The 130,775-nt window shown below is 46.3% G+C and overlaps 1 protein-coding gene and 1 pseudogene across 2 annotated transcripts; one reads left to right on the top strand and one right to left on the bottom strand.

The window, feature by feature from the left end:
• Nucleotides 1-8,067: 8,067 nt before the first annotated feature.
• Nucleotides 8,068-108,641, top strand: LOC147427052 (choline monooxygenase, putative (CMO-like)). Of its 2 annotated transcripts, none has more exons than XM_086499264.1 (10): nucleotides 8,068-8,503; nucleotides 32,415-32,460; nucleotides 32,857-32,992; nucleotides 33,404-33,478; nucleotides 33,579-33,788; nucleotides 52,270-52,365; nucleotides 52,461-52,510; nucleotides 52,679-52,772; nucleotides 108,116-108,166; nucleotides 108,245-108,641. In XM_086499264.1, the coding sequence occupies exons 1-10, from the start codon at nucleotides 8,125-8,127 to the stop codon at nucleotides 108,386-108,388; spliced, it is 1,281 nt and encodes a 426-aa protein (XP_086355390.1). In that variant the 5' UTR covers nucleotides 8,068-8,124; the 3' UTR covers nucleotides 108,389-108,641. The 2 variants fall into 2 exon arrangements, with proteins under 2 accessions (XP_086355390.1, XP_086355389.1); XM_086499263.1 differs by having other exon boundaries at nucleotides 8,070-8,503; nucleotides 52,499-52,605.
• LOC147427053 (uncharacterized) lies at nucleotides 48,549-49,845 on the bottom strand (annotated as a pseudogene).
• Nucleotides 108,642-130,775: the final 22,134 nt, after the last annotated feature.

Raw genomic sequence — 130,775 nt, forward strand, 5'->3', positions numbered from 1 at the left:
TAAACCATTTCTATTCAGTTAGTGGCATCAGTCCCTTTATTGAGTACAATGAGGTCTCGATTTGTTAACTTTAAATATTTAATTGGAGTTTGCCAGTTGCTGTATTACTCTTCTTTTCCTAATTGCGATATTCATGACTCTTCCCCTATGTTTCCTTTCCTTCAAATTGGATGCTTTTCACAAGCACTTCAGCTCGAAATAGGCAGGTTCTTCTGCAGTTTGCATGGTTTGTGTTTAATTCACATCTATTGGAGCTGCTAAAATTTGTGATGTTGCAACCTTCTACTTTACAATTTTCACAGCCCAATCTTCAATTGCAGAATCCTCTCCACTATTTACCCTCAATCTATAACCCTTTACAATTCCCCTTGCCCTCCTTACCTTGTGTCCTCTCTCGCCCCTAGTCCCCTCACCCCCTCGCTCGCCCCTTCCCCTTCAAAATTCACCCCCTACACAACTCGCCCCTCCCCTTACCAAATTCGCCCCTCCCGACTCGCCCCTCCCCCTTCCCAATTCGCCCTCCCCCCAATTCGTCCCCCTAGTACCCTACTCCTACCCAACTCGCCCTTCCCCAAATTCGCCCCCTAAGCTTACCCAACTCGCCCCTCCCCCCTTCCCAATTTCCCCCCTCCCCAATTCGCCCCCTACGATTACCCAACTCGCCCCTCCCCAATTCGCCCCTTCAAAATTCGCCCCTCCGCCAATTCGTCCCCCTACCCAACTCGCCCCTCCCCCCTTCTTAATTTTTCCCCCTCCCCAATTCGCCCCCCTTCAAAATTCGTCCCTCCCCCTTCCCTTATTCGCCCTAGACCCCCTACCTAAATAATTTGCCTCCCCTCTGAAGAAGCCCTAATTACAAACATCTCGCCCCTCTACCCAATTCGCACCGAACCTCACCAATTCGCCCTGCCCTCCCCAATTTGCCTACCTTCCCATACTCACTCCTAACCAATCCCTCACCCCTCCCTTCCGCTTCCAAACAACCTCGAGTCCTCGGCTTCTTTGGCTTCACACAGAGACACACAGGGAGAAATTTCGGAGTGCCAATATGTATGCAGAGAGAAATTAAGGAGTTGCCAATATGTATGCAATTGTGGATTTGCACTTTACATACATGTATGCAATTGAGGGACTACCTTCTTCTCAACAATTTTGAGTGTGAACATTTCTCTATCTAAACGTTTTTATGTGCTTTGAATTTGGGAACAACCTAGTGAGTGTGTGACTTCATAGAGATTAGTTGCACGTGGCAGAAGTTTTACATTTCCAATGGCGGGTAGCAACAAACATTCCAGAAAGGCAGGATTAATAAGGAAGCCACCGCAGCCACTGAGTTCTGGTGAGGAGGAGGATGACTCAGAAACTAGTTGCCATGACCTGGATGACATCACTTCTAGTGATCTCAACGACGAAAGTTTCAAAGCCTTCGCCAAACTCAGAGTCAGATTCTAAAGCTACCTCTAAATCGGGCACTTCCAAAGGGACAAATATGAAAGCAAGTAAAAAGAAAAGAAATCATCAAATCATCATTCATGAGATCAATCGATCAGCTACATCTAAAAATAGCACACAATTATCTTTGGTTGTTTATCTACAGTGGCCTTGACCATCTCTGAGCGAATTCCTCTCTAGGGCTCAGCTACAGACTCTGGGTCTCACGACACTGGCTGAGGGCGATCTACCAACTACTGTTCCTGTTGAGATGATACATGATCTTTTAAAGAATTTTCCCAAGGTAAGGGGCCACAAATTCACTGCTACATGGCTAGGCTATGGGTATGACCACCTTTCCATCTATGAAGCCTTCTACACAAACCTTCTCTCAGCTTTCCAAGGATGCCACAATTCAGGCATGTCCGAAGATGCTCAGTACGGATCACCCAGATTACGAAAGAAACAAACAGCTCCTAGCAATCTTTCGGTACTACTTTCTGGCTAGAGATGCCAAAGAAGATAAGGGAAAATGTGAACTGCCCACTACATTTCCACATTGGGACGGGCTTTACTGTTTGATCCAAACCCTGCCCTGTGGATTCCACCAGATTATTTTTTCATCATTACAGTCTAGGGGCAAAAGGTTTCGGGCCCAGGAGAGGTTGGTGCAATTCAACTTCAAATGTTTCGTAGCACCTCTCTTGACGTGGGTCATAAACATACATGTTACCCCTGATGAAGTGGATGAGGATACACAAAGTGTGCAAGGTAAAAGGCTGATCCTAAAATCACTAAGAAAAAGAAGATCAAAGCAAAGGTGGCGAAAGACACATCAGAGTCTCTACTCTCTTTGCCAATGTCTGAGAGCCAACAAACTAAGGTGACACATCTTTCGCGGTGCTCTCTATCTGCTTCCACCCCTCGCTCTATTGGGCTAGTGTCTACTTACACTCTTCATGACAAGTTGCGGCCTCTCCCTCAAAGATTCCTCTCCCTTCTTCTCCAATATTCACCCATACTGGTGTCAATATATCACTGACTCCACCTACAACAACCATCTTAGCTCCCACTCCACCGGTGGTAGCTACTCCTAGCGCTCTAACTGTGCCACTTGAGAGTCCTCCAGTATCATCTTCAAGAGTAGCCGACTCTACTTCTCTGTTACACCTTTCTGAGAAAAGATTACAAGACTCCAGGAATGCTATCGCCACCACCATAGAGCTCGGAGCATAACAGTTAGCTACCACGCACCAACGCCACTCCGCCACATACGCAGCTATGGAGGGATCTCTGAGGGTCGCAGAGAGTGCCATCTCAGATCGGGATGCGACAATTTTTGCGTTGCAACAAGCTTTGAAGATAAAGTCAGACATCATTGAAGACCTTAAAGCACATGTACAAGGATTTCAAGAAATGCTTCTACATGGAAATAGGTCTACCCAAGCTCCAGTTGGCATGGGGTATGGATGGACTAGATCCGGACCACCAATGCAGACTGCAGAAATAGGTCAGACTCGCGCTCTAGTGGGTGTGGGGTATGGATGGACTGGATCCGAGCCACCAATGCAAACTGCAGCAAACATGTCCTTCTCAGCCATTTATGGGACTCTACACACAACCTCCAGTTCAGTACTACAATTAACAATATCCTCAGGGGTTTCAGTCGTCTCGCCATTGCCCCACATACAGAGCGTTCCTTGCTGCGATGATGTTGCTAGTGCACACCGCCATGGCTTTGTCACTCGACGTCCTCAATACACTACTGGGCAGGTGCTACCCTCTGCTCTGCAGAGCAGGTGGCTTCTCCTTTCACAGGAGACTAGGTTATGGACAACAGAGCCCAACAGTCTCTAGTCCAGTAGCAGGGTTCCACCATTGATTTGATGGCTCCACCTCCAAAGACCGATACTTTGGGTGCGGCTGTGGCGACTACTCTTTCTCTGGGATGATGTCTTTTCACAATGGCAGTACAATATTAATTTATTTTGCAGTCTTACGATCTTTTAGCAGTTTTAGTTGTTCTCTCACTAAGATGGTGAGTGGTTTTGTGGCAGGCAACCTATAAACAGGGGTACAGTGTCACGAGCACAAGACAGGCAGTTAGTCATAGTTGGCCCGAGTTTCACACTGGACGGACTCTCTTGCCAGGTCGATGATTGTGACACGTGGCAGGGATACGGGTGGTGGCACAGTCGACACCGTGGCGAGTGCACCACCTCACAGGTCATAGATAGGCTTAGCTCGAGTGGATAATTTGCAGCCATTGGTGGTCTCTTCATGTTTGTATATACCCGTAGCTGTTTGGGGTTTTTATCTAGTTCTGTATGGTTTAGCGTCTAGTCTTGAGTCTTGAGTCTTGAGTCTAGAGTTTTGCATGCCACTGGCACTCTCCCTGCACGTTAGAGCCTTGACACCCCCATTGTACCTTGAGTCGTGAGCTTGGAGTTGTGTGTGCTTCCAGTCAAAGTTGTATGGTTCTTTGAGCTTGTCGAGTTCCATTGAGTTGAGTCTGCAGTTGTGTCTTGAGTCGTATTGTGTTTTGAGTCATATTTTGCTTCTATGTTTGAGTCATGTTTTGTGTGATGTTTCTTATGTTGGAGTGAGGTTTCATGCATACTGCACTGAGGAGCACCCACTCTAGAGAGCACGACACCTTTTCCTCGCTACAATACGACACTTTAAACAGACAATCCATGAAAGGGATATGAGCATCAAAATAGAGAGGGTGAGTATAGAGAGCTTATGTAAGGCCAAGGGTAACCCAGGGGGTCACAAACCTAGGCAAAGGGCCTGGACATCTTGGAATGCGGACTGGGGATCCAAATGGGCTAGGGCTAGAGTCTTATGGTCTATATATAGGGTGGTAGGGAGGTGGATCTCCCAAGTCAGTCCCCTGGGTTCTTAGAGCTTAGAGACAGCGACATACATTTCATTATCCAAAACTTAAAATGTTTTTACAAAAATCCACTTCTATACCTTAGCCAAGGTTCAAAAATGACAATCTAACTCAAATTTGGGGTAGAATGGGAATGAAGATCACATGTGGGTAATAATTACTTACAATCTGGAAGCTCAAAGACCCGACTACCAATTGTACATTTCCATAAGAATATAAGAAGGTACAAGATTTGGACTCAACGGGTTAGTAATAAAGTGAATTTACAATACTTGGGCTCAAAAATGGTAGCTTTGTTAGCTTGGTGATAACAATACATCATTGAGTGGATAGGTCTTCTAAGTCTCTCACCTTACAGTGTGTCACCGAGTAGAGTGACATTTATCCGTGAGACTTACGAAAAGCAATTAATTGGCTGCCAGTCTTAAGCCGTGATTTTTTATACTCAATTTTTCCTAAAGATAACTTATGGTTATCCCTTTACTTTCTTCCTCCCTTGAAAACGTTATCTATCCTTATATAAAACTTCCTGGCCTAGTGTAACAACCTCTTGACCTTACTTTTTACTTGTGTGTTGGAAGCTGATCACAAAAACATACAAAGTTCTCTATGATGAAACCATACATCCCATTCCATATGGATTCATTCAAGGTTGCTTTGTTACAAAGTCTTTTAAGAATCACATACTTATCCCTCCTTTAAAAGAATTTTCACGACAAAATCTAAGCGTGCCATACTTATGTGTGGCCCTTAGCTATGCATGTATGTATATGGGGATGTTTTCCCATTTTTCTAGAAAGAATTACACACATTTCTAACCTACACTACCACATCATTTTCATTCTTTCTCTTTGTAGGTCAAAGAGTAAAAAGAGGTGCAAGTCTCGAGAGATGTAATCTCTCTCTCTCTCTCTCTCTCTCTCTCTCTCTCTCTCTCTCTCTCTCTCTCTCTCTCTCTCTCTCAGTGAGTGAGAAATAAGATTTTCTCCAAAATTTTTCTTTTAAGAAAAATGAGAAACTGTCTCTCTTTACTTAGGAAACGAGCCTAACGTGACATGATGCATAGTGAGGTGTTTGTCTTCTTCAAGTTTTCTTTTGAATTTGCTATGCATCTAGCTACTAAATATCAAAGACTAGATCGCTCATCAAGAACGATGAATGGGGAAAAATTGTAGGATTTGAAGATGACTTATCGGATGTGGCATTATTTGCCATAGAATGGTTCAAAAATGGATTAGAGTGATAAATCGACTTCCAATCCACAAATTTTTTTCCCAAAGCATAATTTGAACAAGATTCCATCTATCTTATGACAAAAGGCCATAATGATCGAATGACAAGGCTATTGTTGGCCGATAATGTAAGAAGGTATGATAGAGTACATGAGAAACTACCTAGATTGTAAAGTTCATAGCCTAAACCTTTATGCAACTCTACACCATACAATGGAAGTGCCAAATTATGGGAGATACATGTATGACTATCTAATTGTAGGTAAGGTCACCCTAGTCCATCATATGACTAAAAAAGAATTATAGTGATTGAAGCTTAGAGTAGTAAGGTTATCAATAACCAGCTCTAGTGAGTGGGAGTGGATTAGACCCTAAGATATGTGTGCGTGTGTGTGAGAGAGAAGAAAAAAACTCCTCAATAGGTGCCCAAGGGAGCTTTACAAGAAATCCTACCAAAGGTGCAATACCATCACCTAATATACAAAAAAAGCTACAACCAAATCAACAAAAGTACCAAAGTGCATGCAGACCATTGAGAGTAAAGTGTAGCTCAAAACGACAATGACAAGCTCTTTAAGCACACAAAGTTTGGGTAGTCAAATAGAAATTGGAAGCTCAAGGCTAATAAGAATGACTAACAAAGCTTTGTATCCCAAAGATCACTAAGATCATTGCGAAGCTAAGTACTCTACAAGGGCACAAAGTTTCAAGGGAAGTCCAACCTGCAACTAAATGAACCATGGATCCCAAAGAACATGAAGCTTACATTCCATGGAAATGGGTACCATCGAAGTACCAAAATAGGGCCAACATATGTAGAGAAGTGTAAAGCCAAGCTAGAGGACCACAAGAAAAAAGAAGCATGAATTTTCAAATTAAGAGAGGATAAGCCATTGAGAACCCATTCTACTAACTTTGATACCTCATGTTGGAATTTCAACCCCAAAAGCAGCAAAAACCATCAACCACTACAATCAAGCAAAAACCTTGGAATCTTCAAGTAACACTACACAACCTCAAATGCTTAAGTGCAATTAGTCAATGCTGCATTCCTAAAAGTGGACCGTCTGAGAGTGAAAGGTGGTAGAGATTAACCAAAATATGTTAATCTCGTGAATCCTAGCTTCATGTTTATTGAAGTAGTACTTTGTGCATATGACTGTGCAACATCTTCTTCTATTGTTTGCTTTTAGGGTGTATTCCCATGAGCTGGGTGAGCGGTGCCTAATTATGCTGCTTATGCCTAGGATAGGTAATGTAAGAAATGATGCCGAGATAAGGACCTCAACAACTCTAGATGCTATTCTCTATTGCCATGGCATTCTTTCACGACATCCTCAAGGTAGTGTGCATATAAATTCTTACATGATTCAAGGCTTACATTAGGTACTCTTGGTGGTTTTTACTCCTGCATTTGCACAACATTATTAATGTCCATAAGTCCATCCAAACTCAAGAGGGGAGAGAAGAGCTCTCCAAAGTTAAAATCCCATCAAGATGCACAACAAAATCTAAGTCCAAGAAAAAAATGCAAGGAAAACTATATATTTCCATAGGATAAAGCAAAAAAGTTCAACTTTGGAATGAAGTGTCAAAGTGGGAATAGAGGGACCAAAAATCAATTTTTCTAAACCAAGGAGCGAGAAAGGGAAAAGGATCAAAACTTGGCAAAAAACACTCGAAGTTCCTAGATTCAAACTATTGATCTACTTATATAGGTCCATTTGGAGTGCATAGGAACATGAGATGCTCATGATCACTTTTGACATCCTATCGTCTAGTGACAATCCTTTCTCACTTCTTTATATATGACAAGTTTAGCATCTTAGGATTGAAGTGAGACTTGGATTTTTGGTGGTGGTTTATGCTTGCCTCTTATCTTTGTCATTCTATGCCCTTGTAGAAATCATGGTGAGCAATGGTGGGGGAGCAAGGAGGGGCAAGGATGATAACACTCTAGGTGAGGTAGTGGTGTAAATTTCATTGAGGCGTCCATACCTCTAAGAACTCCAACATACGAGCTGTATGTGGAGCAAGCTAATAACACTTGATACAAAGATGAAGATGAGTTGAATCAACATATTGTGATGATTATCAAACGATTCTTCTTGGATGAGGAAGGAGAAGAAATGTTACCACTTGTGCCAGCAATGCAATTTTGAGCTTTACATGGGGCAAGTCCTAAAGCATCACACGTGGATGGTGGGATTTGACCTCATGACCACTACACTTGTGCACACGTTTTGTTAAGCAAGGAAAATGGTAGCTTTATATTGCGTAGTTTTGGCCCTCCACGATCCTAGTTCACACCACGTTCTTACAACGAGTTCACATCCACTTCACAACACCATAATATACACATAGCATACAAAGTTCACAACCTTGTTCACTTAGTTTACATCAACGGTTGTGATCTTCGCCAACACGCGACGCGGATTTTCAATCATAGATCCGATGTCACCAACTTTAAAATTTCTCCGCCCAGGCCCCACAGTTCAAAATTCGTTCCAAATATTTGGGAGCCTAAAAGATTAGCTGCAGAATGAGAGACGGATCACTGTGATGCCTGCGAGGATGAGCGGAGAATTGTTTGCAGAAGGCTCTCTTTCAGGCGCGTTCAAAACCTCTTACTCCTCGTTACTACCATCAACCTCATCATGCAAGAGTACATCCTCCTCAGGATACCTCTCCAAGAAAACGGCAAATCCTACTTTGGCAGTAGCCTCTAATCAGCCTGCAACTTCCTCGAAATTACGCTTTGCCTTCTCTGCAGCTTCGCGTACACCAGAAAAGAGCAGCAATCTTCAAAGCATTGTCTTGGATTTTGATCGCCAGGTGCCAATAGAAAGGGCTTCCACACCACCCAGTTCTTGGTATACCCATCCTGATCTTCTAGCTCATGAAATGGAGACCATCTTCTGGCGCAGCTGGCAAGTTGTAGGTATCTCCAATTGCTCGCCCTACTTCAGTAAAGCCATTTGCTTCTTCTTGCTTGCTCATGAATTTGTTATTGAACTATGATCCAAACAAACTTGCAAGAAGAAATTATGAACCTCCGCTTGCTTTGCATATGCTTAAGGGCGGCAGGCTTGACGAACCCACCATGAATTTATAAAGAACAACTCCTGAACTTTGGGTTCAACTGTGCGCTCAAGTCTTTGAATGTGACCTTTGCTCCACATAGGAAAAGAGCATGTGGGTCCTTGGTTGCATAAAACCAGAAAGACCTGTGCCTTTCAGTCTTCGTAGATCGGAATACTACTGTGGCATAAGATGTGAGCTAAAGATGATAATCCGTAATTCCCCGTTTGGGCACGTAGTAAAATTAAGGTGGTTTGTTTGTCAATTTCCAAGGTTTTGTCTAATGCTTGTGTATTACTTCGTTCAATGTGTGATCTTTGTAGATTCATATTTTAGTCTATAGCTTATTTGGGAATTATGAATTTTGTCTCATGTTAGTGTTGTATGAGTTTGAAGCCTTATACAAAATATTATTCAAGTAAGCTTCTCATATATTTTGCTGCTTCATTTTCTTTGTAACATTGTTTTGCTCTGGTCTTTAAAAAAATAGAGACAGCTTCAGACTTCAAACAGGGGCTCTTATTCTCAAGTCTTTTGCCAGAGAGAGAGAGAGAGAGAGAGAGAGAGAGAGAGAGAGAGAGAGAGAGAGAGAGAGAGAGAGAGAGAGAGAGAGAGAGAGAGAATGAAATGAAATGAAATGAAATGAAGTGTTATTTTAACGTCTTCAAAAGGCCAAAGTGACCTATGAGACCAGAAAGTTACAATGTGGTGGATTTGATACAAAGTCAAAGTAACAAAATGACAAAATGACAACGAGAGAGAGAGAGAGAGAGAGAGAGAGAGAGAGAGAGAGAGAAGAAGAAGAAGAAGAAGATTGTTTTAACGTCGTAGGAAACTATCCCAAGAGACCTTAGAGATCTATCCAACGAGGAGAGTTGAACTCAAGACCTCTTATTCAAGAGGGAAATGGCATAACCAATCTACCACACTTGGGTGATAGAAAGGTTATACCATTTTCCTCTTTTTATTAGCGCGCGTGCGCGTACACACACATCCGAGAAGAAGATTGTTTTAACGTCGTACGAAACTATTCCAAGAGACCTTAGAGATCTATCCAACGAGGAGAGTTGAACTCAAGACCTATTATTCAAGAGGGAAATGGCGTAACCAATCTACCATACTTGGGTGATATGTATATATACATGTATATATACGTATATATACATGTGTATATACGTGTATATATACATGTGTATATATATATATATATATATATATATATATATATACATATAGAATAAAATTATTTTCTCCACTAACTCCTAGTGACATAAGCACTTATGTCATCCATAATGCCACGGCTGTGTCAGCACATAGTGAATGGAAAAAAACGTGAGCATAATGAGTGCATAAGAAGATTCTATTTTAGTGGAATACACATGAGCACAAGTGAATGGAAAAAAGCGTGAGCATAATGAGTGCATAAGATGATTCTATTTTAGTGGAATACACATGTTCACTCTAGTGGAATACACATGCTCACTTTTACTTCAGTGGAATACACATGTTCACTCTAGAAAAGAACGCGCACAATATAAAACTTGTAGAGGAACCCACGCAATCTCCTATAAAAGCGAGAGATCCCTTCATTGTAAATTATCTCAAGTGAAAGCTAGTCTTATGCTGTAATTCCTATAGCGATCCTCTGCACACCTTATTCACACTTTGTATGTTAAATACATCTTAATATATTCCTTCCGCTTGCAATCTATCGTGTGTGTGTCTTTTGGTATCAGAGCCTAGTTAAACTCTTGATTAAACTATTATTAAGTTCATTGAAGGTTATCTTTGGTAACTACCAAAAAGGTCAAGCAAAGCCTTTTTCCCTTTTCACAACGTCTGCTAAAGAATCAACTGCTGTTTCCAAAATCGTGTTGTGAGGTAAGGTCGCGTGGCCCGAAACGGTCGCCGCAGGCATTTGAGAGTAAGCCATAGGCAAAAATCCTCGATAAACTCCTGCAGAAATTTCCGTAGAAATTCCTACCGTTTCAGGTAAACTTCAATGGCATTCTTCAATAGATCTTTGTCAAAAGTGACCAAGTCTTTTGCACACCTCTCTATGGCAGTAGAAGAAGCCGAACCTTCTACTCAATGGCAAATCCCAGAGCTTAAACCCAATCAAGTATATAAACATAAAAATTTATTTAAGCTTAGAGCCTCCACTGTCTATTTAGATAATTAGGTTAGTTGCATCTATTCCCTCAAACAATCAAATGCATTTTATTAAGCTTACTAAGATACTCCAACATGATAAAGCAGAAGCCCTAAAAAAGGGTTATCACTTTGTCTGTCTTGGCTGTGTACAAGTAGATGTAAATCCTCTTTTTAGAGTAGGCCCATCTGTATCATGTTTAGTTATGATTTTAGATACCAGACACAAAAATTTGCAGGATCAATTCTTGGAGGAATTGAAAGCAACCTTGTAGACGGACTTGTCTATTTGTAAGTTCGTCCAAACTATACTGTGTCCCTAGACGACCCTTATTTTGGCAAAGCCCTAACTCTTGCAATAAAAATTGTTGGCTGTGATCTAAAACATCTAACTCCTAATGTAGAAATTGCCTTCTCTGTTTTAGGGAGAGCAATTAACTTTGGGTTACCAGCAATATATGAAGGTAAACTAACAGCAAGTGAGAAACAAAATCACAAAGGGCAAAACATCGTTAGATGCGTAGAAAAAAAGAAAAAATGTTCATTCAAGCATTCAAAGAAAGGAAAGAAGGAGAAGAATTTTAGAAAGAAATCCAAGCACAGGTTTTTCAGAAAACGTAAGTCCACATTCTCAAAGAATGACAATAAATGTTTTATTTGTGGCAAACAAGGTCGTTGGGCTTCAGAATGTACAAAGAAGAAAAAATCAGTAGCATTCAAGAATATTATTCTTGAAGATGGATATAGCTACTGCGAGCTATCTTCCTCAGATATCTCTGATTTCCAGTGCAGTATTGCTCAACTTAAAAGCAAAATGTCTTCAACAGAAGAAAGCAGTTACGACTCCGACTCAAGATTACCCTATTGCAATGAATGTCATGAGCTTAGAAGACTTCATGCCTACTCCCTTCAACCCGCAACAATGGAAAAAGTTTTCCAAAGGAAAACAACAATTTCAACCTAATGACTCTGCTTAAGGCAATTCGGATTCTTCTTTTGAATCTGATAAACCAGGTAAAAAGACCTTTTCTCAACAAAACTCTAAAGAAGCATCTACTTATCAGAAGCAGCCCAGAAATGCTCTACGCACAGCTGACAAATCTAAAGCACGAGCTTTAGAACGAATGGTCATTCCAAGCCTTGGCCACTAAAATGAAACTAAAACAAATCAAAGCAAGTTAGCCTCTCTTTGATCACAACTTTATGAGCAATCTAGTCTCAGGCAAAATCAAAGCTAGACCTCTCCACGAGTTGCCACCAGGAAGAACACCCTCCAATTTCTCTAGTCTTGATGAAGAAGCTTCTGATTTTCCTCGAGATATTCCATCAACATCTCGTCATCAATAGGATCACTCTTATGAAGAATTTCGTCAAAAAGAGCAGGAATTGCGCCAACGAGAGCTCATGTTAGAAAAGCAGTAGGCTCTCCTTCGATGGGAAGCTGATCTACCTACACACGAAACCACTTTTCTTTCTCGGGGGGGTGAGACTTCTTAGTTCTCTCGAAATTCTCAACCTTAGCCAACTCTACCTGCTCCAATTCCATGGGATATCTTGCTGCCAAAAGAACAACTAGTTGAGCCAACTTCAAAAGGTAATCAACTATCTGAAGAAGATATTAAAAATCTTAAAAAGTTGATAATCCTATTCAAGCAACCGAAGCCTCAGCTAGAGGAAACAAAGGAGCCTACAGAAATGAATATGGCCAACGAAACACAAATCATCAATGATAATAATGTGGCCATCCCATTGTTGGATTATCAATCAAGCCAAAAGATTTTCAAGCAATTGCTCTGGATGCTTTAGTCGATACTGGTGCAGGAGGAAGCTTTGAAAAAAAAGCTTTATTCCCGTCAACAATGATCAAACAATATTCAGAAGCCAGGCAAGTAAAATATGGTAACGGCTCCAAGGCAACAATCAGGGAATATGTCTATGCATGGATAGAACTAGGTAATGCCAAATTACCTATCAGACTATCTTTACATAGTACAAACATGTGCTATGATTTAGTAATTGGATTCGACCTAGTGTCAAAACTAGCCCCTAGCACATTCACAGAAACCAGCTTTCATTTCTCTTATTTGGGCAAAAGATATACTACTCCAATTAAGTAGAGAGCCAGCTGTGCTATAAATATTTGTTTAGTTTCCCTCAACTATTGTAATAGCAAATTTAAAGAATGGTTCCAAAAAGAAAAAGAAAAATATAAAACCCAAAGAGAAGAAATAAAAGAGAAAATCAGAGAACCTCCGACAATCCATTAGCTTTTTGGGATGAAGAGAAGTACATGATCACTCTCCCTACTATCCCTGAAGTTAATCCAACCAAAGCTTCACACTCAGGAATGTCAATTTTAGATAATGAGCTTTGCCGAAGAGAAATAGAAGAACTACTGCATAAAGGTATAATCCAACCATCCAACTCAAATGGGGCCTGTAGAGCCTTCTACATCAACAATCACAACGAACAGAAGAGAGGGAAAAAGAGGTTAGTAATTGATTATAAACCCCTGAACAAATTCTTGGTTTCAAAGAAATTTCCTATCCCTCTTCGGAAAGACTTAATCAGAAGAATAAATGGCGGGAAAGTCTTCTTCAAATTTGATCTTAAAAGCTGATTATGACAATTTAAGGTGCATCCCAAAGATAGGTACAAAACAGCTTTTGTGGTGTCCCAAGGAATGTATGAATGGATATCTATGCCTATGGGATTAGCAAATGCCCCTTCAGAGTGCCAACTCAGGGTTGAAATGATATTTGGCCCTATTAATAAATTTTGTTTAGTATATGTTAGGTGCAGCAGAACGATTGTTTGCGCTTTGCTCAAGATGAGTGCTCCGAACTGTGCTCAAGGTTCCTTTTAGTTCTTATGGAAGGGACAGCCTTCCGTTCTTAATGGAAAGTGCTATGATCACAAACAAAGTGAATGGACACTGTGCGTGCAATTGTATGAAACTGAGAGATAGAGAGAGAAGAGAGATACGACACCAGAGACGTAAAACCCTCCTCCGAAGGCCCCACTCTCGTCGGCGAGAGTGGTCTACTTATTGATTGCACAAAGTGGTACAATGATGATGCAATGGACTGATGCAATCTGGGACTATGCCGGTGACGACGACGGTGATGACGACGACGACTTTAGGGCTGAAATTTGTGGTCTTCTATTTGCTGAATTTCGGGACTGTTTCGGTGGCTGAAAATGACTGTTTTGGCTGTGTTTTTATGGCTGAAAATGAGATTCTTCTGCAACCAACTAGGGCTGATTCTGCTGCTGTCCCATAGGGCTGAAAACACTGCCTTTCTGATGCGGCAATGGCTGAAAACCACTAACGCTGGGCTGCCTTGTATCCTTAGCCAAAAACGCTGGGCTTGATGGGATCCAAAAACGCTGATGGGTTGAGATTGGAAACGATAGCAATTTGAGGTGCTGGCGATGAGAGGAATCTGCAAACGCTAGGAAATGCTGGTGATGATGGCGATCAAGGCAATGCTGAAAAGGCCAGAATGGGGGGTACTGTTGAGGTTGTCCAATCCAAAAACGCTAGGCTATGGGGGAGCTTGGCGCTTGAGGGTTCTTGTTGAGAAGAATGCCTGTTGAGCATGTGCTCCTGCTACCTCTTCTGCCAGAAAGTGCTAACTTGGGTTTGCTTATATATTAACTTAGCAAAATTGCCTTACCTACTTTTGTTGGAAAGTCACTTAAAAATAATAAGTGAAAAATAACCAAAATTAGGGAAAATAGGCTAAATGCACTTGAAAATTCCCCTGACTGAATCTGATGGATTCTGATGGGAATTCTGACGATCATGCTGTGTGCAACCAGAGGATATACATCTACACTCAGTGACTGGGCATGCACGGTCTACGAATAGACTCACAAAAGTACCAGATCACTTCTAATCTAGATTGACTGGACTGATTGAACCCTGTTATGCTGTAGCTTGTCCACGGACACATAGGGTTGGGATGTGTCACGTGACATCCCCTCCTTTTCAAAGTGAGGTACTGGTACCAAACTGTATGGCGTCGAGGGAGATCGTCAATAGCATCCGGAATCCTGAAAGGGACTCTTCGCCGGCCCACTCTGATGTGTGGGTCGTGCGATACTTGAACTTCATAAAGGTCTGCAACGCTTGCTTCTTTGGGCCGCGCTGAAAGTGACACAAAGTCCTTTGTGGCTCCTTCCTTGCTTCAACTTCTTCTAGAGACCTGCTTCTTTCGTCTTCAAGAATTTCCATGGCTGAAAATTCCCGAAACCATTTCCAACACAAAAACATGAACATACCCATTTCATGTAAAGTGAGTGGAAAAAATCTTGTCTTCTCTAAAGACTGTGTATGCAATGTAGATGAACATAGAGACAGAGTGACAACCCGTTCATCAAACACATGCAAACAATGAGATTGAATCTTTCTCTTATGATCTAGAGCAATCAACGGTGGCAATTCACAACGGAAATGCCCATGCTTGGTGCTCATACGTTCATGTGCTCGTGCGAAAACTGTGTCATGCCAAGGAAGAGACATGGAATGTGACTTCCTTGAATGCATACGTTTCAGCTTTTTATGAAAAATCCGCATACATTCATGCTCATCCATGAGAGAAACGTGCTCAACATACAATATGTCATGCTTAGGAAAAGGGATCACATAAAGATGCTGACTAAAATACAGGGAACGATCACGAATGAAACATTCGAACAATGCGTGCGTATCAATCATGCGAACACATAATACTTCCTGTGAGGGTTCTTTGGACCTAGGCTCGAGAGCCAATATCGGTTCTTCCTGAATGATCGAATCGTCATGTGGGGGTTCTTTGGACCTCGACTCGAAAGCCAAGATCGGTTCTTCGTGATTGATCGAATCTACAACGAGGTTAGCTTCACTAGAAAAAGCATCCACTAACACATCATCCTTGTGAACAATCACATCATCTTCATGCAAATCATCATGCTTGTGAGAAATCACATCTTGATCATGCAAATCATCATGCTCATCATCATCATTCAAATCATCATGCTTATCTTTGTCATCCAAATCATCATGCTTCACACAATCATGCAAATCTTGTGTGTCATGCTTTGGAGAAGAAGAGACTGACAGAGTCTTCCTTTCCTGATTCTGTTGAATCTGTGCTTGCATTTGAGAAAAGAGTCGCAACAGCTCTTGCATTCTTGCTTTGGTCTCGCGGTCATATTCTGCTTGTCTTGCTTTGGCTTCCAAGCGTGCTTGCTCGCTCTCACGTGCTATGGCTGCCATTCTTTCTTGGTAGTTACGCTCGATGGCTGCCATCTTTTCTTCTTGGTCACGCTCTATTTCTGCTTTTCTTTTTGCATCTCTTGCTTTGTCTTCTAACTTCTTGTCCATCATCCTCTTGTCGAAAGCCTCCATAGGAGTTAGTGCAATCCTTGTCGTAGATGGGGAAGGGTCTGAAAAACCTCCTGGTGGGGAAAATTCTTCTTCGCCTCTCTCATGCTCATCACCTCCAAGCGAAGTATCCATTCCGCTTCGAGTGATGACCATTCTGCAATCGTGGGTTCTTGTGAGTTCTTAAGTTCACGAGGAACGTGGGTTCTTGAGGGTCTTGGGTTCTTGGGTTCTTGGGTTCTTGAGGTTTTCTTTCGCTTGCAAATCGCGTTGGAGAAGGATCTTCTCTTCACCCGAGTTCTACTCCTTTCTGCGGGCGCACCCCTTGGCGACCTTGCGCTCACACCAAGGTTGCTTTTTCCCACCTCACGTCGATTGGCCGGCCGCTAAGTGCACGGTCCGCTCTCAATGAGTGAAAAGAGACACAAGGGGAGGCTGGACAAGCCCTTCTTTCTTGGGATTCCTGTCACTCTTCAACAAACACGATCAGGAATCGACACGCCCAAGCGAACTTGGGTTCGTGCGACCTCAACAAGCAAAAAAATTCTTGTGGTTCTTGTGGTTCTTTCCTTGAGTGATACAAAACACTGCCAAAGCTCTGATACCAATGTTAGGTGCAACGGAATGATTGTTTGCGCTTTGCTCAAGATGAGTGCTCCGAACTGTGCTCAAGGTTCCTTTTAGTTCTTATGGAAGGGAGAGCCTTCTGTTCTTAATGGAAAGTGCTATGATCACAAACAAAGTGAATGGACACTGTGCGTGCAATTGTATGAGATTGAGAGATAGAGAGAGAAGAGAGATACGACACCAGAGACGTTGTAAAACCCTCTTCCGAAGGCCCCACTCTCGTCGGCGAGAGTGGTCTACTTATTGATTGTACAAAGTGGTACAATGACGATGCAATGGACTGATGTAATCTGGGACTATGCCAGTGACGACGACGGTGATGACGACGACGACTTTAGGGCTGAAATCTGTGGTCTTCTATCTGCTGAAGTTTGGGATTGTTTCGGTGGCTGAAAATGACTGTTTTGGCTGTGTTTTTATGGCTGAAAATGAGATTCTTCTGCAACCAACTAGGGCTGATTCTGCTGCTGTCCCATAGGGCTGAAAACGCTGCCTTTCTGATGCGGCAATGGCTGAAAACCACTAACGCTGGGCTGCCTTGTATCCTTAGCCAAAAATGCTGGGCTTGATGGGATCCAAAAACGCTGATGGGCTGAGATTGGAAACGCTAGCAATTTGAGGTGCTGGCGATGAGAGGAATCTGCAAACGCTAGGAAATGTTGGTGATGATGGCGATCAAGGCAATGCTGAAAACGCCAGAATGGGGGGTACTGCTGAGGTTGTCCAATCCAAAAACGCTAGGCTATGGGGGAGCTTGGCGCTTGAGGGTTCTTGCTGAGAAGAATGCCTGTTGAGCATGTGCTCTTGCTGCCTCTTCTGCCAGAAAGTGCTAACTTGGGTTTGCTTATATATTAACTTAGTAAAATTGCCCTACCTACTTTTGTTGGAAAGTCACTTAAAAATAATAAGTGAAAATAACCAAAATTAGGGAAAATAGACTAAATGCACTTGAAAATTCCCCTGACTGAATCTGATGGGAATTCTGATGATCATGCTGTGTGCAACCAGAGGATATACATCTACACTCAGTGACGGGGCATGCACGGTCTACGAATAGACTCACAAAAGTGCCAGATCACTTCTAATCTAGACTGACTGGACTGACTGAACCCTGTTATGCTGTAGCTTGTCCACGAACACATAGGGTTGGGATGTGTCACGTGACAGTATATTTGGATGACATCCTTATATACTCGAAAAACATGGCAGAACACATAGAACATCTAGGGGAATTCTATGAGCTGTTGAGAAAAACAGGTCTCGTTTTATCTTACACGAAGTGCAGATTTGCTTAAGAAGAAGTAGACTTTTTAAGCATTTCCATCTGTAATGGATGTATAAAATTACAGGAGCATGTATTAGCTAAAATCGCTAATACTCCAAATCAACTGAAAAATATCACCGAGCTCCAACAATTTCTTGGATGCCTAAATTGGATCAACTGGAATATCTCTTACCTAGCCACCTTCACAAAGAAAATTAGGGTGCTTTTGCCAAAATGACCTATGAGACCAAATTGATACAATCCTTGGGATCTAATCCAATGTCTGGGTACAAAAATAAAATGAAGTAAAGTGAAAGACTAAAACTAAAACTAAAAGACTCAAATCGTCAGCCTGATAATCATCATCCATGCTGGAGGATGCCCGACATCGGGCGTTGTTCGAGAAAGTATTGCATCGGTCGTTGAAGAGCTTTGTCAATGTCCGCCTCTGTAAATAATCGTACTGGGCGTCTCCCATGTCGTGCTAGAATAGTCCTGATTCTCCGGTGGAGCCTCCGTCGATGTCGTGGTCATCCCCGTAGATGTGGGCGTCTAGCTCTCCCAAGCTCAATGGCTCTGTCCACTTATATACCTCTGGTAGAAGTGGGCTTTGAAGTCTACTGCGAAGCATGCTCATCCAGTTGCTGAGTCCTTGCTCTAAAGAAGTCAGTGATCTCCCTCTGTGAATGTCTCCCACTACCTGGTCTCCCCAAAAGACTTTTCGTGTGTCTATGTAGCTCTAGCAAAAACAACCCGAGGCATCTCTGATCCTGATATCTCATGACTCTAGCCAACGATCCAAAGCCCTCTCTGAATAGATAGTGAAAGCGGCCTCGTATCTCGTAGCATACCGGACAATGACAAATATGATGTAACTCTATCTCTGGCTCTATATGACATAACTGGCATGTCTTGGCTTCTGCTCGTACTCCTTAATTTGCCAGTCTCAATCTCTAGCTGTCGATGATGTGCGGATCTGACCAATAGCACATCGTATCCCATAGGATAAATGAGTATCCATATATGCTGGTTTGATCACATATCCATCCTCTGTTAGTTGGAGGAGATGCTCTCTATAGAAAGCCATCTTTGTGCCCAACTCTTGTACCGGTTGTATCCATGTCACATGTGCTTTTGGTATCTAGTTGAATCAAATCTTGACGTATAAGTCTAGTGGTCTTAGAAAGGGAGGGCGCATCCAAGGAGTATTGGAATGGAGGCAGTCTATCTATGCTGAAGCTGTGTGACTGAAACCATGTCGTATGCCCATACCAACATGCTGTGTCCCCTTGTAGCGCTAGCTGTCGGGATGACTCAAGTGCTATCCGAGCATATTTGTCTCTAGGAAGGTCCCATAAATTATGCATGAAGGAGACTGATTTAGTAAGGGCCTCAATTACGAGAGGATGGGCAGCTAGCTCAGCCCGAATAATCTCATGTGGCACTGAGGCCTTAGCCCGAATCATCCGAGAGATCATAGAGACTAGAGGCCTCTCCATACATCTCCATCCATCAGTGCTACCAGATCTGCCCTGGTGGTCCTATTAACGTCTTCAAAAGGCCAAAATGACCTATGAGACCACAAAGTTACAACCTGTTGTATCTGATACAATGTCTGAGTACCAAAATAAAGGGAACTGAAAACTAAAAAGCTGAGTGCTAAGTCTAAAGCTAAATGCGAGCTAATCAGGTAGCTAAGACTGGGCTGATACAATGTCTGATATAAATGATGATACAAGAGCTGATACAAAACAGTCCTCATGTGCATCACAAGAGGTCCATCATCGATCGCTGGCGGATCTCATCAATCTCCTCCATAGAGCATAGCTGAAGCCACTAGAGAGAGAGAGAGAGAGAGAGAGAGAGAGAGAGAGAGAGAGAGAGAGAGAGAGAGAGAGAGAGAGAGAGAGAAGAAAATGAAATATAATGTTATATTAATGTCTTCTAAAGGCCAAAATGACCTACGAGACTAAACAGGTACATCATAATGAATCTGAAACAAGGTCATGATAAAAAGAAAGAAACTAACTAAACAAAAACACTAATAGAGCCGTAAAAGGTGGGTATCAAGAGCTTGAGGGGTACATATACAAAAGGTGGGTGTGTATTTTAGAGAACAAATACAAAATGGTGAATATTTGTGTGGTAGAATGTGGAGATGGCTCGCATTGATCAGTGCATGATCGTGGCGATGTCCTCCATGGTGAGAGTTTGCATAGGGTGTGTTACTTGTAGCAAGAGAAGTATGCCGTGTTCTCTATTGTGGGTGCTCCTCAGTGCAATGTGCAAGAAACCTCACTCCAAACATAGAAATGAACACGGTAGAGCAAGATGGAACAAGCGAGAAGTATCATCAAATGCAGTAGACTCCAAGCACAATTGAACTTGACTAACTCATGAACCAGTACAGACTCTGGCTGGGAGCACACTCAGGTCCAAGCGTAGGACTCACGCATACAATGGGGGTGTCGAGGCTTTGACTGGGCGGGGAGAGTGCAGATGTGCAATTGCTAGATTGAACACGACTCTAGACTCTAGACTCATCGAATGTCTATAATGCCCTTGACGACTAGAACCAACTGTTTATATATACAACCATATAAAGAGCAACCAACAACTAATACAGTATCCCTAACAGTGAGCTACGTCTATCTCGAAGTGTGGTGGCGGTGAACTCGTCATTGTGTCCACTAGATCACCATTCCTCGTGTCTGTCGCGTGCCACTGCCCGGACGAGAGTGCACCTAGTTTGAACCCAGGACCAATTGTAATTGCCTTTCTAGTGCAAGTGACAGTGTAGCCCTGCTATAGGTTGCCCGCCGCAAAACCACTCACCATCTCGGTGAAAGAAGACATTGGAAACTGTGAAAGGATGTCAACATCCGTAATCCATAACTGGAAGGAATCTGCTATGTACACCAAGGAAGTGCATATCTACAACACAATGCTGAGCCAAACTCTCGAGATCTTCTTAACCAAGAGAGAGTCGTCGCCACTGCAGCACCCAAAGTGTCTACCTTTGGAGGTTGATCCATAAGATCTATCGTGGGAGTTTACTGAACTATAGGCCATTGTTCCTTGCTCTCTACAAATTGGGCCTCTGTGAAAGGAGCGGCCACCTGTTGAGCAGCAGATAGAAGCACTTGCGTACTGAGCTCGCTGACTAACACAACCATGGTGATGTGCGCTAGCAAATCCCTCACAAGGAACTCTGTGTCAGCTGCATCTGTTGCATATAGGCTGGCTGATGAAACCTTTGGTGAACATAGTCGAACTGCTGAGACGAAGCACGGCCCATGAATTGTGTAGAAGGAGATGGCTTCCCATGACCCATAGGAGTCTGGACCTATCTCATTGGACTTGTCACAAGACGGGCACCACGTGCCAATAGAAAAGCATAGACTGAACAACTTTAAGCACTTCAAATAACAACTGAACTGAGAGAGAGAGAGACAACACGCGACACGAAGTGGCGGAATTCCACCCCAGAGAGTATTGGCCCCAAACCTTGGCGCCCCTTTTGGTATTTCTTTATATCGCATCAACACAATATAAGCCGGTACTCCAGACTTTGCACCTTCTCCAGGAAGCATGCTAGAGAATGAGCCCTAACCTCATATTTAAAGGCCCTTGGCCTAAAAAGCAATTACAGTGAAAAGCCTTCAAACTCAAAAGCATCTGGTCCAAAAGCAAAGCCAAAAAAGCTGCCAACGTAAATCATGGAAATCCGTACAGTTTTCACGTCATCAGTCGGCGCAAATCGCGCAAATCCGTACAGCCTGCCACGTCATCATGCCAATGCAATTTTCGAAAATCTGCCACCTCATCAGTTTTTGCGTGTGTGTGGGTCCTGCTTTATTTTAATCCTTTATGTCACTTGGGGCCCCATCGGACGGGGTCCCCATAAGTTGGTAGGACTTCTTCTGTTACTTGTTCTTCTTAGGGTTTAGGCCCCTCGGCCACATCTGTAAGTTGGCTCCATTCTTTAGGCTTTGACATGTCAGCAGTTTGTTACAGGACTAGTCCACCCATATCCCATAGAAGCCTGAGCCTAGTAATCTCGTGTGTTCTGTTGCTGAGTCCCATATCTCCTTGTAATAGCATTTCACGAAACCCCTGAACTTGAGCTTTCAAATCATCAATCATCCGCACAAACACAAGGGACACTTTACTTCACTTGAAAGAACTGAACTGAACTGAATGAAAAGAGAGAGAGAGAAGAGACGACACCGAATGTCGGGTCCCAAACCCTCAAGTTCCCCCTTGCTTTGTTGCCAGAGCAAATACTTTCTTTATTCTTGCACAATGCTGATACAATGACTAAATGCTGAGATGCTAATGCTAATGGGTACTGATGCTACTGAAATATTGAAGGGTACTGGGGTACTACCAAAATACTTAAGGGTACTACGGGTACTGATGGGTACTGGGGTATTGCGGGTAGTGATGGGTTCTGTGTCGACGACGATGAGGTACTGATGGGTTCTATGTCGACGACGATGAAGAGGTACTGAGGGGTTCTATGTCGACGACGACGACGAGGTACTGATGGGGTTCTATGTCGAGAAGATGACGACGATGACGAGGTACTGATGGGTATTGATGCTGAGCTAGACAGGAGCCAAGCCAACACAAGGGGTACTAGGTGCTGGGGCACTGTGTTAACGACGACGACGACGTGTCATATGCACAAGGCTCTGTGTGCCAATTGGACATGCTTCATCGACTCCAGAGTCAGTTTTCCCCTTCTTCCTAGATAGGGATGTCTAGAATCATCGGAGGATTAGTACCGGCAATTTTGTGAGCCTGTTTGGAGGACCTGCATGTCCGGACAAGTCCATTAGATTAGGTTTTCCAGTTTTGGAACCCTCTTGCATAAATGATTTGTATACGCGTTTTGACAGATGTTATTACACTATGGTGGGCATCTGGCATGACGAGCATGTAGTTTTAGGTTAGAAGAACCCGACGTGCCAGTTCACGTGTCGATCGGATTCCAGGGTGGGCGGACGTGCGACAGTTTCAACCAAATCTGGACCCCTGGACTTATTTTAAAAATAAATCATTTTATGGTTTATTTGTTGGGAAGTTTGGTGGACACCTACCCTACCCAGGCCTAAGTAAATTCTTAAGGCCTCATAATTCACCGATAAAGGGATGCATAGAGCATAGTGTTTGAAGTGAAGGGCAGAAGTGAAGAAGTGCAAGTGGAGAGCAGATAGCCTGGCGTTTTTGGACATCCAATCAGCCAGCATTTTCAAATTTGCAGCCATCGTCATCAGCAAGCAGCAAATCAGCCAACATTTTCTCCCATTCAGCCTTGGCGTTTTCTGGACAACAGCAAAACATCCAGTGTTTCTTGCTTCCAGCCCTAGCGCCAGCACATATCTGCAGATCAGGCCAGCGTTTTCAGTTTTCAGCCCGTCCTCTCGTGATGGATCGTCTCGAACATTGCCTACGCGCGTTTCCCGTTGCGGTCCGGTACTTCGAGCCTCGGCAGCCCATCGAGCCTCCCCTCGGCCATTCCCTCGTTGGCATCGAGCACTCCATTGCTGTCCATCATCGGCATCCTCGAGATCTGCGTTTTCAGCCCTTCATCCCTCTCACATCGGGAGTGCAAATCAGCCTGTGGTGGTGATCCGTCAATTCCACATCGAGGCGGGTACAAGGTGCATCAAATCAGCCCCGGAGGTGCCCTTTTCGAAAGAGTTACCGCGGCAACAATCATCTCTTGAGTCAGTAGAGTTTGGATTGAGGTATTGCATTGTGTATACATTCCATTTATGCAATCTTAAGCAAATACCACATCGGCAACGATGTGGGGGGCCTTTGAGAGGGTTGGTTGGGACTTCATCGGGTGTCGCTCTCTTCTTCTCTCTCCTCCTCTCTCCCTCTACACATCTCTATTGCATTCTCTCATCCCCTCTCTTCATGGGAGAGTAAAAGGAACATTCATTGAAGCATAAAACATTCATTAACGCGAGGAAAGAAGTTGAAGGATTTGTGGAAGTGTAGAACTAGATCGTCACCATTTCAATTCTGCACCTGACATTGGTGTCAGAGCTTTAGCACTAATCCGCTAATCCCCAAATTTTTTTTTTTCTCTCTTGTGTTTTTGGTGGTGTTGGCATTCCTTCGGTGCATACTCCTCCACTCTTGGAACAGCAGGCCTGCCATTGCGCGTAGAATGGTGTGCCTTGAGCGTGGGAAAATAGTAACCAATTGTATAGCGGGTGTTGCATACGGGGTGCTTCGATGAGGGGGTAGATAGTCTCCCAAAGATTAGTGTGCGACCTTCCTTGAACCAAGAGGAGAAATCCTTGCATGGTCAAAACTCATAGCGGTATGGAGACCTCCACCAATGAAGAAGGCGAGCAAGTACCATCTATGGATCCTCCCATGAGCTTTCCCCCTACCCCTCCCTCTTTGCCACCAAATCCCATGGATGGTATGATGCCCATGATGATGCGGCAAGACAGAACTTGACGAAAAGAACGTTTGGAAGCGGAGGAGGCACGTTGTGTCAAGCGTGCGGAAGCGGCGGAGCGAGAGGACCGTCGATTGGCGGCCGAAGCCGAGGCTCGTAGACGGGAGCGAGGAAGCGGCGGGACGCAAAGAACGTCGCTTGGCGGCTGAGGCCATGCGTAGGCAAGAATGGGCAACCATGCGTGATCTCATCACCTCCTTGGCAGTGCGATCCAATACCTCTCCTTTAGAGCCCGATTATGAAAAGCTTGCCAAGACCATCACGGAGGCGACCATTGCTACACGGACGACCAATGATCCAATTCTCGAGAAGATCACGTTCAGTAAGTATGACGGTAAGATGGATGCTATTGTCACTTACTCTTGGTTGCATCGATTTACATCCTATTTTGCGGTTATGAAAAAGTTTGATAAGAACAAGGTTCTCTTGGCTTCCATGCATCTCACGGGTGATGCCATCACTTGGAAGGATGAGTGGATGGAGAAGAAGCAAGAAGCCCACATGGCTGCCCATTTCGAGTCTCTTCTCGTTCCCCCTCTCGAGCTTAGTTGGGAGGACTTCGAGGAGTATCTAAAGACTCGCTTCTTATCTCCACAGTATGTGAAGTGATTGAAAGAGGATTTTCGGGCTTTGTCTCAACAAGGTAAACCTGCGATGTCCTATGCTAACCATGTATCGCAGCTAGGTGGACAATTGTGAAAATTGGTTGAGAAAAGGTTAAGAGGCCTTTCTCTTTGGATTGGACCACTCGATTAAGTTTGATGTGGAGGCCGGTGATCCAAAGGCATTGCAAGACGCTATACGCTTGGCTCAACTCCAAGAGATGAAGCACAACAAGGGTAAGCTCAAGACAGCCTTAAGTAATGGTAACTCTTCCTCTCATGACTCGTCTAAGGACAAAGATTCTAATGGGACTGGTAACCATAAAGAGTTCTTCTTCTCAATCTAATTCTCCATCTCAATCTTAATCGAAGGGCGATAAATCTAAGGATAAGGGTAAAGGAAAATCTGATAAGCCTCAACTCAAGGAGTTGAGGTGGTCAAGGAGTTTTAGGTGGTCAATTAAGTGACAAAGAACAAGCATTGTATGTAAAGGAACATAGGAGTTGAGGTTAAGATTGCTCAAGGAGGTTTAGGTGGTCAATTAAGTGAGGAAGAACAAGCATTATATGCAAAGGAACATAGGTGTTTTCATTGTCACGTAGTAGGTCATATGAAAAGGAAATGTCCTAAGAAAGAATCTAACAAGGAAACCTCTACTGCGTCAACTTCTGATGCTACCTCTCAAGTGAATGCTATGAGTGTTGTAGATCAAGAAGCTAAGCAGGAGGGGATGTTTGAAGAGGATGAACTCATAAAATGTTATGGACATGTGAATGATCAAAGGGTCATTGTGTTGTTTGATTCTGGAAGTTCTCAAGATGTTATAAGCGAATCTCTTGTTAAACATGCACGTCTTCAAACTTCTCCCATTCCCACCCTCCCGATGCAGGGGTTCTCTGAAGGCATGGACGCTTCGATTTTTCAAGAATGTGATGATGTCAAGTTGATCATTCAACAAACTCAATTCACTCGTCGTTCTGTAGTCTCTAAACTTGCCGGATGTGACATCATGTTGGGCATTAAGTGGTTTCGCTGGTTCAAGCCCATTATCGATTAGGAGAAGCTCACGTTTTGCGAGCCGGTCACATCCATAGCAAGCCCTCGAGCTCCTGCACTTGTAGGGCTACTTGCCCTTTGAATCAGACGAGATTCCACGCGTGAAAATCTCTCCGAATTCACCTGTACCTGCGGGGGATTAGCAACTAGCTAATCCAGTACCTGTGCAAGCAGGTCTTGCCTCGGCAGTCGCGCATGAACCCACACAACTGTACATACAGATGAAAAGCTCTCGAGCGGGACATCACGTTTCTGTATTCAAAGGGGGAGAGAGATGCACGAGAGCAGAATCATCACACTACATAAGACAAGGGAGAAGGAAAGCTTTCCATTAAAGCTTCATCACCTGCACCAACTACTCACACACACACACTATAAGTCACAATGTGAGAGAAGGGCAGCTCTCAAGTGGATTTTGCACCAATTTTCAGCTGAGGTGGCCTAAATGACTTTGAACTGAGCCTAGAAACCCTTTTACTGCTCGGATTCCAGTGCTGGTCGGCCCGACCAACTAGTGGCGACAAGGCCTTCATGTTTGCGTTTCACACTGGCCACACAATGTCCGGCCATTTGCAACTTCAAAAAGAGGGTCCCAAAATTTAAAAAAAATCATTGAAAAGAAACCAACAACGAAGGTTATCAGTTGCCACGTCCTCGTGACAAAATCCCTCATCGGTCGGTGGCGAATTTCGTCACTATCCTCCATAGTCAGTACTCTGACTGTCACAAATTGGTGACGTGTCATGCCACTAAAGAACGGAGCCAACCTGCAGATCTCGACCGAGAAGCCTAAACCCTAGAAGAAGCAGCAGAAGAAGTTTTACCAACTTGCAAAGTCTTGCCGAGTGGCCTATTCTAAATAAGAGTTCTCGCCCAACTTAGGGGACTGCGTCTGTTGGGGCCCAAGTGACACAGACAAAAAATAAAGCTGGACCCACACACACAATATAAAAAAAAACTTGATGATGTGGCAGCCAGTACGAACACCGCGATTTGCACTGGTTACGTGGCAGCCTGTAGTACGGACTTGTGCGAATTGTGGTGCTGATGTGGCTGGTGTACAAATTTCCGTAATTTGCGCTGAAGCTTTTGGGCAAGTTGCTTTTGGACCACATGCTTTGAGTTTGAAGCTTTTCATGTAAATTGCTTTTCATAGGCCAAGGGCCTTTAAATATGTGCAGAGGGCTCATTCTTTGGCATGCTTCAGTACGAAGGTGCAGAGGGTGGAGTACTGGCAATGTATTGAGTTCAAGCTATATAGAGAAATACCGAAAGGGGCACCAAGGTTTGGGGCCAATGCTCTCTTGGGTGGAATTCCGCCACTCCCCGTCTCATGTGTCGTGCATCTCTTTCAATTTAGTTGTTATTTGAAGTGCTTAAAGTTGTTTAGTTTGTTCTTTTCCGTCGGCATGTGGTGCCAGTCTCGTGACAATGGTATCAGAGCTTGAGGCGTGTGCTTTTTTGAAAGCATACCAGTCCCAATACTGTCCCACCAAAGAATAAACAGAGCAAACCGGCGCTTCTAGAGTTTCCAAGGGGAATTCTATTAAAAAATCTTAGTGTCCCGACCTCGGACTTATTAGCCACTCCCACCCTTACTTCATCGTGCATCGGGCGCGCTCCTGTCTTCATTGCTCTGTCTTACAAGGCATAAGCCATAAATATCGCTTGTAGAGAAGGATCAAAACTTTTTTTTTTCGAGCTGCCGTTTTTCTCAGAGGAAGTGCCATAATGTGGTGGATGTCTATAGCTACCAAGCCGCACGCTCCAAGGACTTGGCAAGCTTTCAATAAAATTTTTGCCCAAAGTTATATGCCTTCATATATCTTTCTGAGCAGTGCAGCTTCTGGTAGAGTGGGGTATCTTGAAATACTTGCCACGGAAACCCTAGCAGAATACGACTTGAAATTTTTGGACACCTTGCAACAGGTGTCTCTTCTCGAGTTGATAACCTTGGAGGTCCAGTGTGATTGCTATGTCTTCGAACTACCATTGCCGCTAGAGGAACAGTGTGTCCAAAAGTTGATGGACCATGCTATGGTCGGCTACCACCTTATGGAAGGAACCTAACCTTGATTTTTTGGTGTAGGTTTTACCATGGAAAGTCAATCGACGAGCTCGACTGATGTCGAGATTGCTTTTTAAGTTTGAGTCCTGTTTGAGAACTTGTTTGAAATGGATGGTATCTGTTTCGAACCTGTCTTGGTGCCGAATTGAATTGTTTGACTCTGGTTTTAATATCGATTTCAATGATTGGTGATTTTATTCCCCGATGGAGTACTGAGAAATGATGTTTGAGAATGCTTATTCATACTCATGGCCTGGACCCTTGTGGTTATTTACGGGGGGAGTATTGTTGTTCTTACTAATGGCCCGACCCTTGTGGTTATTTATTGGGGGAGTATTAGGAAGTCAAAGAAGTGGTTACTCTCATCACCTCCAAATGACGCAGGCTGTGGTCTGGGGGGTGTTTGAATGTAAAAGGCCTCTATATCTCCCGGCCCGGACCTTTTTAGGTTATGCGGGAGGAGTGATGAGGGAGTCGTTGAACAGCTCATGGCTCGTCGAACCTGGATGGTTATTTACGGGGGAGTGTTCATCGGCGACTTTATGTTTCTATGTCTTGTAACATGCATATGTGAGCATTTGTGTTGCATTGTGATGTGCAAACCACTGAATATTCCTTATTGGATGAGATACTTTTGGGAAACCAACGACCCTGGATATCAAGAGTTTCAATCTGAATGAGACTCCTTATTGGATGAGATACTTCTAGGAGACCAACGACCCAGGATATCAATCTGAATGAGACTCCTTATTGGATGAGATACTTCTAGGAGACCAACGACCCAATCTGGAATGAGACTCCTTATTAGACGAGATTCTTCTGGGAAGCCAACGACCCAAAAAATCTAGAGCTCCGATTTGGAATGAGAAAACTGATTGTCCCTCGGATTGTCCCTTGGAATGTCGCTCGGATATTTTTGAGCTAACTTGAGTTGTTTTGCAGGTATGCTATAATTGTGGATGATTACTTTCTTTCAAGAAGGGGGGATGTCCAAATTGGTGACGTGTCATGCCACTGAAGAACGGAGCCAACTTGCAGATCCCGACCGAGAAACCTAAACCCTAGAAGAAGCAGCAGAAGAAGTTTTACCAACTTGCGAAGTCTTGCCGAGTGGCCTATTCTAAAGAAGAGTTCCCGCCCAACTTAGGGGACCCCGTCCGTTGGGGCCCAAGTGACACAAAGACAATAAATAAAGCTGGACCCACACACACAGCGTAAAAAAAAACTTGATGACGTGGCAGCCAGTACGGACACCGCGATTTGCACTGATTGACTTTATATTCTGCTCCGGGCACAGAAGGCTCGATCCTTAGTTGGTAGCTTGCAGAGTCCCATGCTCCTTTCCTTTACCTTTCACTGACATGGAGACTTGGACAGAGCAGTTTCCACAGAGTAAGAGTCGATAGATTTGGAGAGCTACTACTGTTTGCCGATGATTCTTTTTGTGGACATACCTCACAGCTCCCTTGCACCATGTGAGTCTGGTCAGAGTAGGCGGTGATTCACACTTTACGTTGTTCCTAGGACTACTACTCCTCTTGGTTTATTGCTGCCCGTTCTTTTGGTCCACGACAGCTCCTTCAATCCCTACCCCCCCCGATACAGATTCACTATCTTTAGTTACTTTTACTCCATTGTCTGCTTGGTTTACTGCTGAGCATATGACTGATGTTATTACCCATGTGAGGAGGTTTGGTTCCATGTTTTTACCGAGGACGTGTGTCCCATGTTATTGTCTTTCTCTATGCAGGAGATGCATGAGGCTGTAGTTGGTACTGATGGCCTCTTAACCTGGAGAGGATGGTTTGACCTGGAGAGGATGGTTTGACACAACAGTTTTTCCTTCAGTATTGGGGTGTATTTAGCCTTGTTATGCTCTCAAACTTGCATCATATTTTCATAAAGGCGTCATGCCTCCTACTATGTCATCAGTGTTGATTTCTCTTATACAGAGAGGCGGGGATTCCTCCTATCTACGGCAATGGAGGTCGATCAACCTCATGTCTTCGGTGTATAAGATCCTTGCCCGGATGATTAGTGCGCGCTTGAAACTTGTTTTGCATGACCCAAATCTTGCTTCTCAGACAGATTTTGTGCAGGATAGATGCATTTGGACAAACTTTTCACCTTTTAAGAGGTGCACGATAGTCGGGACAGCAGGTGGCTATTATGCTTCTCGAATTTGAGAAGGCTTATGTCCGAGTGGATTGGAGTTTTTTGGGAGGGCATTATGCAGAGGATGGGTTTTTTGTTACAGTGTACTACAGGAGTTGCCGCCCTCTATCGTTCTGCTGCTAGTGCTGTTACTATTAGAGGTCACACTGGGCGGCCGCTTCATCTCTCTCGCTCTGTTCGACAGGGATGCCCCCTGGTCCCTTATTTGTTTCTGTTCTTTGCTAAGGCTATGTCACTTTTCTTGCGAGGCAGGACTCCAGAGTTGCGTTGTCTAGCTATGCCTTTGGACGGCTTTCTAGATTTGTTGGACCAGGAGTATGTAGATGACACTTTATTATTCACTTGGTATGATACACATATATTGGACAGTTTACGGGCAGCTCTTACTACCTTCTGCTTGGCGAGTGGTTCTCTTATCAATTGGCAGAAGTCTTTGGGCTTTTTGGTAGGAGTTGAGGAGGACGTGTTCAAGATCAATTCACTTGGCTGCTGAGAGGGAAGACTTGCAGATTTTTGGGCTTCATGCTGGCATTGACGTGTCTTACGAGCAGCAGTTTGATCCAGTCCTACTCTCTATTAGGAGGAAGCTTTGCCATTGGTCTTCCTTGCATTTATCCTTGGCTAGCAGTGCTCTCATATTAAATCAGGTTCTTCTCACGACAGCTTCCATGACTTTACACCCTAGAGTCTTGTCACGGTTGCGACGCTTAGTGCGCAACTTTCTGTGGGGTGTCTTTGATGGATTGAGAGTCACAGGCCTCAAGTTCATTGGCGTATTGTTATCATGCCTCGAGAGGAGAGAGGTTTGGGCATTATTGATCCAGAGAGGAGAGTAGTGCATTGCTTGCCAAGCTCATAGTCCGTGGTTTGTTCTTGGGGCTGAGCCTTGGAAGCATTTTTTATACCATGCTTTGTCACGTGCTGTTTCTCGCTATGGGTCTATGGACAGTGATGGCTCTTGGCGCTTGACAATCCGCTTCATTTTTACGGATGCATCCTTGGATATGTCTCATATTTCCCCTTTCATGCGTTGCTTGTTGACTTCACGGCATGCTTTGATTCACCAGCCACCTTGTTGTTGGAGGAACTTGAGAGGCAGCCTTTGATTTGGAATGCTTATGTAATGAACCGGGAGGGTCGCACGCTTGGTGAGAGGACTCCCATTGATTCCTATTTCATGTGGATGATTGCACATATCAGGGATGTACTATACAGCAGAAGTCCTTGTGCCATTGTTTTTGGGTTTGCCCTTATGCTCGGCCCGTTTGGAGGGCGGCATGTTGTTTGCTTATTAGAGTTGGCATACATGATGGGTTTGTGATGTGATGTGCAACTGCATGGATTTTGGGATTTCCAGGGTCACACACCCTCTTTGAGGGCTCTCCTACAGATCCAGACTTCTTGCTTACATCCTTGGGTTACAGAGGAGGCAGCAGGTTATGCCTTTATTCAGCCGCACAGTGGTAAATTCGTTACTGATCAATTTGTTGCCCAATGAGTTTTTCCTTCTTTTTTCTCTTTTCAAAGGGGGGGGGGGGGGACAGGGAGGGGAGGGAGTCAGGTAATGGGGTGGGTGGATTATAATGGAGATGACAGCAACGGAACACAGTAAGGGCAGGAACAGTTGGTTTACCAAGGGAGGCCGGGTAGGAAGGGAGGGAAGTGTGTAGTTTTGAGGGGCAGCGGAAAAGTGTGGGGGGAGGGGGAAGAGGAGGGATGGGCCTTGGGGTTGGGGAGGTTGGGAGTGGATGAGAGGGGTGGGACTGATTTCAACTTTTTGTACTGCTGATGGGTAGTGCAGAGGGGATCCGTGAGAGAAGGGTGGGGGGGGGGGACTGACAAGCATGTAGCTCTTATGCTGCCATACGTAGTTTTGAATTCATTGTCACCACGAAGCTGCTGTATATGGTAATGTGAAAATACAAGCTTGTCCCAGTAATCTTATGGATTCTTTATGGTTGGTTTGCAGGTCTCACATGTCAAGTTGAAAAACCACATGCATATTTCACCGGGAGGTGAACACCAAACAGGCTTTTTATTGGTTTTTGTTTTTCTATTAATTCTTACGGTGCAACCGCTGAATCCATCAAGTTCATGTGACATTTTGTTAATAAAAGGCAGCTTTCGCGTTGTTGGACGCTAAATTTTGCTAAGGATGAGCTGATTTTTTGGAATAACATACATTTGAAATTGTTCCCATGGCATGCGTAAGATAAAGAGTGTGTTTTCAACGGTCCCTTTCTTAGCTTCTGGATGCAGGTTTTCTTGTTTGATAGTACTATTCTTGTTAACTGTGGATGGTCTTAGCTTCTGTATGCAACCTTGATCCTGTTTTTCTTGTTTGCTAGTATTATTCTTGTTAGCTGTGGATGGTCTTTAGATGATTTAAATGACACTTAATTTGGTTTTAGCTTGGGGAAGATGCAGTACATTATTTGTAGAGATGGGAAAGGTGAGCTACATGGATTTCACAACGTTTGTCGGCATCATGCGTCTCCAGTAGCAAGTGGTTCTGGATGTACAACAGTCCTACAGTGCCCTTATCATGTACGCTACATGCCTTGAAAACTCATTGACATTCCTACCCAGAATCTATACCGTAAAATTAGTATCTTATGCTTTATGTGACAGACCTTGATTTGCAATGTATGTTTGAGGCTTCCTCAGCATCAGTAACTATTCTTTCTGCTTGCATGCGTTCTTAAAAGTTGTGAAGGCTGAAAAGTATCCTTGTCACTTTTGGTCTTAAGTTGACTTTTCTGTGATTTTTGTACTGCACTATTCCTATTCTTTTGGTGCACCTCTGCACCAAAACACAGACTATAAGAGTCACCATGTTTATAAACAAATTCATGCCATGTGTCTAATACTACATTCTGTGTTTATAAGGGTTGTGAGTACTTCTATCTTGAAAGTGTGATGAATGTGCAAGTAGGTTTTCTACCTCCTTTTTATTAGGGTTGGAGCTATTCATTGGATGGACGATTTCAGAAAGCAACACGACTAGCTGGCATACAAAATTTTAAACCACACGTAAGGTGGTTTACAAATTGTACTTCATTGTTTTGCGAATGTTTGTGTTCAGGTCACCATTTAGTAAGCTTCCAATGTGACTGGTTTTCCTTTTGTACAGGATTTTGGCCTGCTTCCAATAAGTATTGCAACATGGGGTCCATTTGTGCTTCTCAATTTTTCGTTGCCCTGTGCTGATCTGAAACTTGATCACAATGCTGTGGACAAGGATTGGCTTGGTGATGCTCATTCAGCAATTGAATCAGCAGATATCAATGCAGAACTTTGCCATATTGCAACTAAAGAGTACCTAGTGAATTGCAACTGGAAGGTACAGGTTATAGCGCAAGTTTTTATTTGTCAAGTAGGGAGTCTCAGTGCTCACATATCCCGGTTTGTAGTGTAAATTTCCCGGTTGAAAATAAAAAATTCCGGTTGTAATCCTATTGAATCTTTTTTTTCAAGGTCCAAAATTGGGCTTTTTAGTTATAAATTTCGGCAAATACCCTAGATTTTGCCATAAATTCTGGTTGTCTGACTAGTTTGCGCTTTAAAAACATTGCCAAGAAAATGGTTTTTGTTCCTGAGTCTCTTTGAACGTCTCATTACTGAAGGAAACGTATCACTTATCTAAGAACTTCAGCTGTCAGTTTGGTTTTCGAGCACCGACTTGTATCCTTCTTTCTCGATATCTATGATTTGTGAACCTTCATACGAACAAATTTGATTTTAGAAGTTAAAAGATAAGCAGTTTTCACTCTTTCAAAAACATTTAGAAAAAAAATCTATCTTTTTGGAACTGGCGCTCGCTGCTGCTGCTCTGCCCCCCCGCCTCCCTGCTTGCCATCGCGCTCCCCCCTTCTCCCGCCCTCCCCCCCTACCTGCCTGCTGCCCTGCCTGCCTGCCCACTGCCCCCTGCCCACCTCCTCGCCCACTCCCGGTCCTGCTTGGCTGGTCTCGCCAGCACCTTCGACATGCTCAGTCCAGTAGAAGGCCTTTGTTCGCCGACGCCACTTCGCCCCTTCTCCACAGCAGCAGACATTGAGGGAGGTTCATGCTCCACCTCAAAGGGACTCTCAAGAAGCCCCCTCGCCCGACCCTGCAGAGCCCACCATCCGACTTGCTCTTTCGCCGACAGAGCAAGCGAGCCTCGTGACAAGGTGGAACGCCTTCAGGCGACTTCCGTCATCTGCAAGATTCTCGGCACCAGACCCAGCAGAGGAGAGGTGCGTGATCTTCTCCAGGCCCGCCTTCTCGTAGAGGTGGTAAAGATCTTGGATGTTTAGTTCCTCGGACGCGGCTACTATCAGATAGAGTTCGAGACCTCCGAGATGGCGTCCAAGGTCATTGCGATGAGCCCCTTGGCCATCCGAGCAGTTCGAGCCCACTTTCGATAGTGGAGGCATGGTTTTGATCCAGCTACATATGTTCTGGTAGAGGAGGCACACCTTCCCATCTCCATCTGCGTCCCCGGTTTGAGGAGGGAGTAACTGCCACTCTTGTCCAGGATAGGCTCAGAGATTGGGACTATCCCGGAGACACCTCGCACGACAGCCTCTGTAGTCGCCAAGGCGGATGATATCCCCTCAATACGTGTTCTCTCTCTCGAAGGTCATCCTACTACCTCGGGTGAGTGGGGGTGGTTCCGTCAGAGCGTGGAGTATTCGGGCCTCCCGAATCTGTGTTTCATTTGCAGATAGATGGGCCATTTGGCAAAGGCCTGTCCTCACAGGAGACCTCGACCAACAGCGCATGCGTAGCCTCCCAAGGCTGAGCAAGCCCAGTAGCCAGACACACAGGACGCACAGGCTGGTACCTCCTCTGAGACCAGCGATGAGACAACTGACGGTTGGCTGCACAGTGTGGCTCAAGAGGGACAACCTCACTTGAGGCCGCCTTTTTTGGTGCAAACTTCTCCTTTTGCAGCAGTCCCTAGAGGTTTGACTAGCTTTGACATTCGTAGACGCTGGGACTTCTTCAACTACAGTTTCACACGCTTTCTGGTTGACTCTTCTCTTGACATGGAGGAGGCTTGGTTTCGAGTCCACGTTCTCTTTCTTGCAGCTAGAGGCATTGAGGCTTTGGACACAACGGTGGGTTTCTCCTTTCCGCTGTGCGGTAGGGATCTCAGAGAGTGGACCCCGCACACAGTTCTTGAATGGCTCCAGATTCAGGCTAGATTCAATAGCCTGAATCTGGGTTTCTCCTTTCTGTTGTGCGGTAGGGATCTCACAGAGTGGACCCAGCACACAGTTCTTGATTGGCTCCAGATTCAGGCTACCGAGTTCTCACATCTCACAAGGGACTTAGGGGTGACAGATCTGGTGTAGACACTTTGGTCTCTTGCCAAGTTCAGCGTGACGCCTCCAGATGCAGCGGGTTGCAGGTACATTGTGGTGCTTTTGTTTGTTGACACTAAGAGCCCTCCTTGTTATGTATTTGTACATGAGGATTCTTGAATAGAGGATGTAGTCCTTCGGGCTGCACGCTCGGCTTGGGCCTGGGCGAGACAGTCACTTCTTTCGCGCATGTCTAGAGGTCGTTCGGATGTGGATTACTCCCCATCCAAACCGGCCTCAAAGATAGCGAGGTTGGTTGCTATGGCAGCATTTGTTTTCTCCCACTGACTCCATGAGGATCATCTCATGGAATGTGCAGGGATTAGGAGGACCCCAGTTTCAGCGTCAGAGGAGTTGGCTTTAGAGATGCCTTGTGGGTGGTGAGATTGAATTTTGACATTCTTATGCTACAGGAGCATCATCTTTGTGAGAGCTGCATTAGACGGTGTGGTCAGATTTTGCATGGCTGCTATGAGAGGTTTTTGTCCGTTGCATTTGGACCTGGAGGCATCCAGGGTGGGGTATGTATGACTATTGCGGATTCTTTGCAGCAGGCCATTGTGGGCAGAGGGATTATTATGCCAGGCAGGGCTCAGTGGATTACTATACAGGTTCAGTGTTGCCTCATGGGCTTCCTGAACATCTACGTGCACAATGTGGCGAGTGCACGTGCAGAGTTTTGGTCTCATATTGTAGAGTCTCTGCGGCAGGCAGAGCAATGGTGCATTGGGGGTGACTTCAACATGTTGGAGGACCCCTCTGACAGGATTGGAGGTAGCCATACTACTCATAGTAACAGGGAATGGCCGTTTTCAGGTATCCGTTCCCCGTTCCCATTCAAAGTTCCTGTTCCGAATCCCCGTTCTGTGTTTCAAAGGTGAGTACCCGTAACAGGGAATGGCTTTTTGTGGCAGTTGCCATCCCGTGTTCCCGGTTCCGGTTTCCCGTTCTTGGTAACTATGATACTACTGTGCATGGAGTTGAGTTGGCAGCTTGAGAGAGGTTATGTATGACTTTGCGGGTTTCAGATGTGTGGTAGCATTCTAGCTTTGTGAGACCCCCAGACAGCCTGGCTTCTCTCGTTCGGACTGCAGAGTGGGAGGAGTGAATCTATCTCGGATAGATCGCTTCTACACTAGTGACCACTTCTGTGACTTGGGTGGGGCAGTTTGCATTCTGGCTGGGACTTCTTTTTCGGACCATGTACCATTGATCCTCACAGTGACAGATAGACAGAGGAGGGGAAGCACGATGTTTTGCATCCCTGAGAGGGTCTTGCTGGACTCTGCGCTTAGAGAGCGAGTGGCGGCTCTTTGGACAAAGGACTTAGACATGCAGGACTCTCCTACTGACAGAGTGGCCTCTGGACTTGCTCAGCTTAGTCCGCTATTTCTCCAGGAGTCTATGGTCCCGCCTTGGCTGCAGCGAGAGAGGAGCAACGTCTCCGACAGGGCGTTGCTTCCTTGCAGAGGATGCAGGAGCAGCATCTAGACAGTCCTTGGTTGGAGGAGCAATTACAGCAGGCTCGCCAGGAGCTTGCCAGCACAGAGGAGAGGTGCCAGGAGTTTGCTTTTCATCTCGACAGGCATCTCAATCGACCTAGGTGGGTGACAGAGTGACAGGGGCTTTCTTTGAGACAGTGGGGCCCCGGCATGTGCATGCCAGGGTCAGCCACTTGAGGAGGCCTAACGGGTCAGTTGCTTCAGAGCCAGAGGACATGCGTGCAGTTGCCACCGACTTTTACCGTGACCTGCTGTCAGCAGAGCCTCAGTCAGAGCGTTAGGATGCATGCAAAGAGTAGGTGTGGGCAGAGATGCCTTGTCTTGTGACTGAGGAGATGCACTAGAGGCTTGAGCTGCCTCTTCAGTTAGAGGAGCTCCACGCGGTCCTCAGAGCACTTCCCCGTGGTAGCTGTCCAGGTGAGGATGGTTTGACTCCCAGCTTTTTCTTAGAGTATTGGGACTTGCTTGGCTCAGATCTCTGCAACACTTTTCAATACATCCTACACACAGGAGAGATGCCTGACAGCATGAGTGAGGGCCTGATTTACCTCATTCCCAAGGAGGGTGGCTCCTTGGATGAGATTTGACAATGGCGGCCCATCACCATCCTCAACTCAGCCTACAAAATTCTTGCCAAGGCTCTGAGTTTGAGGGTTCAACAACTTCTAGGGAGCATCATACATGGGACACAGACAGGTTTTGTCAAGGAGCGTAGTATCCTTGACAACATCTTTACTTTCTGGGAGGCATCTGCCCTCGCGCGCCTCCGTGGTGAGGATCTGGTGATACTTCTTCTCGATTTTGAGAAGGCCTACGACAGAGTTTACTGGGACTTTTTGGAGGGCACTCTACGTAGGATGGGCTTCTCAGATGCCTGGATCAGAGGTGTGTCAGCTCTTTAGAGACGGACACATAGTCAGGTTCTTTTGTCAGGTGGTAAAGGAGATCGTTTCATGCTCACACGTTTGGTCAAACAGGGCTGCCCTCTTGTCCCCTTCCTCTTTTTGTTCTATGTTGAGGCGATGAGCAGGTTTTTGGTTTCATAGCAGGTTGGTCTACGTGGCTTAGCGCTCCCTATTCGGGGAGATGAGCTAGTGGATGCTGAGTTTGCTGACGACTCAGCCTTGTACTTGGAGGGCCAGGAGGCCAACCTTCACAGGTGTGAGCAGGCTCTTGAGACCTTTTGTTGTGCATCGGGCGCACTAATCAACGGGAGAAAGATAGTGGCTTTCTCGGTTGGTAGTGCTCCTACGTCTGATTGGCTGCCAGGTGAGGGTTTCAGATGGATTCCCCCAGGGACTGCAGTTCGATACTTGGGCTGTCAAGTTGGCTTGGACTTGTCTCCTGAGCAGTAGATTTCTCCCCTCCTCCTATCCATCAGGAGGAAGTTGTTACATTGGAGCTCCGCACGACTTTCTCTGGCAGACAGAGTTCTAGTGGCCAACCAGGTGTTGTCGGCTACTATGTGGTACATCACCTTTTGCTAGATCTTTTCGAGTTCTTGCATCAGCCAGGTAGAGAGGATGATCAGGAACTTCCTTTGGTCAGGGCGTGACACTCAGATAGCCCGTGCCAAAGTGGCCTAGCAGGTCATCACTCTGCCTTGTTCTCAGGGAGGGTTGGGGATCATAGACCCAGCACAACAGAGTAGAGTCCTTCTAGGGATGTTTGTTGTCAGAGGATTACTTCCAGGGGAGGAGCCCTAGAAGAAGTTTTTGCTTCAGCGGCTTAGTGCTAGATTGCCTCAGGCTGGAGGCCCCTGGCGACCTTCGACCATATGGATTTTCATAGAGATGCGTAGAGTTGGCATGAGTAGGAGACCGGAGGACCGTTTTGCGGAGTCCGCTCCGCTCCTGGGAGCAGCTATGGAGAGGCGTGGAGCAGCATCAGCCAGGCACTTGCACGGAGGAGCGCCTGAGACCTTCGACCAAATGGATCTTCATAGAGATGCGCAGAGTTGGCTTGAGCTGGAGACTGGAGGACTGCTTCGCTGTGAGTTTGCTTCGATCTTGGGAGCATTTGCGGCGAGGCCTGGAGCAGCGTCAGCCTACTTGCACGGAGGAGCGCCTGAGACAGCTCCTTGTTTGGAACCCCATGGTTAGCACTTAGAGAGGCTACTTGGTTGGTAGTAGGCCTCATGTTTCTTGGGGTCCCATGGCAGAGGGTCCAGCACGCACTTTAGGTGACCGACTACAGTTTTCTGGCTTATCAGAGGAGCTTCAGAGCATCCAGCTACAAGGCATGAGAGGGGTGCAGAGCATGCGTCAGGACATCACAGAGGCAGTACTAGCTGAGTGGCTCACACCTCTCGAGTCAGCAGCGCCCAGATGGATGGGGGCCTTCACGCGATTGGAGGTTCTCATCGCAGTTCGGGCTTGCTCAAAGACTCTACCCTCCCTGTTTTTCGAGCTATAGGGTGAGGGTCGCTTACATCGAGTTTCAGTAGAGGCCCCACAGGTGACTGAGTGCTGTTTTCAGAGGATCCGAGTTGTGGGCATCTGTGGGAGGACTTGTGTCATAGATCCTGACCTAGCAGCTCTTGAGATTGGCCACTGGAGGCTGTGGGCTTGGGAGGGCTGTCCATTGGCACGAGTGCAGTGGGATCCTGGAGAGTGGTTTTGGAGGGACCCTTTCTCCTTAGCCAACCATCCAGGTGTCCCTTTCTTTTAGTACACTGTTCGATTGGGACGTCACATACTGGCAGCATGGAGAGAGGCTCGTCTTGCTGCAACACCTCATTGGCAGGAGGAGGGTCTCACAGCTGAGTTCTTGTCAGCTTTTTGGGCGAGGTTGTGGGACTCCAGACAGCCGCGACGAGTCACTTTGTTCTAGTGGCTGGTTGCACATCGAGCTACAGCAGTTGGGAGCTGGCTTGTACATAGTGGTCTCTCGGTAGCATGCGCAGCTTGTGACCATCCTGTGGAGAGTCAGCGCCATTGTCTTTGGGATTGTCCTTTGGCACAGCAGGTTTGGCTTCGTGTCCTTCAAGTGATGGAAACTCTTTCCACGGCACGGCAGTACACTTGGGGGCAACTGCTTGGTCCACTCTCACGTGCCCGGCACTTCAGTTTGAGCTATCCTCCACCAGCAGGATGACAATGATGCAGGGGGGTCGACCTACACTCTAGCCTGTTACAGAACTTACTCCACACAGTGGTGCAGTGAGAGAGAGGAGTGTTGGGAGCTCATCTGCGGCCTGACACTCTGGTTCATTTTGCGGGTCCGCTGCTTCCGCATCTTTGAGGCTCGCCCTGTACCACCAGCAGAGACTGTTCGTGATCTTTTGCTAGAGCTGGTCCATACTTTCAGAGGACATTTAGAGAGACTCCAGGGCAGCTCCGACCGCATGCGGGAGCGTTGAGAGGCCTTCCTTGGCAGGGCCTTTCTTCATCATGGCCTAGGGTGTGCTGAGATCGCACTACCGTCCACTTGTGTGGCTTTTCCCTCCTCCCATCTCTTGATTTAGCCTCATTGTACATATGTTGTTTTTCATTGGGAGAGTCTCCCCCTTATGATTGTTGTAGCTCTCTCTAGTAGAGGTGGTGGTAGCCTTATGGGCAGTCTCATTAACTAATAGAAGGATCTTTTTCTCGAAAAAGAAAAAAAAAGATAAGTAGTTTTCTGGAGCATTTTATTTGCTCTAACATAAAGCAGAAAAACATAAATAAGGTAGTGTCTAGTTGTTAAAATATCTGATACCTTTTCGTGCTATGGTTAATATCAGGTGTTTCTTGAACATTTGGTTATTGGGACATATTGTTTTTGGTTGAAATGGATTGGGACGTGTCCATTTGGCTATGATTTTGCCTCCCCCCACAGAAGTGGAAATAATACAATGTAGTTAGTGAGATGCAGTCATAATGAACTAAGGAAACAAAAGCCCACTAGCCAACAAGTACCCTGTTTCTGTGTGTTCTCAAACAAGGGATTATACCCTTCCATATGATGCTTAAGGGAATAAGTCTTTTGTTAGAAGCATGAGAGAGAGAGAGAGAGAGAGAGAGAGAGAGAGAGAGAGAGAGAGAGAGATGTGCATGCGCATGTGCACCCACCCCTTCACCAACCCCCCCTAGAGTCTATCCCCTCCTCGCCCTACCCACACCCCCTCAACCCTCGCCCCTACTCTCACCATTAGGGAAGGGTAGGGGCGAGAGCACGAGGGGGTGGAGAGGGGCGAGGGTGGTGTGGGGTGGGTTGCCCCTACCCAACCCCCCTCGCCCCTATCTACCCTCACTCGCCCCTACCCCGTTTCTACTCGCCCCTACTCTCCCCCTACTCGCCCCTACCCTCCCCCTACTCGCCCCTACCCACCCCCTAACCCTAGCCCTCGCCCCTATCCTTTCCCCCTCGCCCTTACCCTCCCTAGCCTCGCCCCTACCCTCCCCCTCACTCTCACTCGCCCCTACCCTCCCCTACTTGCCCCTACCCAACCCACCTAGCCCCTACCCTCTACCTCTCTCTCACTCGCCCCTCCTCACCCCCCTCGCCCCTACCCACCCCCCTCGCCCTACCCCCTCCTCAACCTCCCCTATCCACCTCCTCAACCTCCCCTCCTCGGTCGAGTTATTTCAACAGCTTCGAGTTTGGGGAATTCCTGCGACAGCTTCGAATCTTGACCAAATACTCGAAGCATTTTAAGATTGCGCTTATTTTCTTCGGATAGGAGAAATATATTTTTCTAGCTTGCCCTCTCCATCAGCCCTATTCTCTATTGGATATTTTGATACCTGGTGACTTTCGGCGTTTGATTCATGCTTGGGTCTTCTTCAGTTCTGGACTTTCTAAACAGATTATCTAATTCTGGCGGAGTTTCTCGTACTCCTTCATCGTCTACTGCAAATACTTACATCAGCTTCTTCGTCAGGTTGGCTACATTTTTTCCTTCCCTCCAGTTTCCCTCTTCTCTCTCACCGGGACGGTGAGTGGTCTTGTGGTGGGCAACCTGTAGCAGGGGCTATAGTGTCACAGGCACTGGACAGACAGACGGTTGCAGTTGGGCTTGAGTTCATACTGGGCGGACTCTCGCCTGGACAGTGACACGTGGCAAGTGTTATGGATGGTGGTCCAGTGGACACCGTGGCCAGACCACCACCACCACCTCAATTACGAGATAGGCTTAGCTGGATTGGGATATGTGCTAGCTGTTGGTGGCTCTTTAGGAGATATACATCAGTGGTTGGTTCCAATCGTGGGTACGCATCATTATCCACTTTGGTATGGTTTAGCGTCTAGTCTTGACTCCTGAGTCTAGAGTTCTGCACGCCACTGGCACTCTCCCTGCACATTGGAGCCTCGACACCCCCAATGTACCTTGAGTCCTGAGCTTGGAGCTGTGTGTGCTGCCAGCCAGAGTTGTATGGTTCTTTGAGCTGAGTTTGCAGTTGTGTCTTGAGTCGTATCGTGTTTTGAGTCATATTTCGCTTTTGTGTTTGAGTCATGTGTTGTGTGATGTTTCTTCTGTTGGAGTGAGGTTTCATGCATACTGCACTGAGGAGCACCCACTCTAGAGAGCACGACACCTTTTCCTCGCTACAGAAATAGAGGGACAAAGCGATTGCAAGTGCCAACATGGAGGGCTCGCTTTAGCGTGGACGGGTCCTTTATGTGTGGCGCACAAGCGGGCACACACTTGATTTTTTTTCCCCTCTTTCCACGCCTCTCTCGATAGCTCTCCTTGTGCTGGATTTTTTTTTTACGTTGCCTCTCTTTTTTGCGTTGAATTTTATTAAATGGCCTTTGTTCTAATTTTGGCCAAGGATCTTGTTAAGTTAAGGTCTGAAACCTGGGTTTATTTAAAAAAACCCACTTACAGGAAGTTAGAATTGTGTAGAAACCTCACTTTTTAAGCTCTTTGCTTCTCTCCCATCTGCTCGCGCTCACGCACTCTCGCTGGCACCTGCCCGTCTCCTGACGCTCACGCCGACTCGGAGAGCTTCCTAGAGTTCAACTTTTCACGACCGAAAAGTGCGAAAAAGGCTTGTTTTTGCATGAAATTTCTAGTTTTTTACCGGACTTTGCCATGGATTCCTTCAGCTCAGATGCACAACGTGAAGACGCACTAGGTAACATTCAAATTCCGTTCATGCATGCTCTGTACGCATGGATCATTGGTACTTTCCAAAGCCTCGACCATCGTATATCCGCTCTGAAAAACTCAAATGTTCAGACGAACATTTGTTTGTCCTCCCTTGAGGGGGCCATACACGGGTTTAATGTCCATCTTGTTGCTCTCAAAAATACGGCTCAGTCAATGACTATGCGTATTTTTGAGAACAATTTCCATCTCCAGCAATTGCGGGTGCAGATTGCTGTCCTTGGGCGCTCACAGGGTGGTCCCACTGCCACGATTCCATACAAGACCACCAATTTCTCAGGGCAAGAGGAGTGTAAGGAATTGGTCGTAAATAATTGGCTTCATCATGGACCACATATTTTGATCTCCATGGGGAGCATGATGGACGCAGGATTCAGACGATTCCTCTCTATCTGCGTAGTGAGGCGCTTACCTTGTGGCGTGGCATGACAAAGAAGTCTACGCCATGGGTTGATTTCTCTGTGAAATTCAAGAAAGATTTCGCAAAAACGGACCCTTTGAAAGCTGACGCAAAATTGCAGAGTCTCGATGAAAACTCTTTCTTTTGATAAGTATACAACAACTTTCAGAGAAGCACTCACCTTCTGGAAGGTGGATTCCACGCATGCTGTACACATGTATTTGCTGGGTTTGCATGAAGACCACCGTTGGGCCTTGATCAAAGATAAAGCCTCGACTGACATCGAGGATACTGTGGCAAAGGCTAGGACGTTCCATTTGATAAATGGGGTGAATTTTGAGAAGAAAAGAAGTTTAGATCACTAATCCGGCGAGGGCACTTCGAGGAAGCGACCTTGATTCCAGCAAAGGTCCAAATCATTGTCGAGATCTTCTCAAGAGAAGAAGAAAGCTAGGAATGTTGCTATTGCTGATGCAGTGAAAAAGGTAGCTTGCTTCAGGTGTGGCCAGATGGGCCACCAAATTAAAGACTGTCCCAAGAAGAAGCCCAAGGAACCGCAAGGCCGCCCTTCGGTTCAAATTCACGAGATTTCAAGTAACTCTGATGTTATTCAAGTTGAAATCCATCACTTAGCGCATAGTCCATGCACTAATTGTACTTTTAGCACCAACGTGTTTGAGAAGCACGATCTTCTCCGTTTTCTAGGGAAAATCAAAGGTCACGATGGCCGTACTCCTTGATAATGGAAGCTCACACAATTTTGTCGATGCAAAATTGGTATAGAAATTGCACTTGTAGACGCGGGACAGTGACCATGAGTATTGTGTTAAGATGGCTTGTGGCGAGGATACAGATGTATGGAATCAGATGGTTCTTGATTTGACGCTCAAGCTAGCTGATAACAAAGACAACCTGGATTTCCACATCATGCTCCCGGACAGAGCAAATGTTATTTTAGGAATTCCATGGTTTTATGATAAACAAAACACGTCGTATATAGACTATGTACATCACTCTCTTGTTTTTGTTAAACAAGACATGCCTCATGGATCTGTTTCGCTTTGTAATCAGATTTTTGCGAATAATGGTTTTGCAATATCAATTGTTACTGCTTTGGAAATGTTTAAGGATACAAAGTCTTCTGATGTTGACTTTTGTCAGTGTATACCATCCGCATGGTTTGATTGTTTGGTATTTGGTACTTCAATCTCACTGAATTTCATAAAAATGTTTCATGTTCTTCTGTTGAGCTTCGAGATTTTGACGAATCCAACCTTAGCTAAGAAATCATGACTGATTTCAAGGATGTTTCTGTTGATGATCTACCTCCTGGCTTGCCGCCTTTGAGAGGAGTAGATGATGTGATTGAAGTGGTGGCTGGTAGTCGGTCTTTTTTGAAGCAACCCTATCGGTTTAGTAAAACCGAAGAGGACTCAGCGACAACTGAAGGACTATCTCGACAAGGATTTTGGTCGGCCAAGTAAATCTTCGTGGTGGGGAGCACCTGTGTTACTTTCTCAAAAGAAGGATAACGCTATGCGCTTTTGCGTGGATTACAAGGGGTTGAATAAGCTCACTGTCAAGAATAAGTATCCGCTTCTGCGTATGGAGGATTTGATAGATCGACTCCATGGAGCACTATATTTTATGAAGATAGACCTACGATCAGGCTATCATCAAATACGTATCAAACTGGAGGATGTTCCTAAAATAGGTTGCGATACGAGTTATGGTCACTATGAATTTTTGGTCTTGCCTTTTGGCCTGACCAACGCTCTAGCTACGTGTCAATAGATGACGAATGATCTACTGAGACCCTATTTAGGTAACTTTGTTGTATTTCTTGATGACATCTTGATTTACAACCATAGTTTGTCTAAGCATTTGGGGCACATACGGGTTGTTCTCGAAGTACTAAGAAATGAGAAGCTTTATGCTGAGGCTTTAAAGTGTGAATTCTTTAAGAAAGAGCTTTTGTATTTGGGTCATATTATTACTCGCGATGGAATTTGCGTCGACCCTGAGAAGCTATATAAAGTGCGAAATTGGCCCATTCTAAAGAATGTGCGCCAAGTAGTCCTTTCTAAGCTTTATAGGATTCTTTCGCAAATTTATCAAGGATTGTTGTAAAGTTGCTGCTCCGTTTACACAAATTTTAAAAGGAGGTGTGAAAGGACCGAAGACTTCGGTTCCTCACCGTAACGGTAATCCCCCTTTTGTCTGGAGTGAGCGTCTCGACGAGAGCTTTTGGACACTAAAGGACTAGTGCGCCAATATTGCATATTGTGGATCCTAGCAAGCCATTTGTAGTTGAAATAGATGCTAGTGATTATGCGATTGGTGCAGCGTTATATCAAGGTGGAGGTTCTGTTGCGTTCGAAAGTAAGAAATTTTTTGACGTTGAAATGCATTATCCAACGTATGAAAAAGAGCTTTATGCCGTAGTCCACACTTTGAGGAAGTGGCAACATTACTCATATGGCTCTACGTTTGTTGCATGGTGTGACCATCACTCTTACGCTATGTCTATGATGAGGGTGATCTCAGAAACCGGAAGGCCAGATGAGTTGAGCTTATGCAAGAGTTTGACTTTGAGATCCGTTATAGAAAAGGATCCAACAATCGGGTTGCTGACGCACTCAGCCGGATTCCTTAGGTAATGCCTTGTCTATGGCTGAAATCTCGACGGATTTTGATCTCTCTCTCCAAGGGCTATGTCGTTCCGATAGCTATTTTGGCAAGAAATGGAACGAGGTCGAAGTAGGGTGCGACTCGTGTACAGGCTTGGGTGATCCGAAGACCCAAGTGAGTCGTGCTGGAGAGACGAGACAACGACAATATTCCATTAGAGATGGGTTTGTGTGCCGGAAATCGATGAGGTTTGACAAAGGATTTTGTTGAATGCCATGATGTTCCTAGCGTTGGGCACCTATGCATCTAAAGAACTTTAGCATTGGTCAAATGATATTTTTATTGGGCAAAGATGCGCTCTTACATAGAGAGCTATGTGAAGAGATGCACTTAGTGTCAGGTCAATAAGGCAGAGCGCCTTAGGAAAGCTGGCCTGCTACATCCATCGGAAATCCCAGATGCCAAGTGGCAGAGTATTACTATGGATTTCATTGTTGGTTACTAAATGCTAGTCGCGGCAATGATGCCATTTGGGTTATGGTCGAGAAGACTCACAAAAATGACGAAGTTTATACTAATGAAGGCGACAGTAAAAAGCCATGAGTTGGCAGTTTTATTTGTCGATCAGCTTTATACGCTATATGGTCTGTCTGAAGACATCGTCAGTGATCGAGATACTAAGTTCATTGGGCGATTTTGGCGAGATGTGTTCGCTCACCTTTGGATGAAGTTGAGTATGTCATCCTCTGATCATCGTGAGTCCGATGGACAAACCGAAAGGATGAACCAGACGTTAGAGAACATGTTGAGAGCTTACGTCTCTCACCGGCAGTTTGATTGGGAAAGGTACCTTTCAAAATTAGAGTTTGCCTATAATAGTAGCAAGCATTCCGCTACTGGATTAAGCCCATTCATGTTGATGTATGGATTTGAGCCTAAATCCCCTATTGCTACTGGCTTAGAGAAAGTCAAGGATGCCAAGCTCGAGATTTCTTGTATGATATGCAAGAAATGCTCGAATTGGCTAAGGATAGTATAAGGATGGCTCGTGATCGAGTTACTATTTATGCTAATCAAAAGAGATCTCCAAGGACTCTAGAGGTGGGACAATGGGTCCTTACCAAGATACCCAAGGATTCCAAGACTATGCGAATTGGAAAGCATTATAAGTTTTCATCTATATTTTGTGGTCCATTCTTGATCACAAAGAAAATTGGCCAAGTTGCCTATAAACTGGCTCTTCCTTCGGATGTTAGTGTACATCCAGTGTTTCATGTCAGCCGCCTTAAAAAAAAGTTAGGCGAAGCCGACATTGTTGTGCCTATAGAGGAGAATGTATGGCAAGATATGAAAACTGAGTATATTCCTCGAGAACTAGAGGTTGTTCTAGATCATCGTACCCGTTATTGGCGCCAAAAAGCTTACGATGACTACTTAATTAAATGGAAGGGTCAATGTGAAAGGTTTGCTACTTGGGAATCAGTTAGAGTTTTGAAAGCTCAATATCCCCACTTCATTGATGAGCATAGTTTTTCCACACGTCAATCACACGTCGGACGCACACGGGTACGGAAGTACGGAATAAGTACGAATCAGACTACCCGAAATTCCACACGTCAGTCTTTCAGATAGCCTACTACATAGGATGCTACATACTACACCACCTGGCACTGGGCCATGTTTAAAACTTTATACACAAAGACAAAACCATAGAAACTTCAGAAATTAGAATTTAGAGTCTAGCTTGTTGCTCAACCTGGATTCTGCACACGTGATACGGGTGACGGTATAGTCACAACTCACTAGTGGATACACCAAATTCCAATCAGACTTCAATCAATGACCATGTGTCAAATTTCAATCAGGCATGTAGACAAAGAATAAAAAGTGGAGAGATGGTGCCTCTAAGTAATAAAGTAACCTTCAAACAAAAAGGAGTGAGGACTGTAGAAGCATGCCAAAAAACATTCAGGAGTGTAGTCTCCTGAAGGCTGAATCCAAAACATAAGTAGAGACTATCTGCTAGAATCTAACTGTAGATATTAGAGTCAATAGTGAACACCATACGGCATTAGTAAATGTCCAAAACCATGGTCCAAAAGTAGGTGGCCATGTGCAGTGAGCTCTAACTCTTACCATAGCTCACATCCTCATCGTCATAAGCAACATCATCCTTGTCCTCGTCCTCATCCTCATCCTCATCCTCATCACCACCAATTGAGCATGATGCTCCATATGACTGGTACCAGCGATGGGAATAGGCTCTATCACATTTGTAGTACTCTCTGCCATGGCCTCTTGAATCTCTTGCAAGGCAAGCAAGCGGTCCTCATCTTTTTCCTTATTGAGCATTTCCAATGTGACCTCCATTCTCTCATAGCCGCGCTCTTTGATTTTGGATATGAGCCTCAAGTTCGTGTGTATGTACACAAGCTTCTTTGTATGAGATGGGAGTAGCCTATTTCTTCTCTTGGTATGAATGAGAGAAGGTGCTCCAATTTCTCTCACATAGAGAGGCACATGTCCCTTGAGAAAGCAAGAGCTTGCAAAGCGGGTGTGCAAGCCCCAAAAGTTTCCCACCATTTCACTCTCTCTTGAATCCTATTTGAATCTTTTGCAATTGGATGAGCAAATGACTTGCTTTCAGCTTTATAGATGTCAAACTCATCAATTAGGGTGCCTTGCAAGGTCAAATCACCCTTGGTGTACCTGTCCAAGAATGTCATCCATCCTTCATGCACCTTGCCACCACTGTCTTGCCCTCTTCCTCGCCATATAGGATGCAACATGTATCCAACAACATGTAATGGTGTGTGCAACATATTCCATCTTTCAATGCATACATCCCTAATCTCTCTCATCCTTGCAGCATCAATGCCTTGCATGTTTTCAATTTTCTCTACCATGCAATCCGTAAGCTCGTACATAAGCCCCATGGTGTCTCCTTCCCTGTCAGCCAAATGGAGAATTTTCAAAATTGGAGTAGTTATTTTCAAAATCAGCCTGGCCTCTTGCCAAAAGGATGCATTAAACACAATGTTAGAGACCTCGGTAGCCTTTTCAGTCTTGGATCTCTTCATCTTCACAAATTTGTCATCAATCATAAGCTTGCTCATACCTTCCATGCATCTCTCATCCACAAGATTGGCCAACATAATAAAGTAGTACATAAATCGAGTGGCTTACGGCTTCACCAAGTCCTTCTTGCTAAGCTGCCGAAAGAATGCCAACACAGTAGACTTTCTTGTCACAAATGTGACAATCTTTGTGGCGTCCTCAAGCACTTTCGAAACCCAACCAATCTGCCCAATGTCCTCAAACAAAAGGTCCAAGCAATGGCAAGCACATCTGGTAAAAAAAATGTGTTTCCACTCCCTTTCAACCATCTCCCCAACACCAACACAATTGGTTGCATTGTCCATGCATACTTGCACAACATTTGATGGGTCAAGGTCTTTGATAACCTGATGACTTTGTTTCCCAGATGTGTCTACAACTTTCAAAAACACTGACCCATGAATAGAGCATGCAAGAAAGGTAATCCAGACGATGGTTTAGGCTTTGTGGGTGCGGGAGAAGATGAAGGACAAGGTGAGCAAGAGAGGGCGAGACCCGAGACTCGAGAGGATGGGTTTCTCGTCTACCATAAGTCTCTGCAGTGCGTGCATATTGTATACAGAGAGCTGCAAACACAATACAGAGAAGCAAAACTGTTTGCGCGGCCAAATAGGTGACTCGGAAAAAATTTTGGGGCCTTTTTTTCTTGCGATGCCTGGCCGTACGAAAACCCTTTCCGTACCCGTACCCGTACGGCAGTACGGCTGCCCAACCGGACGGTCCGAAAAAAACTATATTGATGAGGACATCAATGGTTCTTAAGAGGGGAAGTATGTTATATCCCGCTTACAGGAGAGGGGATTTGGTCTAAGACACCGTCGGATGGGCGTCCGGTGTTCGGGGGGACGTAGTGTGACCGCGACCAGTGTGGCCGGCTACTTTTATAAAAGGGAGGCCAAGGCTCATTTGTGGGACGTGTGTCTATAGGCGGTCCGTGTAGCCGAGAGATCCTCTGCGCGTGTTCGTTTCAAGAACACTCCCGAGTGCCTACACCTAAGAGATATTGGTTGTGCTCATGTGCAATCAGAGGGTATGTAGCTAATCTAAAGTGCTTGGATATGCATGTCTTGCGTACAGGCTCACATCGGTGCAGAACACTTCCTAGGTTGTCCTAAACCCTAGAAATAGGAGCTACAGCTTGTCCACATGCACATAGGCCCTAGGGTTAGATGTGCACGAGACATGCTTTTAGAGAAGGTGCCCACAAACTACCTATGCTCTCTGAGAATCTAGTCCATCATCTTGTTGAGCATTGCAAGGGCAATGGCATCATCAAATACTTGTACAATCCAAAGGATGTCGTGAACGCTATCTTGTATACATCTCTAGGAGCGATCCTGATCTGATGATAGCCACTTTTTAGATTGATTCTACTAAAGCACGAAGAACCCTATAGTTGTCAAGTATATCATCGATCCTAGGTATTAAAAACTTGATGCTGATTTTGTTGAGTGCTCTTCATCCTCTCGTAAATGTGTAGTCGGTGGGATGTTGCTCTCGGTTGGATTCACTGCTTGAACCCGTGTGGGCTATTGAAAAACGGGTCGGATCCTTTGTAGGAGAAGAATCATATGAGCTGTAAAATGTGTAGTCGGTGGGATGTTGCTCTCTGTTGGATTCACTGCTTGAACCCGTGTGGGCTATTGAAAAACGGGTCGGATCCTTTGTAGGAGAAGAATCATATGAGCTGTAAAAGGCTTAGACACTCAAGCCTGTAATCAGTGGGATGTTGCCCTCTCTGTCGAACTCACTGCTTGAACCCATGTGTGACAAAAAAACGGATCGGATCCTTCGTAGGAGAAGAATCATTTGAGCTCTAATACCACTGTAGTAGGCTTGGACACCCAAGTGAGAAATCAAATAGCAACACATGAATAGGAAACTCTAACAACTGAGAGTAGAGTCAACACGAAGTGGTGGAGTTCCGTTTCCAGATGCACTAGCCCCAAAGATTGGCGCTCCTTTCGATATTTCTTTCTTATTAATGATCACAAAGATACAATGGCCGGGGGGTTCTCCTAGGCAATCGTTGCCAAGCTGATCTGCCAGAGAGAGCCGCCAAGGCTCGCTTATGAACAGTACAAGGGGCCCCTCAACTGGGCGCCCCAGATGATTTTCGCATGCTATAAACAAAGCCTCCCAAAAGCGATGCCAAAAGCTGGCGCTACACAGATAGTACGGCCTGCCACATCAGCAGGGCAATTTGCAGCGCAAAATTCGGATCAGCCCGCCATCTCCTCCTTAGCAATTTCAAAGCCTGCTTTATTTTGTTCTGGCCAAACTTCAAGTGGCCCCTCTAGGTCCACTGAGTAATTTCACGTCATCACAGTTGTGGCACTTTCTCTCGAGGCATTCTTAATGGAGATACTATGGTGGATGGAGAGACAGACCTCTCAATTCTGATGAGATTGATTTTGGATATTGCAGAAAGATAATGGCTTGTTCAGTGAAAATTAATGTGATGTTTGTAGGCATTAATAAATCAAATATCTAGGGCAAGGTTCTGCTTAATTTCGAAGAAAAGGTAGTGCTTCTGGAGCTCTTGGATGATAGTGTTTTGAATTTAAACTGGTTTGCTCGTCAGTAAACATGTGTGAGTCTTTATAAGAGTACAGTTATTCAGTTTGAATTTGATGAAGTTTTGGCTTGTCCTGTGGATAAACATGATTGTAATCTATCAAAGAATTCCTAGAACTACTCACTGTGACGTTTATCTCCTTCTGGAATAGGTCTTTTGTGACAACTATCTTGATGGAGGATACCATGTCCCAATTGCACATAAAAATCTTGCAAGTGGTCTGAGTCTTGCAAGCTACTCGACCCAGGTTAGACCGCAACCATGTTTGGAGGTTGGCCATGTATTTTTGATGCCCAGAGCATCATTGCTTGAGGAGCTGACAAGGTTTGCCAATTGAAACAGTTTCAGCACCAGAGAGTTTTCTCCCTTTTTCTGCACAGGTTCTTGAAAGGGTGAGCATCCAGAGTTGCAAGACAGATTCTGTCGCAGGGAGACTAGGGCAGTCAGCCTTTTATGCCTTTGTTTACCCTAATTTCATGATAAATAGGTAGCATTTCATTTTGCTAAGTTTGTACTGTTTGACCAGCATTTTTGTCCATGAGGTTTTCTATTTGGTACAGGTATGGACCATGGATGGATACCAACTTGGTGATCCCTTTGGAAACTTCCAAATGTTTGGTGGTGTTTCATTACTTTCTTGATCCACGCCTTGTGGTAATCTTTTACATCGTGGCATAATTTTGATTTAAATATTTTCCTTGTAAAGGGATTATCGTGATTAGCCCATTGACACGTGTTAGTTTTTTGTTTGGTTCGTGAATCCATTTCTATCACTTCTATGAGAATTGAGAAGAGGAAAGCAAAAATTAAAATGGTTCAAGAAAAAGACAAAACTAAAAGAGGTGGAGATGCCACATTATAGTGGAAACACATACGTATGTATATGCCATGTCCATGTGAGATCATGCATGAACTAAAGAAGAACTGGTAAATGACAATCATGAACAAAACTCGACGATGGGGCATATACAACTCTGGTGGACTCAGATGAAACTGTGTATAGGGGCTCCTAAAATGCAATTTAACCCTAGCATGCTATAGGTGTACAATATGGTCTCCATGAAAGAAACTGTTCCCATCCCGAAGATATGCTAGGGTCTAGGGACGCCTCTCCTCTTGCTGTGTTGTGTATGTGTATAAATTTTTGCTGCCTGTCAGAGAGTCCAATGTCGACGCTGTGGGCGTGCTCCTTTCAAGGTGAAACCTCTAGTAGGCCTCACCCTCGATGGCCATGACTCTGGCATACCAGCTGTCCTCATTGTCTGTTATCTCTGCCTAACCCGTCTCTAGTAGGGATGCTCCTCCATGCTAGCTATAAGACTGTCCTAATGTCTGTGCATATCTAGCATTACGAGACCTAGACATTGGTGATCCTTGAATCTCATGATGCAACTGATCAGCCCAAAGCCCTCCCTAAAGAGGTAATGCTATCTCCCTTTGATCTCATAATATACCGGCCATCATATAAAATGCTCATTTGCTTCTGGCTCTAGTATGCACAATCTGCAAGTCCTGTAATCAATAGGAATACCAGCTGCCCACCCAGTCTCTACCTCGAGTCTATGTGAAGATACTCTAAGCTGGTTAATGGTGCTCCTCATAGCATGTGGCCTGTATATCTCCATGTACCCTGGTCACTGAATGACCCCCTGCTATGTAATCTATTAGAATGATCTCTGTAGAATTTCATCTTTGTGGGCAATGGAGTCGGTGGATCTACCCATGTCTTTATCACATATTCTTGCATCAGATGACATCTAATAATCTGATTTCTCTCTGAGCCAGACGGTTGTATATGTGATGTGTGTATGTCATATTGAAATGGTGGTAGTCTTTGCATATCTAGGCTATGTATGGCAAACCACCTCTCTTCTGTAACATACGATGTGTTTTGTGATAGGAGCATCATCTTCATTGAACACAGGAAGGGGGGAAAAATTGCACATAATGCATCCAAAGTCTGAACTTTTAAGCATTGGTTGTGTCTTCAAGCATGTTTGAGTCTCCTCCCCTTGGTAACGAGTGCCTGAGAAGCCTCTCAAGTCCTCATAGTGTTCCTGTTTCTGTCTCTCCTCATCTATAACTCTATGAATGAACCTTGTGGATATGTAAAGGAGATGGAACTACCTGAAGTAGAGATGGTACAAAGTTTTAAGCTAGGTGTGGTTCTTGAGATCAGAGACGGAGAGACAAGATGATAGTCAACACTATTCGAGCCTCAAGCGTTCTTGAGAGTTCCATAAAGCCTGTTATCGTGGTTCCAAAGGGTGACTAATCCTCTGAAATGAGATTGTTAAAGGAATGCAACAACTGAAGTTAAAGCTTGCAAGGCTAGGAGAAAAGGGATAACCATTAGGACAATCTACAGGGAAAAGACTTCAAAACAGAGAAGGCTTTGTACATAGATGTATATGGTGTGACAATACTAACCATGCAAGGAGTGATTGTGAAAGTTTCAAAGATGCTTTGATGAAGGAGCTTGTTTTCTCTAAATATGGCAAGTTTCACTTAAGTGAAACAAGTAAGCCCCTCGGTACAAACTTTGGCAAAGGAGGAATGAAGAAGCTAGTAGACGACATGGCTACTAGCCATGCCATCTCAATGGTTGAGGCAACTGCCTATAGGTTGACGATAGAGCCTATTAAGAAAAAAGGAGCAAAGGCTGGAGAAGAAGTATATAATGAGATTGGAGAATTGTGGCCATGCGCAATAGAATATGGGTAAAATGACTAGAGAGGTTTTGCATGAAGTTGGAGATTGCATTCGGCTAGAGATTGCATTCTGCTAGACATCCGATGGATTCTTTGTCAGTGCATGCATACATTGCCAAATGTCAAACTGCCATTGTTAAAGAGAATCGCAGGCATGAGAATGGGCATGGACCTTCAAAAAGGGCCACAAGGAGTGGAGGAAGAAATGACACAGTATCTCTTAGATCAGTTTCTCCACAAGAGAGGCGTACACCATAGGTACCTTAGCAAGAAGCTTCTAAAGAAAAGAAGAAACAACAAAAGCAAAGGGTTTAGCTTACAAGCTCCAATATGATATAGAGGCAGTGATAGATCTTACAAAGGTTTTGGAAGAGAGGTTTTTGAACAGTAAGGTTGAATTTACCTTGGTTGAGGTCCTTGGCATAGCAAAGCGAGAGTTCCATGAAGAAATCATTGACATTATCAAGAGAAAGGGGTAGTCTCTTACTAAGACTGTCCATGTACAGGGTGAAGGAGAAACTTTAAATGCACGAAGTGTACAAGTTTATGGTAAACAAAATGATGAAAATGTTGTTGGATGTTACTAATCCACAGGAGAAGTAAAACAGGTTGGCTTCTTGGATGATGAAGATGAAGTTGAGACCACTCACAAGAGTTATTACTCTAAGAGTCATTAGGCAAGATCAACTGTTGAGGCCTTCGTAAATGTGGGAGACTTAGAAGAGCCATACATTGCACTTATAGAGCATAGGTCAGAGATTAACCTCATATCAAAGAGTCTATATTAAAAAGGAAAATGGCCAATCATGGATGGATGATTTATGTAGCAAATAACTCATTAGGGGAGCGGAGCTATATGGAGCTTCTCCAATTGTGAAGGTGACTATAGGGGATGTGAAAGATGACCAAAACTTCTTTGTACATGAGATGTTTACATATCCTCTTAACCTTGGGCAGCTATATATCACCGCTACCCTGATGGAAACAAAGGTGATGGATGATGGATCAACTTATGCTAGGATAAGGAGTAGGGATGGGAAGTGTGTGGTTCAATTTCTTATTGTTTGTGTGGACCATGAAAGGAATCGTGACACTCTTAGAGAGCAATCCTTGCCAAGGACAAACAAAGAATTCAAGGACTACAAGAATATGAGGGGTTTCAGCCCGTGTACCATTGTAGAGCGGGATTGTAGTGGTGCAAGGAGAGAAAAGTTCTCACATGATGTATATGCAAACAAGGTGTTTTCTGCAGGTTTTGAAGGATCAACTGACAATATCTATCTCTTTTACAAAGTGTGAGGACTTGAAGCGGGGTGAACGACAACATGTAAATAGTGTACAGAGAGGTTTGAGGAACCATGGTTTGTTAGAAGATGATGAATGCATTATAGGTGTGTTTGATGAGTTTTCATTTGTGGATACCACACAAGACTTGAAGTCTGTTGTGGATTGCAGTTTGTGTATTGGAAATGCGGTTGTGAAAGTATGCTCCATAGAAATATACAAAGTCATTTGTGGATACCACACAAGCCTTGAAGTCTATTGTGGATTGCAGTTTGTGTATTGGAAATGAGGTTGTGAAAGTATGTTCCATAGATATATACAAAGTCATTGAGGATTTTGGAAATGCTAAAGGTGTTGATGTAAGTGGATTTGAATTATGAGTGGAGATTATGTATAAATCTGTAGCAAAGAAGGTGAAACCAATGGCATTACTTCTACCAGAAGATTGCAAAGATAAGATGGAGCAAGCTACTGGCAACATAGTCTTCGGAACCCAAGCAAAATTGGGCACAAGTTTACGTAGCACTCCTTGAAGGAGTTAAAGGCTGGTTGCAATGACAGTCTGATAGAGGTTGAAAAGATATGTTTTCAAGAAATGCTTGCCAAACAGGGAAAGGCTTTTGCGTTTGAGCCGCATGAGATAGGGTATGTTGATCCTTCTATCCCTCATGTACCTTGGAACTTGCGGCCTATTCCAGTTCCAAACGCTCATTTGCCAAAACTCATTGAGTTGCTTAATGAAAACATCAAGATGGGTGTTTTGGAGCCTTCTTGTGCTCCATATTCAAACAGGTGGTTCATGGTCCAGGATATGCAACCCTTGAACAAGGTTTCAATTAGGAATGTGGGTACATGGCCAATTGTAGATGAGTTTGTAAGGCATTTTCAAGAAGGGCCATATATTCTATGGGGATTTGTACTCAGGGTATGATCAATTCCAACTAGCTATGGAAAGCACTACCATGAAGACACCTTTGGGATTGGTAAGGATGTGCACCTTACCTTAGGGAGCAAGTAATTCAACTGCACATGTGATGAATGGTATGAACAAGGTCTTATGTGACTTTATGCCTAAAATTACAATGCCCTTTCTTGACGATGTGTCGATCAAAGGATGTGATGTAAGTGACATAGATGTGGCTCTGAACTCGAGGGGATGAGATCTTGTGTGATAATCTTGTTGATGTTTGAACATGTGAATGCGAGTGATGATGTATCCAAGGAAAATTGAAAGGGTGGCAATTTGTTCATAGTAAAGCCATGCAATTGAAACTAGGTTGATATCTATGCATACCAACATCTAGTCTCCCCCCATGGGAAAAGAGCACTTGAACTAACATGGGTTGGGGGGGGGGGGGGGGGGGGCTAGCTCTGCTTTGATACTATCGTGTGGCGCCAAAGGCTTGCTGTGTCACAAATTGGTGATGTGGCATGGCCCTGGGCATGGGGCAGCAGAGCATACACACACATACCCCGGCTGGCAGCACCGAAAAGTGCGGGGACAGGCTAACGTGGCAGTCCCGAAAATTCCGCTGACAAACAATACGGTAGTCCCGCTTTTTGCACTGCAGTGTTTACATGGCAAAGCTGTACGGAATTCCGCTTTTTGCGCTGCTATAAGGAAATACCAGATTTATGCGGACTGATTTTTGGGAAGCTTTTGGGCCAGTTGCTTTATTTAAGAGGCTTTTAAAATTGACTGTTTTTGGGGCTCTGCTTTTTGGGCATCCCTTGTAAACTTATAAATAAGTGGGCAGGGCCCTCACAACTTAGAGCATCTGGACGCAGAGTCTGAGAGTGCCTGCCTACTCTTTTGTACTTTGAACACAGATTAATATAAAAAGAAATACCGAAAGGGGCGCCAGTCTTTGGGGCCAACAATTCTAGGCACAGAACTCCGCCGGGCCGTGTCGAATCAATTGTGAATTGTGAACTGTTTTGAAGAAATCTTTGCTGTGTCGCGGTAGAATCTTGACTTGGAGTGTCCAAGTTTGTTACAGTGGTATCAGAGCACATAAATATTTTTCTTCTACGGAGGATCCAATCCTTTTTACAGCGCACACAGCTTTTGGGAAAGAATCTTCGTGTCCCGACCCCGGACTTATTAGCCACTCCCACCCTTAATACATCGCGCATCGGGCGCGCTCTCGTCTTCATCGCTTTGTCTTTCAGGGCATAAAGCGATTGAAAATCGCAGATTACACATGGGTTCTAGTGAAGAATCTGACAGAGATGACACCTCTTAGTGGGAAGGCAAAGAAAAGTTGAAGATCCGGCGCGGGAACTGAAGAAAAGAATGAAGATTTGGGCAAATTTTTTTGGGACAAGTTTAAGGAGTACAAACATCAAACTACAGATTGACATATGTGTGAACAGATTGATTAAGTACTCCAGGAACCTAAGATTGGTAATACACCTGAAGAATTACCCGATTGATACGATTTACTTGAGATGGCGTGTGGCCATTGCTTTTACTCTCACGAAGGGAGTAAAGCCGAAAAGACAGACGACTCACGAGTGCAGAAAAGCAACCTGTACTCACAGAAAGACATGGACAAACGAAGCACAAAGCAAAGCTTCGGAAAGGGGAAGAAAAAGGCAAAGAAGCCTAGATTTTGCCCAGTTTGTGACAGTTCTACCGAGGTCTCATCCTCGGATACTTCGGACTCCGACGATCACATGTTTTATGCAAAGAAGAAACAATTTTTTTATAAGCCAACCAATATGACTTCCTCGAAGATAAAAGCAAGAAGGTCAAAGAATTTAAAGAAGGTGGACAGTCGATTTGAATCCTTTTCTGGGTTCCGTGATGCTCGAACATGGCAGTTCACTCTGCTACTGAGAAAGGAAGCTCCGGTTAAATGGTTGAAAGTCTTTCTATTTCTTCTTGGCTGACTCAGGAGTACGAACGAGATATACGAACTGCTTGGAATCATCTTCACATAACCAAGGGAGATTCTTTGGACGCTTATTTGAGAGATTTTGGAACTCTTTTCTACCAGCCTCTTCATTTACGAAGGTCTTGTTTAAGGAACAGATCGAGGAGTTTTGTTGCGGACTTCCTACAGAGATCTGAGACTACTGCTTGGAACAAAAGTTGAATTCTTTTGAAGAATTGATGGGTCATGTGAAATGGGGATTTTGCGATACATTCGTGAAATTTGACTTACCCCACTGATGAGATCTTGACTCAGAGAACCCAACAGACCTCTCACAATGAAAGTAGAAAGAGAAAGAGTTCCCAAAGCAACGAAAAGAATGATACACGTCCCCGACAGACTCTTAGAGAAAGGGTTATCTATCTCAAAGAGGGGAAGTGTTTTGGATGCGGGGAACATGGGCACACCTCGGCAAAGTGCCCCAAAAAGGCACAACAAGAACAGACTGCAGATAGGCCAGAGAGTTCTAGAGCAGTAGAGGAATGTGGCAGAAAAGGCAAATGAAAACAGAATTGGTACCACATTGCGTGGGGCCCGGAACCGAATCAGATGAACGAAAGTACAAACTTTGCCACACCTAGGGCAAAGTGAAAGAATAGGAAGCCCTCATTTTCTTTGATGGAGGAGTCAAGGCCAACTTTTTCACTTGAATTGGCGGCTCGATTTGGGATTACGCCCGATAGGCTTAGGCCACAAGCGGAGGTAGTTCTAGCGGCACCCGGACGGGATGATGCCATTACATCGATCATTGGCAAACTTCGTTTGCAATGTCAAGGCTGTTTAGGGCACGAGGACTTCTACGTAATGCCCTTGGAGGTTGTGACGTCCTCCTCGAAATCCCTTGGTACCATACAAACAATGCCGTGGTTGACTCTCGGGCTGAGAAAGCGACTTTGACAAATGAAGGGCACAAAGACTGTACTTGATGAAATTGTAGCGTGGATAATGTGTCGCTCTCTACAGTGGGTGGTCCTCAGTGCAATGTGCGTGACAATCTCACTCAACAAACTGAACAGAAAAGGAAACCATAGACATCAACAAAGCTCACAAAGACACAACAGCAGACCAGAACATATGACTCGACTAACTCAAAGACTGATACAGACTCTGGCGTGGCAGCACACTCAACTCTAGCCCAGGACTCACAGGTACAATGGGGTTGTCGAGGCTCAGATGTGTAGGGATGGTGAAGACGTGCTCTGTGTATAGACCCACTCACTCTAGACCACTACGTACAAGATAATCCCCCTGGCCCAAAACGACTACTCATATGTACAATCATCAAGAGCCACCAACGGCTCATAAAGAACATCATCTAAGTCTATCCCCACTGGTGGCGGTGGTGACCTGGCCACAATGTCCGCTAGACCACCGTATCCCTTCCACGTGTCTCTCTGTCCGTCTAGTGTGAACCGACCAGACCAAAGACCAACTGACCAAAGACCAACTGTAAACTAACTGTCCTATGAAAGTGACTGTAGCCTGCTACAGGTTGCCTGCCACAAGACCGCTGCCCGTCCCAGAGAGCGGAACTGAAGAACTGAAATATCGGCGATCTACTGTTGGTGGTCGGATGATGGAGGAGGAGGAGGCTGATAGAAAGGTGGGTAAGGAGATGGAGGCCAAGTGTATGGTGAGGGGTAGTGGCTATGAGGAGGGTACATCGGGTATGGAGTAGCCACCCCATGAGCAGCAGCAGGCTGTGTAGGGTGATTAGGTGGAGCTGGTGGAAATCCAGGAAAAGACTGAGTAGGCTGAGAGGGTGGAACAGGTTGTTGGAATCCAGGGAAGCCGTAGAAGTGCTGAGGAAAGCCTGGGGACTGGGAAGGGGAGGCCATAGAGGGTCCATGAAATTGTGATGAGACCGATCCTACTGGTTTAGACTCCATATTGGTGGGATTTGCTTTCTCTTCTGTTTGAGAATCCCCTGAATGGGCTTTGGAAACGTCCGTCTGTATCTCTGTTGCCATAGCAGGAACTTGCGTAGAAACCGGGGTTGTAGTTGTAGTTGTAGCTGGAACTGTCTGTGAAATGGCCACAGCTTGGTAATTTGCACATAAGGGACACAATGTATGTACCACAAGAGAGAGGTCCTGAACTGCTGCGGCTATATCATTTGCCTCTTTTAACTGTTTTTGCTGAGTGTGGACGATATGTTTGAGGTCCACTACCTGTTGAGTTAAGATTTTTATGTGATCTTGAGCCGTAGCAATGAAATTGTCCCGATCCATCGCTCGTTGCAATGAGCTTGCACTTCCCTTTGCATACCGTCATAGCAAGCCCGATGCAGACCGTTGGTACCTTGCAATGAGAGGGCTACATTCATAATCGTCGCAATGGCTCTTCTGTCCGCATCTAAAAGTCTGTCAGCTTGAGGTGCAAAATTCTTCATATAAGTCATGCTTTTCAGATGTAGGTGTTCCACAGCTAGATGCCCCTGCAGTACCCCTAGGTGCCCCTGCACTAAGAGTAGTACGTGGTTCTGGCGACAGCACTGGAGGTTGTGCTTTAGTGACTGCAACACTACTCACAAGACTACTCACAAGAGGTGGTGTGAAAGTTGAGGTGGCCACAGAAGTAGACAGACGCACTGTTGGTGTTGTAGTATGGACGTAAGAGATTTTGACCTGTGATTCGGAGAAGGGTAGTGTTGCTAGCTGCTCATACGAATCTTTTTGTACCTTTGCCCTCTTGCGCAAGATGCCTTTCCCTTTGGCCATTTTGGAACGCTCTTGTTCTTTTGGATCATCTTGAAGGGTGAGCACAGCTGTTGCATCTGCCTTTTGCTGCAGGATCTGCACTACCCAATACATAATAGGGGCTGCATAGCAATTGAACCTTTCCGCTTTCCCTTTACGCTGAGTTCGAAAACGCTTTGTCCTGTCCTGTAGTGCTTTAAACAGCAGATGGTGAAATGGATACGGCAGGCAGTGGTAGAGACAAAAAAAAGCATCGCATATTGCTGGAGAACCCGGAGAAGATGGAACCCCTGTTCTTTCCGGTGCGTGCAGTAAAAAATAATACTGTAACACTGAATACAGCTGCTGACTCTTGTGATAGTCTGGATGTGAGTCCAACAAAAGTTCTTGACAAGCATTTGCAGTTTCTTCTGGTGAGAAATTCGAGAAGGTTTTGGTTGCGGGCAGAGGTGCCAGCACAATCAATATTCCCATAGCCTATCCGATATCCTCCACTGTAAGTGTAGTACCATTCAGCTTTGGAAAAGTGAGCAAGAGGGAACTTAGCTTGGCAGTAGAGATATTGCAGGACAAATCGGCCTGAGCCAAATTTTGAAGACCCAAGTGTATCGTTTGCTGCTGAGAGAACACATCCTTGAGTGCCGGATTCGGCGCCTGTAAATGATATATCATTAGTAAAGGTACCTTGGAGAGGGCACCAGACGGACGAGGCACCTGGAGAGTGGTGACCCTGTCAGCAGTGACTGATTGGGGTGAATCTTCCTCTGAAGTTTCCTCTGAAAGCTGCTATGAACTCGGAGCATAGTCTGATTTACTGTCAGAGCTATCCCCAGAGACAGAGGACTCTTCCTTTGATTGGAGATGCTTTCTCTATTCCGAGTACGAACCATCTTTATAAACTGTGCCAAGGACTTCCACTGAGAAACTTGGGTAGCAGGGTGACGGAGCTTGGGAGGCACCCTTGCTATGGGAAGAGGTTGGAGTCAGGAGTACGCTTGGCGCTTCTGATATGAAGAAGTTGAGGCTGATTTACGTTTAAATTGAAGCTAAAGCCCGGTAAGTAAGCTTTCGCTTTCTAGATGTTTTCTTTTTTTAATGTGCCTTTTTGGTCTTTGTTTTTTTTATTATTTTTGATTGCCTTTGGCGCAGCAGCCAAGAGGCGAGGGCGTTGGGAGGGCGAGGGCTGAGGACGGCGAGGGACTTGAGGGGCTTTAGGTACGAGGGCGAGGGGTTAGGGGAGGGCTAGGGCTAGGGCGAGGGCGAGGGGAGGGAAAGGGAGAGAGGCTAGAGGCTTGGGGGCTAGAGGCGAGGGCGAGGGGAAGGGGAGGGCTAGGGCTAGGGCTAGGGGCGAGGGGCGAGGGAATGGGAGAGGGCGAGTGGCGAGGGAATAGGGGTTGGGGGGCTAGGGCGAGAGGCAAGGGGATAGGGGACAGGGGAGGGCGAGGGCGAGGGGGAAGGGTAGGGCGAGGGCGAGGGCGAGGGGCGAGGGGCTAGGGGATAGGGGTGAGGGAAATGGGGCGAGGGGATAGGCGGTAAGGGGGCGAGGGCGAGGGCGAGGGGGAAGGGGAGGGCTAAGGCTAGGGGCGAGGGGGAAGGGTATGGCTAGGGCTAGGGGCGAGGGCGAGGGCGAGGGGAAGGGTATGGCTAGGACTAGGGGTGAGGGCGAGGGGATGGGAACGGGCGAGGGATAAGGTTAGGTCGAGCGGCGAGGCTGGCCAAGGCTAGGGCGAGGGCGAGAGTAAGGGGGCGAGAGGCGAGGAGAGAGGGAAAGCGCTAGGGCGAGGATTAGGGCTAGGGGAGGGGGTTGAGAGGAGAGACAAAATCGAGGGTAGACAAAAATAAAGAGGGAGTTTTAACGCGTAGGAAACTATCCCAGAGACCTTAAAGATTTAGCTACGACCAATCTATATACTTGATTAATAGAAAGCATTGATAATTTCGAGGTACTCAGAAAGAATCAGCAGTGGTAGATAAAACACGAAGTACTTTCATAAATACCCCACTCAAGGATACGAAGGCATTTATGCATATCAAAGAACTGAGTTTCACTTGAGAGGCAAAAGCTGAGAAAAGGACCTGAGTCGAGATTGAGGAGATTAGGTTATGCCCAAGACTAGAATCTTTCCTACACACACAACACAGAAGGAATTTACACAGGATACAAACAGAGATTGAAGGATAGAGTTGATAGTTGATCCAATTCGAGAATCAAACCTATTGAGCTTAACATAGTCTGTAGAAGGAGAGCTGTCTAAGGAGAGGGTATAAGGAGAGGGTGTATGAAATGATGAAAAGGAACAGCAAGGATGCTGAAGATAGTGATTCCAAAGTTATTTAAAGGTTTAGGAATCAGGAAAGCTCAACACTTGATTGTAGCTCGGTTAGACCCTTGAGCGGCAGCTTAAGCATGATAGCATTTGATCCGAGATCCATTGACTAAAGGCAGCGGAATTCCTTCGAGAGTGGCTAATTGTACAGCTCCGTGGGGTAGAATCTCCATCACGTTATATGGTCCTTGCCATGCTGGGACCAACTTCTTTGCTTTTTTCAGAAACTTGGCTTGATAAAGTAGCACCAGTGCTCCTTGCGTTATTTGCGGCTTTCTGAGATGGCGATCATGCCAGGCTTTACGACGAAGCTGCTTTGCTTCTAGAGCCAGTGAAGCCAAACTTCGGCTTTCCTCCAAAAGGAAAAGATGAGAGACAAATGCTGATCCCGAATCTCCATTGGCATGAAGACTGCCCACTCGCGGAGATCCTGAGTTGAAGTCGAAAGGTACTATCGCTTCCAAACCGAAAGCCAATTGAAATGGGGTGTGATTGGTGGTGGCTTTGAAAGAAGTTTGATATGCCCAAAGTGTACCGTGGATAGCTTGAGCCCAAGTCGAGGGATGAAGATGACATGCTTTCCGCAGGAGTGCTATCAGAACCTTATTAGTGCTCTCTGCCTGCCCGTTTGCTCTAGGGTAATAGGAACAAGATTTTCGGTGAAAAATCTTGTAGTTGGCAAGCAAGGTAGAAATTGTTTCGTTCACAAAGTGACTACCCCTGTCACTGGTGATTTCCAAGGGACATCCAAACGTGCACAAAATATTTTCCTAGAGAAACTTGGCTATCGTAGTGCCAGTGCAGTCCATTGTTGCAAGTACCTCTGCCCACTTTGTTGCGTAGTTTGTAGCCACCAAGAGATACTTCCGATTGCCGGGTTGGGTAGAGGGAGTAATTGGACCTACAAAATCTATGCCCCATCTCTCAAAGGGTTGCCATGCCATAGAGACCTGCAGAGGACGGTTTGACTGTTTGCTTGGTTTAGGGCCACAACGCTGACATACATCGCATACCTTTACATAGGCAATTGCATCGCGAAAAATATAGGGCCACCATAAGCCACACTGGAGAATCTTCTGTGCAATAATATGACCAGGGTAATGGCCACCAGTGGGACCAATATGGGCATCCTCTAAAATATACTCGACTTCATTAGGGGAGACACACCGCCTCAGAACACCATCCTGTCCTGATTTGTATAGCTGGCCCCCAATCAGAGTGAAAAGCCTAGACTTCAGCAACATGCGTCTCTTCTGCAAGGGAGAAGCGTTCTCTGGATAGAGGCCAGTAGAAAGCAGATGCAAAACATCGCCGTACCATTCCGGAAGTCGTATCCACCTTAAAGAGACTGCTATCAGGAAAGTCGTCAGCAACCCCTGTTGCTTCTTCACCAGTGTGAACGCGAGAAAGGTGGTCGGCAAGGACATGATGTTTGCCGGGCCTGAGTACCACTTCGAAATCAAACTCTTGAAATAAGAGTAGCCATTGCCATACTCTACCTGCAACCTGCGGCTTGTTGAGCAGTATCGCAGGGCATGGTGATCAGTAATAACTGTGAAGTGGACCACTAATAAATAGTGCCGAAATTTTTGCAGAGCATACACAATAGCTAAACCTTCCCTTTCTGTGGTGCTATAGTTGCACTCTGCCTTGGTGAGTAGGCGACTCGCATAGTGAACAGGGCGATCCAGGTTGTACTCCTTACTAGGCTGAGTCAGCACCGCACCCACAGCCAGTTGACTGGCATCTGTATGCACATGAAAGGTGAGAGACCAGTCGGGAGCTACTAAGATAGGCACTTCAGTGAGGTGTTTTTTAAGGTATGCAAAAGCTTCAGCCTCTGTGTTTGACCATTGAAAGGGAACAACAGTACTGGTTAGGCGGGTTAGGGGTTGAGCCACCTGTGCATACATGCGTATAAACTTGCGATGATAACCTGTGTGGCCTACAAAGCTCTGCACCCCTTTTGGGTTGATGGGAGGTGGTAACTTTAGGATTGGCACAATCTTCGCTGGGTCAGGCGCTAAACCTTTAGCAGACACCACATGGCCTAGAAGTGTGCCCTAAGTAACCAAAAAATGACATTTGTTAGGATTTAGCTTTAGGCGTGCCTCTCTGTACCTGAGGAAGACAGCAGAGAGCTGAGCGAGGTGTTCCTCTAGATTCTCCACTGGGGTTGAACATTGAGCACCTGAGAAGGTCGAAAAATCGTCCATGAAGATGCGAAGATGATCCGTAAGCAGAGGACAAAAGATGAGATATACCGCCCTACTGAAAGAAGGTGGGGCATTTTTCAACCTAAAAGACATTCGAGTGTAGATAAAAATACCCTAGGGAGTCACAAAGGCCGTTTTCAGCTGATCCCCTGGATGGATGCCCAACTGATTGTATCCACTAAACCCATCCATGAAACTGTACAATACATGCCCTGCTACATCTTCGAGCACACGCTCAGTGAAAGGTGTTGGGAAACCATCTGGGATAGTTACCTTATTCAGAGCACGGTAATCTACGCACACACGGGTTTTGTTGGACTGCTTCTGAGGCGCTATCACCATGGGTGATAACCACTCAGAGTGCTCCACAGGTACAATGATCCTTGCCTCTTGCATTTTTCTAACTTTGACTTGACCGCCTCAGCATACTTCGGGTTGAGCTTGTAAGCTCGGCCTCTTACAGGCTTAGCCCCTTCAACCAGAGGTATAGTGTGGACACCCAATTCTGGTGGGATTCCCTCCAAATCCTTGTAGGACCAAGCAAAAACATCTTTAAAAGAGTGTATGAAAGAGACTACCTGATTGAGTAATGCGGGATGCTTCCATAACCAAGCTGCTAAGAGTACGTGCTGAGGGTTGTCAGGATCTCCCAGGTTGACTTCTCTGACCGGGTCCGACGGTGTAGCTGGAGAGGGTGCTTCTGAAGATGAGAGGTGAGCTGCCTCCTGGAGCTTCAAGACATCATGTGCAGGTGTTTGATCGATTGGAAACTCTGCATACTCTTCTTGTAACCATCCTGGTGGAAGCTCCTCGAAGGGTAAATCTTCAGACCCAGACATCACAGAGTACTTTTGAAGGGGGTCCGACTTGGGAGATGCTACAGGAAGGGGGAAATCTTTGGCGAGTGCATGCAGAGGAGATTTCTTCCCCCTTCGGTGATGTGTTATAGGTTCCCCGAGACCGAGGGCTTCCATCAGCGGTTCATTCGAAGCATGAGAATTTGGGGCTGACACACTTACTTCTTCGAATGTTGTACTGTCGGCTGTAGGACTTTGGACATCTGTATCCTCCTAAAGAGTTGGAAGAGAGAGTGTGACTGGCGGCACAGGTGAGTTTTGAATAGAAACCATGTAGCATGGCATCGATGTGGTAGCTTCCAACCACTGTAGCAGGTCCTCGTCAGACCTGTCAGGTGGGATGGGCTGCTCAGGGTCGGGGTTGGACTGTACTGACAATGGGCTGTGAAGAGCCGCTGGATCCATCCCTCCTTCAAGCCGGATTGGTTGCATTTGGGAGCCAGGAGTATGTATCCACATGGCGTCGTTCCCCCAATCATGAAGTGCCTTAGTATGCTGCAACCATGGTCTACCAATCAGCAAAGGGAATCCTCCCTCCACCTGAGGGAGACTGAGCACCACAAAATCCAAGCTAAATGTGAAGTCTTGTACCTTCAAAGGCACCTTCTCTACTATGCCCACAGGGTAGACTGTCCTCTGGTCTTCCAATGTAACAGTGAATGGAGCAGGGCGAGTAGGCTGCAGACCTAAGGCTGACATTGTAAATTCGGGCATTAGATTGATTCCAGACCCACCATCCACTATGACGCCTGAGAATTGATGCCCAAGAATAGATACAGTAAGACGTGGACTTTTATAGTCGGTGAGGGGAGCAGCTGGATATGAAATCATGTAGGACTCCAAGGGCTGCACAGGTAGGTGTCCGCCACTAGGCCTTGTACCAGGGTACAAAGATTGAATTATTGAGAGGGTGTCACTTCTAAGGGTTGCATCTAGCCGGAGCATCTCATAAAGAGACACTTGTTGAAAGGTGTTCTTCAAGATTGCTTCCGTTGTTGGCCTAGCTCCTACAATCTGGGCCTCCTCGTAAACTTTGACCTGTTGCAAGTCAGCCACTGTTGCTAGGAAGGCTCCATCAATGTCCGAAAGCATAGAGATTGACCTATTCTTTTCACCACTTACGGGTTCGACATTTTGAACAGGTTGCGGAAGAGTTGGACAGGATGGTCCCGTTGGCAAACTTAAACCCAGGGCTGCTCTTTGCGCTCGAGTGAGCACGCCAGAAGCCGGCTCTGTTGCTTGTTGTGGCCGAATTGTATGTGTAGCACGTGCTGGCTGAGGGGTGGTGTTCACTGTGATTAGATTGATTTTCGGGAATGTAAACTCTTGTTGGTTTTGATTCGGGCCTGAAGATGAGGATGCCCTTTGTTTGGGACAATCTTTACTGTAGTGGTCCTTAGACTCCGGACAATGTGTGCAAGGAGGAGACCCTTCAGGTAAAGGACACTTACTTTGGTAATGCCCATATTGTCACCAGCGTGTGACTACTATCTATCCTTTTTGTTGATTTCTTTCTTATTATCTATTTACTTTCACTTTTTGGAAACACCCCTCGGGAAATCTAACTGCCCTGCATTGCATAGCTAGTGTGGAACTGTCCAGAGGGAGTCCAGGCCTAAGGGGAAGAGAGCACTAAGGTTGGACACAGACTATGGTTAGCCAAGTGGGGTCATTGACTAGCCATACTGGAATCCTTTGTTACAGAGGCTACATTTCAGTTCTAGGTGTGGCCACAGTGTACAAAGAGGGTCGGATGACCTAGAAAGATACAATGGCAACATCTCCTAGAATTTAGGGAACTGCTATTTTGGGACCTGAAAATGTGTTTGCGTCATTACCTCCGGAATGACAAGGAGAACATTTTCTTACTCTGCCGTGAAGTCAACTGGGCAACCAGTTGGGAGATTTTTAGGCGGCAACCCTGAAACGGGAAAATGCTTGTAAATGCGCCAAGTGGCACATTCTGGTGCACTTTCCTCGTGCAGTTAAAAATGGGCGCTGATTTTTAAGTTGGGAGAGGCTCATTTTCAGATTTTGTCACAGGTTAAGAGCTATGGAGTGCTTGCTTTCCCTCCTATGTACACTGCGGTGCCAGGAGTGACGCCCTGCACGCTACGCACTGCCCTCTCTCACCCCTTTGGCAGTATGTTATGCCCAACTAGTGGGCTCTTCATTTGACCAATGTACAGTTGTGTGGGTTCATGCGCGATTGCCGAGGCAAGAGCCTCTTGCACAGGTACTGGATTAGCTAGCGGCTAATCCCCCGCAGGTACAGGTGATTCGGAGAGTTTTCACTCTCGAAATCTCGTCCGATTCAAAGCGCAAGTAGCCCTACAGGTGCGGGAGCTCGAGGACTTGCTATGGATGCGACCGGCACGCGAAACGGAGCCCGAAACAGTAAATTACAGCCTGCTGTGTTTTTGCAGGTTTAGGGTTTTGGCCCTAAACGGACCCTAATACCCCCAGGAGGTTCGGGGACGCAAGGGGACCGCTGTACAGGTGATCTTGCGCATTTTCGGGGCTGAAAACAGAGAATTCAGCGTGCTGCAGATTCTCGCCAGGTTTTGCAAAGTGCCCGTATGCGTCGGAAAAGTCAGTCAATGCGTGGGAATACTGACTGTGAAGCGTCCTAGTACAGTTATGTTGCCGAAATGAGGCCGGAACAGTGGAAATTCAGCCGAGTTTGTGCGGGGCAGCTTGTAGGGATCCACAGCGTTTATTCCCTCTTTTGAACAATAAAGAAATACCGAAAGGGGCGCCTAAGTTAGGGGCCAATCTGGTGTCGGTCTACTCATACAGGTGCAATCTAGCAACCTGTATCCCTCTCCCCTTTGTTTTGTCTTGAAAGTACATGTAAAATAGACGACTAATAATGGGTGAAAGCTAAATCAAGGTTTGAAGTAAAGTCTACTGCCCTTTTTGGATTGAACAGGCCGGTTTCATGGTTCCATCGACGGGATTAAATCACTTTTTCCCATAGAAGTGAGCCTTGGTCAGTTCGGGCTTGAAGACACAGGGGATCATAGACTAGACACAGGGAATTGCAATTATGGCTGACAGACCAGATGATGTGACTGAAGAGGTTTCCTCTTCACAGGGTCAACAGACACATGAAGTGGGTGAGTCCTCAAGACCACCACAGACGGATGATGATATATTCAGGACCCAGTTGGGTACTGCTGTGGCTATGTTCACACAAGTAATGCAGAATCCGAGGTTTTTAGCTTTTCTGCAACCTCCTGTTCCGTCTCAGCAAGTTGGGTCACTGGATCATATTCAAAAGCCTGTTAAGGCTCGAGCACAGGTGATTCATACTGCACAGTCAATGCAAACACCTGTACACTTGACGGAGAACATGCAGTCTCCACAAACCTGTGCCTAAGGTGCAAGAACAGGTGGCTGAGATGCCAGTCTTTCAAGCTGTACCAGTTCAGCCCGCCACCTTTCAGCAGCCTATAGCTGGTTCTAATGGGCAGGGAAGCAACCTACAGGCTATGCAACAGGTCTTCCCACCACCTTCAGTACACCCTGGCTATTTTGGAGGTGGATCGGTGTTCCAGAGCATGGCTGGTCATGCACCTGGAAATCAGTTTTACACGCCAGGAACAGTGTTCGGGAGTGCTCAAACGATGATGCCTAACCCCATGTATGGTGTCACGGGCATGCTACCAGGGTTTCAGAGCACTCAGGGCCAATTTGGGATGCCACAAGCAAATTTTGGTATGGCTGGAATTACAAATCAGCAGCCAAATATGGCATTTCCAGGTCAACTTAATTGCGGTCAAGGAACACAGATGAACCCTAATAGTGTTACCATGTTTCAGTCACTACCATATGACAATTTAACGCCGCTGGAAAAGCCAACTTCGTACAAAGAAGGTGGCAAAGGTGTGTCATTCACGACCTTTACAGGGTTTGATGACAGGAAGAAGGCTCTCTCATTCCTCCAGCAGTTTGACAAGGCCTATGCAGGGGGAAACTTTACAGAGGCTTCAAAGGTCCGTAAGGCAACCACTTTCTTGACAGGGAATGCGGGACAATGGTGGACAACTTTATTGCTTCAAGGGCAAGCTCCGTCCACATGGATTTACTTCAAGCAGATTTTTGCAGCAGCATGGTTATCTGATGACTTTGAAGCAGATGTCATGACAGAATGGCACCAGCTTAATGTTGCTACTTGCAAGAATCTGGATGATTACAATCGGAAGTTTTGGAAAGCTCTACTTCCAGTAACTTCCTATAGGTTTGTGCCATTGACAGAACAGATTGAAAAATACTGTTGTGGCCTACCTAAAGGATTGAGAAAGTATTGTACGAAGACAAAAGTCACTACTTTGACGCAGCTCATCGAGGTAGCAAACACTGGCAATGGTTTGCTCAAGGGAGAAGATTGTGAATTTAACACTGGCGTCAAGGTAGGATCAGGCAAGAAAAATTCAGCCAAGAAGCACGTTCCCAATGAGGCTCCTAAAGGGACTTAGGAGTCGGCCAACGCAGGGAAAGGCAAAGCTTCGGCTGAATCAGAAAAGGGGGCCCGCGAAGAAATGGAAAAGACGTTTTCCTCGCAAGTCTGAAGAGCAAAAAAAGGTCCTGAGGACAGAGAACAAATGCTTTATATGTGAGCAGCCTGGCCACATTGCTTACAATTGTCCTACAAAGAAAAGGCCAGCTGATTCTGAAGACAAGGAGGACAGGAAAGGAAAGAAGCCCATGGCTGGGTCTAGTGCCAGATATGGTGGGCGACAAGCCAAATTCAGATGCAAGTGAGCTTTGCAGAGCATGGGGAAAGGTCAAGGATCAAACAGTGCTTATCTTCTTTGATCCAGGTGCCAAAGCCAACTTCATTTCCCCAGAATTGGCTTCGAAGTTGGGAATCAGACCTGAAGAGATGGGGTATACAGCAGAGGCAGGTTTGGCATGTCCTGGCCATACAGAGGCTGTGACACCCATCATTGGAAAGTTGTGCTTACATATCCAGTCCTATGGAGATGTTGAAAAATTTTACATCATGCCACTGGACGGATGTGATGTGTTGTTAGGTATTCCTTGGTTGTTTTGTGTACAGGGAATCATGGATGCCTACAACAAAAAGATCACTGTACAGAGCAGGGGAAAGACTCACATTCTGGATGTAAAGCTTAAAGGGGAGTCTATTCCCACTGTATCAGCTTCTGCTATTACTTCTGTAATGAAAAAGCATCTTTCTGCGTACTTGGTTTTTGCACGTGAAGTGTTAGATTGTGATGAATCAAATTTATCTGTGCTAGATAAAGAAAGGTCAATGTTTTTACAACAGTATAGTGATTGTTTTTCCGATTCATTACCGTCTCAATTACCGCCAGAGAGACCGGAGGACCATGCGATAGATTTGGTGCCAGGCAGTAGCCCACCAAATAAGCCTCCGTACAGGGTTAGTGCGGCTTAGCAGAAAGAGATAATGGGCCAAGTACAGGAGCTGTTAGAAAAGGGGCTGATTCAGCCCAGTTCATCTCCATTATGTTCTCCAGTGTTGTTGGTGCAGAAAAAGGATGGCTCATGGCGTATGTGCATCGACTACCGTGCACTGAACAAGAATACCATCAAGAATAGGTTCCCTATACCTAGAATTGATGATATTATGGACAAATTAGAAGGAGCAGCTATGTTTAGCAAGATAGATCTAAAGAGTGGGTACCATCAGATCCGCATTAGATCAGAGGATGTGCACAAGACTGCTTTTAGAACAACGTTTGGCCTTTACGAATTTTTAGTGATGCCCTTTGGTCTCACAAATGCTCTTGCTACGTTCAATAGGATGATGGACAGAATTTTCCGTCTACACCAGCAGTTTGTTGGTACATTCTTTGATGACATGATAGTCTACTCAAAGAATGAAGAGGAGCATAGGCATCACTTGGCCATTGTGTTCAAAGAGTTACGCAGTCATAGGTTGCTCATCAATGCAAAGAAAAGTGAATTTTTTCTGGAAGAGATTCACTTTCTGGGACACATTGTCTCAAAGGATGGTGTAAGAATGGATCGTGCAAAAGTTGAAGCGATCAAGTCATGGCTAGATTTGAAGACGATGCATGATGTCCGAAGCTTTTTGGGACTATGCTCCTATTACAAAAGGTTTATCCGAAATTTCGCTGAGATTGCTTCACCTTTACATGCTCTTCAAAAGAAGGCAGTCACCTTTAGATGGACACAGAAAGAGATTTCAGCTTTTAATCTCTTAAAGGAAAAGATGACTTCAGATCCAGTCATTGTGTTGCCAGATCTTAGGAAGTCATTTGTGGTCCAGTGTGATGCCTGTGGTAGTAGCATTGGTGCAGTGCTAATGCAAGATGGCAGGGTAGTAGCCTATGAGAGCAGAATTTTGCAAGGGCCAGAGATGACCATGCAGGTCTATGAGAAAGAGTTACTGGCTGTGATTCATGCGCTCTTAAGTTGGAAACACTACCTGCTAGGTGCAGATTTCGTTGTCCAAACGGACCATCAGACCTTGCGATACTTCTTGACACAGACAAAGTTATCCGAGAAGCATATGAGATGGGCAAATATCTTGTCCATGTTCCATTTTCAGATTGTGCATGTGGAAGGCAAGAAGAACGTTGTGGCTGATGCCTTGTCAAGGAAGCCACAAATTTCAGCTGTGTCAATTCCTTATCACCATGAACTTGATGATATGAGGGAACAGTATGCAAATGATGAAGATTTTGCAAGGGTCTTCGAGAAACTAATGGATGGACAACGTCATGAACACTATCTTCTTAAAGACGGGTTCATGATGATGCATGGCAGATTGTGTGTCACAAAGCCATTGCGACGCAAAGTTATAGAAGAGAGTCATGTCCCACCGTATGCAGGGCATCGTGGTATCGATGCTACAGTTAAAGCGGTTGAGACATTCTTCTACTGGCCTACATTGAGAAGAGATGTGGATGCCTTTGTGCGAGAATGCCTAATTTGTCAGAAGGTCAAGTTTGACAGGCAAAAGGCACCAGGGTTATTGCAACCACTATCTATTCCAGACAAACCATGGGAAAGTATTGCAATGGATTTTATCTTTGATCTTCCGAGAACGCAGACAGGAAACGATGGTATTTGGACCATTATTTGCAGATTTAGCAAACAGGCTCATTTTATTCCTGTCAGGAAGAAGATAAAACCAGATCAGATGGCACGCTTGTTTATGAGCAATATTTTCAAGTATCATGGCATGCCACAATCGATTGTTAGCGACCGTGATCCACGCATGACAAGTTTGTTCTGGAGAGTCTTGTTTGAGAATATGGGCACCACGCTCAAATTCTCTTCGTCATTTCATCCTCAAACAGATGGGCAGTCAGAAGAGGCAAATTCTACTGTCCTAGATCTGCTGAAGTGCTATGTGTTAGAGCATAAAGGAAAGTGGGAGCAGTATTTGCCATTGGTGGAGTATGCATACAATAATACAGTGCATTCATCAACTGGCAAGGCATCTTTTGAGATAGTTGAAGGTGGCAAGAAAGTTCCTCCCATACTGCATACAAAGGACAAGATATTTGAAGCAGATAAGTATGTTTAGGACAAGATATTTGAAGCAGATAAGTATGTTCAGGACATGGATGAAATGTACAAGAAGGTCAAAGTGGCCTTGGAAAAGACTCAGGCAAAGCAAAAGAAAGCAACTGATCGTCACCGTCGTGAAGTGGTATATTCACTTGGTGATTGGGTGCTTTTGCGCTTTGAAAAGGCAAGGTTAAAGAAGATGAAGGGCAAGGAAAGACTGTTTCCAAAGCTCAGCATGCGTTACTATGGGCCTTTTCAAGTGTGCGACATAATCAGTGATGTTGCATATAGGCTGAAATTGCCTGACAGTTGGAAGATTCACAATGCGTTTCATGTGAGTCTTCTCAGACCCTATGTGGGTGATGTGCCGGAAGATATGCCAGCTGAAGATCAGCCGGAAGTCGAGGAACTTGACGAGATCTTGGTCCCGGAACAGATTTTGGCACATAAGGAAAGAAAAGTGAAAGGCAAGGTTGCTAGGCGTTACTTGGTAAAGTTCAGAAACTATCCACCAATGGATGCTAAGTGGATGGAAGAAGGTGAACTTGCAGAGTCGCCAACTGTGTTATCACTTTACCTTGAAGCCTTCGATTTGCAACCTACCTTGACCCCTTGAGTTTCAAAGCTACATGGATTGTCAGTGTGACAATGGCTTCTGAAACAAATGATGTACAAGGTATTTAAAGTGAGCTCAAATGAAATACCTGTTACATGAATGTTAGAGCTGTACAGATTGTCAGTTTGGCAATTGCTCTAATGGATTGTCTAAAAGTTTGGTTAGTGCTATAGAAGTGAGTATTTCTTGTCAGTTTGTCAAGGATACAGTAATTGCTTCTATTAAAGAGTACATGTGTAACTGCATTCTTAAACTGTCGGTTTGGGTATGCTCGAAAGTGTTACGGGATCCACGTGTACTATAAGACAGTGGCAAAATGTGCAGCGACCATTTTGTCATCGGAAAGTTAGTGACTCAAAGCAATGGCAGAGTGCGAAGCTACCACTATGTCATTGGGACAGGGTTCACACGCAGGCAATACATGAGTCGACGAGGTGTTGAATACACCAAGGTTGACAATGAGCATGTATGTGTCGTACATGTGTCGACAGGTGTTGAATACATCAGTGTTGACTAGGAGCATGAACGACATAGATGCAAACGAGGACGTTTGAGATTTCAAGAGGGGGGTATCTCACCAACGTGTGACTACTATCTATCCTTTTTGTTGATTTCTTTCTTATTATCTATTTACTTTCACTTTTGGAAACACCCCTCGGGAAATCTAACTGCCTTGCATTGCATAGCTAGTGTGGAACTGTCCAGAGGGAGTCCAGGCCTAAGGGCAAGAGAGCACTAAGGTTGGACAAAGACTATGGTTAGCCAAGTGGGGTCATTGACTAGCCATACTGGAATCCTTTGTTACAGAGGCTACATTTCAGTTCTAGGTGTGGCCACAGTGTACAAAGAGGGTCGGATGACCTAGAAAGATACAATGGCAACATCTCCTAGAATTTAGGGAACTGCTATTTTGGGACCTGAAAATGTGTTTGCGTCATTACCTCCGGAATGACAAGGAGAACATTTTCTTACTCTGCCGTGAAGTCAACTGGGCAACCAGTTGGGAGATTTTTAGGCGGCAACCCTGAAACGGGAAAATGCTTGTAAATGCGCCAAGTGGCACATTCTGGTGCACTTTCCTCGTGCAGAAAAATGGGCGCTGACTTTTAAGTTGGGAGAGGCTCATTTTCAGATTTTGTCACAGGTTAAGAGCTATGGAGTGCTTGCTTTCCCTCCTATGTACACTGCGGTGCCAGGAGTGACGCCCTGCACGCTACGCACTGCCCTCTCTCACCCCTTTGGCAGTATGTTATGCCCAACTAGTGGGCTCTTCATTTGACCAATGTACAGTTGTGTGGGTTCATGCGCGATTGCCGAGGCAAGAGCCTCTTGCACAGGTACTGGATTAGCTAGCGGCTAATCCCCCGCAGGTACAGGTGATTCGGAGAGGTTTCACGCTCGAAATCTCGTCCGATTCAAAGGGCAAGTAGCCCTACAAGTGCGGGAGCTCGAGGACTTGCTACGGATGCGACCGGCACGCGAAACGGAGCCCGAAACAGTAAATTACAGCCTGCTGTGTATTTTTGCAGGTTTAGGGTTTTGGCCCTAAACGGACCCTAATACCCCCAGGAGGTTCGGGGACGCAAGGGGACCGCTGTACAGGTGATCTTGCGCATTTTCGGGGCTGAAAACAGAGAATTCAGCGTGCTACAGATTCTCGCCAGGTTTTGCAAAGTGCCCGTATGCGTCGGAAAAGTCAGTCAATGCGTGGGAATACTGACTGTGAAGTGTCCTAGTACAGTTATGCTGCCGAAATGAGACCGGAACAGTGGAAATTCAGCCGAGTTTGTGCGGGGCAGCTTGTAGGGATCCACAACGTTTATTCCCTCTTTTGAACAATAAAGAAATACCGAAAGGGGCGCCTAAGTTAGGGGCCAATCTGGTGTCGGTCTACTCATACAGGTGCAATCTAGCAGCCTGTATCCCTCTCCCCTTTGTTGTGTCTTGAAAGTACAGGTAAAATAGACGACTAATAATGGGTGAAAGCTAAATCAAGGTTTGAAGTAAAGTCTACCGCCCTTTTTGGATTGAACAGGCCGGTTTCACATATTCACCACATGTGTAGCATAAGATTGGCCGATTAGACGGACGAAACGGGGGACGAGGTGGTCGCTGCTCTTGTTGCTGCATGGTGATGGAGGCTGAGGTGTAGAAGCTTTGGGGAACTGAGGGAGTACTAGCATGATAAAAGCTGGGGGGTGCAAAGTTGTTGTGCATACCTTGCTGCATAGGGGGTGGTGTCAGCAGAGGAGGCAACGGGTTTTGATGGCCATAGGGTGAGACCATGTTGGATGCAGGTGCTAGCCCTTGTTGGAGAGAAGGACCTAGACTGTGTTGTATTTGCCGCAATCCTTTGATGTAGTAACAATCCTTATCTTCGTGCCCAGATTTTTCGCAGAAGTGACAATAAGCCCGAAGGGGACAGTCCTCTGGAGGATGTCCAGGAGAGCGACAAGAGCTGCACCATACCATAGCTTTAGTCTCCTGCTGAGACCGAAGCTCTTCTAGTTCTCTCTTGATTTGATCCAAAGCCTCAAGGTGCGATGGTTTCTCTTGTCTCAGAGAGATTGATTTCTCTTCTTGGAGAGCGCGTTGTAGGTTGAGGGCTTCAAGTTCCCTGCGCAAGGAAGTCAAAGGATCAGCAGGACTATCTTCCGAGAACACAGAGGGAGTATCTATGTGAGGAGAGTTGTTGAACAGCTTCCTAGCCCCCTCTATCCTAGTAGCAGCTGCGATGAATTCCTCCAGAGTGGCGTTGGGTCGGAGGCTCTCCCGGAGTTTTTGCTGAGAGGTTTTGGGAAGTGCATTCTCCACCCACTTCTTAACCATGAATTCACCGGGTTGTTGGGGAAGCTTGGCAACCAGAGACTTGGTTTTGGTCATAAGCTCTGCAAAAGTCTCCTCTGGCTGGAGCACCATGTTGGCCAACTCATCCAACACTTTCTCTTGGTAGTCGCTTGGCCTGAAAGCTGCACAGAACTGTTGTCTTAAGTCTGCCCAAGTTGCAAAATGATTCTCTGCAAACTGGCTGTACCATTTGTCTGCTAAGCTGTCCAAGGTGGATGGAAATAGTACCAGATAAGCATCTTCCCTGTTAAGACCACGTCCTCTACAGAGAGATACGAACCTCCGTGCATGGTCCTCCGCATCTTCCGAGGAGAGTCCTTTGAAGGTGGAAAACTTGATGTTTACCTTGGCCAACACACTAGCCAACGCCTCCATGGCCCCTTGTTGAGCCTGTTGCTCAATAGCCTGCTGTAGCAGAATAGGAGAGAGCTTTGCTGGAGAAGATGATCTGGAAGATATGGAACCGGATGAAGGAATGGGGGATGTCGTATGTGGAGGTATGGGTGATGAGGTTAATGGACTTCTACTAGATACCACAAGGCGTCTTCGATTATAGTGCTTCAGAGGGCTCAGTAGTGCGCTTTGACGCTCAACTGACCGCCTTGTATGTGTCATGCAGTGAACAACACAGGTCTAAACAGGACAAGTGAGGATAGGGACTAGACCACCTGGTCCAGGACCAGTGACTAGACCACCTAGCTGGCAGGACGAGGAGGACTGGACCAGGGCGAGAACTAGACCAGGACCAGGGACGAGGACTAGGACTGGTTGGACCAGGGCAAGAGAGGACCAGACCAGCAGACTATCTACACAGTGTAAGCAAGTGTGCGGAGCCAGGTAACAACCGATTAGCTTCACGATTTGTATCTCCACAAGAGTGAGACTTCCTTTGAGATCCCATCGTGGTTGCCTAAATGAGAGCACCTGTAGCGTGGATAATGTGTCGTGCTCTCTACAGTGGGTGGTCCTCAGTGCAATGTGCGTGACAATCTCACTCAACAAACTGAACAGAAAAGGAAACCATAGACATCAACAGAGCTCACAAAGACACAACAGCAGACCAGAACATATGACTCGACTAACTCAAAGATTGATACAGACTCTGGCGTGGCAGCACACTCAGCTCCAGCCCCTGCAGGACTCATAGGTACAATGGGGTTGTCGAGGCTCAGATGTGCAGGGATGGTGAAGACGTGCTCTGTGTATAGACCCACTCACTCTAGACCACTACGTACAAGATAATACCCCTGGCCCAAAACGACTACTCATATGTACAATCATTAAGAGCCACCAACGGCTCATAAAGAACATCATCTAAGTCTATCCCCACTGGGTGGCGGTGGTGACCTAGCCACGATGTCCGCTAGACCACCGTATCCATGCCACGTGTCTCTGCCACGTATCCCTGCCACGTGTCTCTCTGTCCGTCTAGTGTGAACCGACCAGACCAAAGACCAACTGACCAAAGACCAACTTTAAACTAACCGTCCTGTGAAAGTGACACTGTAGCCTGCTACAGAAATTCAGCTTCTTTCCTAGATTTTCTGGATTGAACTGAATGATGATTGAAGGTCGAATATGTTTTGACCTAGAAAAAGAATGCCAAGATTTTCTCCACACATGTCGATTGCTTTTCTGAGGGCCTGCTAGGCGAGTTGCCACCAACTCGTCCTGAGGATCATACCATTGATCTGATACTTGGAAGCACACCACCGAACCGGCCACCTTACCGTGTAAGCCGACCCCAGAATGAAGAAATTATGAACCAAGTGAAAGACTTCTGGAAAAGGGTCTTGTCCAGCCTATTACTTCACCGTATTGCTCTCCAGTGTTGTTGGTTTTAAAGAAAGACGGATCTTGAAGAATGTGCATCAATTATAGAGCTCTCAACAAAATCACCATCAAGAACAGGTTTCCAATTCCTAGGATCAATGATATTCTTGACCGACTACAAGGATCCTCGCGTTTTAGCAGGATCGATTTGAAGAGCGGATATCATCAGATCCGAATCGCGTTGGGAGATGTCTACAAGACAGCTTTTCGGACGACTTTTGGGTTATTTGAGTTTTTGGTGATGCCTTTTGGCCTAACCAATGCTCCTGCGATATTTAACCGGATGATGGACAGGATTTTTCGAGAGTACAGACTATTTGTTGGCACTTTCTTTGATGACATCATTGTTTTCTCCAAGGATGAGGCAGAACATAGAGAACATCTGCTACAGGTCTTTCAGGCATTACGAGATCACAAGTTGGTGATTAATGCGAAGAAAAGTGAATTTTTCCTACCAGAGATACACTTTTTGGGACACATTGTCTCAGCAGGAGTGCAGATGAACCCAGCCAAGATAGAGACTATCCGTGATTGGCCCGATTTGAAGAATGTCCATGAAGTTGGAAGCTTCTTGGGCTTGTGTTCGTACTACAGGCGGTTCATTAGAAAGTTTGCAGAGGTTGCTTCCCCTTTGCATATGTTGACGTTGAAAGGAGTCCCTTTCTCGTAGGGATCTATAGAGGTGACTGCCTTTCAGACATTGAAAGAGAAATTGACCACAGGACCAGTTTTGACTCTGTCGGACTTGCAGAAGTCATTTGAAGTATATTGTGATGCTTGTGGTTGTAGTCTGGGTGCGGTCTTAATGCAAGAAGGCCATGTCATTGCCTATGAAAGTCGATTGTTTTTAAGGCCGGAATTGACAGCACATATTTATAAGAAAGAGCTTTTGGCGGTTATCCATGCTCTTACTCAGTGCCCGACATTACCTACTCGGAGCGGATTTCACCGTCTTCACAAACCATCAGAGTTTACGCTACTTCTTGTCACAGAAGCAGCTATCGGAAAAGCAGATGCGGTGGGTAAACATCTTGTCACAGTTTCACTCCCAGATTGTCCATGTGCAAGGACAAAAGAATTTGGTGGCAGATGCTTTGTCCCGGAAGCCGTTTGTTCTGGCTATTCCCGTGATACATCATATGAGCTTCGAGGATATGGTCGATTAGTATGCCACAGATACAGATTTTGGAGATATTGTCACTGGGATATGGAATGGGGAGATTGTAGCGGGATATTCCATTCGGGGTGGCCACTTGATGAAGAAAACCATGTTGTGCGTTACACAACCGTTGAGGGAAAAGGTTATGACCGAACGCAATTGTCCGCCTTTTATGGGTCACCACGGCATTGCTACCACCTTGAAAGGTGTAGAAAGATACTTCTTTTGGCCGCGACTCAAAAAGGACGTGCAGGATTTTGTATGCAGTTGCTTGGTATGCCAGAAGGTCAAGTTTTGACAGACGTAAAGCATAGGGATTGTTACATCCTTTACCCATACCCACCCTCCCCTAGAAAAGTATTTACAATGGATTTCATTTTGAATCTCCCGAAAACACAGCGTGGGCACGATTGTTTATTGCCTAGATCTTGAGATTACATGGCATGCCTGAGACGATTGTCTCCGATAGAGACCCAGATTCACAAGTTTGTTTTGGAAGGCTATGTGGGAGAACATTGGCACACGGTTGCAGTTCTCGTCATCGTTCCACCCTCAGACTGACTGCAATTAGAGATTGCTAATTCAGTAGTACATGGATTTGAAGACTTCATGGGAAAAGGGCTTTTACCTTTGATAGAATATGCCTACAGAAACACGATTAACTCTTTGATGGGGAAGGTGCCATTTGAGATTATTGAATTTGCTTCGAAGGTTTCACCCTTCCTTAGCATGAAAGATAAGATTTTTCTTTGAAGTCGACCAGTTCGCAAGGGACTTGGACTTGGTCCGGAAAGCTTTGCGGAAATCTCAAAAAAAGGCAGCAGATCGACATCGTCGTGATTTGAAATTGAAGGAGAACGATTGGGTGCTTTTACATCTTGAGAAGGCACGCCTGAGACAGAAAAAAGGGGAAAGGAACGGTTTTCTCGAAAGCTTAGCATGAGATACTATGGACCTTTCCAGATTTCCAAAAAGACAAATGGTGTCTCCTTTAGAACGCAGCTGCCCGACACTTGGAGACTTCACAATGTTTTCATGTGAGTCTCTTCAAGCCTTTTGAAGGCGATGTGCCCGATGATGGGGAGCCTCATGAGCAACCCGAAGTGGAAGAAAACGAGGAGCTACTCGTTCCAGAACAGATATTGGCACAAAAAGAAAGAAGGTAAAGCAATTAGATGGTTCTTGGTTAAATTCAAGACCTACGCCGCATTGGATGCGAAGGGAATGGAGGAGGAGGACCTGGTAGATACTCTTAGATTGTGCATCTTTACCTCGAAGCATTTGGTTTAGCATAGTCTATTCTAAATGGAACCCCGAACTCAACTTGGGTATAATCTGGTGCAGTGGGTATGCACAAGAGGGGAGTCGCTCCGCTCCTTTTTCAACAGATTGCCTCGATTTTGATACTAAAGTCACTGATATCTCTTTTGAGTTTCAGGGATACTGTGAGCTAACAGTATTTTGTTGAATGACTTTATGAACGGGAATTCCCGAACATGATATTGACTTGTTTAAGTGCAGGAATTGATAGGCGAAATGACTGTAGCATTTCGGTCTGAACGATCTTGATAGACATGGTTGTAATAGGGATTAATCAATCGGGCATCTATGAGGTCCTGAGTGGATTTAAATGTGATTGTTAAATACGTTGCTGATAAATCATGGTCTGAGATCCGAATGAATTTTGAATGTGATTCGTCATGTGATGTCCTGTGATGTCTAGTGATGTCTTGTGATGTCGTGTGATGTGACTCTCGATTGGTACATGTGCTAGATGTGTGTTCCTAGTGCGTCGGTACTAACAGTCAGTGTCTGCTAAGACAGTTTATGGCCTCTGTCTGTTTCGTAGGCGTAATCGAGGGCGATTACAATGCTTTCAAGAGGGGGATATGTCACAAACTGGTGACGTGGCATGGCCCTGGGCATGGGGCAGCAGAGCATACATACACATACCTCGGCTGGCAACACCAAAAAATGTGGGGATAGGCTGACGTGGCAATCCCGAAAATTCCGTTGACAAACAGTACGGCAATCCCGCTTTTTGCGCTGCAGTGCTGACGTGGCAAAGCTGTACAAAATTCCGCTTTTTGCGCTGCTGTACGAAAATACCAGATTTACGCTGGCTGATTTTTGGGAAGCTTTTGGGCCAATTGCTTTATTTAAGAGGCTTTTAAAATTGATTGTTTTTGGGGCTCTGCTTTTTGGGCATCCCTTGTAAACTTATAAATAAGTGGGCAGGGCCCTCACCACTTAGAGCATCTGGACGCAGAGTTTGAGAGTGAGCGCCTGCCTACACTCTTGTATAAGAAGTCCCTTTGTTGAGCATAAGAAGTCCTTGTCACCTTCATCTGAAAATTTTTCAATAAAAATGATATAAATTCATTGCTTTAATCAAAACACGAAATATAAGTGTACCTTTGCTATTGGTTGTCTGCATTGAAGCGCAATGTTGGATTGATCGACTGCTAGACTTCCCTTGCATTGTTGCAATACCTTCCCACCAGTATGTGTTGTGTCATCATCATCCCTTCCACGACTTTTGCCAACATGTCGACCGTCACATTTACTTTTTCTATAATGCGTACCATTACCTGCATTGAGGTTGAATCTACCGGATTGTCCGTCCGTAAGCTCACACACATACACATACACAAACTGCCCCATTTCGCATACATATCGGTCAAAGCACGGTCAAGGACGCATCTTTCTCCAAGAGCCCTTGATTCACATCTGCTGAAAACAGCCTAGAGGTTTTTGGCGTTGCCCTTGTGGAGAAGAGCCGTCGTCTCGCATTTGCCGAAAACTGCCCCTAGGGGGCAAATCCTGCAATCAATGCTTTCTAGCTCCGGACGGGAAGCTTTTTGATAAGTTCTGGTGCTCTCTAAATTGCACCACATTTAGCAAACATGTCAATCAAGGCATTGCCAAGCACATCTTTTTCAACAACCCCTGAATAACAATATCAACCCGAATTTTTATGCCCATACCAACATCTTGCATAGAGCCACATTCTTTCAAGATGCATGCGTATGTGATTCCATCAGGAGAGAGGCCCTCGATTTGCATCGGCCAATAATAACCTAAAGATTTCTGCCCTGCTCCTCTTGTGCATATCCCGCAATCGATACACTCCAAGAGACGACGTTCCAGACAGGAAGCTCCTCAAGCAGTTTCATTGCTTTCTGAAGTGCACAACATTTGGCATACATATCAACCAAGGCATTGCCAAGCACGACATTTTTTGCAACAACCCTCAGACTAACAATATCAGAAGTGAATTTTTAAAGTGCACCACATTTAGCAACCATGTCAACCAAGGCATTCGCAAGCATGACGTCTTTTTCAACATTCCTTGACTAACAATATCAGTGCGAATTTTTATGCACATATCAGCATCTTGCCTAGAACCACATGCCTTCAAGATGCATGCGTATGTGATTGCATCAGGAGAGAGGCCATCGCTTTGCATGGTAAAAACAGCCTAGATATTTTTGGTCCTGCTCATGTTGCACATATCCCGTAATCATTGCACTGTGGGAGACGACATTACAGACAGGAATGTCCTCGAGCACTTTCTGTGCTCCCTAAAGTACACCAGATTTAGCCTACATATTGATCAAGGCATTGCGAAGCATGGCAGTTTTTTGCAACAACCCGAGACTAACCATATGAGAGTGAATTTTGAAGCCCATATCGGCATCCTGCATAGAGCCACATGCCTTCAAGATGCACGCGTAGGTGATTTCATCTGGACAGGGGCCCTCACTTTGCATCCGCTGAAAACAGCCTAGAGCTTTTTGGCCCTGCTCTTGCTGTGAGTATCCCGCAATCAGTGCTTGGCATACATATCAACCGAGGCAGAGCGAAGTACGACATCTTTTCGATAGTCTTTAACTAACAATACAATTGTGAATTTTTGTGCCCATATCAGCATCTTGCGTAGAGCCACATGCTTTCAAGTTGCATACATAGGTGATTGCATCTGGAGAGAGGCCCTCGTTTTGCATCTTCTGAAAACAGACTGGAGCGTTTTGGCCCTACCCCTGTGTGGCAAATCCTTCAATCAATTTTTCGAAGAGTCCACACTTTAGACAGAAAGCTCCTCGAGTACTTTTTGTGCTCTCTTAAGGGCACCACATTTAGCAAACATGTCAACCAAAGCATTGTCAAGCACGATACCCTTTTTCAACATCCCCTGACTAACAATACCAGCACGAATTTTTATGCCCATATCAGTATCTTGCATAGAGCCACATGCCTTCAAGATGCACGCGTGTATGATTGCACCTGGAGAGAAGTCCTCGCTTTGCATCCGCCGTTGAAATCAGCCTGGAGCTCTTTGGCCCTGCTTCTGTTGTGCATATCCTGCAACCAAAACTTTCAAGAGACGACATTCTGGACAGAAGGTCCTCAAGAACTTTTTGTGCTTTACAAAGCGCACCACATTTGGCATACATATCGACCAAGGCATTGCCAAGCACAAGAATCTTTTGCAACAGCCCGTCACTAACAATATCAGAGTAAAGTTTTAAGCCCATATCAACATCTTGCGTAGAGTCACATGCCTTCAAGATGCATATGGACAGAGGCCCTCGCTTCGCATCAGCATCTTGCGCAGAGCCATATGAATTCATACGTAGGTAATTGCATCTGGAGAGAGGCCCTCTCTTCGCATCTGCTGAAAACAGATTGGCACGACATCTCTTTTCAGCAGCCTTAGACTAACAATATCATCATGATTTTTTGTGTCTATATCAGCATCTTGCGTAGAGCCACAATGCGCATGCCTTTAAGATGCACGCATAGGTGATTGCGTCTGGAGATAGGCCCTTGCTACGCACCAGCTGAAAACATCCAATAGCTTCCTAGCCCTGTCTGGGCTGCAATCAGTGCGTTCCACAAGATGACATCCCGCACAGTAACCTTGTCAAAGACTTGATAAGTGAACCGCACTTGACATACTTACTGACCAACATTTTCTCCAAGTATGCATTCTTTTCAAGTAACCCACTATCGCAAATATCAGCATGAATGCTACTGCCTTGGTACAAAACCTTCTCCTTAGCATAGTCTTTAAGTGAGCTCACAAAAGAAAGACTCATTCTCTTGCTCTCTATTTTTGCTTGTCTAGCCTTTATTGCTGCTTGCTTGGGGGTGTTGCGGGAAAATGGATGTGTGTGGAGCAAGGCATTGCCAAGCACGACAATTTTCGCAACAGCCCTTGGCTAACAATATCAGAAAAAATATTTAAGCCCATATCAACATTCTGGGTAGAGCCACATGCCTTCAAGATGCATGCGTAGGTGATTGTATCTTTGCTGATCATATCCTGCAATCAGTGCGTTCCACAAGACGACGTCCCATATAGTAAGCTTGTCGAAGACTTGTTGTGCACTGACGACACTTGACATACATACTGACCAACATTTTTCCAAGTATGCATGCTTTTCAAGTTACCCACTATCGCGAATATCAGCATGAATCATAGTGCCTTCGTACAGCAGGTCAAGATGCACACGTATGTCATTGCATCTAGAGAGAGGCCCTTGCTTTGCATCCACTGAAAATAGCCTTGAGCTTTTTTCCTACTCCTGTTGCACGCATCCTGCAACCAATGCACTCCAAGAGAAAACACTCCAGATAAAAAGCTCTTGAAGCACTTTTTGTGCTTTCTGAAGTGTACCACATTTGGCATACATATGAACCAAGGTATAGCAAATCATGAAAGTTTTTTGAAAACAGCAGTGCATTCCAAGAGACGCTGTTCCGAACAAAAAGCTCCTCAAGCACTATTTGTGCTTTCTCAAGTGCATCACATTTCTCTGCTAGGCATATCTTGCAATCAGTGCGTTCCACAAGATGACATCCCGCACAGTAAGCTCGTCAAAGACTTGCTGCGCACTAACAAGTGCACGGCACTTGACATACATACTGCATTCTTTTCAAGTTACCCACTATCAGCATGAATCCTAGTGCCTTGGTACAAAATCTTCTCCTTAGCACAGTCTTTAAGTGAGCTCACAAAAGAAAGACTCGTTCTCTTTCTTGTCTGCTGAGCTGGTTGTGCGCCAATTCCTCTCTCTCTCTCTCTCTCTCTCTCTCTCTCTCTCTCTCTCTCCCCTCCCCCCATCGCGTGAGCAACCTGTAGCTCCAGCGCGACCTGTTGCTCTAGCGCGTGAGCAACCTGCAGCTCCAGCGTGACCTGCTGCAGCTCTAGCGCGTGAGCAACCTGCAGCTCCAACGCGGCCTGCTGCAGCAGCTCCAGCGCGTGACCTGCCGAGCTCCTGACCTGTTGCAGCCTCAGCGCGTGACCTGCTGCACCTGGCTCCCCAGCACGCGACCTGCTGCACCTGCTGCCCCCTGCAGGTTTCTGCACCACTGTCGCACCAACCCCCTTGTCTCACTAGCAGAACTCAGTCTTCCAAAAGGACCTGCAGATTTCGGGCTTCGACAGGACCTGCAATTTACAGGATCTGCAGAATTCAGATAGACCTGCAGAATTCAGATTTTGCAGAAAATAGAAGACCCACAGAATTCACTTCATTAACAGGGAATTTAGAAAACAGAAGACTTGCAGAATTCAATTCATTAACAGGGAATTTATTGCAGATTATTGCAGATGGTCATAATGTAATTGGCAGAATTTGCAGAAAATTTGCAGAAAATTTACGCCATGTATGCTTAATGTGGGAGATCGTGTATGCATAATGTGGAAGTAGTGTGTTTCCTTGAGCCTTTTCCTTTGAGCCGCAAACTTGTTTTTGGCAGCGACCAAGCATGAGGAAGCAGAACGATAAGCTCGACCCCTTAGAAGATGCAGTCCAAAAGTGCAAAGAAGAAATGACTGACACAATTAACAAGATCAACCGCAACCTCTTGGGCACAATAAAAATGCTCGAAAATCGCGTGTTGACCCAAGAAAGCAAGATCACTGCACTGGGAGATCGTGTGTCGGCCCAAGATGAAGAGATTGCGTCACTCAAGAAGGCGCTCGCCGAAACACGATCACGAAACACACTTGAGGAGGGAGGATGGCAACCCTCAGTAATGGAAGAGCTCAACACAATCAAAGAGCAAGTGCGAGCCATCAAAGAGGGGAAGAGCAGCACAAAGAAATGACGACTTCTTGGGTGGACGCTATTACAAAGACTCAACAGAAAGCGGCCGCGAAATGGATTGAAGTTGCCAAGAAAGGGAAAAGCAAGGAGACAACGTCCACACCCACCATTATCAACTTGACACTAGAAGAGGAGCAAAGAAGACGTGTGCGCTCTCTACATGTGAGAATCTGCGGTCTTAAAGACAAAGATAATGTAGACGAAGAGGTAAAAGAACTCATGGCTTTGATGGGGGTTCACGAGCCGATACACTCAAGAGCTCGGAGAGTGGGCAACAAGAAGAATGGGAGCAATGGGGAATCCTCAAAAGAAAGGGCACTCATCCTTCATTTTCCTTCCATGGAAGCGAAGGACTTTTTGAAAAAGAGACCAACTCTTAAGAAAACAGGTATCTTTCTTGGGGATGACCTTACCCTCTCACAGATCGCTCATATGCAGGAGATGATGCCAGAGATTAGAGCGGCAAGGGAAAAAGGTAAGACTGCCTTTTACCGAGACGGAAGAGTGGTGATTTTGGAGCGACGCTCCACATGACGGTGTGAGGCCTATGGGACCGCACTCAAAGCTGCTACCTGGAATTGTAACGGATCTATGCGCCTTGATGTGGGTGCTTTTGAGGAGAGTTTTTCCGGGAGAGACATCATTTTCTACTCTGAGACACATCAAGCCCCTGGGCAGTCTATGCCTCACATTAGTGGATACAGATAGGAGACAGTTTGTTGACAGGAGACATGATCAGAGCACAGAGGGTGGGGCTCATGAGGAGTGGCAATGCTATTCAGGGAGGAGTTGTAGCCATTGATACATATAGCTCGTAGGGATGAACAAGCGAGATTGAGAGCAGAGATTGGCAGATATCTTTACATTGCCATTTGCTACTTCCCCCCGAGTACGTCAATATATGCATCACCCAGAGGACAATCCCCCTTCTCTATTTTGGATGATGCCATATGGGAATTCTCTAGAGATGGTGACTTTATCATTCTAGGGGACTTCAATGCTAGGACTGCCCATCATCAGACGATATTTTATGATACTTCAGAGGAGATGCTGCGAGAGCTGGATGTTGCAGAGACGGGCCTATCCAGGATATCAGAGGATGGGGAACATACTAAGTATGACGGCACTTGATAGACATGGGGACTGCACATGGATTGGCCATCTTGAATGGCCTATAGAGATTTCCCACTGCGGGAGGCTTCACATGCTTTCCACATAGGCATGGAGCCAGCACGGTAGATTAGGTCATGGCACAGTCGAGCCTCATCTCTAGTATCCAGGATCTCATAGTTGGGCCCAGATGTGTGGGGGTGGCAGTGGATCATGCTATTGTGTCACTGACCATCTCTTTCCAATTCAGTGTAGCACACATTCCACGAGTAGCAGCCCCTACTCGCTACACCTTCACGCGGGAGACGGATTCTGTATACATAGACGCGATTTTCAGAGGCCTATCCACTGAGGAGCCAGGACGATCTCTAGAGGAGCTTACTACTATACTGACATGGACATTACATGATGCAGCAGCAGAGGCATACCCACACACACAGCTTGAGTAGAGACGTCGTTCTGGGAGCATGCCTCAGAACAGCTGGTATGATGAGGAATGCCGTCAGACTAGAGCTAGACTTCAGAGGGAAGTGCTTTTGGGGGACATCACACACAGACAGTCACAGATTGACTTCCGACGCCTAGTGCGGCGGAAGAAGAGGGCATTTTTGGCTCGACTAGAGCAGGATCTATACCAGCTATTCTTGAGTTAGAACTTAGGACTCGTGTGAGGCATGGAGGCTCTTTTATGAGCAGTCCTCCCCCCCCCCCCCCCCCCCTCCCCCTCCTGCCTTTACCTCTACAGAGACCTAGGGTCAGTACGCATCATCTTTGTACACAGTTTCTGGATAGCAGCCCCTTCCCGACCCCCCGATCCATGCCCACGCACATGTGCTTTTTTCACCGCTGAGATGGTAAAGAAGGCCACTGACAGGATGAGGACTGGGAGAGCATATGATCACGATGGCTTAGTGGCTGAGCATTTCATGCATGCCAGAGATCTACTAGCAGAGCTTCTAGCAGTTATGTTTAACTGTGCCAGGTGTGAGGGCTTGCTTGATACTTGGAGCCTATCTACAATTGTACCTATCTTCAAGTCAGGAGACCCTATGGAGCCTGGAAATTATCGCACTATCATGATTGGACACACATTGGGACGGTTGTACGCATCCATTCTTGAGCAGCAGAGCTGAGTAGATGGGCAGAGAGGGAGAAAATGCGTGCTACTGGGCAGGCAGGGTTCAGGAGAGGTTTTTCTACTCTTGACCATATCTTGACGCTCAGGGCCATCATCGAGGAGGGCAGATCCCATGGGAGACGGATCTATTGTAGCTTTGTGGACTTCCGCAAAGCATTTGACACAGTACCCAGAGCTAGATTGATGCGCAGATTACAGGAGATGGGAGTACCCACATATCTCATTTGGGGGATCATGGCACTGTACAGATCAGTAGTAGGGCATGTACGCACCTCAGAGGGTCTATCTACACCGGTTCACTCCACTATTGGGGTGAAGCAGGGATGCCCGCTCTCTCCTAATCTATTTGGTATGTATGTGGATGAGGTTTCTGACTACATTGAGAGAGATGGTGATAGAGGTGCACCGCTGGCAGGGACATGGATTCCGCTATTGTTATATGCTGATGATATTGTGCTGATCTCCGACTCTCCGGAGGGGATGCAACGTCACTTGGATGCTTTGCATAGGTTTTCCCATGAGAGTGGCTTGTGTCAACCTTGGTAAAACCAAGGTCATGGTATTTAATACCACCCCACAAGTGGATCAGGAGGTCAGCGCCCGCATTCACATATGGCCAAGAGACAGTGGAATATACACTTACCTTGGAGTGGTTTTTAGTGGACCAGCATTTTCTTCGAGGAGAGCAGCAAAGACTAGATTAACCACAGTCCATTCAGCATTGGGGAGACTCGAGAGGATGTGTTCACAGGTTTAGTTTCAGGAGCCTCGGACGAAGCTCTGGCTCTTTGACACTTTAGTGGCTTTTGTATTGCTCTATGGAGCTGAGATACAGGGGCCTTCATTGGATCATCATGGGAGAACAGGTCGTACTGATGGATGGGGGGACATGGAGAAGCCTCTGGTCTCCATGATCTCGTGGCTCATTAGAGCCAAGGCTTCAGTACCACGTGCCATTACACTGAACACCCAGAGGAGCTACTACCACAACAGATCTTGTCGCCTCACACCAGAGGCACACTGATCGATCGAGCGACTGAGCTGGGGAGATCGAGATGCCCACGACTGCGGAGGACTACACAGCATCGACGGAGGCTACATCAGAAGATTCGGATCACTTTGGCCCGACACGTAGGACGCCCGATCAGACTGCTGTCCATGGAGGAGATTGATGAGATCCGCTAGCGACTGATGCTGGATCTCTTGTGACTTGTGATTTAGCTACCCCAGCTAGCTGCTTAGTTCACGCCTATCAGTTTAGGGTCTCATAGTACTTTTATTTTATCATTTTATCATTTTGTCATTTCATTTTGTTACTCTAATTCTGTATCAGATTCACCACATTGTAACGCTCACGTCTCATAGGTCATTGTGGCCTTTTGAAGACGTTAATATAACATTTCATTTCATTTCATTTCTCCTTCCTGCTCCCGCTCCCGCTCTCTCTCTTTGCTGCCCTGCCCTGCTCGCGAGCTCTACTCTGCATCCCCCTGCTCACGTCTTGCCCTACTCGCGAGCTCTGCTCTGCACCCCCCTGCTCACCTCCTGCCCTACTCGCGAGCTCTCTCTCTCTCTCTCTCTCCCGCTCCCGCTCCCGCTTTGTTCGTTGCTGTCCCGCTCCCGCTCTCTCGTTGCTGCCCTACCCTGCTCGCGAGCTCTACTCTGCACCCCCCTTGCTCACGTCCTACCCTGTTCGCTCACTCTCTCTCTCTCCTGCTACCGCTCCCGCTCTGCTCGCTGCTGTCCTTCCCTGCCTTGCAACTCGCTCTGCTCGCTTCGCCCTGCTCCCGCTCTGCTCGTTGCTGTCCTACCCTGCCGCGCTTTGCTCACTCTCTCGCTCGTGTGCCCTGCCGCTGTCTCCTCCCCCCCCCCCCCGGCTCCCCGCCCGTTGCGTAGAGAGAGAAACTGCAAGTGCGTAGAGAGAGAAAACCGTGTAGAGAGAAACTGCCAGTGTGTAGAGAGAGAAATTGCAAGTGCGTAGAGAGAGAAAAGTAGAAAGAGAAGGCGTAGGGAGAGAAAGTCTGCGAGCGTAGAGAGAGAGAGATTTGATTTGGTATTAACGTCCGCGGGGGGCCAGAAATGACCCATGGGACCTCAAAGTGATACATAGTCTCCCCTCACGGGGGTGTATGGTGTGGTGTGTGTTATTCTCTTTTTATGTTCCTATGAGTGTCTTTTGATTCTCAAGTATGCGGGTGAGGTATGTTCCGAGAATTGTAGGGGAGGGGTCTGTCTTGGATAATAGGTCCGCAAAGGTAGAGCAACCGCTTAGAAGTGGTTGAAAATTAGCCCGGATGTGAGCGTATTCTGGGCATTCCAATGTCACATGTGCTTCATCTTCGGGAGCTTGCATTGTACATGAGAGAGAGAGAGAGAGAGAGAGAGAGAGAGAGAGAGAGAGAGAGAGAGAGAGAGAGAGAGAGAGAGAGAGAGAGAGAGAGAGAGAGAGAGAGAGAAATGAAATGAAGTGTTATATTAACGTCTTCAAAAGGCCAAAGGGACCTATGAGACCAGAAAGTTACAATGTGGTGGATCTGATACAAAGTCAGAGTAACAAGATGACAAAATGAGAAAATAAAATACTATGGAATCCTGGACTGCTGAGTGTGGACTAAGCTGCTAAAACAGCTAGCTGGGATAACTAGATCACAGGAGATCCGGCATCAGTCGCTAGCGGATCTCATTAATCTTCTCCATGGTCAGTAGTCTAACCGGGCGTCGTGCATTTCAAGCCAAAGTGACCCGGATCCTCTGCTGCAGCCTCTGTCGATGTTGTGTAGTCCTCCGCAGTCGTGGGCGTCTGGATCTCCCCAACTCAGTCGCTCGGTCGATCAGTATGCCTCTGGTGTAAAGCGACGAGCTCTGCTGTGGTAGTAACTCCTCCGGGTGTCGAGTGGCAGCTCTAAAGAAGTCTGTGATCTGTCTCTGAGACTGGCTAGTCTTTCCTCTCATCAAGCTCTCTCTGTGTCTGCGTAGCTCGAGCAAAAACAAACCCAGGCATCTCTGATCCTCGTACCGCATGACTCTAGAGAATGGTCCAAAGCCCTCTCTGAACAAGCAATGGAAGCGGCCTCGTATCTCGTAGTAGACAGGGCAGTGGCATGTGTAGTGCAACTCTGTCTGAGGCTCGATGTCACACAGGGGGCATGTCCTGGCCTCTGCTGGTATTCTGCTGTATCTCCCAGTCTCGATCCGCAGCTGGTGTGAAGATGTGCGTATCTGGCCAATAGCACATCGTATCCCATGAGACAGGTGAGTGTCCATGTATCTGGGCCTCGTCACAAAACCATCCTCCGTAAGCTGGAGGAGATGCTCTCTGTAGAAAGCCATCTTCGTGCCTAGCTCCTGTACTGGCTGTATCCATGTCCTCTTGGTGTCTAGCTGAGTCAAGTCCTGGCGAATGAGCCTGGTGATCTCGGATTGTGTAAGAGTCACAGAGGGCGCATCCAGTGAGTACTGGAAAGGAGGCAATCTATCTATGCTGAACCCATGCGCTTGAAACCATGACGTCATCTCCCCATACGAGCATGCTGTATCTCCGTGCACGGCTAACTGTCGAGAGGACTCAAGTGCAAGGCGTGCATATCTGTCTCTGGGAAGTTCCCACATGCGGTGTATGAAGGAGACAGATCTGGTGAGCGCCTCAACCACCAGTGGGGAGGCAGCTAGCTCTGCTCGTATAATAGCATGTTGTACTGAAGTCTTGGCCTTAATGAGCCGCGAGATCATAGAGACCAGAGGCTTCTCCATGTCCCCCCATCCATCACTGCAGCCTGTCCTCCCGTGATGGTCCAGTGAAGGTCCCCAAATCTCAGCTCCATAGAGGAATACAGAGGCCACCAAAGTGTCAAAGAGCCAGAGCTTCGTCCGAGGCTCCTGAAACTGAACCTGTGAACACATCCTTTCCAATTTACCCAATGCTGCATGGGCTTTGGTCAATCTAGTCTCTGCTGCCCTCCTCAATAAAAATGCTGGTCCATTGAAAACCACTCGAAGGTAAGTGTAAGCATCTGTATACTCCACCTTCTCCTGTCCGTATGTGAAGGCGGGCGCTGACCTCCTGATCCACTGTGGGGTGGTATTAAAAACCATGACCTTGGTTTTACCAAGGTTGACGGACAAACCACTTTCTTGGGCAAACCTATGCAAAGCATCCAGTTGACTTTGCATCCCCTCCGGAGAGGCAGAAATCAAAACAATATCATCAGCATATAACAATAGTGGAATCCATGTCCTTGCTAGCTGTGCACCTCTATCACCATCTCTCTCAATGTAGTCAGAAACCTCATCTACATACATACCAAATAGAGTAGGAGAGAGTGGGCAGCCCTGCTTCACCCAAATAGTGGAGTAAACCGGTGTGGATAGACCCTCTGGGGTGCGTACATGCCCCACTACTGACCTGTATAATGCCATGACCCCCCAAATGAGCTCTGTGGGTACTCCCATCTATTGTAATCTGGGCATTGTGTCAAATGCTTTACGGAAATCCACAAAGCTGCAATAGATCAGTTTCCCATGCGATCTGCCCTCCTCAATGATGGCTCTGAGTGTCAAGATATGGTCAAGAGTAGAAAAACCCCTTCTGAAACCTGCCTGCCCGGCTGTGCGCATCCCCTCTCTCTCTGCCCATCTACTCAGTTGCTGCTCAAGAATAGATGCGTACAACCGTGCCAATGTGTGTCCAATCATGATAGTGCGATAGTTCCCAGGCTCCATAGGGTCTCCCGACTTGAAGATAGGTACAATAGTAGATAGGCTCCAGGTATCAGGCAAGCCCTCACACATGGCACGGTTAAACATAACTGCTAGAAGCTCTGCTAGTAAATCTTTGGCATGCATGAAATGCTCAGCCACTAAGCCATCATGATCATATGCTTTCCCAGTCTTCATTTGTCAATGGCCTTCCTCACCATCTCAGCGGTGAAAAAACCACATGTGTGCGGGCATGGATCGGGGGGGTCGGGAAGGGGGGGCTGCTCAGGAATTGTGTACAAAGATGATGCATACTGGCCCCAGGCCTCTGTAGAAGTGATGGCAGGGGGGGGGGGGAGTGCTCATGAAAGAGCCTCCACGCCTCACGTGAGTCCTGACTCAAGAATAGCTGGTATAGATCCTGCTCTAGGCGAGCCAAAAATGCCCTCTTCTTCCGCTGCACTAGGCGTCGGAAGTCAATCTGTGACTGTCTATGAGTGATGTTCCCCAAAAGCACCTCCCTCCAAAGTCTAGCTCTAGTGTCCCGGCATTCCTCATCATACCAACTGTTCTGGGGCATGCTCCCTGAACGGTGTCTCTGCTCAGGCTGGGTGTGTGGGTATGCCTCTGCTGCTGCATCATGTAGTGTCTGTGTCAGTATAGTGTAAGCTCCTCCAGAGGTCGCCTTGGCTCGTCTGTGCACAGGCGTCTGTAGATCCCATCTATGTATACAGAGTCCGTCTCCCACGTGAAGGTGTAGCGAGTAGGGGCTGCTGCCCGTAGCTTGTGTGCTACACTAAACTGAAAAGAAATGGTCAGCGATACAAGAGCATGATCCACTGCCACACCAATAGGTCTGGGTCCAACCGTGAGGTCCTGGATACTAGAGATGAGGCTCGGTTGTGCCATGACATAGTCCACTGTGCTGACTCCATGTCTGTGTGGGAATCATGTGAAGCCTCCCGAAGCAGGAAACCTTTGTATGCCATTCAAGATGGCCAGTCCATGTGCGGTGCCCATGTTTATCAGGTGTCTTCCATATTCAGTATATTCGGCATCGTGTGATAGTCTGGATAGGCCCGTCTCTACAACATCTAGCTCTCTCAGCATTTCCTCTGAAGTATCATAAAACACTGTCTGGTGATGGGCAGTCCTAGCATTGAAGTCCCCTATAATGATAATGTCACCATCTCTAGAGAACTCCCATATGTCATCATCCCAAATAGAAAAGGGGGACTATCCTCTGGGTGATGCATAGACCGACGTACTCGGGGGAAAGTAGCAAATAGCAATGTAGAGATATCTGCCTGTCTCTGCTTTCAATCTCACCCACATGTACCTAGCCTGCTCATCCCTGCGGGCTATATGTATCAATGGTTGCAAATCCTCTCTAAATAACACTGCCACTCTCCCTGAGCCCCTTTCTCTGTGCTCTGAGCGTGTCTCCTGTCTGTAAGCTGTCTCCCATTTGTATCCCCTGATGTGAGGCATGGATTGCCCAAGGGCCTGGTGTGTCTCAGAGTAAAAGATGATGTCTCTTCGAGTAAAGCTATCCTCAAAAGCACCCACATCAAGACGCATGGATCCATTACAGTTCTAGGCCGCCACTTTGAGTGTGGTCCCATAAGTCTCGCACCGTCATGTGGAGTCACTCCAGTATTGCTACTCTTCCATCTCGGTAAAAGGCAATCTTACCTTTCCCCCTTGCCACTCTAATCTCCGGCATTACTTCCTGCATATAAGCGATCTCCGAGAGAGTAAGATCATCCCCGAGAAAAATGCCCGTCTCTTTAAGAGTTGGCCTTTTCTTCAAGGACTTCTTCGCTTCCATGGAGGGAAAACGGAGGATGAGTGCCCTTTCTTTTGAGGTTTCCCCACTGCTTCCATTTTTCTTTATGTTGCCCACTCTCCATGCTCTTGTGTGCATCGGCTCATGAACCCCCATCAAGGCCATGAGTTCTTTTACCTCTTCGTCCACATTGCCTTTGTCTTTAAGACCGCAAATTCTCACATGTAAAGCGCGCACACGTCTTCTTTGCTCCTCCTCTAGTGTCTGATTAATGATAGTGGGTGTGGATGTGGGCGTTATCTCCTTGCCTTTTCCTTTCTTGGCCACCTCGATCCATGTCTCGGCTTCATCCACCTTCTGCTGCGTTTTTATAAGAACATCCACCCAAGAAGTCGTCATCTCTTTGTGTTGCTCTTCTCCCTCTTTGATGGCCCGTACTTGCTCCGTGATAGTATTGATTTCTTCGATTACTGAGGGTTGCAATTCGCCCTCTTCCAGTGTGTTGCTTGATCGTGCTTCGGCGAGATCTTTTTTGAGTGACGCAATCTCTTCGTCCTGAGCCATCACTCGGTCTTCCAGTGCGCTTATCTTGCTTTCTTGGATCAGGACGCGTCCTTCGAGCATATTTATTGTGCCCAATAGATTGCGGTTCATCTTGGTAATAGTCTCCGTCATTTCCTCTTTGCACTTTTGAATGGCATCCTCTAGGGGGTCGTCTTTATCGCTTAGCTTTCTCATGCTTAATCAATGTCCGAAAAAGAGCCACTAAGCGCACATATGCATCCACACTATGCATACAGTGTCTCCCGCATCAAGCATTCCACGGCGGGTAAAGATACAACCACAGCCCACTGCGGGCGTCACCCTTAAAGCCAAAAGCCAAAATAATGGAGGGGCCTTGTGCCCAATGTCCTGTCTAACGCTGTCCTCCATACACCACAAATCCGAACCTCTCCAAGCTGTCCCACACAACCAAAACAGCCCCAGTCTGCTCCTGTTCTAGCACCTGTAGTAGTAGAATCGGCCTTTCAGATTGTCGATTTTCCTTTTTGCTTTTCGGTGGGTAGTGCTTTCCGCAGGTAGAATTGAAGCAAAGCAAAAATTAATTAAATCAGAGCAAGCAATTAATTAATTAATTAATATGTGTTTTAGTCAAGCCACGAGCGAGGGCGATGGGAAGAGGGGGAGGGTAGGTTCAAGGTTCAAGGGCGAGGGGCTAGGAGATAAAACTAGGGCGAGGAGATAGGGGGGGTTTGATGGGGCGAGGGCGAGGAGAAAGGGGAATGGGCGAGGGGCGAGGGCTAGGGACGAGGGGCGGGTGCTAGGGGCGAGGGCGAGGGGTGAGGGCTAGGGACGAGCGGCGAGGGGCAGGTGCAAGGCGAGTGGCGAGCGGGGGGCGAGGGGGTGCAGGGCGAGGGGCGGGTGCTGCAAGGCGAGGGGCGAGGTGGTGCAGGGCGAGCGGCGAGGGGCGAGGTTCTGCAAGGCGAGGCGAGGGTGCAGAGAGAGAGAGAGAGAGAGAGAGAGAGAGAGAGAGAGAGAGAGAGAGAGAGAGAGAGAGAGAGAGAGAGAGAGAGAGAGAGAGAGAGAGAGAGAGAGAGAGAAAGAAAGAAAGAAAGATTTTTAACGTCTATGTAAGGCCGAAATCGGCCTATGAGACAAAATAGATGTACATGGTGTGTATGTCATCCGTCTATCGGAAAGACAAATGAAACAAAACTGATACAAAACTGAACTGAATGTAGGTAGTGGAGTATCTGAGGAGGGATGGAGCTCTATCTCTCTAGGGGTATATGCATGTCTATATGCTCAAGGTAGTACAATCATGAGAATGCATCAAGCTATCTAGCTCCATCCTGTACTAATGGGGGGATGTAAGATGTGGTACATGGGCGGGGCTGGTGCCAAGGCTACCCGGATGAAAGCTGTCGGGTCGGCCCTCATCTGAGCTACTCGCTCCTCAGTGGCACAGCGCTCCCGGGCTCGGATCTCCTCGATCTGTCGGTGGTGGGAGCTCGCGCCCCTATAGCCTGTGACTCGTGGTCGTCGTCTAGCTCGGTTCACCTCCGCCTGTGGAAGTGTCACTCCCCTCTGAGTGTCTAGTGAGGGAGGGGCGGCAATCCTCTGAAAGAAGTCTGTGAGCTGCGACTGTCTCCCCTCTGTCTGTGTAGCTGTGTGTGGCTGTAGTAGTGTGTCCCGATGGCTCTGTATCTCTAGTAAGAAACGTCCGAGCTGTCTCTGATCTCGAGAGTCCATGATCTCTCGGAGAGTGGGCTGTCCTCTGAATAAGGCCTCATACCTGCCTCTGATCTCAGTGTATGCTCTGCATCTACATACAAAGTGCTCCTCACTCTCTACCTCCTCTGTGCAGGCTCTGCAGACTCGCTCCTCCCTGGGAACACCAGTGTGTCTCCCGATCTCAATCTCTAACCTGTGTGAAGCCACTCTCAGCTGACCAATCGCCACCCGTGAGCGATGTGGCATATATGTGTCCATATAGCGTGGTCTCTGTATGAACCCCCCAGACAATATGGTGAGAAACTGGTCTCTGTAATCTGACATCCTCGTCCCCAAGCCAGGTGACTCCCAGACTCTCCTAGTGTATAGCTGCCACAGATCCTGTCTCAATACCAAGTTCCTCTCACTGCGAGAGAGGTGAATATATGGTGAGTGGGGGTCGTACTGGAATGGTGGTAGGCTCTCCATGTCAAGACCGTGTCCCTCAAACCATGCTCTGACCTGTGAATACCATGCTCTCTCATGCCCACTCTCTGATAGCTGTATAGCTGCCTCAAATGCTCTACGAGTAAGTCTGTCAGGAGGTAGCTCTCTCATCCTCTGGAGGAAGCAGACTGTCTGGAATAGTGCCTCTACAACCATAGGTGGTGTGGTGAGCTCGGCTCTAATAATGTCATGTGGCACTGTCTTCTTGCTGCGGAGCAAGCGTGAGATCATACATACCTGTGGCCTCTCAAGCTGTGTCCACTGGTCAGCTGTCAATCCTGGTGCCCATACTGCCGCCGAGTACATCAGGGCCGGGGTGACTAAGGTGTCGAAAAGCCACCCCTTCGTGCGGGGCTCCTGAAAGTGTGCCTGGTGGCACCTCCGCTCTAGCATGGTCAGAGCTGCATATCCTCGGGTGAGCCTGTCAGCAGCAGCCTGCCTCATAGTGAAGGGTCCTGGTAGGCTGGTGAATGTGATGCCAAGGTAGACATAGGAGGTGACTACATCAACTTGTCCTCCTGCTGCTGTGAAGGTGGCAGCGCTCCTCACTGCACTGGATGTGTGAAAGATCATGACCTTGGTTTTGCCAAGGTTCACAGTCAACCCCTTGTGTGTGCTGAATTCGTCCAAGGCCTCAAGATGGCGCTGCAAGCCCTCGGGTGACTCTAAAATCAACACAATATCATCAGCATATAACATGATGTGGACCGGAGTACCTGCCAAGTCGCTCCCCTCTCCCCCTGCTCGCAGTATGTAGTCGGAGATCTCGTCGATGTAGAGCCCAAAGAGTGTCGGGGAGAGTGGGCATCCTTGCTTAACACCAATGGTGCTAGCAATGGTGTCTGAAAAACCGCCTGGGCAACGAACTCGACCCGTCACCCTCTCGTAGAGAGTATATATGGCCCAAATCATCTCTGTTGGTACCCCAATGCTGTGAAGGCGCTGGAAGAGTCTCTCGCGTGGGACTGTGTCAAAGGCCTTGCGGAAATCCACAAAGCAGCAGTAAAGCCTCTTCTTCCGCGCCTTTGCCCCATCAATGAGGCAGCGCAGAACGAAGATGTGATCAGTGGTGGAGAAAGCTCGTCTGAAACCTGCCTGGCCTGGAGCTCGTAAACCCTCGGTCTCTGCGTAGCGGCTGAGCTGTGCCTCAAGTACTGCTCCATATAGCTTGGCCATCGTGTGGCCAATCATGATAGTCCTGTAGTTCCCTGGGTCCAGGGTGTCGCCAGACTTGTGGATAGGCACTATGGTGTGCTGTGTCCACTCCTTTGGGAAGCCCTCCCCTATAGCCCGGTTGAAGACATGTGCAATCAACGGGGCTATAGTGGAGGCCGCATAAATGATGTGCTCACTCTGTAATCCAGTATGGTCAGCTGATTGTCTGTGCTGCATGCGGTGTATGGCCCTCTCTACCATCTTTGCTGTAAAGAAGGAAGAGCACGTGGGGCGTGGCCCGTGTGGCTGTGGGATAGGAGGCTGCCCTGGCACCTCATAGAGTCGCTCTGCATAATCATGCCATATCTGTGGATCCTCAATAGCTGTAGTCGGACGTGGCTCGCGCAGGGTGCGCCATGCCGTCGCGCTATCCATGCTCATGAATAGGCGGTATAGCTCTAGCTCCTGTGCCTCTTCGAATGCTCGCCGCTTTTGGCGTGTCAGCGTCTTCATATGCCGTCTGGCCTCTCTCTCTATGATCTCTCCTAAGGCTCGCCGTGCACGGAGGCGTCGGTATAGCTCTCTGCACTCATCATCATACCAGCGGTTCTGAGGCATAGTCCCGGGAGGGGGAGTGCGTCCTGTGTGAGTGGTGTGTGGAAAAGAGCTAATAGCTGAAGTGTGGAGAACGGAAGAGATATGTGATGTGAGAACTGAGAGTGGTGTGGATGGGTGGAGGAGGCATAGGCCATGCTCGACCTCGGCCGAGTAAAGAGGGGCTAGCTCATGTGTGAAATGGATGGTGGAGAGCGAGAGAGAGAGAGAAAAGAAGAAGAAGAAGTTCACTTCTGTATCTCTGCCCGCACTACTGGCATTCTTATAGACCGAGCATTGGAGCTAGGGAGATCTAGACGACCCCAATGGAGAAGAGGAGCTACACAGTTTCAAAGGAGGCTACAGCAAAGGATTCGAGCCGTACTTTTTCGTCGTCCAGAGTGAAGATGAAGATGGATCTCTATGAAGATGGATCTCTACTTCCCTCCCATATTGTCTACACATTGTATAGCTTAGTTCACACATTTCACACCTTTCACCTTTCACACCTATCAGCTTAGTTTAGGATTCCGCAGTATTTATATCTTGTTATCCTAGTTTAATTTATTTTGTTAATCTGACTTTGTATGAGATACACCGCATTGTAACTTTCTGGTCTCATAGGTCACTTTGGCCTTTTGAAGACGTTAATATAACATTTCATTTCATTTTTCTCTCTAGGGTTTGTACAAGGCTGCAAGCATCGTCAGCATTAGGGTTCGTGCAGGTTGCAATAGCAAATTAGGGTTCGCGTAGGCCATTCGCTGCAACCAGGGCAAATTGTGTGCAGCACGTGGACAACAACAGCAGGTAGGCTTAGCCCGGCAGGGAGCTGCAGCGTGGAGACCACAACAGTAGCAGTGTGCAGCACAGGGGAAGCAGCTCTCATTGGCAAGAATTCGCACCGCAAATTTCGTACGCTAGGCCTACTATGTAACGATCAAAAACCTTCAGAGGGGTCGCGAAGATTTCTCCTACTGGCCTTGCTGATTTGCGAAGGGTTGTTGCCTGCTCGCACTCTACAGACTCTCATGTTCGCCCTCTGCTACTCATGTGCACCTGCTCACCAGCGCGTTGCCCGCCTGCACTTGCTCATGTACGCCTGCTGTTAAACGCTAATGCAATGAATAATTGGGCGAGCAGATACATGATAACAACTAAGGGTCGTACGCAGCAGTAGTGACAATCTGGCGCTCGACTAGACAAGCGAACAGGCGGGGCGAGCAGCATGACTGTTTGAGCAGGTGGTCCCTCTTACTGGTCTGCGCAGGAACTTGCAATTTTCTGCACAGTGACCAAAAGCTTAGTCCAACAGTAGTGACAATCTGGCGCTCGACTAGACAAGCGAGCAGCATGACTGTCTGAGCAGGTGGTCCCTCTTGCTGGTCTGCGCAGGAACTTGCAATTTTCTGCACAGTGACCAAAAGCTTAGTCCAATGGATAGAATTCAAGTAGAAAACATCATCAATGCGACAGTAAATAAAATAAAAAAAGATGGAGATAACGCGGTAAATACAATAAACCGGTAACTCCTTGAAAAAATAAGGAAACTAGAGTTGGAATGTAACATACTGAGGTCAAAGAGTGAAATGCAGGACATGATTATTCATGACTTGAGAACTAAGATGGATGAATGTAGCAAGTTGGGGTTGATATTATCAGAAGTTGGAAAGCAGGATGACATTGCAGAATTGAAGATTGAAGTGGAGAAATGTAAAACATTGAGGTGAGAGGTCGAGAAGCATGATGACATTATAGCTGGACGAAACTAGAAATGGGGAAATGTACAACTTTGGGGTCTATGCATGATGAGACCATAGCAAAACTAGAAAGTAAAATCACAGAGGTGCATCAGTTTCCGAAGCTAGAAGAAGGTGAAATACGTCCCAACATAGGAGAGGAGATCTCTAAAATTAAAGAGGAGATGCAACAACTCCAAGTTGAAGAGGGGAAAAAGTCAGCGGAGACCACTACTTGGGTGGAAATATTAAAAAGACACGGAAATAGATGGAGGAAACCGACCAATGGATACAGGTGGTTTAGAAGGGGAAAGATCAGCTGGCGACTGCCTCACCGACATCATTGATGAACACCACCCTTGAAGAGGAACAAAGACGGAGAGTTAGGGCACTGCATGTGAGGGTGACATGCCTCAAGCAAAGTAAAAATGTAGAAGAAGATACCTAGGTGTTATGCAGACTCATGGCTATCACCAACCCTAAACATACAGGTGCTTGGAGAGTTGGGAAAAGAAGTGCCAATGCCAAAAATGAAGGTACCTCGAAAAAGGCTGCTCTAATCTTACGTTTGCCCACTTTGGAGGCTAGGAGAGAGTTCATTAAGATGAGGAAAACCCTCAATGGGACAACTATCTTTCTAGGGGATGACCTTACACAGAGCCAGCTAATACACATGCGGGAATGTATGCCACGCATCTTGTCAGCCAGGAAGGAAGGAAAGTTATCTTTCTACAGGGGAGGGAAGGTCCTCATTTTGAACCAACCCTCCAAATGACGGTTTGAGACCTATGGGACCAAACTTAAAATAGCAACTTGGAACAGTAATGGGTCTCTTCGACTTGATGTAGGCGCCTTTGAGGACAGCTTTAGAGATAGAGACATTGTTTTCTTCTTAGAGACTCATCAGGCCCCTAGACAGCTTATGCCACATGTGGTGGATACAGATGGGAGAGAGCCCACATGACAATCGCGAGATCTGAGCATGGGAGTAGAGGTTTAGGAGAGTAGTAGTGCTATTTAGGGAGGAGTTTTAACCACTACTACATATTGTACGGAGAGATGATCATGCTAGATACATGTGGGTGAGGCTGAGAGTTGACACATGCCGATTTCTATACATTGCCATATGTTACTTACCCCCCTGTATGTCAGTATATGCTGCATCCAGAGGACAGTCGCCTTTCTCTACTAGATGATGATATATGGGAGTTTTCGAAGAATGGTGATATCATCCTCCTAGGGGACTTCAATGCCCGAACGGGCAACTCTGAGACAGTCTTCTATGACACTTCAGATGAGATGCTTAGAGAGCTGGATGTGGGTGTGTTGGGGCTTGACAGATGCTCACATGACAGAGAGCTGATGGAGTATGGGAGATACCTCATGGAGATGACGACTACACATGGGTTAGCCATACTCAATGGCTTACAGTGATTTCCTTGAGCAGCCGGTTTCACAAGGTTTGCACACAGATACAGCGCCAGTACAGTGGACTATGTTATGGAACAACTGAGCTTTATTCCTTGTATTCAGGATTTCATAGTGGGAGCCAGACCAGTGCGCGTAGCAGTGGATCATGCTCTTTTGACATTGTCCATTTCATTTCAGTATAGTACAGCTCAAATATCAGGAGGCAGGTCACATACCCGTTATACATTCACACCAGCTATGCACAGCTGTCTATGCACAGCTGGTGCTGGCCTCTCAGTGGAGGAGAGCACCACTTTACTAACTGAGACACTACATGGTGCAGCATCAGAGGCATACCCACACACGCAGCCGGGTCGGAGGCAACATTCTTGGAGCATGTCCCAGGATAGTTAGTATGGTGAGGAGTACAGAGAGGCAAGAGCCTAGCTTCAGTGGGATCTTTTTTTAGGAGTCATCCCTTACAGATAGTCTCGGATTGCTTCCCGGCGCCTTGTGCGACGGAAGAAGCGAGCTTACTTGGCCCAGATGGAGCGAGACTTGTATCAACTGTTCTTGAGTAGAGACTCAGGAGAGGCATGGCGACTGTTTCATGAGAATTCCCCTACCCCAATGATTACTTTTTCTAATGTGTGGGGGCAGTATGCGACATCGTTATATATGGTTCCTAGACACGACCCCCTTCCAGATCCTACGGAGCCATGCCCATCTACCAGCACCTTCTATCCATTGACAGGATGAGGACCAGCAGGACATATGATCATGATGGTCTAGTAGCAGAGCACTTTATACATGCTAGAGATATGCTGGTAGAGGTTCTTGCAGTGTTGTTCAATTGTGCCATGTGGGAGGGGTTACATGAGACTTGGAGGTTTTCTACTATTGTGCCTATCTTCAAGGCAGGTGATCCTACAAAGCCTGGGAATTACCGCACCATTATGGTTGGGCACACATTGGCACGGTTGTATGCATCCATTCTTGAGCATCAGTTGAGTAATTGGGCAGAGGGTGAGGGTGTACGGGCAAAGGGCCAGGCCGGTTTCAGGAGGGGTTTCTCTACTCTTGATCATATTCTGACACTCAGAGCCATCATTGAGGAGGGCACGTCACATGGGAGATGGATTTACCGCAAAGCATTTGACATGTACCGAGAGCTCGATTGATGTGCAGACTGCAGGAGATGGGGGTGCCCATAGTGTTGATTTGGGGGATTATGATTCTATACAGATTAGTGATGGGACATGTACGCACCCTGGAGGGGAAATCTGATTTAGTTCACTCCACCATTGGGATGAAACAGGGTTGCCCATTGTCTCGTACTCTATTTGGTCTGAATGTTGATGAGGTGTCTGATTACATTGACAGAGAGGGGGATAGAGGTGCCCAACTGGCAGGGACGTGGATCCCATTGTTGTTATATGCTGATGATAATGTGTTGATCTCTGACTCACCAGAGGGTATGTAGCGACACAATTGGATGCATTACACAGTTTTGCAGAGGATATTGGACTGTCTGTAAACCTTGGTAAAACCAAGGTTATCGTGTTTAACACCATACCACAGTGGATCAGGAGATCAGCACCGACTTTCACAAATGGTCAGGAGATTGTAGAGTATACAGATGCATACACTTATCTTGGGGTTGTCTTCACTAGGCCGAGGTTTTCCTTGGGGAGAGCAGGAGAGACTAGACTGACTAGAGCTTATGCTGCCTAGGGAGGCTTGGGGAGGATGTGTTCGTAGGTTCAGTTCCAGGACCCTCGGACAAAGTTATGGCTCTTTGATACTTTAGCAGCCTCAGCTATGTTGTATGGGGTGCAGATATGGAGACCTTTGGTAGGCCAGGATGGTTGGAGCATATGGAGAGGCCCTTGGTATCTATGATCTCTCGACTGATCAGAGCTAAGGCCTCCGTACCCCACGCTATCATTCGAGCAGAGCTAGCTGCCCCTCCTATGGAGATTGAGGCGCTTACCAGATCATTCTCCTTTGTGAACAGCTTGTGGGATACAACTAGAGACAGATATGCTAGACTGGCCCTTGAGTCTTCCAGACAGTTAGCTCTTCAGGGGGGACATTTTATGCTGGTATGCATAGATGACATCATGGTTTCAGACGCATGGCGTCACCATGGACAAGCTGCCCCCTTTCCAATACTCTCTTCAGGCACCCTTGATGTCTCTTACACGGTGAGATTACTAGACTCATTTGTGAGGACCTGATCCAGCTTGATACCAGGAAGACATGGATAGAGCCGCCACAGGAGTTGGGCACGCAGATGGCTCTCTATAGAGAGTATCTTCTGCACCTCACAGGAGATGTGTTTGTGATTTGACCTAGCTACATGGACACACATGTCTCATGGTTTGCGGTGTGCCATTGGTCAGATATGCACATCATCACATCAGCTGGGGATTGAGACGGGTAGATTCAGAGGGATACTAGCAGACAACAGGATATGCCACTTATGCCAGCTAGAGCCAGAGATAGAGCTACATTACATATGTCATTGCACAGTGTACTATGAGATACGGGGCCGTTTCCACTGCTTATTCAGAGAGGGTTCGGTCCTTTCTCTAGGGTCATGAGTTGTGAGAATGAGAGATGTTTTGGACTATATCTACTTGAGTTACACAGATATATAGACACTTTACTGGGGAGAGCTAGAGAGAAACAGTTCCAGAGACAGATTACAGATTTCTTTTCACTAGATTCGGGGCAGCCAGAGGACCCACCATCACTGCAGAGCTCGGCCCACACTCATTCAACCACTACCGGCACTCTCATCGACCGAGCACTTGAGCTACAGAGATCCAAACGGCCACGATTGAGGAGAGGGGCTACACAACATCGACGAAGACGACAGCAGAGGATTCGAGCCATAGTCTCTCGACATCCAGAGTGCAGATGAGGATGGATTCTAGTAGCAGTATCTTTGTTCTAGTTCTTTTGTTCTTTTGTACCCAGAGGTGGTATCGGATTCTATATTTGAAAAGTTTGAAGAGTTACTGCGGCGACATTCCCCATTTTAATCATTACAGTTTGCATTTGAGGTATTGCATGTGTGTACATTCCATTTGCCTTCGAGTCTCGTCTTTCTTTGAACACAGGGGCCATCTATGAGAATGAGGAGGCGGGCTGTTTGTTAATGTTATTGGGACAGCATTCTCCACGTATATTGTGTATATTTCTGTCTCTATTGAGAGTTTCATCTCTCTAGATCCAATCACCTATGCTTGCACCTTGAAGGCTTGTGGCCTCATGCAAGACATTGACATGGGTGAAGAAGAAGAAGATGAGAAATTTAAACGTCATAGGAACAATCCCAAGAGACCTCAAGATGAGCCTTGAACCCAAGAACTCACGATGAGATTGCTAGTCAGGACTGTTGGAGAAAGATGTCGTGCTTGGCAGTGCTTTGGTTGTTATGTATGGCAAGTAGTTTCAGGTTTAAATCGAGTGCTAACAGAATAATATGTGTTATTGTAGGATGACAAAGAGTTTGTTCAGCAAAGTCTTTCTGAAAGCGAGATTGTTCAGGTGCAGCTCAATTGAGGTTTATCTGGAGTTAAATTTGATTACATTTGGGCCATAAACATTTATGCGATATTCTTGCAGATGGAGGATGTTGTGTTGTGCGAAGGGGTACAAAAGGGTCTGGAGTCACCTGCTTTTAGCAAAGGACGCTATGCACCTTCGGTGGAGACGGCCATGCATCATTTTCATTGCTTGTTGCAACAAGATCTTATGTCAACCTTATAAATAAGAAGAATTACTGAGAGGCCACTTTTAATGGCAAAGCCTTGCACTCAACATGCACAAAATTATGAACAGGAATTTGGTATCAGATCAGTTGGCAGCTTTTGTTCTTGAAAAGAGGAAAACCTCGTTTTCAAAGAGAAAACCTCCTCAATTGGCAGCTTTTGTTCTTGGAAAGAGGAAAACCTCCTCAGGTTTTATCTTGTGGTACAATTTTTATGTTTACAGAAGAGGAACATTTAAAGTACAGTCGCCAGCTTTTCTCACGTGCATTTAGACCCTTGGTTGAGAGTTGGCCATCCTTTCACCGTTCTGGTAGGGATTCTAGGCACATAGGGTCTGCACCAGACATTTGCAGACATTATATAATTAAAGTTTCCCAGATTTGTCTTCACAGGCTCGCTGCTGCTAGCGCTCAACCCCCCCACCATCGCATCATCTCCCCCCTCGTAGCTCGCGAGGCCCTGCTCCACCCCCCGTGCGCTGCCCACTTCCCCCGTTTCCTGCTCCCGCACACCCGTGCTGCCCCAGCCCGCCCACCCCCCCCTTGCTTGCGCTCGCTGCCCTTGCCCGCCACCCCCCTCATTTGCCTGCCCTCGCGCTCCTTTCGCCATCGCTGCACCTGCCCGCCCCTTGGCCTCAGCCCTCCGACTCACCCCCCGGCTCCTGTTCTCTTTACGCCTTCCGCCTACCTGTAGGCTGTTTTTTTTCAGCTTGCTGGTATATGCCTCGACACCAACGCCCCTGTCTTCGTCATTCCCGAAGGTTGCTGCACTTGGCTCTGCAACACTGTTTCTTCGGACAGTGCTCGGCGTGCTCGATTGTAGTGTCTCTTCACCGTGTGCTTCTTCGTCACAGCAGTAGACACAGATGGAGGCTCCAGCTCCACCACAGAGGGACTCATCCGAAGCCCCCTCGCCCGACCCCGCTGAGCCCACCATTCAACTTGCTCTATCGCCGACAAAGCAAGCGAGCTTAGCCGCTGAGGTTGAGCGTTTGCAGGCGACTTCGGTCATTTGCAAAATTCTCGGCACCCGTCCTAGCAGAGGAGAGTTGCGAGACCTTCTTCAGGCCCGCCTTCTCGTAGAGGTGGGGAAGATCTTGGATGTCCAGATTTTCGGACGGGGGTACTACCAGATCGAGTTCGAGACCTTTGAGATGGCTTCCAAGGTCATAGCTATGAGTCCACTGGCCATCCGAGCATCACGCGCCCACTTTCGACAGTGGCGACATGGTTTTGACCCGACTTCGGATGTGCTAATAGAGGAGGCAGACATCCCCATTTCAGTCTGCTTTCCGAGTTTACGGAGGGAGTATCTCTCCAGGATTGGCTCTGCCATCGGGACTGTCCTGGAGACACCTCGTACAGCAGCATCAGTAGCTGCCAAGGCGGCTGGCATCCCTTCAGTTCGGGTTTTGGTCAGAGATACCCACACGCTCCCGAAGGTCATCCTTCTGCCTCGGGTGAGTGGGGGTTGGTTTAAACAGAGTGTGGAGTACTCGGGTCTCCCGAACCAATGCTTCATTTGCAGATAGATGGGCCACCTAGCGAAGGCCTGTCCATGGAGGAGGCCACGACCTGCACCTCAACCTCAGCCCCAGCCTGTCAAGGCTGGGCCGCAGCCACAGCCAGCGGCACAGCGCACAGATTCAGAGCCACCCTCCGAGCCTGGGGCTCCAACGGAGGAGGGGTGGCAGCAGACCCGTGGCCGTCGATGCCAAGGGCCACAGCTACAGCCTGGCACTCAGAGTGGCCCTCAGGTGCCTACTCAGCAGCATTGGGTTCCCACGGGGAACCGCTTTGGTCCTCTTGAGCAAGAGGAGCCCCCTACGTCAGCCTCCACCTCCGTTGCACCCTGGCTAGCCGTCCCACCTTCAGAGTTCCCCTCCTCCTCATCCTCCCCACCTCGCCCACCTGCCTCTGTCACCCCACCCCGCTTCTCTTCCCCTCCGCCCCGCCCCCCCCCCCCCCCCCCCCCCCCCCCCCCCCCCAGCTCCTTCTCCCCCTCCTCCTGCTTCAGTACCACAGTCGACTCAGGAGACTGGTCCCTCGCCGGCGGCTAGGAGATCTCTTGGCAGCGCCTTTGCCACGAGTCGCCTAGCGAGAGAGGGTCAGCCCTTCTTGCGGCCCCCTCTACAGATTCAGACTTCTTCCCTTGCAGATATCCCTCGTGGTCTGACGAGCATTGACCTCCGACGCCGCTGGGATTTCTTCGATTACGGGTTCACTCGCTTTCTCGGCGATTCCGCAGCAGACCACGAGGCAGCCTGCTTCAGGGTCCATGCTTTGTTCCTCGCCGCTAGGGGGACAGAGGCCTTGGACTCGGCAGTTGGTTTCTCCTTCCCCCTTTGTGGTAGGACCGAGACAGAGTGGTCCCTCGACTCAGTGGTGGGATGGTTGCATACACAGGTTCTTGAGTTCTCTCACCACATGGGAGAACTTGGAGTTACAGATTTGCTGCAGACTTTGTGGCCACTGGCCAAGTTTGCGGTGACACCCCCAGACTCAGCAGGATGTAGGCACATTGTGGTGTACTTTTTTGTTGATACGCAGTGTTTGCCTTGCTATGTATACATTCATGAGGACTCCTGGACAGAGGAGGTTGCTTTACGCACGGCTCGCTCTGCTTGGGCTTGGGCTAGGCACTCACTGCAGTCTCGCCTATCTAGAGGACGCTCGGATGCGGATTACTCCCCATCCAAGCCAGCCTCGAAGATAGCCCGTCTTGCTGCTGCGGCAGCATCTGTTCTCTCTCGCTCCCCATGAGGATCGTCTCGTGGAACGTGCAGGGACTAGGTGGGCCCCAGTTTCAGTGACAGCGGGGCCGGTTGCGTCAGGAGCTTCAGCGTTGTCTTGTGGGAGGAGAGATTGATCTCCTTATGCTTCAGGAGCACCATTTGTCTGAGAGCCGCATTCGGCGATGTGGTCAGATTTTGCGTGGACGATACGATACCTTTTGGTCAGCTGCTTTTGGACCTGGAGGCATCCAGGGTGGGATATGTATGACTTTTGCGGACTCACTGCAGCAGGCCATTGTGGACAGAGGGATTATTGTGCAAGGCAGGGCTCAGTGGATTACTATGCAGGTTCAGGGTGGCCTTGTGGGCTTCATGAACATCTATGCGCCCAATGTGGCGAGTGCTCGTGCAGAGTTTTGGTCACAGATTGTTGAGTCTTTGCCACAGATTGACCATTGGTGTGTAGGAGGGGACTTCAACATGTTGGAGGACCCTTCTGACAGGATCGGAGGCAGCCGTGCTACTGTGCATGGAGTCGAGTTAGCAGCTTGGGAGAGGTTGTGTATGACTTTGAGGGTCTCGGATACATGGCAGCATTCTGGCTTTGTGAGGCCTCCAGAGAGTCTTGCCTTCTCTAGGTCGGACCGTAGAGTGGGAGGAGTGAATCTATCGCGGATAGATCGCTTCTACACTAGTGACCACTTCAGTGACTTGGGGGGATCAGTGGGCATCTTGGCAGGGACATCCTTCTCGGACCATGCACCAGTGATCCTCACAGTGGCAAACAGGCAGAGGAGTGGGAGCACGATGCTTCGCATCCCAGAGCGGGTCTTGTTGGACTCAGCACTCAGAGGCTCTCTGGACAGAGGGCATGGACAGCCAGGCTCTACCTGCAGACAGAGTGTCCCTAGGCCTAGCTCAACTTAGCCACTTCTTTCTCCAGGAGTCTCTGGCTCGACGGGCTGCAGCGAGAGAGGAGCAGCGTCTCAGACGAGGCATTGCTTCACTACAGAGGATGAAGCAGCAGCATCCAAACAGTCCATGGTTGGAGGAGCAGTTACAGCAGGCTCGACAGGAGCTTGCTTGCACAGAGGAGAGGCGTCATGAGTTTGCCTTTCACCGACAGGCATCTCAGTGGACTCAGGTGGGTGACAGAGTGACAGGTGCTTTTTTTGAGACAGTGGGACCTCGGCACTCACATGCCAAGGTCAATCAGTTGAGGAGACCCGATGGGTCAGTTGTTTGTGAGCCCGAGGCTATGCGTGCAGTTGCTACTGACTTTTACCGTGAGTTACTGTCGGCTGAGCCCAGTCAGAGCGACAGGATGCATGCAGGGAGCAGGTTTGGGCTCAGATGCCTTGTCTTGTGACTGAGGAGATGCGCCAGAGGCTAGTGATGCCTCTTCAGCTTGAGGAGCTGCACACGGCTCTTAGGGCCCTCCCTCGTGGTAGCTGTCCAGGTGAGGATGGGCTGACTCCCAGCTTCTTCTCGGAGTACTGGGACCTGCTTGGCCCAGATCTTTGTAGTGCCTTTCAGTACATTCTGCACACAGGAGTGATGCCGGATAGCATGAGTGAGGGCCTGATTTACCTCATTCCAAAGGAGGGTGGCTCCTTGGATGAGATTCGACAGTGGCGCCCCATCACCATCCTCAACTCAGCCTACAAAATTCTTGCCAAGGCTCTGAGTTTGAGGATTCAGCCACTTTTGGAGAGCCTTATACATGGGACTCAGAAAGGTTTTGTCAAGGAACGCAGTATCCTTGACAACATCTTCACTTTCTGGGAGGCTTCTGCCCTGGCACGGCTCCGTGGGGAGGACCTTGTGATTCTTCTTCTCGATTTTGAGAAGGCATACGATAGAGTTGATTGGGACTTTCTAGAGGGCACTCTACGCAGGATGGGCTTCTCAGATGCTTGGACCAGAGGGGTGTCAGCTTTGTACAGACAGGCTCACAGTCAGGTGCTTTTGGCAGGAGGTAGAGGTGAGTGCTTCATGCTCACACGATCGGTCAGACAGGGTTGTCCTCTTGCCCCCTTTCTCTTTCTGTTCTATGCGGAGGTGATGAGCAGATTTTTGGTGTCACAGCAGGTTGGTCTGAGGGGCCTAGCACTCCCTATACGGGGAGATGAGCTTCTGGACGTTGAGTTTGCCGACAACTCAGCCTTGTACTTGAGGGCCAGGAGGCCAATCTACACAGATGTGAGCAGGCTTTGGAGACCTTCTGCTGTGCATCTGGCGCACTGATCAACTGGAGAAAGACAGTGGCTTTCTCGGTTGGCAGTGCTCCTGTGCCAGATTGGATGCTAGGAGAGGGTTTCAGGTGGATTCCTCCAGGGACTGCAGTTCGGTACTTGGGATGTCAGGTTGGTTTGGACTTGTCCCCCGAGCAGCAGACTGCTCCTCTTCTCCTGTCCATCAGGAGAAAGCTATTACATTGGAGCTCAGCACGATTTTCGTTGGCTGGTAGAGTAGTAGTTGCCAACCAGGTGTTGTTGGCGACTATGTGGTACATCACTTCTTGCTGGATCTTCTCGAGTTCTTGTATCAGCCAGGTAGAGAGGCTGATCAGGAACTTCCTTTGGTCAGGTCGTGACACTCAGATTGCCCGAGCCAAGGTGGCTTGGTCGGTCATCACACTTCCTTGTTCTCAGGGAGGGCTTGGGATCATTGATCCAGCACAGCAGAGCAGAGCCCTTCTTGGGAAGTTCGTCGTCAGAGGACTTCTTCCAGGCGAGGAGCCCTGGAAGGAGTTCTTGTTGCAGAGGCTTCGTGCCAGGGTGCCTCAGTCAGGAGGCCCTTGGCAACCTTTGACCAGATGGATCTTTACAGAGTTGCACCGAGTTGGTTTGAGCAGGAGACTGGAGGACCGATTCGCTGTGAGTTTGCTTCGATCTTGGGAGCTCTTACGGCGTGGCCCAGAGCAGAGACAGCCGACGTGCACGGAGGAGCGCCTACGGCAGCCCCTCGTTTGGAACCCCATGGTTAGCACTCAAAGAGGCCACTTGGTTGGGAGTCGGCCTCATGTTTCTTGGGGTCCCATGGCAGCAAGTTCAGCGCGCTCTCTAGGTGACTGGCTAGAGTTCACAGGTTTGTCAGAGGAGGTACAGGCTCTCCAGCTACATGGCATGAGAGGGGTGCAGAGCATGTGTCAGGACATCTCAGAGTCAGTTCCAGCTGAGTGGCTCACGCCTCTCGAGCCAGTAGCACCCCGGTGGATGGGAGCCTTCACACGACTGGAGGTTCTCATTTCAGTCAGGGCCTACTCAGAGACTGTCCCAGTCCTGTTCTTTGAGCTTCAGGGTGGGGGACGATTACAGCGAGTTGCAGTAGAGGCCCCGCAGGTAGCAGAGTGCTGTTTCCAGAGGATTCGAGTTGTGGGCATCCGTGGGAGGACTTGCGTCATAGACCCTGACCCAGCAGCTCTTGAGACTGGACACTGGAGGCTATGGGCTTGGGAGTGTTGTCCACTGGCACGAGTACAGTGGGATCCTGGTGAGTGGCTATGGAGGGATCCCTTCTCGTCTGCAGACCGCCAAGGAGTCCCCTTTTTTCAGTACATTGTTCGGCTTGGACGTCATATACTTGCAGCACAGAGAGAGGCCCGCCCCGCTTCAGCACGTCATTGGCAGGAGGAGGGCCTCACAGTCGAGTTCTTAGCAGCCTTTTGGCAGACGCTGTGGGACTCCAGACAGCCGAGGCGCGTCACTTTGTTCCAGTGGCTGGTTGCACAAAGAGCCACAGCAGTAGGGAGCTGGCTTGTGCATAGTGGTCTCTCGGCTGCATGTGCAGCCTGTGACTAGTTGGTGGAGAGTCAGCGTCACTGTCTTTGGGACTACCCCTCGGCCCAGCAGGTGTGGCTACGAGTTCTTCGGCTGATGCCTGCCCTCTCCACGGCTCGACAGTACACTTGGGGGGTAGCGGCTTGGTCCACCCTCACGGGCCCGGCAATTCAAGTTGAGCTATCTTCCACTAGCAGGATGATAGTGATGCAGGGGGGGCGACCTACACTCCAGCCTGCTACAGAGCTTACTCCACAGGAGTGGTGCAGTGAGAGAGAGGAGTGTTGGGAGCTCATCAACGGCCTAGCTCTCTGGTTCATCTAGCGGGCCCGCTGTTTCCGCATCTTTGGGGCTCGCCCTGTGCCACCAGCAGAAACTGTTCGTGACTTTTGGCTAGAGCTGATCCATACTCTCAGAGGACAGCTTGAGGGACTACAGGGCAGCTCCGATCGCATGCGGAAGCGTCGCGAGGCTTTCCTTCGACTCTGGCGCCTTGGGCCTTTCTACACCATAGTCCAGGGGGTGCTCAGATGGCACTACTGTCCACCTGTGTGGCTCTTCCCTCCTCCCATCTGTTGATTTAGCCTCATTGTATATATGTTGTTTTTTCATTGGGAGAGTCTCCCCATCATGCTTGTTGTAGCCCTCTCTTGCAGAGGTGGATGTAGCCCTATGGGCAGTTTTCATTAACTAATAGAAGGATCTTTTTCTCGGAAAAAAAAAAAAGTACAGTCGCCGTGAAGGGTGTGGGTTGTCTGGACAGTCCCTTTTTTTCATCCGAGTTTCTTGACCAGTTAAGAGCGGGGTCCCCCTCACCATTTATGTATTAGTGATTTTAAAGGTTAAAATGGTAGAATTGTGGTCACACTAATTTGGAAGGTGAATCTTTACTCATTTCATATATACCAAATTTGACAAAAGGTGAACGTGTTCCTGGTGACTAGGCTGTGATATGCTTCAATTTGGGAAAGGATAATGAAAGTAACGTGATGCCTAGAATCTAGGAAAAGTATTTCATTCTTCTTGAATTCTCGCTCGACTAGTCATGAAGAGAAGCTCTAAATACTTGAAAAAAAGCAAGTATTGAGAGTATTACAATTTTTTAGGGCTTTGTCTCCTTGATACTCTTAAATCAAAATAACCCTTGTGTGACTAATGATTTGGATTTTTAAGTTAATGCTACTAATATCATTGATACTACGTGGAAGTTGGCTCTAAGCACCCCTGCATCCTCTATAGCAGGGCTACAGTGTCACTGGCACGAGACAGGCAGTTAGTCACAGTTGCCCGGGTTTCACACTGGACGGACTCTCTTGTCGGGTCGGTGATACGTGGCAGGGATACGGGTGGTGGTCCAGTCGACACCGTGGCCAACGCACCATCACCACAGTTCAGAGATAGGCTTAGCTGGAGGGGATATTTTGCAGCCGTTGGTGGCTCTTCATGTTTGTATATATCCGTAGCGGGTTTAGATCATAGGACTTTTATATGGTCAGTAGTAGTCTGAGTCTATTATCTTGAGTTCACGCACATCACGTCTTCACGTCTTCCCTGCACAGCTGAGCCTCGACACCCCCATTGTACCATGAGTTCTGGGCTGGAGCTGAGTGTGCTGCCACGCCAGAGTCTGTATTGGTTTCTTTGAGTTAGTCAATGTTCATATTGTTCAGGTTTTAGTACTGAGTCTTGCTATTGTCATTCTGTTCTTCATTGCCTTCTGTGTTTCCGTACTGTGGAGTGAAATATCACGCACACTGCACTGAGGAGCACCCACTATAGCGAGCACGACACATTATCTCCACTACATGTGCTCTCATTTTTGGCACGCCCGGTGGGACCTCAATTGAAATCTCACTCTGTGTAGAGAGCAGATTCAAGTCGAGGAGCTGCTGGGTTTCAGCTCTCTACCTTTCTTGCTCTATTGGGTTCGACTGGGTCGGCTTAGTCTTAGTTCTAGACTTGCTGGTCTAGTCTCTCTGGTCGAGGTCCAGCCAAGTGGTCCAGTCTCTCTCTCGCAAGATTGCTATCTGGAAAGTCGTCCTCAATACCAGTAGCCTCCTCACCTGTGTGAACTCGAGAGAGATGGTCGGCCACGACGTGATGTTTGCCAGGACGAAGTACCACCTCAAAATCAAACTCTTGGAACAGAAGGAGCCACCGCCAAACCATGCCTGCAACTTGTGGCTTATTTAGCAGATAACGTAGGGCATGACTGTAAAGTGAACCCCTCATAAATAGTGCCGAATTTTTTGAAGAGCATAAACAATGGCCAAACCTTCCCTCTCGGTGGTGCTGTAATTGCGTCCGCTTTAGTGAGCAACCTGCTTGCATAATGAACGGGCCGATCGAGATTAATCTCCTTCCTAGGCTGAGTGAGGACAGCACCCACAGCTGTCTGACTAGCATCAGTATGTACATGGAAAGTTAGAGACCAATCAGGAGCTACCAAAATCGGAGCCTCAGTCAGGCGCTTTTTAAGGTAAGCAAAGGCTTGAGCTTCAGCTATGGATCACTGAAATGGTACGACAACACTAGTCAAGCGGGTTAGGGGTTGGGCAACATCGGCATACATCCTAATAAATCGGCCATGATAACCTGTATGGCCTACAAAGCTTTGAATACCTTTAGGATTGATGGGAGGAGGCAACCTCAATATTGCTACTATCTTCTCTAGGTCTTGGGCTAAGCCTTTAGTAGATACCATGGCCCAGGAATGTACCTTCGCTATTCAGTGACCAAAAAGTGACATTTATTAGGATTGAGCTTCAGACGGGCCTCCCTACACCTGAGGAAGACGGCAGAGAGTTGGGTGAGGTGTTCTTCTAGATTCTCCAATGGGGCCGAACTTTGAGCACCCGAGAAAGTTGAAAAATCGTCCATAAAGATGCGAAGATGATCCGTAAGCAAAGGACAAAAGATGAGATATATTGTGCGGTTGAAGGAGGGCGAAGCATTTTTTAGCCCAAAAGAAATTATGGTGTAGATGAAAATGCCTTATGGAGTCACAAAAGCTGTTTTGATCTGATCACCCGGATGGATGTCTAACTGATTGTAACCACTGAAGCGATCCATGAAAGTGTACAGGACGTGCCTTGCCACATCTTCAAGCACACACTCAGTGAAGGGGGTGGGAAAACCATCTGGGATAGTTACCTCGTTTAGCGCACGGTAGTCGACGCACACGCGGATTTTATTGGATTGTTTTTTAGGCGCGATGACCATGGGTGATTGCCACTCAGAGTGCTCCACTGGCACAATGATCCCTGCTTCTTGCATCTTTTCTAGCTCTTTCTTGACAGCTTCGGTATACTTTGAATTGAGCTTGTAAGCCCGACCCTTGACTGGCTTGGCCCCTTCAACCAGAGGTATAGTATGGACGCGGAGTTCTGGTGGGGTTTCTTCCAAATTCTTGTAAGACGAGGCAAATACATCTTTAAAGGAGTGCATAAATGAGACTACCTGATCCAGTAGCGCGGGATGATCCCATCACCAAGAGGCTAGGAGGATGTGCTGAGGGTGCAGGGTCACGTAGGTTGACTTCTCTGACTGGGTCCGGAGGTGTCGCTGGTGAGGGAGCAACAGAGGTTGAAGACTGAGCTGCCTCTTGCAGCTTTGAAACATCATGGGCCAGTGTCTGATCTATGTGAAAATCAGCATACTCTTCCTGTAGCCAACCTTGTGGAAGCTCCTCAAAGAGTAAGTCTTCAGACATAGCAGGGAGAGCTGGCGTGGTTGAAAAATCGGGTAAGTGTGGATGTGAGGTTGTGGTGAACTCCTGCAAAGGAGATTTCTTTCCCCTTCTGTGGTGTGTTATAGGTTCACCAAGACCGATGGCTTCCAGCGAGGGGCCCACAGAAGTATGGTCCTCAGTGACTGTCTCACTGGCCTCTGTAGGGTGTTGCTCACTGAGTGCAACTAGAGGAGCAAGGAAAGAGGGTGGATCCTCAAGCAAGGGTTGAGTAGATACCACATAGCATGGCAGCGATGTGGTAGCCTCCAACCACTGCAAAGATCTTCGTCGGACCCGTTTGGTGTGGTAGGCTGTATGTCGGGCTTGGACTCCACTGACAAAGAACTATGATGAACCACCAGATCCATACCTCCTTCAAGTCGAACTGGTTGCATTGGGGAACCAGGAGTATGAATCCACCTGGCGTCATTTCCCCAATTGTGAAGTGCCTTTGTGTGTCGCAACCAAGGTCAACCATGAGCAAGGGAAAACCTCCCTCAACCTGGGAAAGACGAACCACAACAAAATCCAAGTTGAACATGAAGTCTTGTACCTGCATAGGCACCTTGTCTACTCTGCCCACTGGGTAGACCGTCCTTTGGTCAGCCAATGTAATTGTGAAAGGGGCAGGGCGGGTAGGCTGCAGTCCTAAAGCCAACATAGTGAACTCTAGCATCAGATTGATCCCAGATCCACCATCGACTATGACGCCGGAGAATTTGTGCCCAAGAATAGATACAGTGAGACGAGGACTTTTGTAATCAGTGGACGGAGCGTCTAGATAGGAAATCATGTACGACTCTGAGGGTTGTACAGGGAGGTGCCCGCCACTAGGCCCTGCACCTGGATACAAAGACTGAATGACTGAAAGGGTGTCACTTCTGAGGTTTGCATCGAGCCGGAGCATATCGTAAAGAGACACCTGTTGAAAGGTGTTTTTCAAGATTGCTTTTGTTGTGGGCTTAGCTCCTTCGATCCGGGCTTCCTCTGGAACTTTGACCTATTGCAAGTCAGCCACTGCTTCTAAGAAGGCTTCATCACTGTCAGATAGCATAGAGACTGGCCAATGAAGCACCAATGAAGGGCTCGTCAGTTGGGTCAGGTTGTGGAAGTGGAGATGGACGAGATGGACCAGCAAGTAAGTGCAAAAGGCAACTTTGCGCAAAACGCTAGTTGTGGCTGCAGAATCAGGTACAAGGATTTAGAGAAATGCTTCTACATGACAATAGGGCTACCCAGACTCCAATGGGCGTGGGGTATGGATGGACAGGATCAAGTATATCAATGCAGATTGCCGCAACAGGTCCTTCTCAGCAATTTATGGGACTCTACACATAGCAACTAGTTCAGTAATATAATCAACAATGTCCTAAGGGGTTTCAGTCGTCGCCATTGCCCCACATGCAAAACGTTCCTTGTTGTGACGGTGTTGCTGGTGCACACCGCCATGGTTGCGTTACTCGACGTCCTCAATACACTACTGGACAAGTGTTACCCTCTGCAATGCAGCAAGTGGCTGCTCCCTTCACATGCGGCCCAATTAGGGACAGCAGAGCCCAACAGTCTCTAGACCAGCAACGGCATTCCACCATTGATTTGATGGCTCCACCTCCAGAAACTGATGCTTCGGGTGCGGCTATGGCGACTACTCTTTCTCTTGGGTGACTGCATGACTTCTTTTCACCATGGCAGTGCAATGCAGTAGTGGTTTATTTTGCAGTCTTACAATTTGTTAGCAGTTTCAGTTGTTTCTCTCACCGAGACGGTGAGTGGTTTTGTGGCGGGCAACCTATAGCAGGTCTACAGTGTCACTTGCACGGGACAGGCAGTTAGTCACAACTGGCCAGGTTTCACACTGGACGGACACTCTTGCCGGGTCGGTGACACGTGTGGCAGGGATACGGGTGGTGGTCCAGTCAACATCGTGGCCAGCGCACCACCACCACAGTTCAGAGATATGCTTAGCTGGAGGGGATGTTTTGCAGCCGTTGGTGGCTCTTCATGTTTGTATATATTCGTAGCGGGTTTGGATCAGTAGGACTTTTATATGGTCAGTACTCTGAGTCTATTATCTTGAGTTCACGCACAGCACGTCTTCCCTGCACTGTTGAGCCTCGACACCCCCATTGTACCATGAGTTCTGGCTGGAGCTGAGTGTGCTGCCATGCCAGAGTTTGTATTGGTTTCTTTGAGTTAGTCGATTTTCATATTGTTCAGGTTTCAGTATTGAGTCTTGCTATTGTCGTTCTGTTCTTCATCGCCTTCTGTGTTTCCATACTGTGGAGTGAGATCTCACGCACACTGCACTGAGGGAGCTCCCACTATAGAGAGCACGATACATTATCTCCACTACATCCTCTCTGAATGTTCCACTGTAGCAAGCGGGAAAGGAATGAGGGCTGATATTGACTAATGTGGTTTTTTTCTAAATCATTTTGGGGTCTCATTTCTCTGTTCTGTTGATTGAAAATGTGACATGGTGACACCAATGTATAAAGCGTCCTACATATCAAATCTTTACAAATAAATCATCAAGTGACAAAGCATTCCGTGCAAAGTAGTAAAATTCTAGTCTTTTTTGGCATTGCCTTTTGGTAGAAAGGAGGGATGTATGTTGAGGAAATTTCAATTGAATTAATTCGAAGGAAAATGACAAGGGGCACCTGACTTCACAACAGATTCTGTGAGAGAATTGTTTTGGTGGGGGTTGGGGGGCGTGGTTGTGTGTGTAGTATATAAAGGGGAAAATAGAAAATGTGTGGAAGGTCATCACAAAAGTCGTCCACATTTGTATTGCACCTTATCTCTTGGAGGGTCACTAAAGCTTGCCGATGTAATTATGGTTCCTGGATAATGTCATGGCTCAACACGAGCATGACAAGACCTTGTAATTATTTAGGTCGAGTAATATAATTCACTCACAATTGTGAGTTTTGTTATTTTTTTAATTATATTTTTTTTTAAAAGCTTGCAAAGTATAGTAGGCGAGCCACAACACAACTTCACTACTTATTTGACATAGTCAACATGAGCTCGTTGAAATAGTCACTGTCCTTTTTCACAACGAGCTCATGTTGGCTCTGTTCAATAAGTTAAAAACTCTCAAGGGGGTAGCCAAATCTGAAAATGATGTTCTCATGGAAAACTAGATGATTGAATTTTGTTTTGTTTTGTTGAATCCGCTATACAATCTTTAGTGACATGTGCCTCAATCACTTGGTGGCGTGGCTTGTAATAGTTGTGCCAACTCTTGATCGGTCCTACAAAGTCTATATCCCACATCTAAAATGGTAGTCATGCCATGGTGCCAAGTCCCACATCTAGAATGGTCGTCATGCCATGGTGCCAAGTCTTTATCAGTCCTACAAAGTCTACGCCCCACATCTTGAAGGGTAGTCATGCCATGGCAACTTGGTGAGTCATGTTTGCTTGATGGTGGAGTTTTGGACCATGTCTTTGTCATGCCACATACTTTCACATGATTTATGAGCCCAGATCTCCACAAACCGCTGAAGGGTGAGCTCCAAAAATGGTGTCGATTATGTGTGTGTTGTTGTTGCTTTTGTTTGACTCAATGAATTTTTGGTGCTTTACCAACTTCTGATCGCAACTTGTGAAGTGTTATAATTCATGTACCTCTCCCACTGTGCAAGCTTGTGGAGGTCCAAATTGGTTGATTTTGCTTGTATGACATTAGCATTGTTTGCTATGTGCACACACTAGCGGAGGCTTTCAAAGGCAAAAGCAATTTCTTAGTCCAATGACCAAGAAACCACAAAGCATCCGCATAATATTGATTGATTACTTCTTCCTGTTTCGAATCTCGTTGAGTCTGTTGGTACCGCTACGTCATTTCGTTAATGCGGGCCCGTTCAAACTCCTTAGCTCGAGCGCTTTCGTCTCTTGACCGATTATGCATCGAAATTATCATATGCTGAATGGCCATTACAAAAAAAATTGTGTACATCATAGGGGGTGTAGTTATGTAATCCAAGGTCTTGTAGATGCGTGAATAAGAAAGTAAGTAAAGAAGTAACTTCTTTTCATGATCGGCTCTATGTAGGACCTCCTATACAAAGGTTTGATACATGAACATAGCTCATCATGGAAACTCATAGCTTGAACGGTTTTTGCAATGTTGAATACTCATTTGCTAATTGTAAACTGTTGAAGGTTGTGGACTTTTGCATGAGGCTTTCATGCACTCAAGCATGATTAGGGAACAAATACTAGCCCAAAACAATATACCTATACATAAATGAGTCAAGGAGCGTTGCAATGCGATCAAGGCAGCAACGGTGAGCATAGCTTGCAACACCTTTTGTGAATTAATGTTTAGAATTCACAAATGTAAAATCGCCTAGGTTCTTTGTATCATTATGTGACGAAGAGGACGCGAGAGAGAGAGAGAGAGAGAGAGAGAGAGAGAGAGAGAGAGAAGCTTAGGGAAAAGAGAGCTCCATTGATAGTTTTAGAGCAAGAATGTTGTAATATGAAACTAGGGCAAATATGTCCATGCAAGGGGACATGGATTGCCCATAAGCACTCCTCTTCATGTGCTCATATGCTCATGCCTTCCAACAAGCCCAATAAGCCCAAGACTCAATGTTAATGGACTAAATGTGTGTCCGTATGGCTTGCACACCTACCTCTTTTTCAAACCCCCAAAACAAAAACGAAACAAAATTATCATGAATGTATGGAAACAAGGCGCTTGGAGACAAACGTGGCAGTTCCTTTCACTCTAGGTGTGTGTGTGTGTGGTGGGGGGGGGGGGGGAGGGGGGGGGGGGGACGTATGTTTTCATCATTTGCTTCTTCTACTGCAACTCTTCTTCTCGCTTTGGCGGCAGCTTCTCCTTTAAGAGGTTTCCACATAAAAGAGAGCACAAAGCGGCCAACCAATACTGCAAAGCCAGCTTAAAGGCTCAACAGTTAGCTCTCGCAAGGGGCCATGCAAATGTCTGTATGTGCGTGCGCGGGCGCGTTCGTGTAGCATGTAGGTGGGAGAGTGTGGGTGTACGTGTGTGTGTGTGTGTGTGGGGGGGGGGGGGGGGGGGGGGGGGGGGGGGGGGGGGGTTCTTTTTCTTCCTCCTTGGTTAGGGTGTGGTACTGGAGTGCTCTCTTTATGGCAAAAAAAGCAATATACAAACGTAGGAAATCCACCGATGCGGCGAATATCATCAAGGAATTTCTCTTTGAGGATTTTGTGGATGCCCGGAATGCCTAGGAAGGTCAAGAACCTACCACTAAAGTTGTCATTCTGTTTACAGGAACTTATGAATCCGGGCAATATGCTTTAAATGTTGTTATCTTGTTTTTTTAGGTAAAATGCCCTCTGCACAAGAGGTAGGCCAGTGGATTGATATTTTGCTTAAAAGACAAGCTGTCAAAGGGGTACATTTTGGAGTGAGAGGCTTTTATGAAGTCTTGTTGGCAGATATGGACGCTCGCTCGCAATTGTTGAAAATGTCGCCTTGTTTTTCAATATACAAATGGCACATGTATTGTTGTGGGCACTTACTAAGGATTACCAAAGTTTGATCTGCCACATGTGTCCACTCTAGGAAAATAGTGGGATTTCCACGTACATGGAAACATTTCCTACCTCTCTTAGCAGCTTAGTGTGTACCCCCAATTTGGATACCAATTCCAATCGTTTCTGTGTGGTCTGGGATACAAACAAACCTACACCTCTTGGAACTATGGTCAACACTGATGTTGGCCTTTTTGTGCTCTGATGCGGTTTCTACACCTACCTTTGGTCATTGCCAGCCTTCCTATTGGGATGTAGTTTTTGGAAAATTTCAAGCTACGATTCTAGGTTGCCCCCTTGCTTCTAGTCTAGTAGCAGATTGGAAACAAATCATGAAGCAATTGCCATGGCATGATAGGGATGATGCGAGTGGAAATTCCCTCAGGCTTGAGAGTTTAAAATGGAGTTTGGATTTTTACCAACAAACCCTTGTTCAACGGTCTCCAAGACATGCCTATTTTCTTTCCTAGAAAGGCATTGATGCAATATCAGAAGTTGTAGATGCTAATGGGAATGTACTTTCGTTTCGACAAGTTGCTCTTACTTTTGGTCTTGGAATGCATTATAGACACACACGGAAAATCATCAAGGAGATTGTGGAGTCTAGATCTTCAACTCCGTTGCTTGTCATTGAGGATCGACTTTGCGATTGACATTATGCAGGATCCTTGATCCTCTCTTTATCTGCAAAAAAGGCCTCTTCATAACCTCCCTTCGACAGTCTCTTAAATTTGCTTGGGATTTGGATGAGCTCTCCCCTCTTCACTATGAGCTCTACTTTGATCACTCTCGTTGGCAGAATACTTGTCGTACCTTTGCCTCTCATCTCAACAAGGAAGCATAAAGGTGGAGTATAAGAATTTTGATGAACAAAAATATAAAGGGGGTAGGTGCTAGTAGCACATGCATGAGTTTAGTTGCCCCAAACTTAGTACTATGTGGTGCTAAAATCAATAACACTACCTTTGTAAATTGGGATTTGTTATTCCTGTATTGTACTTAGTAAGCGTTAAGTAATCAAACCTCTTATTAGTAATACATACGTATGCAATTAGTACTAGACATTAGTAATCCATAATAGGACCAATTATCATTTTTAAATTACTAGTCTAACAAGCATTTTTAAAGCTAATATGCCTCTCTTTGTCATCAAGAGATGTTGGTACCACAATGCTTCTGTTTGGTGTTAATTGGTCACATTGGACCGTAAAAAACTTGTTGTTTAGTACTCCTTTTCAACATTTTTAGCAATATGTTTGACTATTTCATGGATCATATGGCAAAGGTGTTTTAAAGTACACAATTGTTTGCTACATGTCTATGGAATGATGACAATGCAATGTTTTCTCTGTTTAGTATCATTAAGCATTATCAATACTCTATTCCTTTGACTTCAAAACTATAAAAGCAATATATTAGCATAATTGTTTGTTTGGATTTTGTTGAAACTAACACGATGTTGGGTTTGTACTACCTATGCATATGTAACTTACTTCTTTGAACTTGCAAAATTTTAAACCCCTGTACGCATTCACATGAAGCAGGATGGCAAAGAGTTTTGCATAGTTGTGCATGGTTTGTCTGGCAAGCTGCTAAACATTGAAAAATTCAAAAAGCCCTTCACATCTACCAATTTAATCAAGAAACTTCCACTTGATTGTGTTGTCACACCTGTTTTGGTGGTGGAGAGCCAGGAGTGGAGAGCAAAGGTGCCTCCGAGACAAGTCCAATGAGGTTGTAGGGGGGCTCAAACAATTAGGATGAGTGCATAACAAGATCCCTCTACCAAAAAAAGCTTCTAATGCCTAAGTAAACCAAGCTTCTATTGTCTAAGTAAACAAGAAAATCCACCTAAATGAGGTCTCAAGCAAGAAATCTCTTTCCCCCAAGAGGACTTGCAATTTGTTAGGGTGATACATATGAATTGACATGTTTTTTTACATTGAAAGTCGTGCTAACTTGCATGCCTTTTTACATCATACATTGCACGAGTGGCTTAGCTCCAAGCGACAACAATATTTGAAAGAAACTTGGGAGCACAAAGAACACACATTCTAAAAAGCAAGAGTGAACAATTTGTGCTATACGAAGGCAAATGAACCCTTGGGAGCTTTCTTCAATATGTCTGTCAAATATGTTGGAAATGCGGTTGCAAGAATGCGCATGAAGATTGAGAAGATGAAGGAGAAGCTCAAGAGCACACAACATAGGAAGTAGTATTATTGAGTGTGCCAATACAAAAATGATGCTTGTTTTAGAGATATGGGTTTCTATACAAGCGGAGGGAAAAGAGTCTCCTAAAGAGGAAAACAACCCCCCCCCCCCCCCCCCCCTCTTTTAATGATGTGATGTTGAACATGGGTTGGCGCTTATGTATAGGAAAGTGACATGCCCTATGCAATTAGTCCAGAAAGGGGAGTAAGCCCAAAGCTTCGTGGAAAGCTTCAAACTTCTCATGAGGCAAATCCTATGTGAAAAGATTTGCAAGGTTGTCTTGTGTAGGTACATAATCATGGTTGACCTCTCTTGCAGATAGTCTCTCCTTGATATAATGATAATGCATCTTTATGTGATTTTTTGCAAGCATGGAACACTAGACTATCAATAAAGATAGCAATGGCACACCCAAATCCGATAAAAGGCATATGATCCAAACGCACTCAACAATAGCTGTGAAAGTTTCCACGTACTTAGTCTCACAACTAGATGATGTGGTCATTGTAGGTTTCTTCTTGCTAAACCAAGATATGCATGATCTACTAAGCATGAAACAAAAATCACATGTGGACACTCATGTGTCATAGCAACCAGTCCAACTAGAGTCTAAAAAGGCATGTAAATCTAGCCATAAGGATCCCCCCCTTGGGATAAAACACCCCAAGATAGAGAGTGCCACTCAAGTTGCAAAGATATCCTTAACTTTCTTCCAATGCATAGACCCTTGCCATTTCATAGTCTTATCACTACAAGACTAAGTTTGCTTGGTACATTGCTTGATGAGATGACCATTTTACCTACAATAATGACATTTCAAATTCTTCTAGCCTTTATCACCAACTTCTTAAACTTATTGTTGTTTGAAGAAGTAGCAGTTGCGAGGGTAGGCCTACTACATATAGAAGCATTGGAAGTGGCAACAACGGCATTATCCTTTTCTTGTGCAACTGCAAATGCCTATTCACGAGCATAGTGCTTAGCCCATGTAGAGTAATGGAATACTTCATGAAAAGCGCAATCAATGCATGAGCATGCGTATCCCTAGCATCCAACGTGCCTACTCATTAGTATGCAAAACAATTCTAGCAGTAGAACTTCTAGAACATACATCATCATCCATAGAACATGTACTGTATCCATTGAACCTGGTCTTACATCATAACCCTGCACAATGTTCCAAACGCCCTTTGCAACAAGGACATATTGTAACATGTATCCCCAAAGTGGATAGTTTTCCTCATCTAGTTTGTCTGTAATAGACAAAATGCCACAAATATCGTTGTTTTTAGCCATGGTTGGTGGCTGTACCTGATAAAAAGACTGCATGTATCGAAGAAAACTGTAGAAAACCAAGCAGTGCTATATAGCACAACCCACAACAGACTGTAAAGCGTTTGTTTTGCAAAAATCTACACTTTCAAGAAACCTACTCAAAAAGGAAGAAAGTGAATGTGCAATATTTCTAGTAGTGGAAACTAAGGTCAAAATAATCCCATATCAAAATTTTGATAAAGCGTTATGCCACGTTGCAAATGCTCTCCATAATCGCCTCAAATAGAAGATGTGAGTTGAAAGGGTGGTGGCAACCCTACCCTGGATGTCAAAGTCCTCTCTAATACCAATTGTTGAAAATATGGATACAAGAATGCACGCAAAGATGGAGAAGATGAAAGAGAAGCTCAAGAGCACACAACATAGAATGCAGTATTACTACCGGTGCCTGTACAAAGATGAGGCTTGCCTAAAGCAATGGGCATATATCCAAGCCGAGGAAAAAACCTTGTAAAGGGGCAAAAAAGTGTTGTGGCGGTCCCAAATGTGTTCACACACATCACTACCATAATATGGTGTATTTTGAAAGCCCAAAAAGCTTTTTGTAATGTGAGCAAGTATGCGATGTCTCATTAAACATTCGCTGCAAGTATGACCAACATGGGAGGTGCTAGGTACTTACTTTGGGATGTTTTTATCACGTTTTGAGTGCGTCTCTCCATATTTCGTTTCTAAAAATGCGAGGATGTGCCCACTAGGGGTTCGCAAAGGAAGCTATGGACTCTTTTTAACAAATGGAACAAGAGAGCATCTTATATGCAACCAATTTTGCAATGCAAACTATGTTGTCAATCCACTCCATACATGTATCATTTGGGACTAGTCGGTAATTGCGATGTATTTTGAATGCATGAGGAACCAAAGAAATGATTTCTCTCCTATTGAGCTACACTCATTAGAGGATACACCCACTAGAAAAACTTGGTTGGTCAAGGAATTTTTGAACTCTATTCAATTATGCAATAGGATCAATGATCTCTTTGGACATGCAAGCCTTTTTGTCAATGCTAGAGTATCCCACTCAACATATATTTTCTTGACATGCATGCAAACATGGTGTACTTTTAAAACCATAACACACTTGAAATTTTTCATATGTGGAACGTGGTTTGTTAGACTCCACTGACTCCAAGATATGCTCATTTGAAACAAAACTAGGAAGTTGGATGCTTTTTTCAATTTCAATGTGAGAACTTCTCTTGAGATTGTGAATATTTGCATATTGTTTAATTGGATTGTTTTTATTGATATGATTATTATGATCAATGGTATGGTGTTGTTTAGTAGATTAGTGAGCCACCAGTCCCCCCCTCCCCCCCACAGCGGGGAAAAAAACAAAAGAGATGTCGACACCTCTCCCAAAAAGGGGGCACACTCTCGATTTTGAGTTTAAATTTGAAGCATCTTTTGCCATTTACATTAAAACTTATAAAAATTGGTTTTCTCTGGCAGGTAGTCAGGAGTCACGTCTCACAAAATATGCACCTTGATTCAAAGAATCTTTTGCTTTGTCAGCATTTTGAGAAAGTCATTGCTTGAGCAATCATCAATACACGACAAAGGATAGATATATACATCACCAAAAACATGCGGGTATGCCATGTTGCTACCTTGCGATATTAAAAACAAATAGTGGTCAAAGATGCAAATCGCCTACAGGTTTTTTAAGGTCTTATACATGTCAACATCCATAAGAGTTGAAACACATCTAGCCATAGCACAAGTCATTAGTTTTATTGTGTTCCATTAGCTTTTATTGAAAAATCGATTTTGTTGGTTAGCTGCTAGCTTTGAAACTTCTTTTAAATCTTTTTTACTTTTATATATTTCTTCATAGCATAATCCATTTAGCAATTTAGCAAGGTGAGTGTTTCTTTTCAGCATGTTGTATTTAGGTGAAGGATTTGAATGTGTACTTTAGTAGCACCGGTCTACGAGCTATGAGTGGACCCTTTTTTATCGAAAGGTGAGCAAATCATAAAGAATATTGAAGCACAGTTTATCAAAACAAAAGTCACCCAGAGAGAAACAATGTGATAAGTCCTTTCCTAATTTAACAAAAAAGAACATGCACACTTAGGCATTTGTGGATGTAGTACCTAATATTATAACCTAATTGCACTATACAATATTTATGCACCTTAGATGGTGTACTTTAGGATGGACTCATTACTTGTTGATTGAATTTTATATATGACCCTTTCTTAAGGGATTTTGGAAAGGTTAATAGATTTGGCCAAAGAAGGTGATACCGCTTATACCTTTCCTAATGCAATTGGTTACTATCCCAAAATACAAAGCCATGTTTTAGTTGTGATCATTTTTATTTGACCAAGGGTAACCAACCTTTTGGCTTATGGATTCCCTAATGATTGGTAGCATAGAGGTGGCACACCACAAGTACCATGATGGAAACATGAAGAGTGAAAGTGGATTGCACCATTCCACATCGTATAGGAGGCATGAGTTGCTTGAACAACCTACGACGATTGCTTACAATATATGGGCGTCATCATGATCAGAAGAGGGAGGAGGAGTTCGCATTCCAAAACCCCTACTTGATGGGATGTGGCAAAAAGTCTCCACAAAACATCAAAACATGGAGATTTATATGAAAACACCAATAAAGGAATACCGATTTGATTTTGTAATGTGCCACAAGAAATTCAGTGAGTTTAAAAACAAGCTTTATAGATAGTATGTGTCCTAAATAATTTTTCTCATTACAAGTACCTTGCTTTGATAGAAAAGCCCACGTATGTGCTTGCTCGCCATCTTTATCTAGATAAAAGAGTTTTTCTTTAGAGGTATTTGAGTTCTAACTCCCTACATAAAAGAGTCAACCAGACCAAAGAGTCAAAGGTATATTTGAGCTTTCTATGACTCCCCATTGAGACCATGAAGGCAATGAACACTACCTTAGCTCAACAAAAGTTAAGTCCCTTTAGTAATAACTAGTACGGTCGGCCGCTCTCTCTCTCTCCCTCTTTATCGCGTGCAAAGGGGCTTGTTTTTGTTTTGGACTTTAGCCTTCATGTCGCAGATTGCGACACGT

The sequence above is a fragment of the Adiantum capillus-veneris genome, chromosome 24, assembly GCF_014529385.1.
Source record: "Adiantum capillus-veneris isolate H3 chromosome 24, ASM1452938v2, whole genome shotgun sequence".
NCBI lineage: Eukaryota > Viridiplantae > Streptophyta > Polypodiopsida > Polypodiales > Pteridaceae > Adiantum > Adiantum capillus-veneris.

Bases quoted from the DNA above. Each gene is read 5' to 3' on its own strand.
- LOC147427052 (XM_086499263.1), top strand. From the start codon at position 8,125: ATGCCTGCGAGGATGAGCGGAGAATTGTTTGCAGAAGGCTCTCTTTCA. The intron at 33,789-52,269 runs GTACAGGTTATA...CTTCTGGAATAG, and splicing joins TAGTGAATTGCAACTGGAAG to GTCTTTTGTGACAACTATCT. The intron at 52,773-108,115 runs GTAATCTTTTAC...GTGTTATTGTAG, and splicing joins TTCTTGATCCACGCCTTGTG to GATGACAAAGAGTTTGTTCA.